Source organism: Leopardus geoffroyi, chromosome E3 (genome assembly GCF_018350155.1).
Source record: "Leopardus geoffroyi isolate Oge1 chromosome E3, O.geoffroyi_Oge1_pat1.0, whole genome shotgun sequence".
NCBI lineage: Eukaryota > Metazoa > Chordata > Mammalia > Carnivora > Felidae > Leopardus > Leopardus geoffroyi.
The window spans coordinates 23,802,480-23,946,658 of record NC_059340.1 but is presented as its reverse complement, the minus strand read 5'-3'; the positions used below and the strand labels follow the sequence as shown (position 1 = coordinate 23,946,658).

Genomic DNA, 144,179 nt, shown 5'->3' with positions numbered 1-144,179 from the left:
ACGCAGTCTCCATCTAGATACCGGGTGTGCCCGGAAGTCTGAGTGATCTTATCTGCCTTTAGCTGGCTGCTGTGTCGCCCCCAGTTGCTTTTATCCTTAATGGTTCTCAGCATCCAGGACACCGGGCTCCACTCGCGTACTGTATCGGCCTCAGCCAAGCTTGGCTCTTGGCTGAGAATGGACAACAGGCCCCAGAAACAGGCCCATAGCAAGTGTGGAATTAAATGAAAACAGATCACTAAAAGCTAGATTGGGTCTCTTACCAGAAGTGAACTGGAGCCCTGCAGGTAAGAGGGGGTATGGCATCAATTCTGGAAACAGATCACCCCCAAGTCCTGCCCATCCATTCCCATTTAATCATTCCACAAGCACCTCTGGGTGCCTATGATGTCAAACATTTCTCTAGGTCTGGGATATTAAAATGAAAAAACCTTGTCTTGCCATTAACTCACATCTAGTGTATGTTTTGGGGGAGGATGCAGACGTCTAAACAGACAGCTGAAATTCTGGGCAATAAAACACGCAGTCAAGAGTGTGCATTGTGAAGGGGCCTCTGTGTGAACTCTGCTTCACCACTTCTTAGTTGCATGACCTTGGACAAGTCATTTGACCTTTCTGGATCTTAGTTGCCTTATGACAAAAGTTGGTACTATTGTTCTGATTAGTACAGTGTCTAATTTATATATTAGATATAATATATAAAGTTTCTTAGTATATGATAGATTGCCAATAAATAGTAACTATTGATATCATTACAAAACCCAGGGTTTTTTTTTTTTTTTTTTTTTTTTTTTTTTTACTTATTTTATGCTTTTTGCATAATTTCTGGGGTCATATCAGGCATTCGTGTATGTATCTGTAAAATAACTTTTAATTTAAAGAAAGGCAGTACAATGGAGAAAACTTTCATCCTTGGTGTTAGAAATATCTGTGCTCTCAGCCTTACTGTGAATTTGGACTCTGTCTCAGGTGGGGTTCCTAGAGGCAGAAGCTGAGAAGGACCTTCTTTGGCAAATGGTGAGACTCTTCTCAGGAAAAACTTGTTAAAAAAAAAAAAAAAAAAGCAACAGAGGCAGGATGAAGCAGGATAAGAAGCTAGACAATGATATGGTGGATTTTGGTGCTCCCTTCAGGCCTGGAAAGAGCTCTGGAGAGTGAGTTCTCCACAGAGTCAGTACTGTCCTGGCCTTTTTCCCCCCACCCATGTCAGTCAGCTGTTGGCTGCAAGTGGCCCCTGGAGAGGAGCACTGTCATCTTGGAAGTGCAGGCAGGGGGGCTCCAGCTGACCTCAGAAAAATGCAAGTATGAGGCCTCAGCAGTCACCACCAGGAGCCGGGTACCTAGAGGGGACCTGGTGGCTCTGGGGTCGTGAGGACTCTCACTCTCCTTCAAAATGGTGCCCTTGAAACTCACAGCACACGAGGGAACTGAGCCTCAGTAACTCATCCCAGATGACCTAGCTCTAAGCAGAAAGTGAATCCTAACGACGACTATGTGTTCGTAAGAATAACTGCCAGTTATTAATTAAATTGCCATGTGCAGGTAGTGAAATAAATGCTTTACATCCACTATCTCATTTATTGCTCACAACGAATCTACGGGGTAAGTAATCTTACTATCCCCCAGTGAAAATGAGGAAGTACATGTCAGAAGGTGTTAGGAAACTAGCCCCAAATCACATGACTAGCAGTGGTGTGACCAGAATTTGAAATCAGGTATGTCAGACTCCCCAACCAAAAAAATTATAACTACAATCCTAGGGAAATATTTAGAAGTATTAATTTTTTTTCTCTTCCCACACATTTCCCTTCTCTATTTTCCTATTTCCTTCCCTGTATTGAAGGAGGAGGCAGCCTCTGAGACCCTTTCCTCATGGGGCATCTCTAGTGGAGTGGAAATCAGAAAAGAAGGTTTCCTTTTGGCCTTTTCCTCCTAAAGCTTACAGCTTCAGGGAAAAAGGATCCAAAAACACTGACAGAGTGTGCTGGCTTGAAGAAATGGCAAGATTTATTCTACTAGAATTAGGATCTGCTAGACTGGAGGAGGAGGGAGAGAATGAGCAGAGTGGGATGGGGGCAGAGAAGGGGAGAGAGATGGAGGGAAGGAAAGAGAATGGGACCACACGCTTTGAGTCCCTGGGCAGGAGAGAATGAGCCTCACCCTCCAGCAGCATCGCTGGGACAGATCACAAACCTCGGAGAAGAGCTTTGTGACGCTTCCAGGTAGGGGGACCACAGGAAGCCTCACAGAAGACTCTTTGCGAGCATTACAAAGAAAGGGACTGGATGAAAAGAAGCCATGCAGAAAGGGGCAATGGATGCATCATTGGCAACCTGTGTAGACAGATGACTGAGGACCAAACACAGCCAGTCTTTGGGTACAAAACACATGGATGTGAGTGACCCAAGGAAGGACCAAAGTTGATCTTATCCACAGATCAGAGGGATAGACAGCAGACAGTGGGATAATCAAGTTAAGCTGGAAGAAAAGGGCGTATTTATTGCATATCTGAATTTGAAGTTTGAAATGTATACCTGTGACCAGCAGAGAGAGAATTGGCTTGGGGATTGTGAAGACAGTGGCCTGTGCTATGGTGAGTCAGCATCACTGATCACTGAAAGCTAAACCCTTACCTATCAATTTGGGCTGCTCTATCCACTGTCCCTACCAGGAGGGTGGGAGGTATTGAGAATTGAGGTCTAAGTAAACTAAAGCTGGAGCCCTGGTAGGGTTATAGCCTTAGTGAAAGGGATTTAGAAAAACTGTGCCCATCAACCCAGGGAAGCAACTTGGGCTCTGGGTTGGTAACAAAACCAACTTGCTCATGAGAAACTAAAATGCTAAGTCTGTACTTCATGGTGATGTTGAAAATCAAGTTTACACTACTAGTAAGTATCAGATTTCTAAAGTTATGAGTTCACATTCAAAACTTGTTCTAGACTAGTGAAACCCCCAGGGTTCCCTGCATACACAAAAACAAAAGTACTCTGTGTACTATTACCATAACCCTAGGTTCCATAGGACTCCCATTGTATAAACAGTCCCCATGGGATTTAGCTATCATTAAAAAAAAAAACAAAAAACTACAAGCCACAGGAAGAAATGGTCAACCATGAGGAAGAGTCAGCAGCCACCACAAGCAGTAAAATTAGTGACCTCAGGAACTTTAGACAACAGAACAGCAATCTGAAAGACACTGTGGGTCTGTTTAAGATTTTTAAAGAGATAAAAAATAGAAATCATCCCGACAGCACAAAATAACACGAAAATGATAACCAGCAGCTTTGAAAAGAGAAGCAAATAGAATGCCAATTAAAAATGTGGGCACAGAAAATAAAACCTCAATAAACGTGTTAGCAGATTAAACTGCTGGAAAAGAGAATACTGAAGTAAAAGAGCTGAGGACATCATCCAGAATAAAGCCCACAGAAGAAGAGATGGACAAGAAGGATAAAAGACATGGAGAATAGATGTGAGCAGAGTTCTGGTAGCAAAGAATACAGGGAATGGGAACTAGGCAATATTCAATAACAATTTTCAGAATGCACACGGAGTTCTGCACAGGGTATGGACACATAGGGATCCATGAAGTTGAAACTGAAGAGTAACAAAGACAAAGAGAATATTAAGGGCATTGAAATTGTCTGCAAAGGAAACACAGACCAATGGCCACAAGAGAAGCCCAGAACAATGGAGGAGTCCCTTCAAACTCCTGCAAAATAAAACTATCAATCTAGAATTCTATACTTAGTTTAAACATTGGCCATGAAGGTCATAAAAAGCCATCTCTAGGCAGGAAAGGTGGAGGGAGGTTAATGCTCCAGGAATGTATTCTGGTAAAAGGATATTTGACCACAGAATGAAGGGGTAGGCAGCCAGAGGCATTATTTAGCAAACAGCACTGCCTCCATCTACCCCTAATTAAGCAAGCATTTCTCTTAAAAAATAGTAACTAATATTGGGGGAGGTGGAAACAAAATGACCAGTTAACAAAGATGAATGCAATGAAAGAAAGCAATGAGAGCTAATTCTCCCAAGGTCTGCATGTGTTCTGGAGCAGAGCAGAAATAGCAGTCACCTACAGGGATGAAAGTATGCAGATTTAAAACTTAAGGGAAACTACTAGAAGAATAGAAATAGAACGCATAACTTCCAGAACAGTAGAGAGGAAAGAATACCTAACCCCTTCAACACAAAAGTAGGAAATATATACAATACCAGACAAATTCACAAAATAAAATGGGCCAAGTAAATCCACATGTGCAGTCACAATAGATGTAGGTGGACACTTGTCATCAGGTAACACATGGGGATTCTTGCACCGGACAAAAAAGGTATCTATATGCTATTTATTAGAGACGCCTTAAAAATAATTTTACTTAAAAAAAAAAAAAGTAATTTTGTAGGTAATGGGATTGAAAAAGATATCCTAGGTGAAAGGGGACCAAAAGAAGGCTGGTGTATCAATTAGTAGCATCAGATAAAACATTATTAAAGATAACAAAGCATAATTAGGGATAAAAATAACCACTATGTAATTATTAAAGGGAAAACTCACCAGTAAAATACAAACACTGGAAGCTATGTTCAGCTAACAACACAGCTTCAAAATAAAGCAAGTATGACAGAATGACAAGAAGAATTTGATAAATCTACAGTCATGGAAGGGGATTTTAATCAACATTTTGTAGACACTGATGTGCAAAGGAAATGAAAAATAAGGATATTGAAGTTTTGAACATCACAATTAATAAACTTGGTCTCACAAACGTGTTTAGGATATAGAACCTCAAAATTAAAATATATTCTTGTTAAGCACTTGTAGAATATTTATTAAAAATCTCCAAGTAAATGCCAAAGATTCAATTCCTGCAGACCACTTCCTTGCTGGTGCCAGAAAATTGCAACAGAAGGGCAGGGGCGCCTAGGTGGCTCAGTCAAAGTTAAGCATTGGACTTTGGCTCAGGTCATGATCTCACAGTTCTCAAGTTTGAGCCCTGCATCGGGCTCTGTGCTGATAGCTCAGAGCCTAGAGTCTGCTTCGGATTCTGTGTCTCTCTCTCTCTTTGCCCTCTCCCCTGCCCACACTCTGTCTCTGTCTCTCAAAAATCAATGTTATAAAAAAATTTTTTATTAAAAGAAACAGAAGGGCAGAAAAGCAGTCAAAGCTTCTCACTCTCTTGGGAAATGATTACACTTCTTTTTATTTAATTTTTATTTATTTAAAAAAATTTTTTTAATGTTTATTATTTGAGAGAGAGAGAGAGACAGAGAGCAAGCAGGGGAGGGGCAGAGAGAGAGGGAGACACAGAACCAGAAGCAGGCTCCAGGCTCTGAACTGCCAGCACAGAGCCTCATGTGGGGCTCGAACCCACATGCCACAAGATCACAACTCGAGCTGAAGTCAGCTGCTTAACCCACTGAGCCACCCAGGTGTCTCTATTTAATTTTTATTTTTAAAAGATCTTAAGTAATCTCTACACCCAATGTGGGGCTCGAACCTACAACCCTGAGGTTAAGAGCCACATGCTCCACTGACTGAGCCAGCCAGGCACCCCTCCTTTGGGAAGTGCTTACACTCTTAAGCAATTCACATGTCAAAGGAGAAATCTGATGGAAATTAGAAGAATTTTAAGCATAAGCAATAATGAGAAACACTTCCTATTAAAACACGTGGATGCTGATTCTAAAAATCATACGGAAGAGCAAAGTGTCCAGTTCAGTGGAAATGGGGGAAATGCAATTTGAAGCAAAATGAGATTCTGGTACACCTATCAGTATGGCAAAAATTTTTGGAAAAGTCCGACAAGGACCAGCATCTGCGTGGGTATGAGGCGGCGGGAACCTCCAGCATGGCTGCTGGCAGGTCTGGGGAAACTTGTCAGCAGCTAGACAAATTAGTACCTGCAGCCCCCAGACTCAGATGTCTCTGGGCACATGCCCTGGCCTGGCTGCCACCCATTAGGGGGTCATGGCATCAAAAGGTTTCTAACAGCTTCAAAGCAAATGCAAAAGAAACAGAAAATATCTAGGTGTGTTACCCATAGTAAGATGAGGTATTGGTTTTGTAAAAACTGTGTCTGTGATGGTGGCTATGTCAGTGTATGCTTTCTGGAGGTCATGGTTAAAAAAAAAAAGAAGAAGAATTGAACAGACTCTGCCATAAAGAAACCCATTTGTCCACAAGGAGGTCGAGATGAGCATTCATTGTAGAGTTGTTGGCAATAGTGATAATGGAAAATAGCCTAAAGTATAGTGAAAAAAGAGAAAAAGTTGTATTTATCTACTTAGTGGAATCCTATCTTGCAATTAAACTAACTTAAATCTATATTTTTCAATGCTGAGAAATCTCAAAATCCTAAGGTTGAAGATAAGGAGAGCACAGTGTTAATTTCTCTGGTATAATTTTTTAAAAATGTTTTTATTTATATTTGGGAGAAAGAGAAAGACAGAAGTGAGCAGGGGAGGGGCAGTGAGAGAGGGAGACACAGAATCTGAAGCAGGCTCCAGGCTCTGAGCTGTCAGCACAGATCCCAACGCGGGGCTTGAACTCGTGAACCATGTGGTCATGACCTGAACCAAGTCATATGCTCAACTGACTTGAGCTACCCAGGCGCCCCTCTCTGATATAAATTTAAAGATACATCTATATGCAGTGGAAGCAATGAAACATTCATGGGAAGGATGCACAGGAGCTTCAAGATTTGTTTCCATCTGAGGAGAGAGGCTGGGAGACCTGGGTGGAGCATGTACCTTTGGGAAGGGGGATGTCTTTTGTTTTACCTGTGACGTTCTGTGTGCAAATAATGCATACATATTTGGGGGCAAATCTGGGAAAATGTGAACAAACTGTACAGTTTGGGCTCTGGGTACATAGATGTCTGTTTTTTTTTGTTTTTTTTTTTTTTTAATACTGTATGTTTGAAACAATCCACGAGTAAAAATCTAAAAATTAAAACGACCACACTAAAAATATCTTCAGAGCATGGCTTATCCCACACGAGCTCTCAAACCACAGGGCCGGCTGAATGGCCAGTGTTCTTGGCTGTTGGAAGGGGACTCTTGCTGGCATTTAGCTTGGGGGCAGGGAGACAGAGTGTAAATTTATATCACACACTCCGACAAAATCAATAGAGGTAATTTCCTGATCCAAACCCGTAGATGTGCACAAAACCACCCAGATCTATGGAGAATGATACGCACAGAGAGGGAGCTCAGGGGGTGATTGGAGACCTGAATTATTCAGTGTCTGTCTCATGTCCCTGTCAGTTTGGGCTTCATTTGGGGTGTGGTGGAAAATGCACGAGTTCAGCTGCCGGCCTGGCCTCAGCTCAGATCCTCTGACAATAACAGACCCGTGATGAATGATAATTGTATTTTCTCCACATCAGTGTATGGAAATCTGTTTATAGACTTGGATTACAGATTCTGGAAGCTTTATATGTTTAATGATTTTTTACCAACCTTAAAAGGCTCTGTACTATTTCAACCATGACTCTGCCTGAATTTTGGGCATTGTAGAATGAACCCTGATTTCGCCCTGTGGAATTAACTTTTGCAGTTAAGAAACACTTGACATATCACTTCTCCCACCCCCAAGTTCCTTGTTTTATTCAGAAAAAAAAAAAAGGCGGGAAAGGGAAAAAGCAGGTAAAACCTTTGGAAGAGGCTTTAATGAATGGCTGTTTTTCCCTGCTAAACTTATAGGACACCTGTAATCCCAAACTTCATAACTGAAATCCCTGCTGGGTGGTGAGGCAATCCATAGGGTCTCACGTGTGCCTCTAGGAGACCAAAGCAACTGGCCATGAAGTTCAGTTCTAACAGGATTAGAAAATACGGCAGCAGGCGGATGGCCACAAAATCAAAAGGTGCTGAGTGACATACACATTAGAAAAAGAAAATTGAATTAGCAGTGACATTTTTTGGCCTGAGGCCTCTTTTTTTTTTTTTTTTTTTGGCTGTGGAAATAAAGACAAACTTTGATCTATTCTGCTTAGAACCTGACAAAGACATCAAGGCCAGAATATTACCTCTAATCTTATTTGCTGTTTCCAGACTATATCCCTTTGGCTCCTCTGCTCCTTGAGGATGGGGCTGTGTGTATCTCTGAATGGACTTTTTTTTTTTTGAAAGTTTATTTATTTTTAGTAATCTTTACACCCAAAGTGGGGCTCGAACCCATGACCCTGAGATCAAGAGTCACATGCTTTTCCCACTGAGCCAGCCAGGTGCCCCACAATTGGACATTTTCATGTTTCGGTCACAACAACCCTATAAGGGAAGTCGAGCCAGATACTTAAAAGGTGTCCCATGATTGTTGGGGGCAATCATTGGTCTGGCCAAGGATCTTCATTCATGAGATTTATGTGTTCTTCTTCAGCATTGGAAAAAGCATAGCTAGCAGAAGTAAAATATAAAAGAGGGCAGGGAAACAGCTGTACAGCAGGTTTAGAATTATGAAAGACATAATAAGCAAAAACTTCCTGTTCTTAAGTGAAAAAATTCATTAGTTTTTCAGGAAAAAAAATAACATTAATGGAAGAAGACATGCCACTAGAGACAATCTAAAAATGTCTCTTATGTTTTGAAGGTACAGAAATAGGCTGCAAGCATCCAACCAGGAAAATAATTATCTTCAAAAACAAACACAAACACAAAAGGAGAAACAAAATATATTTTAAATTTTAGAATTTAAATCCAAGTTGGTTAACATGTAGTGTAATCACAGTTTCAGGAATAGAATTTAGTGGTTCATCACTTACATATAAGACCCAGGCCTCATCCCAACAAGTGTCTTCCTTAATGCCCATCCCCCATTTAGCCCATCCCATCAGCCAACACCCCACCAGCAACCCTCAGTTTGTTCTCTGTATTTAAGAGTCTCTTATGGTTTGTCTCCCTCTCTGTTTTTATATTATTATTAAAAAAATTTTTTTAATGTTTATTTATTTTTGAGAGAGAGAGAGAGAGACAGAGTGCAAGCAGGAAAGGGGCAGAGAGAGAGGGAGACACAGAATCTGAAGCAGGGTCCAGGCTCTGAGATGTCAGCACAGAGCCCGATGAGGGGCTCAAACTCATGGAGCGTGAGATCATAACCTGAGCTGAAGTCAAACACTTAACCGACTGAGCCACCCAGGCGCCCCTGTTTTCAGAGTATTTTTGCTTCCCTTCCTTATGTTCATCTGTGTTGTATCTTAAATTCCACATATGAGTGAAATCATATGGTATTTTTCTATCTCTAACTGACTTATTTTGCTTAGCATAATACACCCTAGTCCCATCCGTGTTGTTGCAAGTGGCAAGATTTCATTCTTTTTCATCACCGAGTAATATTCCTTTGTATATATACACCACATCTTCTTTATCCATTCATCCATTGATGGACATTTGGGCTCTTTCCATTCTTTGGCTATTGTTGATAGTGCTGCTATAAATATTGGGCTGCATGTGCCCCTTCGAAACACCATTCCTGTATCCTTTGGATAAATACCTAGTAGTGCAATTGCTGGGTCGTAGGGTAGTTCTATTTTTTATTTTTTTGAGGAATATCCATACTGTTTTCCAGAGTGGCTGCACCAGTCTTCATTCCCACCAACAGTGCAAAAGGGTTCCCCTTTCTTGCCTCCTCGCCAACATCTGTTGTTGCCTGAATTGTTAATTTTAACCATTCTGACAGGTGTGAGGTGGTATCTTATTGTGATTTTGATTTGTATTTCCTTATGATGGGTGATGTTGAGCATTTTTTTCACATGTCTGTTAGCCATCTGGATGTCTTATTTAGAAAAGTGTCTCTTCATGTCTTTTGCCCATTTCCTCAATGGATTGTTTGTTGGGGGTTGTTGAGTTTGATAAGTTCTTTATAGATTTTGGATACTAACCCTTTATCTGATATGTCATTTGTAAATATCCTCTCCCATTCTGTCGGCTGCCTTTTAGTTTTGCTGATTGTTTCCCTCACTGTGCAGAAGCTTTTTATCTTGATGAAGTCTCAGTAGTTCATTTCTGCTTTGGTTTCCCTTGCCTCCAGAGAAGTGTTGAGTAAGAAGTTGCTGCAGCCGAGGTCAAAGAGGTTGTTGCCTGTTTTCTCCTCCAGGATTTTGATGGCTTCCTATCTTATGTTTAGGTCTTTCATCCATTGTGAGTTTATTTTTGTGTGTGGTGTAAGAAAGTGGTCCAGGTTCATTCTTCTGCAGGTCGCTGTCCAGTTTTCCCAGCACCATTTGCTGAAGTGCCTGTCTTTTTTCCATTGGATGTTGTCTCCTACTTTGTCAAAGATTAGTTGGCCATATGTTTGTGGGTCCATTTCTGGATTCTCTATTCTGTTCCATTGATCGATGTGTCTGTTTTTGTGCCAGAACCATACTATCTTGATGATTACAGCTTTGTAATATAATTTGAAGTCCAGAATTGTGATGCCTCCAGCTTTGGCTTTCTTTTTCAGCATTGCTGTGGCTGTTTGGGGTCTCTTCTGGTACCATACAAATTTTAGAATTGTTTCTTCTAGCTCTGTGAAGAATGCTGTTGTTATTTTGATAGGGATTGCATTGAATATGTAGATTGCTTTGGGTAGTATAGACATTTTAACAATATTTGTTCTTCCAATCCATGAGCATGGAATATTTTTCCATTTTTTTGCCTGCAGTTTCTTTTATAGGCTTTCTATAGTTTTCAGTGTATAGAATTTTCACCTTTTTGGTTAGGTTTATTCCCAGGTATTTTATGGGTTTTGATGCAATTGTAAATGGGATCGATTCCTTGATTTCTCTTTCTGCTGCTTCATTATTGGTGTTAGAAATGCAACCAATTTCTGTATATTGATTTTATATCCTGCAACTTTGCTGAATTTGTGTATCAGTTCTAGCAGGGTTTTTTGTTGTTGTTGTTTTGGTTTCTGGTTTTTTGTTTTTTTGAGTCTCTTGGGTTTTCCACATACAGTATCATGTTGTCTGTGAAGAGTGAAAGTTTGTCTTCCCCCTTGCCACTTTGGATGCCTTTCATTTCTTTGTGTTGTCTGATTGCTGAGGCTAGGACTTCCAACACTATGTTGAATAACAGTGATGAGAATGAACATTCTTGTCATGTTCCTGACCTTAGGGGTAAAGCTTTCACTTTTTCCCCATTGAAGATGATATTAGCAGTGGGTCTCTCATATATGGCTTTTATGATCTTGAGGTATGATCCTTCTACTCCTCCTTTCTTGAGGGTTTTTATCAAGAAAGGGTGCTGTATTTCGTCAAATGCTTTTTCAGCATCTATTGAGTGGATCATGTGGTTCTTATCCTTTCTTTTATTAATGTGATGTATCACACTGATTGATTTGCAGATGTTAAACCAGTCCTGCATCCCAGGAATAAATCCCAGTTGATCATGGGGAATAATTCTTTAAAATTTTTTTAAATGTTTTATTTATTTTTGAGACAGAGAGAGACAGAGCATGAGCAGGGGAGGGGCAGAGAGAGAGGGAGACACAGAATCCGAAGCAGGCTCTAGGCTCTGAGCTGTCAGCACAGAGCCCGACGCGGGGCTCGAACTCACAAACCATGAGATCATGACCTGAGTCAAAGTCGGACACTTAACCGACTGAGCCACCCAGGCACCCCGGGAATAATTCTTTTAATCTAATGTTACATCTGGTTTGCTAGTATCTTATTGAGAATTTTTGCATCCGTGTTCATCAGGGAAATTGGTCTGTAGTTATCCTTTTTAGTGGGGTCTTTGTCTGGTTTTGGAATCAAGGTAATGCAGGCCTCGTAGCATGAGTTTGGAAGTTTTCCTTCCATTTGTATTTTTTTGGAACAGTTTCAAAAGAATAGGTGTTAACTCTTCTTTAAATGTTTGGTAGAATTCCCCTGGAAAGCCATCAGCCCTGGATTCTTGTTTGTTGGGAGATTTTTGATTACTGATTCAATTTCTTTACTGGTTATGGGTCTGTTCAAATTTTCTATTTCTTCCTGTTTCAGTTTTGGTACTTTATATGTTTCTAGGAATTTGCCCATTTCTTCCAGACTGCCCAGTTTGTTGGCATATAATTGCTCATAATATTCTCTTATTGTTTGTATTTCTGCAGTGTTGGTTGTGATCTCTCCTCTTTAATTTGTGATTGTATTTATTTGGGTTCTTTACCTTTTCTTTTTGATTAATCTGGAAAGGAGTTTATCAATTTTGTTAATTTTTTGAAAGAAACAGCTCCTGGTTTCATTGATTGGTTTTACTGTTTTTTTGTTTTTGTTTTTTATTTCATTGTCATTTATTTCTGCTCTAATGTTTACTATTTCCCTTCTGCTGTTTTGGGGCTTTATTTGCTGTTCTTTTTGCAGCTCTTTTAGGTATAAGGTTATGTTGTGTATTTGAGACCTTTATTCTCTCTTTAGGAAGGCCTGGATTGCTATATAGTTCCCTCTTGTGACTGCCTTTGCTGCATCCCAGAGGTTTTGGGCTGTCATGTTTTCATCTTCATTGGCTTCCATGTACTTTTTAATTTCCTCTTAATTTCTTGGTTAACCCATTCATTCTTTAGTAGGATGTTCTTTAATCTCCAAGTATTCATGATCTTTCCGATTTTTTTCTTCTGGTTGGTTTCGAGTTTCATAGCACTGTAGTCTGAAAATATGCAAGGTATGATCTCAATCTTTTTGTACTTGTTGAGGGCTGATTTGTGACCCAGTATGTGATCTATTCTGGAGAATGTTCCATGTGCACTCGAGAAGAATGTGTATTCTGCTGCTTTAGGATGAAATGTTCTGAACAGATCTGTTAAGTCCATCTGGTTCAGTGTGTCATTTAAAACCATTGTTTCCTTGTTGATTTTCTGCTTAGATAATCTTTCCATTGTTTGAAGTGGGGTGTTGAGGTCCCCTACTCTTACGGTATTATTGTCAATGAGTTTCTTTATGTTTGTGATTGATTTATATATTTGGGTATCTCATGTTGGGAGCATAAATGTTTACAATTGTTAGATCTTCTTGGTGGATAGCCCTTTTAATTACAGTATAATGCCTTTCATAATCTCTTGTTACGGTCTTTATTTTAAAATCTAGTTTGTTTGATACAATTATGGCTACTCCAGCTTTCTTTTGACGACCATTAGCATGATAGATGGTTCTCCATCCCCTTACTTTCAATCTGCAGGTGTCTTTAGGTCTAAAATGAGTCTCTTGTGAGCAGCATATAGATGGGTCTTGTTTTTTTATCCATTCTGATACCCTATGTCTTTTGATTGGAGCGTTTAGTCCATTGACATTTAGAGTGAGTACTGAAAGACATGAATTTGACGCCATTATGTTGCCTTTTGAGTTCATGTGTCTGGTGATGTTCTTTGGTCCTTTTTAGTCTTTGTTGCTTTTGGTCTTTTTTATTTTGTTTTGTCTTTTCTCCACTCAAAGAGTCCCCCTTAAAGTTTCTTGCAGGGCTGGTTTAGTGGCCATGAACTCCTTTAGTTTTTGTTTGTCTGGGACACTTTTTATCTCTCCTTCTATTTTGAGTGACAGTCTTGATGGATAAAGAATTATGGCTGCATGTTTTTCTGATTCAGCATGTTGAATATATCCTGCCACTCCTTTCTAACATGCTAAGTTTCTGTGGATGGGTCTGCTGTGAACCTGGTCTGTCTTCCCTTATAGCTAAAGGACTTAGGGCACCTGGGTGGCTCAGTCGGTTGAGGGGCTGACTTCGGCTCAGGTCATGATCTCGCAGTCCGTGAGTTCAAGCCCCGCGTCGGGCTCTGTGCTGACAGCTCGGAGCCTGGAGCCTGTTTCAGATTCTGTGTCTCCCTCTCTCTGACCCTTCCCTGTTCATGCTCTGTCTCTCCCTGTCTCAAAAATAAATAAAAAAAAAAAACATTAAAAAAAATTTAAAGGACTTTTTTCCCTTGCTGCTTTCATAATTCTTTCCTTGTCTGTGTATTTTGTGAATTTGACTGTAATATGCCTTGGTGATGGTTGGTCATTTTTTGTTGAGTCTAATGGGTGTTCTCTGTGTTTCTTGGATTTTCATGTCTGTGTCCTTCCCCAGATGAGGAAAGTCTTCTGCTATAATTTTCTCACATAAACTTTCTGCCCCTTTTTTCTCTCTCTTCATCTTCTGGGAATCCTATGACTTGGATGTTATTCCTTTTTAATAAGTCACTGAGTTCTCTAAGACTTGTATTGTGATCTTCGCCTTTGTGTCCCTTTTTTTCTGCTTCATTAGTCTCCATATTTTATCTTCTAAATCGCTGATTCACTACTCTGCTTCATCCATCCTTGCTGTTGTGGCATTCTTGAGATTGCATCTCAGTTTTAGCATTTTTAATTTCGTCCTGACTAGATTTTACCTCTCTTATCTGCACAGAAAGGGATTCTATTCTTTTTTTAACCCCAGATAGTATTCTTATTATCATGGTTCTATATTCTATTTCAGATATCTTGCTTATACTGTGTTGATTAAGCCCCTGGCTGTCATTTCTTCCTGTTCTTTCTTTTGGGGTTAATTCCTTCATTTTGTCATTTTGGAGGAAGAAAAAATTAATAAAATAAAAAATTAATATTAAAAAGTTAAAAACAAAACAAAAAAATCAAGTAAAGGAAGCTATGTCCTAGGTGTATTTTGGTCTGCTTGTTGAAGGAATCTTGATAGAATAGAGAAAAAATGGAAAGAGAAGGGGGAAAAAAAGTAAGAAAAAAATTTAAAAATTAAAAAAATATATAATAAGATAGAATAAAATGAAATAGAATAAAAAACTTTTAAAATACAAAATAAAGTAAAAAATACATAAAAACAAAAATAAGTTTTCCTCTTTCTGTATCCAAGAATGAGGAAGACAAGAAAGGGAAAAAAAGAAAAAGAAAACAATCTAAGCAAAAACAGAAGCAAAGCACATAAATAAGTGAACCAGCAAACAGAATGAAACCCTAATGAAGCTATATCCAGTTTCCCCTAGAACTGAAACTATGAAGCACCCTCTATAGTCCTTACACTAAGTGGGTGGAGTGACTTGTGCTGGTCTTCTAGGGGATGTTCTTGGAGGGGCAGTTGGGTGGGGCTTGGTGTAATGGCTTTGTTCGCCACTATGTGGTGTTTCTTAGCTAGGTGGAAATGGTTTCATCCAGCTCCCTAGTCTCCGACGCAGGAACTTTGTGCACTAACCGACCCACAATCAAGCACCCTTCCTTTGTCTCAGGCCTCCGTCCACTCCCTGCCTCTATCTTGTGTCCAAGCTGTCCACCTGCCAGGCTGCACCTGCCTCTAGAGTTTTATCTCAGATGGGATTGTGTTTCAAAACCCCCTACCAGAGACCCCAGTGGGTTGGACCTGGGCCAACTTTCTGGAGGACGGTCTCACTGAGAATGGCTGGGTGCTGGCTTGCCCCAGAAAACTTTCATGTGATCGCGCAGCAGCAGAGGTTCAGAGATTGTGGCAAATCCCATCACACAGCCAACGTCCGGTTTCACCGCACTCTGGTGTCACTGTCCCAATACCCGCAAACATGGCTGTTCTCCAGGGTCCCCTGGGACCTTTGCCTGTGGGGAGGCCATAGGGCCTCTACCAAATGCACTCCAAGCAGGGGAACTACTTCTTCCCATGTGGCACACAGACCCCTCAGACCCCACTGCCTGCTCCTGGGAAGTTGGCCTGCTTCCTCACCAGAGAACCATCAGGCATTGAGCTCTGAAATTTCACTCTGCACTCCACTGTTTATAGAATCCTGGTGGTATTGAAACTCTCTCCTTTCTTCCTGTCAATGGTTTTGGGAAACAGATTTCTTGTTCAGTCCCCCTGTTTTCACTCTTTTTTTTCTCTCTCTAGCTACTTTAACAGGAGTGCTTTTCTTGTGCTCCCGATGTGCCACACAGTCCTCCTTTCTCTCTGTCCTCTCTTTGCAAAAAGAGCTCCCTACCTGCTGGAGCTTTTCTATTCCCCAGCTCATCTCTCTGCACTGCCTTCCTGCTGAGTTCTATGGCTCAAGTTATGCAGATGTTGTGTTAAATCTCAGATCAATTTTCTAGAATGTTCAAAATGGTCTGGTGCTGATCTAGCTGTGTTTCAAGGATGAGACAAGCTCAGGGTCTCCATGGTCCTCCGCCCTATTTTAATTTTTTTTATATGTTTATTTACTTTTGAGAGAGAGAGAGAGATGGAGAGGCAGAGCACGAGGGGGTGGGGCAGAGAGAGAGGGAGACACATAATCTGAAGTAGGCTCCAGGCTCTGAGCTGTCAGCACAGAGCCTGATGTGGGACTCAGACTCACAAACTGTGAGATCAGGACCTGAGCCAAAATCAGACACTTAACCAACTGAGCCACCCAGGTGCCCCACAAAATATGTTTTAAAAAAGGATGTGGGTGGCTCAGACCTTTCTGCTTCAGCAATAAATGCCATGATAGACCCAATGGTGCCTATATAACTTGGAGGAAAGAAGACTAAATCGCTGTGCATCCAAGTTGGTGTTCAGGTATGAAGACAACAGTTAAGCATGCCAGAGATCTTGGCAGAGGGAACAGTATTGCAAAGATCTCCAAATGAAAAGATGCAGAACTTTGGGACTTGCAGGAGGAGCTGAACTTTTTTTTCCCCTAAGAGTTTTAAGCAAAGAAGTGGTGTGATTTGATGGATGTTTTTTAAAAAAGATTAATCTCTAGCCTGCTGTGTGAAGAACAGATTAGCAGGCCAAGGTGGGGAGGAGACATGAATGAGGAGAGTTTTGCATACCCTGGGCAAGAAATGATGAAGTCCTGGACTGGCACATGACAGTGGGGAAGAGAAGTAGTTGGATTTAGGATCTCTTACAGGAGGATGACAGAAGAGGGCTTCCCAACAGATTGCACTGGGGAAGGGGTGGAGAAAGGGAGGACGGAAGAAGGTTCCAGGTTTCAGGTGTGAATACTGGCAAGATGGTTGCCACTTACTGAAGTGAGAAACAATGGCAAGGGCACACATTTGAGGCTGAAGATCAGTGGACTGGTGTTGAGCCTGTTCAGTGTGAGAGACTCAGACCTCTAAATGCTATGGCCAAGGAAGCAAGCCTGATCAGTATGCGAGTCTGAAGTCATGTTCTCAGCCCCATACTTCTCCACGCCTCCTACAGCATTCTCTCAAACCTTTCTGTGGACCTTCTGGAACCCCTGTCCTGTGATCAATAGATGCCTCTATATCCTCAGCCTCCTCTGCCCCCAACCCTACTTGCTCCTCCTTTATTTTCCTTATCCCAATACCTGATACGTCCACACTGGCTCTTGCTCCCCATGCCCACTTCTTTCCTCCACAATCCTTCCCATTCCAATTAATGGCACCTCCAAACTTTCAATTGTTGAATTATCACTGACTCCTCTTTTTTGCTAACACCCCACATCCAACTCTCTAGGAAGTCCAGTGGCTTTCCTTATGCCTCGGAATAAAAACCAAAGATCTTACAATAACCCATATAATCCTACATGACTTAGAACCCTCTGATGTTATATCTTGCCATGCTCTCTCTCACTTACTTTGTTTCAAACACATTAGCCTCCTTGCTATTGCCTAAGACTCCAAACACATTCCCACCTCAGGGCCTTTGCACTGGCTCTTCTGTCTGAAACTGTCTCTCCCCACTTATCCACATGGCTTCCTCATTTCCTTCACATCCTTCAAATATATGCCTTGATCTGATATAGTTATATGTGCTGCCAAAGCGAGCACTGCCTTGATCTGATATAAATCAACATCCTTTCTCTTCTTATCACACCTGGCATACTCTCTATATTTACTTGTTTACTGTTTGTTCTTCTCCACTATAATGCAAGTTCCATGAGACCATTGTTTTGTTTTGTTTGCCTCTGGATCCCCACAGTCTAGAACAGTGCCCAGTCCATGGTAGGTGCCCCATCAATACTGTTGTTGTGTGGTTTTGCATGTGTAACCTGAGGTGACCTCCCCGAGATTCACCTTTCCTAGCTGGGAGGTGAGGATATTAATATCTGGCCTGCCTAGCACATAGGGCTGCCATGAAGCCCAAATATGTTACTGTACCCTATGGCTTATCTGTTCGATCTAGACATTTTCATAGGCCAGAGTCCCATGGCCAAAAATGCAAACCAGAGTATGTGTAATTCATATGAAAGAATATTTAATAATTTTCTATATAATTCCTATGGGGGGGGGGGGAAGGTGGGAAGAGCGAGGCCCTAAAGAAACTAGTGTATTCTCCCAGGGAATTCGCTGGCAAGTCCTGATCATTTTAAGATCAGTTCATAAAAATGGAAAGACAGGCACAAAACCAAAGATGAATACAAAAGTTGTTAAGCATGGATAAGAACGGTTTCAGGGAGGCTGGTGGGGAAAAAGAGCTAAGGTTTGCAAAAATGTTAAGGATGAGAAAAATTGATTTGGGGGCACTTCTGAAGCAAGGAGATAAATGACGGGATCGTGCCAACAGATGACAGATTAGAGGTAGAACTCAGGTCTTACTTTGTTTCCAACAAAGAAAATTGTCTTCAGGTTTAAAATAAGGAATCGTTAAAAATGAAATTTAAAGAGCAACAGACGTATGCAAAGAGAATCTTGCGTCATTAAATGAGGTTGGGTCCTCAGACCCGATGTAATTGTCAACGCCAGCCCCTCGCTTCGTTTCATGGGTCTTTTTGTACCGCACCAGCCTTGGCAACCAGGTTATGCATCCAAGCTTTAGGCACATCCCCCCCACCCCCCGGTTCCCAGTGCCGTCTGATGAAGGGAGCCCTGTCAGGTGGGTGGAGGAGTTTCTTCTCATCCATGACCTCACTGGAAGGGCCATGAGCAGGTGAACACCCAGGTGCTTAGTTGTGTGTGTTGTGTGTGTGTATGTGTACAAGTGAGTTCCTTCACCAGGGAGGTCGGGGTCGGGGGGCATGTCTCCCGATGACCATGAACTAATGGTTTATTGTCTCCAAGGATCTCCTCCACCAGAGGTGGGACAGTTTGGGGAACATAAGGGACATTGCTCCCCTGCTGCCAACAAGTACAACATGTGTCATACTTTGGATTTTCATGCTTCCTATTAAATACTCCAAATAGCTTGTAAGACCTTACTTACCTTGTCTTCTGGAAGCCCACGAAGTGTTCCTCAGGTGCAGGAAACTCTGGGCAGGTTGCATACCTCATTTTTTTAAAATATTTTTTTAATGTTTATTTATTTTGGAGAGAGAGAGAGAACATGAGCAGGGGAGGCACAGAGAGAGAGGGACACACAGAATCCAAAGCAGGCTCCAGGCTCTGAGCTGCCAGCACAGAGCCTGACGCAGGGTTCAAACTCACCAACCGTGAGATCATGACCTGAGCCAAAGTCAGACGTTCAACCAACTGAGCCACCCAGGTGCCCCTACTATATAATGTATCTTGTTATTTTTGTATTGGGGTGAAATATATAGAACATAAAATTTACAACTTTAATCACTTTGGTGTATATTTCAGTGGCACTAAGTACATTCACTCTCCACGTCCAGGACTTTTTCATCTTCCCGAACTGAAACCGTACCCATGAAACACTAACTCGAGGGTCCCCTCTTGTCCCCGTCCCTGGCAATCACTGTTCTACTTTCCGTCTCTGTGACTTTGACTGCTCTCTGATTGTAAGAGGAATCCCATAATATTGGTCTTTTTGTGACCGGCTTCTTTCACCTAGCATAATGTCTTCCAGGCTCGTCCGTCTTGCTGCATGTGTCGGAATCGCTTTTCTTTTAAAGGCTGAATAATATCATATCTCGATTTTAACGGGTTAAGTTCTCACCTGGTATCCTGTGGCTAAATGGCAGGAATGTGCAACTGAGGGATGGGATGCTGAAATCTTACTGAGCCCATGTCATCTGGGAGGAAAGCTGTCTCAGGAGTTTCCACAATATTCTTGCCCAGACTGCCCTGGACAAGCTTAATAACTTGTGAATGACAGAAAATGGGGCATAACAGCTCTTTTGTGGAATGATGAATATGGATTCAAAATATTTAGTATACTAGATAATGATACACTGAAACCAAGGAGGTGAAATTTAACAACAGTAAATGCAATATAGTAAAACTAGGTTAAAGTGCATCTTGCAAGCATACGTGCATGCATGTGTGTGTGTGTGTGTGCATGCACACACACACACACACACACACACAAATGCCGTAGCACAGGATGGAGTAAAACTGGCCTAAGAGCAGCATGACCAAGAGTTGTGGGTTTTAATTGACCACAAGCTCAGCCTGAGTCAACAGTGGGATGTGGTTGCCAAAAAAACAACTAATGTGATCCCAAGATGCATTAATAGAAGCATAGTGTTCGGAGCAAGGCAGGAAATAGCTCCTATGCTGGCCTTGCTGGTTAGCCTCCACCTGGAATGTTGTGTTTGGCTGGGCACCGCACTTTACAAGGGATATCAAAAACCTGGAGGGCATTTGGCAGAGGGCAAAGTGTCTGGAAAATGTGCCTTGTGAAACAAATCCAGGAACTTAGTGGGAAGGACAGAAGACTCGGCAGGGGAACACAGGAGGCAACTTGAAAATTTGGAAGGCCTGCTTCTGGGTGGCATCGGAAAATGGAACTATCTATAACCCATGGATGGAACTTATGGCGAGGGTAAGTTCCACTGAGAAAAATAAACAACTTCCTTATCTTAGACCTGTCAAACAATAGATGGGTGGCTTCCGGAGTGAGTTCCTCATCACGGGAAGCAATCAACCAGCATCGGTTCAGAAGAGTGGTTCTCAGGGGCAATTCTGCTGCCCAGGAGAGAGAGATGTTGGGTGTCACCAATGGGAGGAGGCGGGGTTGCTACTGTCATCTAGTAGGTAGAGGCCGGGGGTGTTTGTAAATATCCTACCAGTGTGCCAGCCAGCCCTGAGAACAAAGAATTATCCAGCCCCAAATGTTGATTGTGCCAAGCTTGAGAAACCTCAGAAGGAATTCCTGTGCTGGAATGTTTCAGAGCAGAGGCCCAAGCCCCCTGGCTGGATCTGGCCTCCCAGTGCTTTTCTTTTAATATCACTTGCTCATGTTTAAGAATCCTAGGATTTCACATAAAGATTTGGAATCCCAGCCTTTCTTTAAAAAAAAAAGAAAATTCCTACATTTTACAACACTGGGCCCACCCTCCTGCACGGCAACAGTTGCCTGGAGCTGAGTAGCTGAGGTCCCTTCTGGATGAATCTAGAGCTCTCTAGCTCACCACAGTCCCACTTCATTGCCTGCCTGACCACTGTAGGCATTTCCATTTGTGACCCCCTCGTCCCTTGACGAGCATCCACTGGTGCTCAACTTTGCCTTTGCATTCAAATCGCCTGGGGAGCTTTACGGGTACTAACACAGCCGCACCCCACACCAGTAGAGCAGACCCTCTGGGGGTGGGACCCGGGGAAGCACATTTTCTTACATCTCCCCAAAATGGGTTAAAGGGGTAGTTAAGGGCAAGAACCATGGCTTTATCATGAAACAATAACCTGTGGACAGTTCTAAGGCAAATAAACTCATACCCAGTAGAGAAAACTTTCTGTGGTCAAAGAATTTGAATGGCTGAATGGGCTGCTTCAGGACTGAGCTCTATGTGAGCTCTGGTGGTAATCAAGAGAATTTTTATTAAAAAAATTTTTTTTAAGGTTTACTCATTTTTTGAGAGACAAAGAGTGTGAGCGGGGCAGGGGCGAGAGAGAGGGAGACACAGAATCTGAAGCAGGCTCCAGGCTCTGAGCTGTCAGCACAGAGCCTGACGTGGGTCTTGAACCCATGAACTGTGAGATCATCACCTGAGTTGCTCAACTGACTGAGCCATGCATGTGCCCCAAGAGAATTTTTAAGAAGAAATCCCTACTTTGGAATACTTGAAAGGGAGTGAGACTGGATCACAGCAGGGGTGCTGCAGTCCAAGTGTGGGAGACAATCACCTGAGAGGCTTCCCCAAGCACACAGGTCCAAGTGCCATCCCAGAAGAGTATAATCTAGAAAGGTCAGGCAAGGGCTGAACAGGTACAAATTGAAAAGGCCCCCCTGATGATGCTGGTAAGCGCTCCCGGGGAAGAACCACTGAGCTAGATGGATGACCTCTAAAGCCCCAACCTCAACATTGGCAGTGACTCAGGTCCTTTTAAAAAAAAAAAACTTCATAAATCTTCAAATACACACTGAAATAGAAACATAAAGGGCATGACCACCATGGGTTGGGGAGTATTTTAACACACACAAAGATGAGGGTAAGCCTGAAGCTCAAGATTCTCTGATTCACTCAAACACTGAGGCCCAAAGGATTCAAGGAAAGAACTCTTTTCGAGGCTGTAGCACGTTCCCTGACATATTTGACACGTGACGTTTGCTTAAATAACCTCTTGGAAAGCCGCTTATATGCTTGTGTGAGTTTTTAGCTTCAAGCAACAGATACTGATGCTGCCTGCTTTAAGCTAGAAAGAATTCCATTAAATGGGTATTAGAACAGTGTAAGAAGGTTTTAAAATATGCCTGCCTTAATAAAGCATGATACATCAGCGCAATGACTTATTATACGGCCTTTAGAAACTATCACACAGATTAAAATGGATACATTTAGTGGGTGTGTGAAGATGTCCACAGTATAGGGCTCTGTGAGAAAATTAGGCTACAGAACAGGATGTAAGATAGGATGTAACTCATTTTCATAATAACATGTTTATATTAGTATTTACATAGAAAATCTGGGGAACATCTGAACCCTGGCCTAAATCTCATATTTTATAGAAAAACTTACTAAAAATGGATCATCCAAATAAATATAAAATGTAAACCTACAAAACTTGTAGGAAAAAAAAACCCAAGAGAAAACATTCTGGATCTAGGGCCACAGGGTTCTTAGACATGACACCAAAGCCAACTCTGTAAAAGGAAAGATTGATAATTTTGACATCATTGAATTAAAAACTCCTGTGCCGCAAAGAAACTGTGGAAAAAAAAATGGAAAGAAAAGCTGCAGATTGGGAGAAAAGATGTGCAAACCACATATCCAGCAAAAGACTAGTATTTAGACTATATAAGGAACTCTCAAGAGTCAGTAGTAAAAAAACAGACCAAAAAAAATCAGAAAGTGGGCGCAAGACATGAAAAGCCTTTCCCTCATTAGGATATAAAGATGCAAAATGAGTCCATGGAAAGATGTTCAACATGATTAAGTATCAGGGAGACATAGTTAAAACCACAATAAGGGATCACTAGGCACTTATCAGAATGGCTAAAATAAAAAACAGCAACAACACCCGATGCTGGTGAGGATGCAGAGAAACTGGACGGCTCACATAGCATAAGACAGTATGGCTAGTCTGGAAAACAATTTGGCAGTTTCTTAGAAAGTAAACAGGCAATCACCATTTGATCCAACAGTTCAGTTCTTGGGCATTTACTTATCCCAGAGAAATGAAAAGGTATGTCCACATAAAAATCCATACATGCATGTTCCCAGCAGCTCTATTTGTAATGGGCAAAATTGGAAAACAACCCAAATGTCCTTCAGCGGGTGAATGACTAAAGAAACGGATACATCCATACTAGGAAACACTAGTCAGGCTCACTTAAAAAATATCTAAGAATAAAGGAGGGGTGACATAAAGAAATTTTATAGAAGTAATCCTATTGGTGCACGGACGGGTAGGGCAGAAATTATGAAGATGCCATGTAAATGACTGAAAGTCAAAACACACTGTCCTGGAATGTGCCCAATTCCCTGCTCTCTCTCTCTCGCTCTCTAAGGAACCCAAGCACAGTGGAAAGGGCACAGAAAATTAGAGAACCCCAATAAATGCAATCCACATCTTTCCCCCTTCCCTTTTATTGACTCATACTTAGAAGTGGGGGGGGGGGCGGTTCTAGACATTAATGCATCACCTCCTTTATATGTTAATAAATGATCTGAAATGAGTGATGGTCCTTAGAGCTCCCAATATCATTAGACAGGGGTTAGGGTGGGAGGCTGGGGGAGGGATGAGGGAAGAGGCAGTCACTGATGAAAATAAGCATTTTCAAGGTCTGTAGCTAAGCCTCAAGCCATCACTGTATAAGCAAGGAAGTGTTAGGAAGTTGTTTGTGTGAAATGGAGTGTAAACTGCAAACATGTCATAGAGGTGGAGGGGAAAGGACAGAAGGAGTCACCCACAGAGGAAGCATTAGCCCCCACCCTAAGTGGGAGACCGTAGGAGTCTGGCGGTCCTTATTTATACGATACCAGATAACACTGCAGCTCACACTCCGTGTGTTTGCTGCCGCGTCTCCACCAACAGATGGAGGTAATAAAGAGGCTAAAAATGGAAACACGAACTGGTGTGTAGCTTTGTTATGGCAGTTTGTCACAGAACAGTCAAGAATCCCGCGCCGGTAAGTGTGTTTGTCAAGGTCACCCGTGACCTCTTTGGTATTAAATCTAACCGACACTTGGCTGGCCGGGCTGTAGCAAGGCCAAGGAGGCCCGTCTCTTGGGGCATGAGGTTGGCCGCTGCCCACTCGCGATCGGCCAGGCTCAAGCAATGGTTTGGCTTCCCTGGGGCTTCTGGAGGCTGTTAGTTCCAGCTTTGGTCAATAGCCTATGTAATTAATCAACTTAAAGGGAGTGCTGGTTAGCAATGGTTCTTGACCCTGGCTGCACACTAGAATCACCTAGGGAGCTTTAAAAATAATACTAGGCCTAGACCTCACCCAGAACCAATCGGTGGGGCTGAATATAATAAGCAAGGTGATTCTCATGTGTAGCCAGGCTGAGAGCCAAGAGGCTAGATCATTAAGGGGCCAAGTTCAGACACATGGGAGATGCCAACCTTGTTCCTTCTCTATTCTATGACCTCCTACCTCTTCCTAGTATACTTTGAATTGGGGTGGAGATATGGGATTGGCATTGAGAGAGAAGGGACTATAATTTATGTAAGCGAAAACCAACGGGATGCAGTTTTAAGAGAGCTTCCAATTTCTTATAAAAAAAATGCTCTGATGAACTAATCACCTTACACGCAAACCTTTGTAAGTATCCATAATGTGTTTTCTTGGGATAAATTCCTACTCTGAGTTAAAAGGTATGAACACTTTCTAAAGTTTCAATAATTCAAAAATTCAATAATTCAAAAAAGTATTGGCCATCTTGGTTGGTAATAAGTTCTAGTTAATATCATTTTATCATTTGTTATTTTTCACTTCTTTAATGTTCATTAATTCCTTTTGTATATTAGTCATTTGTATTTCTTCTTTTCTGACGTGGCTATTCATGTGCTTTGACCACTTTTCCATTGCAGTGGTCATTTTTTCTTATTGATTTTTTAAGACTCTTTATATAGGAGTGTATTAAACTTGTATGTCACATACATTGCCAATACTTTTCTTGATACAATATTTTTCTTTGTTTTTAATTTTATTTGAGACTTTTAGGTATACAAGTGTAAATTATGTATGTAGCCATGCAGCCAAATTTACCAGTCTTACCCTCCATGGTATCTTCCACTACTTGTAGGTTTATTAAGTTTTTTATTACAAATTGTTCTTGTAATTATTTTATGGCCTAATTTCCAACATTAAATACTTTGCTCCATCTGGAATTTCTTTCGGCAAAGAAACTGCCTGAATTTCAACAGCCAGATGGCATACCAAACACGAGGGCCCGGGTGTGAGCTTTCTCTTTCACCCCACTGATCATTCTGTCTGTCCTGTCTTGAGCTAACACCACACTGTTTTAACACTGTAACTTTATCATTTACTTTAAGATCTTGCAAAAAGTACAGTTGACCGTTAAAATAACACAGCTTTGAACGATGCACGTCCACTGACAGGTGGATTTTTTTCCTGATGAATACAGTCCAGTACTGTGAACATATTTTCTCTTCCTTATGATTTTCTTAATGGCATTTTCTTTTCTCTAGCTTACTTTAAGAATACAGTACAGGGGGCGCCTGGGTGGCGCAGTCGGTTAAGCGTCCAACTTCAGCCAGGTCACGATCTCGCGGTCCGTGAGTTCGAGCCCCGCGTCAGGCTCTGGGCTGATGGCTCAGAGCCTGGAGCCTGTTTCCGATTCTGTGTCTCCCTCTCTCTCTGCCCCTCCCCCGTTCATGCTCTGTCTCTCTCTGTCCCAAAAATAAATAAACGTTGAAAAAAAAAAAAAAGAATACAGTATAGAACACATATAATGTACCAAATATGTGTTAACTATGTTATCAATAAGGATTCCAGTCATCACTAGGCTATTAGTTGTTAAGCTTTTGGGGAGTCAAAAGTTATACCTCCATTTTCGACTACGTGGGGGATTGGCACCCCCAACCCCATATTGTTCAAGGGTCAAATGCGTATCATTCTTATTTTTATTTTCCAAAAGCATTCTGCCTATTCTTTGATTCTTGCTTGAATATTATTTTGGGAAAGCCTTAAAATTATTACAAAATTAATGCATATTAAGACAATATTGTTTGCAAATATTGACAAATAGATCAATGGAACCAAAGAAAGAATCAACAGATGGGAAATATAGTATTTTGTACCTGCAAGAAAAGAGGGGACTATTTAGTAATTGATTTCAGACATTTGCTTATCTAATTGGAAAATATTAGAGCGCTACGTCAGATTACATACAAAAATAAATTCCAGCAAAATTGGCAAGCTCTGGGAATAGTCAGTTTATAGACAAGGAATTGAAATGGCCAAGAAACAAAAAAGAATCTTACCCACAGTGATAATCAGGGGAATGCATATAAAAACAATAACTAGATATCATTTTTCTTCCATATGAACTGGCAAAATTATTTTTAAAATATAATATCTTAATATGTAGAGGTGATGAGGTTGAGGGGAATTGCTGGGAGGGTATGGATTAGCATAAACAATTTGGGAGCATCTATTAAAATATAAAACACACACACACCCTATGACCTAGTGTATCTACTCAGAGAAACACCAGCATGCACACATACTAAGGGCAAGTGTAGCCAGGACTCTACCAGTTGCTAAGATACTGAAATACTTCTCTTTTGGTTGGGAGACAGCCCCCACCTCAAGTCCTGCAAGCGCCCTTGACTCCCACTGCCCAGGCCACTTTAACCTTCTCCCCTCTGCCCCATACTGTTCTGTGATCAAGAGTTAATGAGTTAATTCCAGACAGAGGTTAGCTCCCAGATCCCCTTGCAGCTCTGGAAGCTATTCTAGTTGGTTGGGGGTATTTGACTGTGATCCCGTGTTCAAAGATGTTCGTTGAAGCATCATTGTACAAACAGACTGGAAACGACTTGAAGCAGACACTGCTGACTGCCTGCCAAATATCCACCTTCTCTCTCAAACCAACAGAACCTAGTAACATTTCCATCCATCCACGGCTACCCCTTGCTGCCAGAGGTAGCCGTGTGATTGAATTCCAGCCAACGAAAGGTGCGCAACATTCATGTGGGATTTCTCGGAAATCTCTTCCCCTTCTTCCATGCAGTTGCTGGGATGGAGATGTGATGATTATGGGGACCGCAGCACCCAACTTCAACCACAGGAAGGTGGGACACACCCAAGGTTACCAAGAGCCCAGGTGGCTGTTAACTTCAGGGAGCCGCCATGCTGATGATTCAGACCGCCTCCTTCTGGACTTCCTTTAAATGAGACAAATGAATGTCCTATTCAAACTGCTGCTACTTTGGGTTTCTTGGTTATAGGCAGCCAAGTTTAATCACAATGGATACAAACCTAAACTATTAACAGGGAAATGGCTAAATCAACCATGATATATAAACAATATAAATCGTCAATAAGCTGAGACATCACGTATTTGATGAAATACTTGGCAGGGACCGAGTTAAATCTACAGGCATTTCCATGTTGAGTGGGTAAAACAAACAAACAAAAAAAAGCAAGGTGCAGAGAATGTCTTCATCGTACATGCCCTTTCCACTCCAAACCCCTATTAAACTCTGCTGGGTTTTCCTAGTTTTCATGAAAGCACAGAAGAAAGACCGAAAGTGTACCTCACAAACTATGCTAACATTAGGAACTTTGGGGGAGAGGAGAGAAATTGCTGGGGGGTGGCCAAAGGGCCTCTTATCTTTGGCCGCACCCTTGTACGTTCTACAAAAGGGGTGATTCCTGTACTACTTGAATGGTACAAATTAATTAGGTTTTCCACCTACCCACCAGCTGACCTTCTCCAACTGTTTACTTGCCTGCTGCTTGCTGCCTGCAGTGTCCATATTTGAGAGCTGTCAGAGCTGAGGGCTCAAACCTGGAAGAGCAGACTCGTTGGCACATAGAGATTAGCTTGAGAGCCACCACCTGAGTGCTTTGTGTTGGAGAAGTTCAAGGTTCTTTCAGAACGCCCCGTCACACAGATTGTATACCATGGCGTCTGAGGGAATGAAATACAGGTGTTAATCCTCAAGGACAAAGAAAGCAAGAGGACACAACAGCTAATGAGAAATGACAAGAAAAAACCAGAAGCACTGCTTGACACAGCAGAGCTGAGAAAGTTGAACTGAAGAGAGGAACAACTGCCAGAGGGAATTGTCAAAAGCTCAGTACTTGGAGGCATCGGGGGTCTCAGAGGGCAGGGGACAGGTGCAGGGGCTGAGCAGCCGGCCCCTGGGTACCACTTGCCAGGCATACCACTGCGAACCCGTACTGTCCACCCTGCAGTCACTTGTTTTATAGAAAGCTTGACTAAGATGAGCTCCAGGCAGGGAGATCTCAAATGGAGTAGAGAAGAGAGGTGTGCTGGTATGAACCAAGGGGAGAAGTTAAAACCACCCACTTATGGGGTATTTATTCCTGGGTCCCCTGCCAGAGTCCTCCGATTAGTTCTCATTTTGGAATGAGGCCAAAATGAGATTCCTTGTTGCTGGAGAATAGTGGGGCGAGGGGGGCAGGAGGGAGGGGAATGATGTGGGTAGTTGGCAGTTTTCTTTCAGGCTTTTTGTCTCCAAACAATTCTTACCATCTTGACAATTCTTTAGCCCCTGGGGTGGGTCCACCGTCTGAATGAGCTGAGAAGCCACAGACAGCTTTAAACAGAAGGGTGACCCTCACTGTTGAGAATGTTTTAGGAAGGCCAGGTGGAGACTATATTGATCAGTGTCTCATCGGGAAAACAGAAACATCCTAGGTATTTCAGACAGAAATTATTCAACATGGGAGATTGGTTCTAAAAGTGACAGAAGGGTGGATGGAGCAAGAAGGGGAGGGTGGGGTTACTCAGAAATTAGTAACTGCAGGAGCCAGCCCCAGGCTGTGGGAGCAAAAGGGAAAATGTTAGCAGAGCCCATGACTGCTCCATCACTTTGGGTTCTGGAGGATCTGTGACTGTCACTGCTGCCCCAGGGACCACAGCCACACCCACCTGGCAACAAGCCAGGGAGGTCACACTCCCACTAATACTGCAGGATCCTCCAGGCCCCAAAGGTGTCCATGAGGTGGAGGGTCTGCTACAGCTGGGAGATCTGTGCTGCCGAGGCCACAGGGGTGCCCACTTCAACCTCCACGCTTCACGAACACGTTAGAAGCCAGCTAGGATGACAGCTGTGGAGGTGGTGAGAGGCAGTCAAGTTCAGTATGCATTTTAAGCAGGGAAACAGCAAGGATTTGCTCACAGATCGGACGCGGGGGATGCGAGAAAGAGAGGTCAAGGCTAACTCTGGGTTATTCTTGGCTTGACCAAATGGAACAGGAGAATTGCCATTTACTTGGATGACCAAAATTATGGTGAAAGCAGGTTTTAGGGAACTAGGAAGAGTTCAGTTTGGGACACGTTTGGTTGGAGACGCATCGGCAGACACTCCGGGGGAAGGAGCTACGAATTTGAGATGCAGCAGTATACAAGGGGTGTAGACACCAGGAGACCCAAGGTGTCGCTAAGGGAGGGAGTGTTCACAGGAAGGAGATGATGTTCAAGGACCAATCTCTGGGATAGTCCCAAGTGAGCGGTCCTGGAGGTAAAAAGAAGCCATCAAAGGAAGCTTAAGAGAAGCAGAAAAGTGAGAAAAACACCAGAAAAATGCAACACCTTCAAATCCTGGTGAACAAAATTTCAGGAAGCAAAGGACATCCGCTGTGTCACATGCTGTGCATGGGCCAGGTCCCACTAAGATGAAGAGGTGTCTTGAGTTTCGCACTATGGATGTCACTAGTGACCTCAAGAATAACTGTTTCAGAGGAGAGGAGGAAGCATAAGCCTGACTGGGATGGGCTCAATGGTGAGTGGGTGGAAAGATTTGGGAACCAGGGAGTAGAGCACTCTTGAGGAGGTGAGCTATTGACAGGGATGGTATGCCAGTTGGGCTGAGAAGTGAGGTCAAGACAGTATTGCTTTTCTCTTTTCTAAGATGGAAGAGATATCAATTCATTGATATGCTGATGAGAAGGACCCAGTGGAGAGGGGACACTGATCATGGGGGAGAAAAAGGGAAGGCTTGTTGGGGCCATGTCCTTGAGTGGGTGAGATATAGTACACAAATGGAGGGGCTGGCCTTATCAAGAAAAACATAGACCATGAACATTAACAAGAGAGAAAATAAAGCATGTGAACATAGCTACAGGCAGGTGGGTAGAGGTGATGGTAAGAGTTCTCTTCCAGTTGCTTCTATTTACCCATGAAGTACAGAGGAAGCGAGGCTATCAGATTGATCAGGATGGGGAGGAGATGTCTGAGGTTCAAGAAGAGGAGAGAAGGAACCAAATTGTTACATAGGAGAGTGAAGAATGAATGGACGCGGGAAATGGAGCATGATTGCTAGGAAATGTGAAGGGTCCACTTGAGATCCGGAATGATGAATTCTAAGTGAGATTAGTCACCATGCTTGTGCGTTTGCTGTGCTCAGCTGTGTGGGTGCAGGCACCGGGCACTGAGTGGGAAGAAAGTCGACTTTAACCAGAAAATACAGCAGTGAGAGAAGGTCAAGGGAGTTGACAGTGTAAGTGCAAAGTGACTACGTATCATGTTTATCTGTGCAGAGAGGGCATGAAGGGGGTGATCAATGAACAGAAAATTCAGTCTTTTAAGGTAAGTTATGCTCTATCTTCATGCTAAGATTGTTGTCCTCCAGGCAGAGGGGTCTTCGGGGGTGGTTACCTATTTATTTAATGTTCATTTACTGAACACTTGCCATGAACTAGATCCAGGGTGGATAGGTGGTTACTTTCCTAGAAGCATCTAAAGTATCAGGTAGATAAGCTCAGGATCCAAAGCAAGAGGAGTGTTAGGGGATTGCTTGAGAACAGAGGTTGACTTTATTGTACTGTCAATAAAATTTTCAAGTAGGTTGAAAGATGCAGATCTAGTTGAAAAGTATATGCTCCTATCAATCAAAATAAGTAAGCAAAAAAGAATTTATGGATGGATGTAATTGAAAAGTTTGCAGTATAATAATGGCTGATGTTTATTGAGGGCTGTTAGCCAGGTTCTATTCTAAGTGCATTACATCTATAATCTTTTTTTAGTCATACTAGCAGAGCCAGAATTTGAACTCAGGCAGTCTGCTTCCAGTCACTGAACTCCTAACCACTATGCTTTACTATCTCTTGAAGAGACAGCTTCAGGCAAAGCTGGATCTAGGGAGTCAAGCACTATTACCGGGACTCAGTCTTTCCCTTTCACTCTGCTTACTTACATGCTGAACTAGTTCACATGTGTGTTAGGTTCTCTCCATTCACAGTAGCTGCAAATTTACACCATTCTTAGAAAGAGAGAAAGCTATTTTCTCTTTTTTAAGTTTATTTTTATTATTTTGAGAAAGGGAGAAAGAGAGAGAGAATAAGTGTGAGCAGGGGAGATGCAGACAGAGAGGGAGAGAGAGAGAGAGAGAATCCCAAGCAGGCTCCACACCAGCAGCATACAGTCTGATGTGGGGCTCGAACCCATGAACACTGAGACCATGACCTGAGCCGAAAACAAGAGTCAAATGCTTAACTGACTGAGCCACCCAGGTGCCCTACTATTTTCTTTCTGAAAGTACTAGACCTTCATAGGTCTGCATTTAATGATATAAAACAGATTCACAAGGGACGCCTGGGTGGCTCAGTCGGTTGAGTGTCCAGCTTCAGCTCATGTCATGATCTCACGGTTCGTGAGTTCGAGCCCCGTGTTGGGCTCTGCGCTGACAGCTCGGAGCCTGGAGCCTGCTTCAGATTCTGTGTCCCCCTCTCTCTCTGCCTCTCCCCAGCTTTCACTCTGTCTCTCCCTCTCTCAAAAATAAATAAACCTTAAAAAAATTTTTTTTAAATAGATTCGTAATATTGTCAAGTAAAAAAGGATTTTATAAAACAGTAGATATGGGCTGACCCATAAACAAACAGATACATTTTTTTTTTTAAATGTTTATTTATTTTTGGGACAGAGAGAGACAGAGCATGAACGAGGGAGGGGCAGAGAGAGAGGGAGACACAGAATCGGAAACAGGCTCCAGGCTCTGAGCCATCAGCCCAGAGCCCGACGCGGGGCTCGAACTCACGGACCGCGAGATCGTGACCTGGCCGAAGTCGGACGCTCAACCGACTGCGCCACCCAGGCGCCCCAAACAGATACATTTTTAATAGGAAGGATGTAAAAAAACATTAGTGATAGTTACTTCTAAGTATCATGATTTGGGGGACCTTTTTTTTTTTCTTCTCAGTATTTTCATTTGTTTCTACATCCAGGATAATATAATCTATAATAATAATGTTGAAGGGAAACACAAAACTCAATACAAGCCAACAATTGTATCTCCCTAAGTTGTTCTCCACAGCTAGGTACTCTTCCTATACCACTAAGATCTATATTTCAGAAATAGATACATTGGAGGGCACCTGGGTGGCTCAGTCGGTTGAGTGTCGGACTTCAGCGTAGGGGCCATGATCTCATGGTCCATGAGTTCAAGCCCTGCGTCAGGCTCTGTGCTGACAGCTCGGAGCCTCCTTCAGATTCTGTGTCTCCTCTCTCTGCCCCTTCCCCGCTTGTGCCTCTCTCTCTCTCTCAAAAGTAAATAAACACTTTTGGGGCGCCTGGGTGGGGCAGTCGGTTAAGCGTCCGACTACAGCCAGGTCACGATCTCGCGGTCTGGGAGTTTGAGCCCCGCGTCAGGCTCTGGGCTGATGGCTCAGAGCCTGGAGCCTGTTTCTGATTCTGTGTCTCCCTCTCTCTCTGCCCCTCCCCCGTTCATGCTCTGTCTCTCTCTGTCCCAAAAATAAATAAACGTTGAAAAAAAAAAAAGTAAATAAACACTTTTAAAAAATGGGTACATTGGGGGCCACAATGGTGACATTCTCATCTGCTTCCATTTGGTTAAAGACAAGGAGATGAGAGGGAGTATAACCCAGGTATTCCAGGTCAGCCGTACCCCATTACTGCATAAGTGAACAGGTTAGTATCTCCCCCAATAGTCCATACAACCCAGTGTGGATAAATTTTGAAGTGAAATATAAGTTTCTTTCTTGGAAGCCCTAACAGGGTAATATGTATTGGTCCATGGTCCATCAAGGAGGAAAAAGGAGATCAAGAATCCAAGGGGGTCCCAACATGAATATGCAGGCCAGATTCTCAGTACCATGCTGATTTGTAACCAGCTGTTGAGTCCCTGCCCCAAGGGACAGTTGCATTAGGAAGGCAAGATGGTAAGATAAGGTGAGTGGAAGATTGTGTGGGTTACGTAAGGCAGATTGTGTGGGTTACATAAGGCAGGATGGGAGGTGGGGGCAGGTAACAGTTCTGACCCAAGGGAGGGTTGTGGCTGAAGCTGATCATTAGCCAGCCCATTGTGTTTTGCACTGGTTTCCTCCTTCTCCAGCCTGTATCATCTGGGAGAACACGGAAAACCTCCTTGAGATGGTTTCTGTAGGGATAGTAGTAATCCCTATCTTACCGGGTTATTGCAATGGTTAAATTAGGTACTGTATCCAAATGCTTAGCCCAGTGCCTGGTGCTGAATAAACACTCAATACGTGGTGCACATTATTACGATGATTATTATTGCCAACAGCAGAAGTAAACCAACATGGAGATGACAAAAGATTTGGAATCTTACAAAGCAGTACTTGCAATCAACCGCAACTGCTGGCCTTCCAGATTGGTTCCCTTCTATAGGCAGCATCTGGCCCCTTGAACTTCCGCCCTCTGACTTTAGCCAGAGGATGGGGCACGTAGAAAACCTTCTCTTTATCCTCACTTTCAATCCATTCCTAAATGGAGAGCGTTCATGCACACCCTCCTGCTCAGATGTGAACTCTGCCCCTCACACAGCCTGCAGACCTCGTGAGTCCATTTCACAGTCCTCTCCCTCTTAGGAACCACCCTCTTTGGAACATTTTCTCACATTTCACAAAACTCAGCCCTGGGGGGGAGGGGCTTACACTGAAATAAACTTACACTGAAATAAAACTGAATAATAAGGCTTGATTGGGTCCAAAGACTTAAGGGAAAGAAAATTTCCTTGTTTTGTTAATTTCCAATTCAAGGTCTTAAATGTAGGGTGTGAGGGTGGGAAGGAAGATTCAAGAGAATAGAATTCAGATGCAAAAGAGCAAACGAAGACTCAGGACAGGAAGAGAAGGATGTCCGTCCTGAGGTTCATTCTGTTGCTATTCTGTTTATGCACCCAGTCCACCCCCCCCCCCCCCCCCCCCCCCCACTGTTCCAAATCCCTCTTCTTGCTTATATTAGCCACAGTCAGCTTCTGTTGCTTGCGACTCAGTAGCCCTTCCTGGTTTATAAATAAAAGGGAGTAAAAAGGCAGTTAAAAGTGAAGAAAATAAACAAGGTCCAAAGAGGAACAGACAAGATGGGGAAAAGTAGCCGGATCTTAGGACTGTGTCAGATTTTGAAGGATTCCAGTCCTAGTCTGTGCGTACCTGCCCCCCCCCCCCACCCCGCCGCCATGCCCTTAAAAGAGAATCACAGTACTTCTGGAAAAAAGATAGGGGTGGGGGGTGATGAGCAGGCACATCTGCTGTCTCACTCCTGAAAAATTCTATGCAAATCACGGTCACTACTGTGGTTGGAAATTTGAAGAGGCAAATTTGCCTGGCTCTGATGGGTTGGAATACCCAGGCATTTCACAGCTTATGAATTCAAAGATAAAAATAATTTTTAAATTGAGCCAAGTAGAGAATTATGAGAAGTAACTACATTCATTTTTTTTTCCTGAGAAAAAGTTCTTGTCAGAGCGGATTAATCCACGTTTAACCTTGTGATTTTAACAATAAGGTGCAAGAAATAAATAACAGGTTCACAATGTGAAAAACTTTTGAAGGTCTATATTAGAGCTACTTCCAACATACTTGTTTTGATATTATTATTAAAGACCTGAGTGAAGAATTAATTAAATTGCAATCAAGCACGGAGATGACATAATGCCAACAGAGTGGTTCATACCTTGAATAAGGGAGCCACAGAACTACACAACATCAGAAAACCAAGGTTTTCATAGTTAATCCTGCCTCCCCATTTTACAGCTGAGAAAACTGAGGCTCAGAAAGATCAACCCATTTGCCGAAGAGTAAGGCTGCCAGAATTCAACTTTTCTACGCGTTCTTTTTGAATAAATGAAAGCTGCGTTGTGATTCAAGATTCAACTAGACATTTGTTAAAAACTAGAGCAGTGAGCTGATGAGACAAGATAAAATTTAATCAGGTCAGATGTGTAAGGACCTAACATGTTGGGTCCAAAAAAGCCCACTGTACAAGCACAGTATGGGGTAGATATGCCTTAATCAGCAGCGCTTGTAAGAAACACTTAGAGATGTTACTCAGCTGTGAGCTTGAGATGTCAGCAGTGTGATAGAGCTACAAGAAAAAGATAATGGAGTCACAGGTGGCATTACTAGAGACAGTTTACAGAAGGGAGGTGAGCATCTCGGTGAACTTTTCAACCTACAGCTGGAAGTCCTCATTTGGTCCCAGGTGTCAGGCTTTAGAAGTAATATAGACATGTTAGTTCACAGCTGGGAGAGGAGCCTGGGATGGAATTCTGGGAGGAATGATCAAAGGAAGATAGGGAATTGCAAAGCACTGTCATTAAGAGCCCAAATCCTGAGTCAGTTTACCGACCCCCCCCCCACCCCCGACCCTGTTGATTACTGATTGTGTGTTCCTTAAGCCTTACTCTCAGTCTGTAAATTAGGAATTATAATACTATCTATCTCCAAAGACAAGGGAGGTAGTGCATGTCAACTGATATGCACATTACTGGCACCAAACAAGCACTCAGTAAATGTTAGCTACTATTAGAATTAAGGAAGTGAGGTGATGTGGGGATAATTGTAACAAACTCATCGGGTTGTGGTCCATATTAAAGGAGTTAACCCTGGGAGGGCTCAAAACAAAGTTGGTAGTTATGGTCTGTAGTAGAGGGACTGGCCTGTTTTCTAGGGATGGGCCCGTTTGGAGACAAAATATTCCCTGGCTAGGGCTAAAGTCCACAGAACCTGATTAGATTATTCTCTGAAGAAGGGTGTTTAGTTTGTGGGGGGCAGGCAGTGGAGGCGATGGTGGTCGCTCAGTGAATGGTGTGTGGGTAGCACTTGGTGAACACCTGGGCACAGTGATTTGGCATTCCTGTGGGGTGACAACTTAGCTGCGTTCTTGGCCACGGTGATTTAGGTCTGTTCTGATGTACGGTTCTGATCCACTAGTGTGGTCACTCAGGGCAGCACTGGGGTTGGTCACCCACGCCTGTTCTGCGCATGGTCGCTGAAAACTGTCCTACGGGCAATTGCCGGGAAATCATTCGAAGAGGAAATGCTCCTGGAGAAGTCCTCCCTTGCGTTTCCTTCTCGTGCCACGGCATGAAGTCCACAGCATCCTGGACCTCAGGGACGCTGTGGGACCCCCAACAGCTCCCCGGGGAGCAGTTCGCCGCTAGGGGGCGGCCGCTAAGAGAGGAACCGGCCCCGCGCGGAGTCCGCTCCTTTGGGGTTCTCTCGCCCGTCGCGTCCCGGGAACTGTGGAGTGACAGTGGGGTGGGGGCGCATGCTTCATGGGTGTGAGACAGAGCGAGCCGCCTGGATATGAGTCAGCGCGCGGGGGGCCAAGGAGCTCCGCGAATAGTCACGGAATCTCACTCACGCCCTGCTTCTCCACCCATCCCCGTCTAGAGCGTGTGTCCCAGTCCCGCGCGTGTGTGCGCACACGGCACGATGTCTGATTCCAGGCTGTGTGTGTCTGGTGAGACGGGGGTGAGGGGACAGGGGAGGGTCCGTGTTGGTGTTTCCACGCCCTTGTGGGGTGAGGGGGTGTGTCCTGGTCAGGGTACGTGTGTACCTGTGTATGTGCGTGCGTGCGTGTGTGTGTCAGTGTGGTGGGACCGTGCATCCGTGTAGAGTGCTTGCGTCTGCGCCGGGGTCTGAGGCTGGATGTTGGCGCAACCTGGGCCGGGGTTCCCACCCCTGGGGGTGCTGGGGGCGTCCGGCCTCCTGGAGGAGTAAATGCCTCGCCACCCCAAGCCGGCCAGGGCTGCACAGGGAGCGGCCTGAACTGGGAGGGCCCGGGTGGCGCGTACCTGGGAGGGGCAGGAGAGTGGGGCGCAGGGGGCGGGCCAGGTCCCAGGGCGGGGCGCGAGCTCGGGGGACCCGCGCGGCTGACGTCAGGCGACTCCTTAAATAGAGCCGGCAGCGCGCGCGGCTCGGCATTTCTCGAGGAGCCGGAGCGGGGCCCGCGCCAGCGCCACCGTCCGGTCCGCCCGCCAGCCCGCGCGGCCGCGCCGCCGCCGAGCGTGGGGCGCCGCGCTCCGGGGACCAGGAATGGGGCTTCGGGCACTGGGCGCGCTCCGAAGCCGGCGCACGTGAGAGCCGAGGAGCGCCGCCCGGAGCCCCGTGGTCCGGGACGGGGAGATGTGGGACGCGCAGCCGCCTGTCCCCCGAGGAGCCGCCGTCCCCGGGATCCCCGGGCATGGTGCGCGCCCCGGCCGGCAGTGCCCGGAGAAGACGGCGCCCCCCACGCCCGACCCGCGGGGCCCGGGCAGCGCGGCGCCAGCCCTCTAGGCGGCCGCAGGGCCACGACAGCTCCGCCGCCGGCGCCCCCCGGAAACCATGACCCCCGGCGCGGGCCCATGGAGCCATGGCCTATAGGGTCCTGGGCCGCGCGGGGCCAGCTCAGCCGCGGAGGGCGCGCAGGCTGCTCTTCGCCTTCACGCTTTCGCTCTCCTGCACTTACCTGTGCTACAGTCTCCTGTGCTGCTGCGACGACCTGGGCCAGAGCCGCCTCCTTGGCGCGCCTCGCTGCCTGCGTGGCCCCGGCGCGGGCGGCCAGAAACTTCTCCCGAAGTCCCGCCCCTGCGATCCCCCGGGGCCCACGCCCAGCGCGCCCGGCGCTCCCAGCTCGCCCGCCGCTGCCGCTGCCGCTCCCGCCCCTCGCCTCCCGGCTGCCAACCACTCGGGCTCGGCCAGGCTAGGCACCAAGCGGCTGCCCCAAGCCCTCATCGTGGGCGTGAAGAAGGGGGGCACGCGGGCCGTGCTGGAGTTCATCCGCGTGCACCCGGACGTGCGGGCCTTGGGCACCGAGCCCCACTTCTTCGACAGGAACTACGGCCGCGGGCTGGACTGGTACAGGTAAGGAGGGGGCGCCCCGCTCCGCGCGCCGGGGCCCCAGTCGGGTCCATCCTTAGGGCCATCTCCGGCGTCTCCTCTCCCTCTAATCCGGTTCGTTGTGTGGTTCAAGCTGACACGTGGGGAGACTCTAGCAGGATTCACCAAGAACTTCCCGGGGATGGTGTAGACGGGCACGCGCTTTGTCGAACTGCAAAGGGTGGTTGTTTCTGGAGTCGCCGGAAGGGAAGCGGGATGTCTAGCCAAACCTCAGGGCAAGCTGGTGAGCTAGCTCCGTGTCCAGCCTTTGGGGTGGAGCGGGATGCCCGGGGAAGGGGCGGGCCGGGACACGTGCCGCTTCAGAACAAGGCCCTCTCCTGACCTTCGTTCATCTTCCCCGGCGTCTGAAGGACCCTGAGAAGGGAAAGTCAGAATAGGGCCCCCTTGCGGCAGGGCTCTGCGCTTGGATGAGGTCCCCGGTAGTTCAGGCACACGGAGAGGGCTTCCCCTGATGAGTGGGGATGAGGTGGGGGGCGGGGGGTCCCTTCTGGAGGGTCATTTTTTTACCCGGACTGAGACGCCCCCACCCTGTGCCCACCACACCCCGGTCGCTCTGACTCTGAATGAGTGGCTTTAGGGTAGTGGAAAGGAACTCTGGATTTGAGTCATGCTCTGTCACTTAGCTTGAGCAAATTCCTGAAATGCTTTGAGCCTCGATTTTTTCATCCATCCCAGTGGTCAGGAAAACAGCCTCGTCCTGGTGTGCCTCCTAAGGCCTTTCTAAAGTACCTTCAAAGTGTAAAAAAGACACCTGCGCTGGGTGGTGCTTCTAAACCCACAGCCAGGATGTGGAATTTGGGATACTGGTGGGCACCTCAGGTAAGGGCTGGCCAGGGTCCTAGGGACAGCCAGTCATAGACTGTCTGCTCCAGTACACTGGCAGGGCTGAGAGTCATCTAGGTTGGTGATGTCTGGGGATAGCCTGAAGCTTCTGGAAGGTGATAGCTCTACTGTTCAGTGCCCGTCTGCCTCCCAATCCCTGAATGGTGCTGAGGTGTAGGACTGGCCCAAACGTGGGCCGAGTCAGGGCATCCCTGGGAGTGGTGTCAGGTATGGGTTCCCCACAACACATGGATCACAGAATTCCCATCATTCATCTGACCCTTGAAGACCTTCTAGAAATGTCTACATAGTATTGGAATTGGGGAGGAATAACATGGTAGCTGTTACAGGAACTAGAGCTAATTTTTAACAAATGTTTCTAAAAGTAAACCCTTTAGGAAGTAGCAGCCATAAGCATCCTGGACAAATGAAAACTTTGTTAGGGGAGCCAACTAGGCTCATACTGAGGGGCTCTGGGTTTGCAAGGGGGCAATAGGGCCGATAGCCCTGGCCTGCAGTGGTCGTGGTTGTGGGGGCAGGGGATGGGACACACACCCCCCCTTAGGAGGTGACTCCAGTGGAGCCCGCAGGGGGTACCTGGCCTGTTGGTGACCCCTGGCACCATTATGTTGGCTTAATGGAATAGGGCAACACAGTATGGGAGGTCTGGTGCTTTCCAAACTGTGACCCACAGGCATCCCATTTGGGTGTTTGAGGTGTACAAGGACAGCGTCAGAGCCAGACCTCAGGGCGAAGGAGGCAAATTCATGGAGCAGCAGAGCCCTGTGTGGGTCAGCCATGGCCACACACTCATGCCCAGCAGGGTTTCCTCGATGGAAAATCTGAAGATCATTATGAAACCCTTGGCCAGTACGAAGTGCCTTTTAAGTGCAAAATAGCAAAATTCTGAGCATCTGGCTTTTAGATATTGTGTCCTCCAGTAAACAATGATAACCCTGCACCCAATGTTTACACTCCCCTCTCCCTGGCCCATGGTCAAGCAACTTACCTCCGGCTTCCTTCCCAGAGCCCGTGTCATTCAGGGATGGCTGCCTTTTATTTTTAACCTTGGCATGTGTGATTCTAAGCCAGCTTAGCTGTGAACCTTAGAGATGGGAGCCGTGCCTTTTTTTTTTTTTTTTTTTTTTTTTATAGCACATTTGGATTCTGCTAAAATTCTCAACTGAGCCTTGGTAGGTTTTATTTAACATCAAGCACACTGACAGCTCTACTTTTCTCTCTCCTCCACCCGGCTTCCCAGGGTCTGAGTTACCCTCCCTTTCACCCTTTGTATTTCTGGGAAAGGTTAGCCTGGAGGTCTGCCCCATTCCCACTACACCCCCAGGGGAGGGCTGGGAGCCTACAGCTCAGGAAAGGGCTATGTGGTTTGTGCGTCTGTCCTTTGCAGACCCACACCCTGGGAGTCCAGGGTTTGGTTGTGGATTGCCGTTTCTATGTAAGGTGATGCCGTCCCATTTGGATGCTGTTTGCATACTTTCCAGAACGTTTCTCTGAAAGTGCTTTATCCTTTATCATCGTTCAAGAATTACGCATCAATTGCAGAAATGTCCAGGATTCCTGGGATCCCTTTTAAAATCCACGTTCTCACTTTATTCCTGCATTCTGGGAGTTAGGACAGCAGGTGATATGATGCTCCTCTTTCTGCCTCTTGCCCTTGTCATTTCACACATGTGAAAACTGCAGCCCCCCAAAAGTCTGAAATGGGGTCCCAAAGCAGGCTGATGAGCCAGAAGTCACTGGCATGTAGTAGCCCACGGAGACACACATGCTCGTGTGTGTGTGGCTGTGTGTGTGCCTGCGCATTGCCAGCTAAGTGCTTTAACCACTGCTCTGCATAGCTTGCCACTATGGAGCTGGTGACCCCTGGGTAGACATGGCCAAAGAGCCCTTGTGCCCGGAGTGGCAGACCATATTTTCCAAAGGCAGAGTTCAGAGTGGCAGAGTTACAGGCCATGGATCGCATTATAATCTGCCCACAGTTAAGCTCCTCAGGACAACTTCTGGGTCCCGAGGCCTCCATATAGAGAGACAGGGGAAAAATCCAACTTCACTCTCAATGCAAAGGAGAGAGCCTTCTTTCTGTGGAGATAAGCCAGGAGGGGTCAAACAGTGCCTGAAGGCGGAGTGATACAGCCAGAGAGACCAGGAGGCGGAGTCTGTGTGCTCCTTGCCTCCAGCCTGAGCCCTTCTTGGGAACCAGCCCGGGAGAGCCCAGCCCTCTGCGGTGGGATCCCTCCCCTTAGAGGTTTCTGAGTTCCATCACCTGCATGTCTGGCTGGCTCCCCTCTCCCAATTTCCTCCCCGAGGTGACAGCTGGGCCTATGGGGCAAGGCCGGCTGCATGCTTGGACAGGGGACAGGTAGGCAGAAATGACAGCAGGCTGATGAGGGAACCAGAGATGGTCTCCAGATGCTGTGCGGTTGGTTGAAAGACCATGATCATCCTGTGTCTCGCCTTCCTCGTGGGATGGGGCCCGTAGCAGTCGTCACAGAAGGCTGTTGTGTGGGAAGGTGTCCCGGAAGAGTCTGTGGCACATAAAGGTATGGCAGCCATGTTTCTGCTGTTGCTGCGGTGGCTGCAGCTCCTCACTACCAGTGCTTCTGGTATCACCGTCACACTAGCGTGAAAACTTGGTTTCTGCCCCTGCTGCTATTACCAGATTGGGCTGAGGAGTTAATTAGTTGCTAGAAAAGCAGTCCCAGGATAGACTAGGTAGGGTCCCGCTCTTAATTCTAGTGTCAGCTCTGCTTCAGTTTGCTTTCTCATTTTACAGTCTTCCTTCTCTCTTTCCTTTCCTTTCCTTCCTTCCTTCCTTCCTTCCTTCCTTCCTTCCTTCCTTCCTTCCTTCCTTCCGCATTGGTAAAAAGTCACTTCACACGTCTGGGTGTCCGTTTGCTCACCTTTAAAATGGGACTGATGTCTGACCTGCTTTCCAGTCTTGTGAAACTCAAGACGGACCATGTGAAAATCGAAGATTGTATTTGGGATGCTATGATTTAGCAAGGGTTGGGTGTAAGGCAGAACAGTCCAGGGGTTCATCTTTCGTAAAGCGATAAAAACTGTGCGTTGTCTGGTAGTTTTTCGGGTCTTAGAGGAAGCTGAGTTTTGTCCTAAGTGTTCTTGATTTTGCTAGTTTTCAGGGACGGCAGGGGGCTGAGGGTGGGGGGTGAGGAGGAAGCGGATCTTCTCTAAATGCACTGAAATGCCAACAAGAGCAGGTTAACACATGATAATTGACTCTGTGCTCAGGTGACAACATTATGATAGATAAGCCTGTTGGGTAAACTTTAGACTTCACAACTCGGGTGATTTGTTTGTTCAGCGTCCATGGTGTTGTTGGGATGGTGTAAGTCAGAGTAGACATTTGCCCCAGAGGCGACGGTCCAGGGAAGAAAGAGAATCAAAAGCAGAGAATAAGGTCTGTTGCTGGCTCCAGGTCATCTCAATCAAGAAATCAAATTCTAACAGCAGAGCAAACAGAAGGCGAGGGGAGCCGTTAGTGCAGAAGACTCTGCCGTCTGCAACAAACTGAGCAGCACCTTCAGGTCATGGTCTCACGGCTTTGTGAGTTCGAGTCCCGCATCGGGCTGTGCGCTGGCAGGCATGCAGACTGCTTGGGATTCTCTCTCTCTCCTTCTCTCTCTGTCCCTCCCCAGCTAGTGCTGTCTCTGTCAAAATCAATAAATAAACATATAAAAAAAAACCCTAAGCAATACCTGACACGGACCGTTCCACACTTGTCAGGTGTGCGCAGATGTATGCCCTTGCACACTCCACAGACGTGCCCTTGCACGCACAATTGCAGTGTCTGTGCAGACACATGTCTTCAAAGGAGTTTTCCTGCCTCGGTCCAGGAGGATGTCATATGCGCTGGTTAAATGAAACCCTTGAGTCCATAAATCCAGCGTCCATGGTGTGCTGGCTGTCAGCCTTGCAGCACACTGGAGATGTAATAGTTAGTTCTCGCGCGCCTACAGTTGTCAGGCACCAAGGAACATTCAGGATGGGCAGGCAGAACTGTCATTGCTCAAAGACAGGTTTTGAAGAGCTGGCTTCGCTTGCCCCTGGAGCTTACAGGGATGGTGGGAGAGCTCGCCCTGGAGCGGGCTGTCCCCACGGTCTCTGGTATGTGGCTCTTTAGGGGGGAAAAGACTAACAGCCCTGGTGCTTTCCAGCTGTCACACGTTGTTAAGCCTGCTTCGGGGTTTTGTTTAGGTTTTATTTATTTATTTTGAGAGAGTGAGAGATAGAGCACAAGTGGGGAAGGGGTAGAGAGAGAGGATCCCAAGTAGGCCCCGCGGTGTCTGCACAGAGCCCAATGCAGGGCTCGATCCCACGATGTGAGATCATGACCTGAGCCAAAATCAAGAATTGGATGCTCAACTGACTGAGCACTGACTCAGGCGCCCCTGTTAAGGCTGTTTGGGATGCGAAAATGTGAAAATACCATTTATCAAAGGTTGTAAGAGCACACTTTCCCCCCACATTGTAACATCTCTGAATGAGGATATTTGATGATTAATGGGGTCTTAGATTCAATGAGGCATCATGTTTCCATGTTCGATGGAAACTCTTTCCCCCAGAGGTGCCTTCTGCCGTGGGGACCCACTAGACCTTCTGAAGAGCCTGAGACTAGGTGGCAAATGCCGGGTCCTGGAGGGAGCCCCAGACTGCTGTTTCTGCAGCCGTCAGGGGCCTCTTCTGATTGGCCAAGGAGCCGCACCCATCTTGGATCTATGTTACCCATGCCATCTCCCTGAAAGCACCCATCCCAAAATGAGAGAAAGTGTGGACTGATTCCCACAGGGAGTTAACAAGATGATGTGGTGGGCACGTTCTTGGTGGGCTGCTGGACCACCCAGATATTTGGAGGCACGTCCTGAGAGTCCCTGACAGGCTCAGGGCAAAGGCAGTGTCCCACAGGTGCAATTACCTGCATGCCTGCTAATGTTCCGTGCATCTGGCGTGCAGGCTTATAGGACAACTTCTTTCCCTTTGGTCAGACCTCCATGAATCAGCCCTGAATGACTGAGTGACGGAGGGGGTGGGGCGGGGGTGGAAGCACACAGCTCCCCATTGATCGGGGTCCCCCGGAGGAGGGCTCGGAGGGGAGGCCGTCTATGCGTAGAGGGCTCGGCAGCAGGGGGAGCGGGTAGACAAGCCCACAGCCTGTGAGTCAGGCCGGAGGGGCTGAAAGGTCACAGCTGGTCTAAACCTATGGGACTCAACGTCTCCTCCAGAGCTAACCCCGGGCGGGTTAATCCATTTATTTGTCAAACGCCTACCATTTGCCAGGCTCAGTGCCAGGCTGCTGTAGGCCAGCTCTTGCTGCCACTTTGTTCTTCTAATGGGCTGCAGCGCTTTGTAGTCCATGGGCAGCTTGACGAGGTGGGTAAAAGCCACCAGTGAGTGGAAATAAGTTAGCATTTCAGAGGTAATTGCTGCCTGTCAGGCTACGCAGCTGGCCTGTTGGCTCAGTCCTGCATTCATGGGGGGGCTTTCTCAGCAGGATAACAGCAGAGGGAGAGGGGTGAGGGGTCATTACCGAGCAGGTTCTTCAAGGCACGTGGGCCAATGGTACTGGTTGGGTTGTCTGGGGCTTGAGCATCACGTGGTCTCCTGGGCGCAAGTCCACTGGGGGAGTGTCCTCCCAAGCTTTGGAATCAGAGGCTCTGCGCCCATGGCCACCAGCTCCCATGAGTGTCCGCTCGGGGTGGAGGCCGGGGACCCCTCCTTGCCACTTCTGAGGGGTAGCATCGCTCCCTCATTCTCTGAGGGTGGCGATTTCCAGGCTCCAGGCATTCTCGAACCCCCTTCATGACATTTGCCAAATTCTGGCACGGCCTCTGCTCTTATTTTCTTAATATTTTGTTTAAGTTTCCACACTTAAAAGATTAGAATTTTTTCATAAAGAGCTGGGCTTATTTTTTTTTCTCCAGTGCATATATTTTGGAATAGAGAATATGTTCACATAATGCAAACTTGAAAAGTGATCAAGGCTGTCCCATGAGAAGTATTCCCCTCCTTCTCACCCCTGTTTGTGTGCCGTGTGGTTCCCCTTCCCAGGGTTACCACAGGCATCCACTGTTGTGTGTCCTAGATGTGTGCTGCTCATTTGTCCGCCTAACGCACAATATGCAAATAGAGTGGGAACACACATATTTTCTTAAAACGACTTCATTTGAAAACCGCCCTATGTGGAAAACCAGCCCCACTTTGCCATCATTAGAAAGGAATCGTAAAAATACATAGACTGCAAACAAAAGAGTGCAATTGAAGTTTTGCTTCCTAAGGTGGCTGGACCGTTCCAATCCTGCAGCCTAATCAGTTTTTGTTTAAAAGTGGGTACTGGAGGGGTGCCTGGGTGGCTCAGTCGGTTAAGTGTCTGACTTCGGCTCAGGTCATGATCTCGCAGTCTATGAGTTCAAGCCCCGCATGGGGCTCTGTGCTGACAGCTCAGAGCCTGGAGCCTGCTTCAGATCCTGTGTCCCTCTCTCGCTCTGCCGCTCACCTGCTGCTGCTCTGTCTCTCTCTCTCTCTCTCTTAAGAATAAATAAGACATTAAAAAAAATTAAGTTTAAAAGAGAGTACTGGAGATACCACTAAGAACAGCTAGAGAAATATTAATTGCAGCATGAGACTTTTCTTTCTCCTCGATGTAGGAGAGAGGAGAAATGGAAATGAAATGGAAAAGATACAGATTTTCTCACTGTGAGAAATATTCAGTGATATTTAATAAATATTTAATAAATAATAACTACCCAGTGATCTTGGGTAGGTTGGTGGAGTACCCCCAGATTATGGAGATGGGCCACATATCTGACATCTGGGGAAACCCTGCTAGAATTTGCAGAAAATCACCTTAAGTAAATCCTGAGAGGTTTCTAGCTTTCAGATTGCTTTGATGTGTTAATGATTGGAAGAGACAAGCCAATGGAAGACTCAGGACAAACAAGAGGCTTCAGAGAGCTATTTCAACAAGCAATATTTACAAGGGAGTCTAGACTTCAGGAGAACAGCATTCCCAGAATAAAAGGTGTAGCAGGTATTTAAAGGACCCCCCCCCACAAAGTTGCCATTGGTTTCTTCATTATTCCCATGGGTGGAAAAATGATCAGATCTACCTACATAGGTCATTGCATCCATATCTGCAGGCGTCAGTGTTGCAAAAATCAGATGTCAAGTTGTTTCCACTAGAGACTCAGCAATCTATGGCAGTTTATGGGAATGGGTCTCAAGCCTTTTTTTTTTTTTTTTTTTTTTTTTTAATTTTGATGCTCATGCAAGACAGGGTGTCTTTTTAAAATTTCAAGATGCAAAGTCCCTTTTCTTCTACTCTGTGATGCATGACGTGAGGCTTCAACCTAGGGCAAGGTGTCACTTTTGCTTTCTCAGCTCCGTAGAGGGAGCTCCACAGGGGAAAATTGTCCCTGGGACTTATTGTCCCTGGATGTAACAATACCCAGCAGCAGCCGTTTAGAGGGTGTCTGTGACAGCAGGGCATCCTGAGCTTGCCTTCAGTTGGGTAGATAGCCGTCAATGCTGATGAAGAGGCACCTTTCTGCAAACTCAGGGCACCTCCTGGTCTCGGTGTTCATGGCTGGGCGAAGGAGACCCGCACCCACCCTGAGGCTGGGGAGAGGTGAGCAGGGCATTGCCGCGATGGCTCTTGGGAGAGTGGGGCTTCTTGTGGGGTGAGGGGGAGGGATGGACAGACGCATCTTATTGGAAGGAGGAGGACAGCCCAGATTCAAAAGGCATGGGCGAGATGACCTCAAAATGGGGGTAAGGAGGCAGAAAGCACCAGGGCAGGCAGCTTCAGCGCAGTGATTAAAAGCTTGACTCTGGGAGGCGCCCAGGGGGCTCAGTGGGTTAAGCATCTTCGGCTCAGGTCATGATCTCGCGGTCCGTGAGTTCTAGCCCTGCATCTGGCCTTGTGCTGACAGCTCAGAGCCTGGAGCCCGCTTCAGATTCTGTGTCTCCCTCTCTCTGCCCCTCCCCACTCACTCTCTCAAAATTAAATAAACATTAAAAAAAAAAAAAAAAGACAAGAGCTTGGCTCTGGAATCAGAATGAATGGGTTGGAATCTCCTCACTTGCACCACCTGCCAGGTTTGTGTCCAGCAGCCAACGGCTTCTCTGTGTCTCAGTTCCATTGGCACACTGGGACGAGCCCTGTGCCTTAACCCCACAAGCTTGCCTTGAGGATCGAATGAGTGATAACATGCACACGTACTCAGATTTCTGGCATGTGGAAGGTGTCCAACAAGTGTTACCTGTCATTAGTTATTAATTATTTTTCATCATATCTGTATGGAACCAGGTGCTGAGGGCCTAGAGGTAAATAGGACACAGGTCTTGTCACGGGGCTGTTCACAGTGTGATCCGATTTTGAGATGCTCATGGAAAATCAGATGCTGAGAGATACCATAATAGACATCCAGGCAGAGCTCTAGCAGTACAGAAAGGAAATGAGATCCACTTGGGAGAATTTTGGAAGGCTTCCTGGAGGAGGCAATATGTTATTTGGGTCTCAGTGGGCAGAGAGGATTTTCAAAGGGAGTGGCCGAAGGAATGTTGTTTCTGAATCCATTCATTCCACGACTGCACTTCTGATCTCAGTCCCACACACCTTTATTGGCCATCTACTATATGCCAGCTGCTCTGCCGAGCCCTGGAAAAGTGCAGACGAGAAGTAGGATCCCCTTTAAAGAGCTGAAGGGCACACACGTCCAGTAGCAAGACTTGCAGACACAGAGAGGGTGCTCCCAGCACTGTGGGATCACGGAGGAGGGGGCCTCACACAGCGTGGGTTAGAGAGACATTTGGGGGAGCTGATGCCTAAGCTGTAGGGTGTTGGCATTTGCTGTATCCTAGATCTGGCTGCTTCTCATCATGCAGGTTCCAGCTCAAATGTCACCTACTCAAAGACATCTGTTTCAGACGCTGGCTGCATCCTGGAGGTACATTTGCAGAATTTGCTGAGGGATTTCGCGGTGGCAAGGTGTGAGGGTGGGAAGTCAACAGGGTGGTGCTGCTGCTCCTGTTGACGACACCCACTAAGGGCTTGCTCTCTTTCAGGCCCTGACAAGTGACATGCTGGGGTTGGACCCTAACATGCTTCCTAGTACAGCCCCTGGCTTGACTGACCACATGTCTATCTGCAGGTGTCCTTGAACTGTCCAAAGACCGGAAAGTCATGTTCTGCTGTAGTGAGGTGGGGGATGGCACAGTCCTTCTCCCTCTCTCTGCGGGTCCTTGAGGCCCTTTTGACACCTGCAGCATTCTTAAGTAACTGCTTGAGATCCTTTGAAGGTTGAATTAGCTTTGCTCCAACCCAGAAAAGGTATGCATGTCGCCCAGTTTGTCACTCTCATTCCAGCCTCATCAATGTGCACGGCAAGGCAGCTGCCTCGATGGCATTGCTAGATCTAGGGGACTTACGTGTGTGGGGCCCTTCACATCGAACCGAACACCGTAACACCTGCCTGCAGGGTAATCGGGATCTGAATCTCTCCGACTTCCCCAAAGCTGCCGGAGCGTGGGGAGACGTGCTCTGCACCGGCAGCCTCTTTGCAAGTGTTTCTGCTTTGATGGTTTTAATGAAGATATGAAATCACCTAACGGCTTTCATTTTGCTCAAGCGAGATGGCTTAAAGCGGAGCCAGCATTTCCCAGGATCAATCCCCATTTTCAGAAGTGGTTGGTTAAACTCTCTGCAGTTTATGGCCACTTCTGGCTGAAGCAGTGGGGGATCTGAATTATTAATTCCGTGAAAAATGAGTTAAGTCACTGCAAAGCTCTGTGGTGGCAAAATCCCTACTGTAGGCCCCTGTTCTGGTATTTTCTCTAGCACAGACCTCTCCATTAACCAGAAATCCTTGGGCAACTTGTCCACATCGCTGTCTGTCTGTCATTTTTCCGGGAGGGGAAGGGCTTGACTGAATTCGGTTGTTCTTTCCTGCCGAGGATGAAGAAGAGGGGATGGGCACAAATGGCTCTAGGAGGTACTTAAGTCAAAGCCATTTTCACAGGCACTCGAATTTGGACATTGTTCAAATGACGAGTGTGCCAGCAAGGTCGTCTCCCAGACATGAACCCTTGAGCACCTCTACCCGATATGGGTGGCTGATGGCCGGGAAGTGTGTGAAAGCATGGTGAGCTCAGAGCTGGTCTGAATATGGCCCTATGAACAGGAACAGTGACCGAGCTGCCCAGACCTTGTATCTTGCGGAGGAGCTGGTTGGGATAGGGGTGGCGTCCCAAACTCAGCATCCTCCAGGGACTCTGTAGGCACACGCGTGAGTGAATGAAGTTGGCTGTGGGGCAGTAAAGAAAGAGAAGGGGCAATAAGGGCAAGTCCCAGTTAGAGAGGGCGCTTGTCCCATTTGGAGGGGACAACCACAGTTAATCCCAACAGATTTTTTTTTTTTTGCCATCTCCGTATTGCCAGATCTTCTAGGTTTTCCCTTTTTTAGAACAAAGCTTGAAATATGGCACTTTTTAAAAAAAGCGAATCTCAATTTATAATTGTGACTTACTGATTCACAACTTCTATAGAACAGCTGTGGACCAAACTGAACATGTCTGTGGGCTGGATGTTACCTGTAACTGTCCTGTCTTGACTTTGATGGGCTGGGTGGTGGAAACAGGCACTACTGCTTTTCCAGTCTTGCCTCTGGCACATATTAGCTGAGGGGTAAGTTGCCGCCTTCCTAAGCTTTGCTTCCTCCTATGCAAGATGTGGCTGTTGTGGGTGTTCGTCCTTCCCGGATTGTTGTAGTGATTCCATGTTGTAAGTACGCATTAGATTTTATTAGTCTTGTGATCCCCCTTCCTGGATTCTGCCTGGAGGAGGTAAGCTGATGGGCATGCCTGGAAGACAAGAGGCCTAACATGGACCTTTGTCAAGGGGAGGAAAGCTGGGGTCTTATCAGTTGGACCAAGAGGAAGGAGAAGAATCTAGAACCAGGATGACCCATGGTTGGAGAAACCTATGTGCTTCTAGAACTGGCCCCCAGGGAGGGAGCCCGCAATCTCCAGCACTCGTTGTCATCCGAGTCCCTGGAGGATGTTGAGTTTGTGGCACCATCCCTGTCCCAGACCGCTCTGTGCAGCTGGGTCACTGCCCCCCAGCGCACAGTGCCATTTACAACAGCTCGGGGCTCTCCATCCTTCCGCGCGCTTCTTCTGGCTTTCGTGACTGGATGGGGTAGGGAAGCTCAGAGGTCCGTGCTCTAGAGATGACCTTGCTTGCACAGAAGGTGACCGCCTCTGTGATTCGGTCGTTTGGTGTAGACAGAAGTCCAACCGGGAGAGTGAATCTTGCTAATAGGGAGAGGCTAAGGGATGGCCAGGGGTGGACATGAAGAATTTTTGTTCAGCCTTGATCAGTAGTTGGCACCTTCAGAACAACAGACGAACACGGGGATGGGGGTGCAGAGGAGCCTGGGGCCAGAGATCATGATGGAGCCCAGAAGGCAGCCACCCCTCAGGAGAACCAGGTGTGTCAGAACCGGGCACGACTCCCTTTAAAGCCAAGCAAAGCCTTGATGAGAAGGGACATCCGTTGGGATGGGTGTACGGTCAGTACTGAGAGCCCGGAGGCATGAGCTGGTGGTGGGAGAGCGGGCTTTGTCATGCCCGTGGGGCAGTTCTGTCCACGAGTCTCCTCAGCCATCGGGTCCTCAGAGCTCTATCTGAAATCTGACCACACGTCTCCTCCCAACCTTCAGGCATTTGGGTACCATCTTCGCGGTTTATTTTTGGATGTGTCTACAGATATTTTAATTTACTTCACATGACCTTAAAGTCCACTCATAACTTGTGCATTAACATATTTACTGAAACGTGAAACTTCCTATCACCATCCGACATGAGAATCCCTACTTGCCTGGCACAGAAAATTGTCATAAACACAAATGTGGTAAAAACCAAACAACACAATTCAGTTCCAGCCCAGACGGGCTGGTGCCTGTGCCACCAACGGCCTTAGGCACACGGCATCAGGCAGCCTCCCGCTTTCTGAGGATGAGAGAGAGGAAGAAGCCCCTTAGAGAGGTGTTAACAACATTTTAGCACCTAACTAAAACTCTCTCCCTGGTGTAATCAGAAGATTTGAATAGAAAGGAAAAGGAAAGATCATTATTTTCTAATGATGTGATTAGGTGGCATTTCAAGTCGTGTCCGTGGGCCGCCTACATCTTTCTCTTTCAGCTGGTGGTACATATTGCACACATTGGGACATGCTGGCCGACCCACTTAGATCCCTCTTGCTTTGATGGCGCTGTATTATTTTATCATACTTGCTTGTCATGGTCCATCAACAGCTTGGGAGGGACTGGCTGACATTACGAAGTCTGGGTGGTTTAAAAAGCTGTGATTCCAATTTTAATTGCAAATTGATGGGGCATCATGGGAAAAGCGAATGGAGACGTGAAGAACTGGAGGAAAAGATTCAGCTCTGCAGTATTTTTAGATTTTTTTGTCCCCCCCCTCCCCACCTCCCCGGATGGGTTTTGTATAATTTTATCTGGACTCTAGGTTTGGTAAGTTCCAATACCTTCTTCCTACTGCATTACCCGAGGGCTAACCCAAACTTTCCTTACAATTCCAGTTGAAACGACCTATGTAAAACCTTTATCTGTGGTTCCTTTAAAAAACTGTGATTTGGATGAATGTCAAAGGCATTATGCCCAGTGAAAGAAAGGTTAGGTACTGTATGATTCCATTTATATGACACTCTCAAACAGACGAAACTGCAGTGATAGAGAACAAATCAGTAGTTGCCAGGGTTTAGGGCAGGGGGAGGGTTTGATTATAAAGAAGCAGATAAGGAGATTTTTTTGGGGGGGTGGAGGTGTGTGATGGGACTGTTCTGTATCCTGATTGTGGCGGTAGTCACGTGAATCTATACACGTGTTAAAATTCATAGAGCCGAACACCAGTAAAAAGTCTGTTTAACTGTGTAATACTTTTCAAAGATAAAGCAAAACTTTATTTAAAAAAAAAAAAAAAACACCCGGGATTGTAGAGCTCCACCGCTGATGGGCATCCTGTACGCCGAATCCCGGTTACCAGAAAGCAATCCTGTTCCCACGGGTTTGGAGTTCACCGGCCTCCTTCACTACCATCCTGACTATGACAGAAGGGATGTGGGTGGCCTTTCAAGTCCTACCCATCCCAGCACCATCTCCCCACCCCCACCATCCCCAAACGATGCTAGGATCTGAAGCCAAGGTTGGGAAGCATCCGTTGAGGTCTGGGGCCGCCGTGGCCAACACAGACGTCCAGCCAGGCTTTGCCCTGAGGGTCTGAGGTCAGGACTGTGGCAAGCGGCAGTGGGAAGTGCGTCTCATAATCTGAGTGCCTGCTGGTGGATAGCAGACCTGGCTGGGGTCCCAGGGACAGTTGGGGGGGGGGGGATGCAGCACGGGGAAAAATGGGTCACAAACCCCAATTGGAAGAAGAATCCGAGGATTCCCCCTCAAACAAAACAATTTACAAGGTACTGACAGCATGTCTGACCTCCTGACTACCAGACAACCTAAGGACTGAGCTAGAAGCTTCCCCTTGCTCACCCTACCCTCCACCCCAGCCAAGCCAGCAGGGACAAAAAGCTCTCAAATGCACCCTCGCGAGCCAGAGCGTCTCTGGATCTGGCTGGGAAAGAGCACCCTGGACTGGATGTGCCCACATTTCTCTCTTCCCGGTAGTTGATAAAGAACCCATGCTTCCCAGAGCCCCACACTGCTAAAGGTGGTCACCCGGTCGTGTTTTCTTTTCCCATGACGTCTGAAATTGGACACAGAGACCGTGCATACAACAGAGAGCAGCCATGAAAGCCACAAGGCTCCCCCCATCCTTCCCCAAACCCCACTTTCTGCTGGGCTTGGTTTGAATGGGTTTCTTTTCCTTAAGTGACTAAGACGCAACTTGGGTGGCTATAGTGAAGCTACCTGGGCTGGAGCAAAAAAGTGTGAGCATTGCCAGCCTGTGGGTGGTAATTGAATTCATGGAAGTGGCTGCAATAACTCAGGAGCCGGAATAGCTAGAGAAGGAGGTCACAGGTGGGGCGTGACCAGGAAGTAAATGAACACAGTGTTGGGGAGGGCGGAGTGGGGAGGGATTGTGCATAAACCACAGTGGAGCACAGGGCATGCGCACGGCACATTCGAGGTACCCACCCCTCCAGCATCCCTCACTCGGTGCCAGCCCCTGAGGGAAACGTAGCTTTACATTTCTTGACTTTACCATTTTCCCATGGCTACCGGTCTATTTGGGCTCTTCCACACTCAGCTTTGGTAAATCCTATTAACCTATTTAAAAAATGATGATGATACTGCATATCTTGAAGATGTCTGACCTCTGTTACAGTCATCAATGTCCCCAGCATACAAATCCTTGCATCTATAAAGTAAGGAAGTAAGAAAACACGCAAATAAAGATACAGCCACATGGTGGAATTCAACATAGCAGATAAAGAAAAATACATGCCCGTACGGGAAGTTGTCAAGAGGTGCTGTTCAAGTACAAAAAGGAGCAAGGTGAAAAACATATTTCTGAAAATTTTGGCTGACTGTTTCTACTTTTGGAGATTTTTCTTTTTCTTTTTAAAAGAGATGGTTAGGGATTCAGGATGCTTATTGTGGGTTCCCTTCATACTTTTAGTGCCATCTTACTTCAGATGTGTTTCTGGGTGAATAGAACCTGGCTGGCTTTTGTATTTGTCTGTAGTCTGATAATCATCTTTCAGTAAGAGGATTTACATGTTTATGTGTGTTCTGATTATCAACATACTTGGACTTTTTCTGTCATTTATTTTGTTCACTTTATTTCGTTTTTTCCTTCTTTCCCAATTCTGATATTGGATCAGTGAAGTTTTCTTTCTTCTCTTTATTTTTTTAAACTTTATTTGTTTTGAGAGAGAGAGAGCATGAGCACAAGTGGAGGAGGAACAGAGAGAGAGGGAGAGAAAGAGAATCCCAAGCAGGCTCCGCACTGTCAGCTCAGAGCCCAATGTGGGGCTTGATCTCCTAAACCGTGAGATCATGACCTGAGCTGAAACCGAGAGTCGGATGCTTAACCGACTGAGCCCCCCCAGGCGTCCCATGGAGCTTTCTTTATTCCCCTTTTTTTCCTTCTGCTGAGGTGGAAGTTATACAAGCTATCTATGTGCTCTTAATAGTTGCCCTTATATGTGACCAAAGCCTTAGCAGAGAGTAATAAAGGGGGTCTTGACTCCCAACCTCCCCTTGCCAACACGGTCCACGGTTATGGTTGCCCAGTATTTTACTCCACTTGCTTTTGTGATTTTTATATTTGTCAAAATAATGTCTACATCGTCTGAACAGTTAAATAACATCATAAGGCTTCTCACAAAAACCGCAGCCCACTGCCTGACCCCCGACGTTCTGATTCCTGTGCAATGGAGGCACCTGATTTTGATTCCTCTGACTCTGAGACTTCTGTGTGCCTCCATATTACTGAATAATATGTTTGTATTGCCATGTCTCATAAAATCACAAATAGCCTAACCTTGGGAGTTAAAATCACACCTCTCAATTGCTCAGGGAAATGAAGACTTTCAAAACTGCGGGTGTACAGTATGTGGAAAGTAATGATAACGCGTGTAATAATATTTGTTGAAACCAGTCAGGTGTACCCAAAGTTGGGTGCTGCAGTTGCCTCGCTTCTGTATGAAATGGAGAAGATGAACTAAAGATTCCACCCCAAAAGTTAGCCGAATGATAAATCAAACAAGGAGACAAGGAAGGAATGATTCAGAAAGATAAAAACAGAAAATGAATCTAGGAAAACAGTAACGTAGATTTAAAAAAAAAATAACAAACCCAAGGACTGATTCTTTGAAAGATTGATAAAATAGAGAAAACACAAATAGGCATAATTAGGAATAAGAAAGAGCATGTAACCACAGGATTTTCAAAAATCCCCAAAGGGCTTAAGCATCTTTATGATGTTGTGAAAGTAGATAAAATTGAATATTTAGTCCTCATAAGGCACTCAGTGTATCAAAAAGACATTTTCATAACATGATCTTGAAAACCATTCTCAAGCTAATTTTCAGCATGGTGTCCTGGGCGGATGGCAGTAACTTTGTCCCCAAACCCTATCTGCTGGTAAGTCGGGGACATGGTCGAGAAAGCGTAGGCCCCAGCAGAGTTAGATAAGGCGTGACAGCTAAAGGCAACAGTCTCAGCCGAGAGCTAAAGGAAGGTCATCCCCTGGGGCCACAGAGGTTGGACAGTGGTAGCTGCTGTTGCTGACTTTGCTGCTAAGTAATTGTTATTAAATCGTCTCCTGTAATGTGTCGTGTTTCAAATACTACGTTTGATGTCGTATTTTAGCTTTAAACCATAGTAATAGCAGAAGTCTGTGTTTACTGGTTCTGAGCTTCCGCTTCCTTTCTCTGTAATTAATACCTTTCTTTAGTTGTTCATTTTTATTTCTCAACCAGATGACAAACTCTTATAAGGTAAAAAAAAAAAAAAAAAAAAAAAAACAACTTTTTTTGGTACGTGTTTTAATTTGAGCCCTTTGCAGATTTAGAGACTATCTTCCTGCCTTTCTCATGCACGAGCAATAGTTTGGCTGAATTAAAATTTTTAGGACAAAATCTTTTCAAAAACAGCTCTGAAGACACGGTCCTGTTGTCTTAGGGTGTGTACATGTCTGTGTGGGTGGCAGAGAAGTTTTATGTCAGCTGGATTTGCTTTTTTCCCTTTGCAGACACACTATTTCATTTTCCCCCCTGCCTGGATGCTTATACAATTTTCCCTATTGTTTATTTATTTTTTGAATGTTTACTTATTTATTTTTGAGAGAGAGCGAGCAAGCGAGGAGGGGAGGGGCAGAGAGAGAGGGAGACAGAAGATCTAGAACGGGCTCCACACTGTCAGTGCAACACAGGGCTCAAACTCATGAGCCCAACACAGGGCTCAAACTCATGAGCCATGAGATCATGACCTGAGCTGAAGTTGGACACTTAACTGACTGAGCTACCCAGGCACCCCTATAATTTTCTCTATTGTTTATTTAAAAAAAAAATTTTTTTTTAACGTTTATTTATTTTTGAGACAGAGAGAGAGCATGAACAGGGGAAGGTCAGAGAGAGGGAGACACAGAATCTGAAACAGCCTCCATGCTCTGAGCTGTCAGCACAGAGCCCGACGCGGGGCTCGAACTCACGGACTGCGAGATCATGACCTGAGCCGAAGTCGGCCGCGTAACCGGCCGAGCCACCCAGGCGCCCCTATTTTTTTTTATTCTTTTAAAAATTTTTAATTATTTTTAAAATTTTTTAACATTTATTCATTTTTGAGAGACCGAGAGACAGTGCGAGTGGGGGAGGGGCAGAGAGAGAGAGAAGGAGACACAGAATCCAAAGCAGGCTCCAGGCTCTGAGCTGTCAGCACAGAGCCTGACGCGGGGCTCAAACCCAAGGACCATGCGAGATCATGACCTGAGCCAAAATCGGACACCTAACCGACTGAGCCACCCAGGCGCCCCTCTATTGTTTAAATTAAAACATTGAATCTGGATGTGTTCGAGTGTGGTTCCTGACTTTGCCTCAGCACTTACTAGCACTTCTGATCAATAGCATCCCTCTTATCTATTCATCGGGATTCCCTGTTAAATTCTTACTCACTTTTACAGATTTGTTCTCTTTGGGTCTTACCTCTTCTATCCCTTTTTTCCTTTGCCTCTGAACTGCCATTTCTCCTGAGTTGTCCTATTCACTGATAAAATGTAGCTTGAAATGTGGAACCTGGGCTTCCAGCTCCAGTTTCCCATCATTATTGGTTATTGTTTGTAGACGTTCTTGACTCTAGATTATTCCCTCCCCACAGTCGCAGGGATGTAATGTTTCCTTGAGTCCCGTTTAGAATGCAGCTGGCAATTTTCTAACATTACTTTTCTTCTTACAGCAGCTCTACTGCTTTGATAACATGTACTCTTCTTCCTCATACTGAATTCTTGAACTGCCTTATCCATCCGTATATCTGGTGATCTTTCTCTTTGTGGCGGTAGACAGGTGACCCACTTCCCTCCTTTATGTGGCCGAATAATATTCCTGTGGGTATACATACCACATCTTCCTTGTCCATTCACCTGTCGATGGACACTTAGGTTGTATCCATGCCTTGGCTATCGTGGTCTCATCTTAGATACCTCTTGTGTGAAAAACAAAGCAAAATCCTTGGAACTCCTGGCACGTGAGTTAACCGCGTCCCCAGGTCCCGGTGCCAACAAAGATATCTCCTTCTGTCATTAGCAAAAAGGACCAGGAAGGTGGGGTGGGGAAGCTGAAGGTGCAAGAAGTCCTTTTCACCTGAAACTAGCATGATAATTGTCTTTTACGAGGCGCCTGGGCAGCTGTCAGTTAAGCAAAACTCTCGGTTTCAGCTCAGGTCCTGATCTCGCAGTTTTGTGAGTTTGAGCCCCATGTCAGGCTCTGTGCTCGCAGCATGGAGCCTGCTTAGCTTAGGATTGTCTCTCTCTGCCCCTCGTCCACTTGTGCTGTCTCTGTCCCTCAAAATAAATTAATTAAACTTAAAAAAAATTGTCTTTTACCCCCTAGAACTACTGGATTTCTTTGCGGTGTTTCTCACTGGGGTACAAATTTTCAATCTAGCTGTCTTGCTTATGTCTTGCCTCTTTCTTCTCGTTCCTTCTGTCATGTCCCTGGGCTTTCAGTGCGTGCTCTCTCTCTCTCTCTCTCTCTCTCTCTCTATCCAGGAAAGAATGCCCTCGCTGAGTGGGATAGGAGTTGCCCTCTAATACATTTTTTTTAAAACATTTTCTTTTGTTTTTTGAGAGACAGAGCATGAGCAGGGGAAGGGCGGTAAGATGGAGACACAGAATCTGAAGCAGGCACCGGGCTCTGAGCTGTCAGCGCAGAGCCTGATGCAGGGCTTGAACCTATGCACCGTGAGATCATGACCTGAGCTGAAGTCACATGCTCAACCGACTGAGCTACCCGGGTGCCCCCAGAGTTGTCCTCTTCTATCCAGTGTTTCTATCCAGCACAACACACACTAGCACCTTATCTGGAGTGCATGAGGCATTGGCACTCTTGACCTTCCCATGTGTCTGAGTTTGGACCAGCAGGGAGTTTATGTAGGTAGTAGTTCCTGAAAGCAGGACGGATGGAGAGGCAGGGCTTGCAGGGAAGGAGGAGAGGCTGATTATGCATAGCTGGTCGGCAGTATGGTGGTCGGAGCCCAGCCCTGCTGGGGAACCTGAGAACTTCTAAGGAATCACCTTAAGTCGTGCTCAGGGGTCCTGCACCATGAGGGAAGGGAATCAGTTCAACAGTGGCATCCAAAGAATAAGAAACCCACGTTCTAGGTTCAGTGAGTTCATGGACTTGCCTTTGACCTTGGGTGAATGACTTGAGTGTTCTTAGTGTCTGTGTCGTCTTTCATAGAATTACAGAGTTTGACAGGCTCGTGTTTCCTGAGAGGTAAACGTGTCCCTAAACCAGGTGGTCTGGGGTGATACTCGAAGTGACTTGGGGTGACACACCACTCACGTTACAGACACCAAAACATAGTGCTATCGTGATTTTTCTTTTCAATTTTCATTCCTTCCTCTGATTATATCAGAGAGGAGATCTTGGGTTCATGTTCATGGGCCTGTAACACCTCTCCAACGGCGAAACACCACCTAGGTAGAACGAAATCTTTTCTCCCTCTGTGTCTGGTATTACTGTCCCCTCCTGTTGGTGGCAAGAGATACTGTTTTTCCATTTACGGTTCTAGCAAAGTTTTAGAAAAAAAAAAAGCCATAGATTTATGTAAGTTAAAAAAAAAAAAGTGAGTGGATTTTAAAGAGAAATAAAAGTGAACATTAGAGCAAGAGTATGGCCAGAATTGTGGAGCTCATATGTGAATGACTCAGTTTGGGGCAGATGAACTGAAAGCCCCTTCCAGTTCTAGGAGCTTTTCGAGCGGAAATTCATCACACGGTTGGGACTCTGGAATGCAGTGTCCCCGGCCCGGGATTTTGAATGATCTGTTTTCGATTCCCTTGGAATGTGTCCCCAGCAAACCCACCAGGCACCACCCTTCAGACGCAACATCCCCAACATTGGATTCTAGAGGCATTTTTGACAGTTGGTGGAGGCCTCTCTCTCCGACAGCAGCCCCAGAATGAGCCCTTAAAAGTCATAACCGGTAAATTGCCTCTTTGGCTGCTTTGACATCCCTGTGTGGTGCAATCCAGGTGTGTTGTAGCTGAGTCGTCTGGGCCAGAGTCCTCGCTGGGGAGAAAATCGTTATGAAAAGCTATCGATTAGGTGTCCACAGCTGCTGAAATCCAGCCACGGAAGCTCCTGGAGCTGCATTTATGAAAGGGCAGGGGTCATAAACAAGGGAGAGAATGTGATTGAGAGAGGAGGCAATTTGTTCAGAGGACAAGGGTGTGTGGAGGCGGGCAGCCCCCAAAAAGTCCCTTCTTCCTTGCTGCAGGTGGTAGGGTGGGCGGTTCAGTGTGGGCTGGAGCATGCCCTGGTGCCATTTGCGGCCGGGGGAGGAGTCTGGGGTGCTGTTTGTTCCTAGGAAATCCTGCCTTGGTGTCATTACCGTGGGCCTCAACGGGTACGGCAATGCTGAACTTCTGGTTTCATGGCACCATCCCGGGACTGCCCAGTCCAGCCCTGTGCTCCCCTTCGCTGCCAACCGCGAGCCCCCCAACCCCCCACTTCTGACGCTGTTGTCCCATCTGCGCCCCAAACTGACGAGCATCGTGCCTCCCCACAGCGCCCTTGTAGAACTCCCTCCCTCCCTACATGAGATGTTCTCACACACCTATTCGCTGCTGTGAAGACGAGGCACGGCCGTGTCCCTGGCTCTCCTCTGTACCTAGCAAAGTGTCCGGCACCTAATAACCTCAATGACTGTTTGTCGAATGAAGGAATGAATGAGCATTTGTACCTGCCGGGCCAGGCGGGGCTGAGCACGGCTCACAGGCACCCACAGAAAGCACACGGCGCCCGCCCGTTTGACTCACGGCTGCAAATGCACAAAGGAGTGAAAAGCTTCTCAGGAAGTCTGGAAGGAGCTCTTGAAAAGAACAAAAGTGTAAGTTGTGAAGGAGGAGCACAACAGTGTTCCCTTCTACCTGTGGCTTTAGAACAGTGGTGATTTTGAATGGTCTGTCAATCACATTTGATACGTGAAATTGTACCTTAGAGCTGCACTTCTCACGTTTTCTTTTTGGCACGAAAGCTGCTGTACAGGTAACTTCTGCGAGTTGTGTGGAATTTTCTTTCCGTGGTGGCCGTGTATTAAATGCTCTTTTCTTCTAGATGGTACAGTTTTGCCCCTTTTTACCCAAAGGTCTGATAGGCCCTCCACCTGGCCCTCCTGCTAGTTAGAATCCATGCCTTCGATGCTTCTAGCCCCATTTTGCTCATAAATTTCTCTGACAATGTGCTGAAAGCTATATTCCCATCCCCCTCAAATTTGTAAATATGTACACGCAATATTTTGCAATGGATTCATCTTCTTGTAATGGAAATTGATTGCCTTCAAATGCACGCAATAGGAGTGTGATCTTTGCAAAGAGATCTTTTCACTGAAGCTTTTTATGTAAACGGTCATTTTCGGGTTGGGGGGGGAAGCCCCAGAGTTGTACAAAATAAGACAAAGAGTAGCCTTCAAGTTTACTCCAAAGGAAGCCCCGTTGCCGGTGCCTCCCGTGTTTTTGGCTTGCACAGACCTGAAATTGTGCAGTGCACGTGTCGTCTTTGACATTGAATCGATTCTGACTTTTGGTCTTGATGGCAATGGGTGCCTGACTGAGAAAGGTAAGCAAAAGCAGATGGAATCAGAGATTCCACGGGTAGCTTTGCCCAAGGAGAGTGAGTGGCCTTGTGTCAAAGAGCACGAGATTTCCCCAAGACTCCTTAAGTGGCATTCATGCCGTGTCATTTCCTTTGTACGTGTGTCAGGGAGGTCACCTCCAGCCCCGTCTGCGTTAGTCTTTGCTCGGCAGAGAAACTTCATTATTTCAGAGATGCTGCCTACTTTTGCAGTTACGCAAGGAAGCTCACAGAATAGAGATTCTTTGATGGTGTCAGGGTGCATACAGGAGGTGAAAGTGAGCGGCCTGCTGCACTGGGGCAGTGGGGGGTGGGGGGGGGGGAACAGCCGCACTGCCTGCCAGCCGGCTGCGTGCGAGGGACAGTGACTGACGTAGTGAGCGGTTTCTCCGTGACTTGCCTCACGCTATCAGAACACGCCAGTGGTTCCACGGCAGATGACCGAATTCTCCAGAGGCTTCTGCTCCAAGCCGTGAGGCGGCTCAAAAGCCTCCCTGACGCGTCCTCTTCAATGACTCTGGAAGTTCTTTCTTCTACCCATGTTCTTCTAGGGATCATCCTAATGTTTTACCAGAACCATCCAGACTGTCTCAGGATTGCATCTTCTTCCCGAATAATACAGGAAACGAGGCATACTAACTACTCTTGCCCCCAGGTGCTATGTAGGACTTCACTTACAGCCCAGATCCTATTATCATTACTGCCTTTTTAAAATTGTTTTTTTAAGCAGTGTGGAGGTTCCTCAGAAAATTAAAAATAGACCTACCCTATGACCCAGCAATAGCACTGCTAGGAATTTATCCAAGGGATACAGGAGTACTGATGCAGGGGCACTTGTACCCCAATGTTCATAGCAGCACTCTCAACAATAGCCAAATTATGGAAAGAGCCTAAATGTCCATCAACTGATGAATGGATAAAGAAATTGTGGTTTATATACACAATGGAATACTACGTGGCAATGAGAAAAAATGAAATATGGCCTTTTGTAGCAACGTGGATGGAACTGGAGAGTGTGATGCTAAGTGAAATAAGCCATACAGAGAAAGACAGATACCATATGGTTTCACTCTTATGTGGATCCTGAGAAACTTAACAGGAACCCATGGGGGAGGGGGAGGAAAAAAGAAAAAAAAGAAAAAAAGAAAAAAAAAAGAGGTTAGAGTGGGAGAGAGCCAAAGCATAAGAGACTGTTAAAAACTGAGAACAAACTGAGGGTTGATGGGGGGTGGGAGGGAGGAGAGGGTGGGTGATGGGTATTGAGGAGGGCACCTTTTGGGATGAGCACTGGGTGTTGTATGGAAACCAATTTGACAATAAATTTCATATAATAAAAAAAATAATAAAATAAAATAAAATTGTTTTTTTAGGGGCAACCTGGGTGGCTCAGTCATCTGACTTTAGCTCAGGTCATGATCTCACGGCTCGTGGGTTCAAGCCCTGCGTCGGGCTCTGTGCTGACAGCCCAGAGCCTGGAGCCTGCTTCAGATTCTCTGTCTCCCTCTCTCTCTGCCCCTCCCTTGCTCGTGCTCTCTCTCAGAAACAAATAAACACTAAAAATAAATAAATAAATACTTTTTTAAAGGTTATTTGTTTACCTTGAAAGAGAGTGTGCACACCCATGCAAGTTGGGGAGGAGCAGAGAGAGAGAGGGAGGGAGAGAGACAGAATCCAAAGCAGGCTCCACTCAGGCAGAGTGGAGCCTGACGAGGGGCTCGATCCCATGAACCAGGAGACCATGACCTGAGCCGAAATCAAGAGTCAGTCACCCAACTGACTGAGCCACACAGGTGCCCCATTACTTTCTTTTTAAAAGGCAGTAAATCTCTCTGTAGATTTATCCAGGCTCTCCTAATTACTTTGCTCAAATCACTTCTTTCTCCACTTCCTCCTTCTGAGTTGAATTGCTTTCTACTGAAGTATGCCCTGTAGTCATCTTGTCTTTGGTAAAATCTCTGTCAATATCTTTTTTTTCCCTCTGAAAATGTCTTTATTTTGCCTTCACCCTTGATGAATTGTTAGCAGTACAGAATTCTAGGTTGATGGTTATTCTGCCTCCAATCCTGGAAGGTATAATTCTAGCATCTTCTGAAATTTCTAACTATCATTGCGAAATTTGCTGTGAACCTCATCATTCTTTTGTAGGCAACATGTCTATTATCTCTGGTTGCTTTTTGCTATTTCGTTGATGGTCTGTAGTTTCCCTACAGTGTATCTTAGTATGGATTATGTTTTACTTGATTTTGATCAAAACACATTTTGCTTCCTGAATCTGAGGGCTAGTGTCTTTTTGTCAGTTCTGGGAAATTCTCAGCCATCATCTCTCTAGGAGTAGTTTTGCTTCCACATTCTCTCCTCTCTCCTTGGAGGGCCTCCTGTTAGACACATGTTGCACCTCTAATGAAATTTTCCTAGCATTTCACATTCTCCTGTTTTCCTTCCTTTAGTCTTTCCTCCTTTAGGCATGATGCCAGGGTCATGGGATCGAGCCCCGTGTCAGGCTCTGCACTGAGTGTGGAGCCTGCTTGAGCTTCTCTTTCTCTATTCTCCCTCGGCCCCTCTCCCCTGCTCATGCTGTTTCTCCCTCTCCCTCTCTCTCTAAAATCAGAAACAACAACAACAATTTGTGAACAGAAATGAACTCATATATGCGCTGTAGATTGGAGCAAAAGATGGTGACTTTAGGTCCAGCTAAGACAGACCTCCTGCACAGCAATTATTTTTTAAAGCATCAGTGTTGAACTATAGACAATTTCCCTTGTAGTTTTCATTTGTTTGAGAGTATCTGTTTTTAACCAGAAAGGGATTCAACATGGGAAGGCCAGAGCTTTTGCCAAAACTTAGATTTGCCTGGGTTTTCCCTCCTATTTTTTCATTTGTGTTCTTTTTTTTCCCTTTTAATCTCTTCAACTATGTTAAAGATTTATTTTTTGTCCTGTTTTGCACTTTTCAAAAGCTTCCTATTTGCTTTTAATTGAGTTATCACCTCAATTAAGAAAATATATTTATTTTATGTGGCACGTGGGTGGCTCGGTTGGTTAAGTGTCTGACTCTTGGTTTCAGCTTAGGACGTGATCTTGCAGTTCGTGAGTTCAAGCCCGGAGTGGGGCTCTGCACCTGCTTCGGATTCTGTCTCTCTTCCTCTCTTACCTACTCACGTGTGCGTACTCTCTCTTTCTCCAAATAAATAAACTTAAAAAAATATCTTTTTTTTTTTAAATTTTTTTTTCAACGTTTATTCATTTTTGGGACAGAGAGAGACAGAGCATGAACGGGGGAGGGGCAGAGAGAGAGGGAGACACAGAATCGGAAACAGGCTCCAGGCTCTGAGCCATCAGCCCAGAGCCTGACGCGGGGCTCGAACTCCCGGACCGCGAGATCGTGACCTGGCTGAAGTCGGACGCCTAACCGAATGCGCCACCCAGGCGCCCCAAAAAATATCTATCTTATAGTTGCTTTTAAATTGCTTTATTATCTTCAGCTCTTGGGAAGACACATTCCCTTTTGTCATATTTCGTACTCTCCAATATGAAGGATCATTTCCTGGCGTGTTTTGTTATTTGTAAATTGCGAGCTCATTCGTAGCTGGGTTGTTTTTGCCCCGTGAGTACCATGTGTCCTGGGTGTGGAAATGTTTCTACTGAGTGACCTCGCATCTGCTCCTTCGGCACCAGGACAGACTCTTGTGCTAATTTCTTGCTTTGGGACTCATGTCCTACACACAAGTTCAGGGTTTCAGTTTCTTGAGACTTGGGTTTTCTCCCCAGGGCCCTGAGTAAAGGCAAAGTCCCAGGTGGTTCTCATGGACCAGCGAGAAGACTTCTCTAGTCTTCTATCACTATGATGGCAGCCCTTAGTAACTTCCCGGCTCCGTGCAGGGATGTCAGTTCTAGGTAACAGTCTCACATGAGCTTAGGGTCACACATGCAGGGCCTCCTTTGGACATAACAGCTCCTCATCTAAAGCCTGTCTGTGGTCTGTTATGTCTCTGGGCCACTGTGGCACGCTCTCACCATCCACGTTCTCTTCAGTTTTGGCATTCAGGGATTTCCCTTTTCTGTAAACTCCTCTATGCACTTGCTATTGTAATATTTTATCTAGCACTTCTGTTAATAGGGAAGTTCACATCAACTCCGGTTACTTTGCTTTTGGGGCTTCATGATGCCTCTTTAATCATGGTTACATTTGCTTTCAATAAGCAGCATAGCAGGACCATGAAGAGAAGGCTTTTGTGTTAAAACAAATTCAACTTTTGGTAAAGTCCCAGTCTTTTGAAATGGAGTTTCCTTTTCATTAAGAAAAGATCCTTCTGGTCTGACGCCACTTGAAGATGAACAGATATGTGGACCCTTTAGTGGTTGCTGCATTGGGCCAAGAGGACTGGCCAACACCTGCTAATATATTATTTTTGGCTTTGGACAGTGGTGTCCTCAGTGCATCTCACTTTAAACCCTTTCTGTCCACCCCCCCCCCCTTTTTTTAAAGTTTGTTTATTTATTTATTTATTTATTTATTTATTTATTTATTTAGAGAGGAGGGAATCCATGAACCATGAGATTATGACCTGAGCCAAAACCAAGAGTTGGACACTTAACCAACTGAGCCACCCAGGCACCCCATCCTACCCCCTTTACTACCTCCCTTGTTATATGCTTGGCCTTACTCTGTATCCTCATGTAAGCTTAGCAAGACCTGCGACAGTGTCACATATGTGTTTAGTATCACCCACAGTACCAAGAACATAGTAGGTAGTTAAAAAAAAATCTGCATGCATGATTTGAACTCATTTATAATTGGAGATATGAAAATTAAAACAATTTGAGGTATCATTTCACACCTGTTAGACTAGCAAAAATTAAAATACCACCACGTGTTGATGTGGACATGGGGATATGAGGACTCTCCACCCTGCTGATAGGAAGGCAGACAGGTGTAGCTCTGAGGAGCGGTCTGACCTTACTGCCACGTAAAACCTGTCAAATTCCAGAGTTCCATTCCTGGGCACACGGCCTAAAGACACTCTCAGAGAACTCCGCAAAAGACACAACGATACTGCGGTGTGGTCATGGTGGTGGGGGGGCGGCCACCACCTCAGTGTCCGGCCTGGGAAAGTGGGTGGGCACAGGTGGGGGCACACAGCGTGGAGGAGTCCTATGCCACACGCAGACTCAGCGGATTAGATGGACACAAAGCAACACGGACCTGCAGAGCATAGTGCCAAGTTGACAAATGCAGGAGAAGGAACAAGATTTCCAGCACAATACCGCTTATGTAAATTTTTAAAGACCCACATGCAAAACAATATACATTTTGCAAGAACATACTCAAGCAAAAAGATACACATTAAATCTATGAGGATGGATTGCCCATGGCAGAGGAGAAGGAGAATGGAGGTGAATACATTATTAATAAATAGGTAAGAAAGGGGACACGCACAGACCAGCAGTGATGAGAAAGCCAAAGAGCAAGGACTGTGATTAACTCTCAACACACAGTGTTTAAAAAAAAAGAAGGAAGAAATGAACATTTGTTCAGTTGGGAGTCTCATTTTCTCCTTGAATTCTTGCCTGATCAGGCTGGCCTCGTGTGTTTTCTGGAATCCTGTAATTCTTATTTGAATATGCGTCTTCCCCTCCACTCTCTTGATAAGCCCTTTAAATGCAGCATTTGTCGATTATTCTTTGTTACACGGCGGCAGCGAGATGGAGTTGAAAGACGATGGATCTGGGGGCCAGGTGGGCCTCTTCCGTGGACCATGTGACCTTGGGCAAGGTCACATCCTCTGTCTGAGCCTCAGTTTCCCCATTTGGAAAACAAGGATGAAAAGACCTCTGAGTGTTGTTACAGGGACTCAAGTGAGGAAGTATGAAATGTTTTTCCCAGTACAGAGCCTGTGCTGGACACTCAGTAAATAATTAAAGCATCCTCTTCTTGATTATGTTTTCTTCGGGCCTCAGCACATTATAGGTGTCCCATCAAGAATTTGTTGGGGCGCCTGGGTGGCTCAGTCGGTTGAGAATCTGACTCTTGATTTCGACTCTGGTCATGATCCCAGGATCGTGAGATCAAGCCCCATGTCAAGGTCTCAGCTGAACGTGGAGCCTGCTTAAGATTCTCGCTCTCCCTCTGCCCCTGTCTCCTACTCACGCATGCTCCCTCCCTCTCTCTCTCTTTCTAAAATAAAGAATCTGTGAGCAGAAACGAACCCTGATGTTCACCATAGATTGGAGCAAAAGATGGTGGCTTTAGGTGCCAGCTGAAACAGAACTTCTACACGGCAGGTTGTGTTGGTGATTGATTGATTGATTGATTGTCTCAGGATTGCTTCTGAGCGGTTGGGGAGTCCGCACGCCTCCACATGCCTTCATCACCTCACTCCCCAGCCCTGTGTCCCTGCATTCAGTCCTGGGGAGTCTGTCACTTCTCACTCACCTTCCTCCCTGCTGGTCTGGGAGAGAAGTGCTCTGTGTATTCAGGTAGATTTCTACCTCCCTTTTGTTCTCCGCTGTCTGTTAGCGAGACCAGAACTTGACGCGGGGCTGGGTGATTATCCCCACGCCTGCCGCAGAGTGAAGAAACCCTGACACTCTCCCGTGGACGGCGGTGATTTTCTGAGGCCTTTAGATTGATTGCATTCATCCTAGCAGCAGGTTGTACGTGCTATAAAATTATCCAGCTGCTTTCTCAAATCTTGCATTCACCCTGAGAATCTGTAAAAGCTTTCACATGTTGAAACATTTTAAATCCAGCAGATTTGGACAATGAAACCATGTGATTCAGGCAGGTGTTTTTGTCTCTCTGTGCCTTGTTTTTCTCACCTAGGAAATGGGAGTGAACTTCAGCATGGTGTGCTTAAACGCCCCAAGGGCCGTGAAGTGTGCTGTGTGCCTGAAATAGTGGATTTAGTGGAGAGTTTCTCTCCCTGGTTCTCATTCATCGAAGACCTACACTTACCTCTTTAAAACAGTCCAGTCCTGGGGCACCTGGGTGGCTCAGTCGGTTGAGCATCTGACTTTGGCTCAGGTCATGATCTTGCGGATCGTTGAGTTAGAGCCCTGCATCAGGCTCTGTGCTGACAGCTTGGAGCCTGGAGCCTGCTTCCGATTCTGTGTCTCCCTCTTCCGCCCCTCTCCCCTTGTTCTCTCTCTCTCTCTCTCTCTCAGATAAATAAACATTAAAACAATTTTTTAAAAAATAATAAAATAGTTCAGTCCTCCTCCACGTCTTTAAGATCAGCCGGCTCACCCAGAGACCAATGGTGTAAATGAAGGAGGAAAAAGCCTTTTACTAAGATGTTGCCACATGGACGTGCTGTGGCCCATCTTCTGTCTGTGGGAAGGCACCCGTTTTATTGTCAAGTTCTCGTGCTAACTCCACGTACACTCACTGAGTAGGCAAGGCTATGCTGTAGGTAACACACAGCCCCAGTGTGTCAGTGGCTTAGCACGGCAAAGGCTGGTTTCTTACTCATGCTGTTGTCGTTCAGTATGAGCAGGGGATGTCTGCGTCTCATGGTCACGCAGGGACCCAGCTCGTGAAGGCCTCTTCTGGATATGTGCTCCCTAGGTCACCACAGAAGTGGAAAGGGAATGTGCTAAATGGTGCGCACTGGCTCTTAATGTTTCTGCCTGGGAGCAGCTTCAGGAAAGGCTTGGTCCAGGGCCTTCTTTCGGATCTGCTCCCTCTGGGTTATCTCCATCCTCAGGTTCTAAGCTTCACATCATCACAGCACTCAGTTCAACAAGAGGGACAGGGTCCCCTCAAATAACTCTCACACAAATCCTGGGAGTCCCTCTCTCATTGCCCCAGATTAAGTAATATAGCCATACTGACGTGATAGCCATGCTATGACATTGCAATGCACTATCATCTTAGTGTGGGTCATTTCCACTTCTGGGGCTGCATACAGGAGTAGGGTTGCCCCCATAAAATAAAATTCAGGATCCCCAGTTAAATCTGAATTTCAGATAAAAAAATATCTTTAGCATAAGGAAGTCCCAAATATCACAAGGGATGTACTTACACTAAATAATTATTTATTCTTTATCAGAAGTTCAAGCTTGACTGGATATCCTGTATTTTAATTTACTAAAACTGGCAACTCTATATGGGAACCCCTTCCCAAACCACATGCAGGGATAGGGTCGTTCCTCCAAAGCAGAACTGGGATGCTGTATTATCAGAAAAAGAGACCGTGTCTACTGAGTGGCATAAAGCACAGTTGTTCAGTGTGATAACTGTGGTAGGGTTGAATGGGTGCGATGCTCCCCCTAGCTGCATACGGTGCTATAACCCTATAATACCTTACTACCGCATGACACTGTTGCGGCTGTCTGTGCTGTGTAACAAACAACCCCGCCCACTCCCCCTCCCCCCAGTCGCTTAAATCAGCAGCTTATTATCACGGCTCCTTGTTCTATGGGGCAGACAGGGCCCAGCATCTCGCATGCAGTTGCAGTCATGTGTCAGCTGGTGCCGCGATCATCTGAAGGTTCTGCAGGGAGGAACATCCAAGGTGGCCCTCTCACATGGCTGGCAGTTGGTGCCCAGCAGTCAGCTGGGACTGTCAACCAGAGTGATGGCCTGTGGCCTCTCCACGTGGCTTGGACTCCTGGCAGCATGGCACCTGGGATCTGAGAAGAAGCATCTCAAGAGCAAGCATTGCAAGAAGTCCATGCAGAAGTTACAAGACTTCTCATGACCGAGCCTCAGAAGTCCCAGAACATCACTTTTGCTGTGTCTTAAGCAAGCCAGTCACTGAGGCCAATCTAGATTCAAGGGCAGGGGAATCAGAGCCTGTGTCTTCTGGGAGAAGTGACATGTATGTGCAGGGAGGCAAGGAATTGATGGGGTCACCTTGCAAACCGTCAGCCACGTGCATTTTATATGCATTATGTCATTTAACCCTTACATTAACTATTGGGTAGAAACGAACATAGCCCCGTTGTGTAGATGAGGAAACAGAGTTGTAGTGGAGTCAAGGGACAGGCCCAAGGTCAAACAGGTAGTAAAGAGCAAAGCAAGGACTAGAACTCAAGTCTTCAGGTTCCAAATCAGTCGTTCTGTTCTCTGTGGTAGCCCGCGTCCCCTCTTTGGAGTGGCACAGCTGTTGTATGTGGATTTAGGAATAAGGATGAGGGGCGCCTGTGTGGCTCCGTCAGATGCATCTGACTGTGGATTTTGGCTCAGGTCATGATCCCAGGGTTGTGGGTTCAAACCCCACATCCGGCTCTGCACTGAACATGGAGTCTGCTTAAGATTGTCTCTCCCTCTCTCTCTCTCTCTGCCCCTTACCCCCACTCACACTCTCTCTTTCCCTAAAAAAGAAAAAGGAATAATGATAAAAATTCATCCTCTTAAAGGAGGAAGCTCTCAGATATAATACATGTTCTCCTGACCCATGGGAGGCCTCCACCCCCTGCCGGTTGTATCACATCCCCGCTGTGTCCTCTAGGGTAACGTTAAGATAAAACATAAAGAACTTCCTAGACTGATAGAATTTTACGCCAGCGATGGTGTTGATGGCTGGGATCGTTTGGATTGCCGTTCCGTAAATATTCACACGCCTCTTCCCTCCATCATGGCATAGTATGCTTCCTTACTCCAGCAGGGTTGGCCTTGGTCACGTGACACACTTTGCCCAAAGGGATGTTAGTGTTGATGTCACGTGAACAAAGACTTGAAATGTGCTTGGGTCACGGGGCTTGCTGCCTTGTGCTTCTGCACTCATTGCAAGAACATGCCCCAGGTAGCCAACAGGTCCTAGAAGGATGGGAGACATGTGGCGCAGGCCTGGACCCGACTGGAAGCTTAGACCCAGGCACAGGTGAGCCCCGCGCAAGCTCACCCTGGAGCAGCGGTTCTCACCTGAAGGTGATGGTAGCTCACGGGGGGATATTTGACAGTGTCCGGAGACTAGGAGGAGGGTGCTCTGTGGGCATCTAGTGGGCCTCTGTGGTCAGGGATACTGCTAGACTGCTACCATGTGCAGGACGGTCACCGCCCCCCCCCCCCCCGCCCCCGACAAAGAATTTCCTGGCCCCAAACATCAGCAGTGCTGAGGTTGAGAAGCCCAGGGCTAGATCACCAAACTTCCCGCCTATCTATAGATAGCTGAGCAAAAATAAGTGACCAGCCTTTGAAACCTGAGTTTGGGCGGAGGTTTTTAATGCAGCATTGTTGGTAATAAGTGGCAGATAGGATGGCAAATAAGGGCACCGCGTTTTAGGACGCAAGCTCGTAAATGGTTCCCCTTAGCTAAACTTCATAATCTCCTTGCTGGCACTGGTCCCCAGTCATTTCCTTCAGCAAAGGGTGGCCAACCACACCAGCTTAGATTCTTACTAGTCCCCAGATACCCCGAGGGAAGGAAGGTACCACCTTGGGCCCCAAAGATTCATCCCTCAAGCTGCACGTCCCCTTCTTCCTTGCCTCCCAAAGCCCTTAATGACTCTCTGCCTCACGAGACCTGCCCCTGCCCTTCTCTGTCACGTTCAGTTTGTCTGAAGACTTTTCTCCAGCTGGTTGTTACTGCTTGTTTTTTCTCCCGTCATTTCAGGCTGGCCCCTCCATCCCCGACGACGCCGTCCATTCAATGGTGACTGGCGTCTCTGAGGAGTCTAATTCATTCTGTACTTTCTCAGCAAAGATGAAAATTGGTTCCTTTTGGTCCTTTATAAAATCCTCACATCCCCTAGGATCTTTTTATGTAGTTTGGTTCCCAAACTGAGAAAAGGATCAGGTTCCGACTAATCTGCACAAAAGAAATTATAGAAGCTTTTTTTTTTTCTTTACCTACCAAACAAGCAATTCCATTTTATATTAGCTTACCTTTTCCACCCACTTGGAAGGATGTTTTTTTCAAATTGAGGTATAATTTGCATACAGTAAACCGCACCAAACCCAAGGGTATGGCTTGATCAGTTTTTACATCTGTATGCACCAGTGTAACCACGACTCACTTCAAGATCTAGAACATTCCATCAGCTCAGAAAGTCCCTTTGTGCCCCTCTCCAGGCAATCACTACCCCCTCAGAGGTAATCACTATTCTGTCTTCTGTTACCTAAGGTTAATTTTGCCTGTTCCCAGACTTCACATAGCCCGAATCATCCAATGTCTCGTATAGCATTTACTCATTTCTGTCTAGCTTCTTTATGTCCATGTGGCTTGGACTCTCAATAAATTCTTCCATAGAGAAGAGAAGGGATTTGGAAAAAAATTTCTACTGCTGCTATTTCAGGAGGCCGTGAATGGGTAAAAGAGAATCCCGGACTGTTGGAGAAAACAGACACTGATGTTTTCCCCCTCCCCCAGTTTCCGCCTCCCCACCGCCCCAGCCCACAGACACACACACACACACACACACACACACACACACACATTCCCATGAGAATAGTCAACACAACAGGAGGAAAGTCTTGCATTGGTTTTGGATCCTGTTCTGCGAGTAGCGTCACCTGTTTGGTAGAAACTGTAAGGAATCCCTGCTGGACTGGTGGCCCTGAGGTTGGTGTGAAGGTGCATGCAGGCAGCGTCACTCTCCCCATCCTGAGAGGAGGGGACGGGGCCACGGGCAGGCCGAGATTCGTAATGCAGAAGCGGGCATGGTGGTTGGGCTTCCTCCAAGCCTGGAAGGCTGCCATGCACAGAAAAGCTCCATGGAAGGCATGTCCCCAGCACTGGCAGACAAAGCAGATAGAATCCATGGAGACTGGGCTTCCTCTGGGGCCGGCTGTCTGTGGAGCAAGAAGCCTGGCAGGCTTATTGGTCTAAGCAGGGTGAGTCTTCTGGAGGCGATTTTGGTGATTTACCTTTTCCTAGAAAAACATCCATTTCATCCAGCTTTTCGTGTATAAGCACAGACACACGTGGTCTCAGCATTGTATTTTGAGTCAGTTGATGATTGGCTGGAGGATTAGTTCAATGGTATAGAATGTAAGTATTGAGCGTTCTGAGCCTTCTGTAGCTGAAACTGTCCTGTTACTGCACATGGGGACGGCAGCCTGGCTGTGTGTGGAGAGTGCTGGGCTTGCCAGCGGCTTCCAGGACCCTCAAAACTAGACATTGCCTTCTGTCTGATGCCGCAGAGGTGACATCTGACTTTTTTCCTCTGTAGGTAGGCTCTTGTCCTGAGAATCTGTTGAGTTCTTTTCCTCGAAGTTAGAACTTTAACCAGGATATGCATCTAGGTTTTAGTGTCTCTTTATGAATTTTTTTTTTCCCTGATAGGATTTGCATTCGTTTTGAAGCACAGATTTGGTTTATCTTTATTTCAGGAAACTTTTTTCTTGTATCAAACATTGCTCCTGCTACATTCGTTTTGGTATTTTGTTCGTCGATGCACATTTTGCGTGTGTGATGTCACATGGCTTGTCTTTAGGTATCTCCCGTCCCTCACCATTTTCGCTTCTGAATCCTGGTTCACTTTCTCAAGCTTGGCCTTTTTGCCAGCGAATTGCTTTTTGCATTGCTAATTTAGCTGTTACTGGACCAAATGCATTGTTAAATAGTTTAATTTCTTTCTGCCTCAAAACCATAATGATTTTCATCTCTTTTTAAATCTCATCTATGTTTTTGATTCACGATGTCTGCATTTTCTTTAATTTTATGACAAGTATGAAGTAAATGCTATTGGAATTTGCTTCTGTTTCCTGCAGAAAATCATTTTCAAAAGCATGTTTTTCCTGCCCATTTTATGACTCACTTCTCATAGGCTTCATGTTTTTTCAGTATTTTTAGTTGATGAGACTTCTATCCAGGTCTGGCATTTCCTCTCACGTGGAGGTGAGTGGACTCTTCTAGTAACCGCACCCCCACCCTGGATCCTGAGCTGGAAGATTTTGCAAGTTCAGGGACTGAGCATCCTGGGGGAACAGAGAAGGAAGAGAAGGCCACAGACAGTCCTAGCACTGGATTGGGACTTCTCCACATTTGACAAGGGCACCATGGCATGGTTCCAACACCCCAGGTGTCCAGAGCCCTCACGGTGAGGGTTTTTTGCAAAGCTTGGGACTCTTGTGTGGGAGTGACATAAAAACAAACCCAGACTGGCTTAAGCAAAAGAGAATTTATTGTCTCATGTAACTGAAGTGTTTGAGAGTTATAGTGGCTTCAGGGATGGCTGGGTTCAGGGGTATTCGAAACAGTGCATCAAGTGTCTGTCTGTCTCTCCTTCCTTCCCCTCCATTCTCAGGATTCTCAGGCTTTCTATGATGGCAAGATGCCCACTATAGCTTCAGCCTTCATATCTTTACAGTTCCAAAAACAGAAGGAACATTCTCTGTTCTCCCAGCATTTTCAGGAAGAATCTGCTTGTAGACTCATTGACTCTGATTAGGTCACGTGCTCCTCTTCGAACCACTCTCATCACATAGTGGGTGGGATTTCCTGCCCAGTTTAGGCATGGGTTATATGCCCACTTCTCAAGCAGGGACTGAAATCTGCCACATCCAAATCCTGAAAAGAAATGTTTGGGTACTGTCACTGTAAGATGGATGAATGAATGGTAGTGGCATGGACAGTAGATGTCCGTTACAGAAGACTTCTCTACTTAATTCTGTAAAACTTCTGTTTCCACAGACTAGCAAGCTGTGAACTTACCCAACAGGGCTGCTCTGTATGGTTGGGCATGTTGTGCACAATACAACCATGCCACATCCCCTGGAGCCCAAGTCATATCATAGATCGTATAGATTTGTATAACTTTTAGTTTTCTGACAGATGGAAGTATCAGATGGGGCATCTTTTGCTAACTGCATAAAGGCGCCTTAGAGGCTAGTATCAAATAGCAGGCCTCTTACGGTCTTGTTACTCATTGGTTCTTTTGGCAAACTGCAGTTCCTTTTCCTGAGCTACCAGGCCTGATGTGGTTTCTTTAGCTTGCTTTTGCATGTTCAAATATGTAAGTCCTTGTGTCATTTCTCAGAAGTAGAAACCTTATTGCTAACATAGGATGATTCTTCTCCCCTGCCCCTGTGCTTAGCCCCCAAACATACACCCTCACTAAGAAACCTTGCTTTCCCCATCCCTTACCTCTTAGCATTTCTGGTGGTAGAGAATGGGGGTAAGTCCATTCTGGGACCAGTGGGTTAGGCCCTGGAAGAGCAGGAGGGGCTCATGTCTGCTTCCATGTGGTAGCCGATAGATCATCAAGCTGGTAGTAAGTAACTTCAGAGGACCCCAGGAAGCAGCAATCTGGATTTTTCTCTGCCTTGGGCATGTCATGTCTCTCCTCTAGGCCTTTATAGGAGGGAGAAGGGCTGAGTAATTTCTGTAGGCTTTTCTACCTCTTAGATCGGATGCCTGAGGGTATCATTCAATTGTAAGAATAAAAACATTTCAACAGTTGCTACGTAATTTCAATAACCTTTTATTCAATACTAATATATAACATAATATATGAGGTGCTTCCCTGGGTGTTTTATATATGCTATGTCATTTAATCCTTACAACAACCCCCCCAGATATATGTTACTATCACCCCCATTTTATAAGTGAGGAACGTAAGGTTCAGAGAGGCTAAATAACACCTGTGTGTTTTAAAAAAAAAGATTCTGTTTGGTCTCACACCCATGACTTTATGTGGTATTTCCTAATGCTAAGTATAGTGACAAAATAGTATTAATTTCAATGACTCCCATTTGTACAACAACTGCGGATGACCGTGCAATGTGGATTCAGACAGGGCTGGGTTCGGTTTTGGCTTTATCACTTGACCTCAAACCTTTGTTTTCTGTAAAGTGGAGATGGTAATACGTGCCTCATAATATGGTATAAGCACTCAGTAAATGGTCTTCCTTGGGGCTCCTGGGTGGCTCAGTCAGTTGAGCATCAGAATCTTGGTTTCGGCTCAGGTCATGATCTCATGGTTCATGAGTTCGAGGCCTGCATCGGGCGTGGAGCCTGCTTGGGATTCTGTCTCTCCCTCTCTTTCTGCCCCTCCCCTGGGTATGCGCGCTCGCTCTCTCTCGCTCTCTCTCTCAAAAGTAAGTAAATAAACTTAAATGGTCTTCCTTGGTTATTTACATGTATTTACTTGTTAACCATGGGTTTCCACAGTCATAATTTTTACATGAGAAAATAGCCTGCATCTTTCTGCACGTACGTTATGCTGGATGATTTCTCTTTAAGAAAGCACCCCCTTCTTATTCCCAGCAAAGCCTCTTGATGAGTATTCGAGATGATTTTAAAGCATAAACAGTGGAAAACGCGTTAATATCATTTCCTTTCCGGGCCCATTTCAAAATGAAAGGGAAATGTGTTTGGGGAAAAATTCACTTACAACTTTGGCCAAATGCCCAAACTCTCAGAAGAGCCTGACAAACAGAACAAAGTTTGACTCTCTCTAAATAAAATCTCCCCATCTCTGATTCTTTGCTGGGGAAAGCTTTTGCAGTGATCCCTTTGCTAATGATAGCCCGCACATCAGTAATGGAACGTGAAAGACAATCTTCCAATCAATTCGTTTTTTTCTGCTGGTTTAGATTAAAGCACAGAAAATGCCCAAATGCTCTGTCTGCTTCCTCTAAGATTTCTGGTAGGCTGGAGCCCAATTATGGCTGCCTTATCCATTTTTAATAATCTACTTATGATCATGCAAACACAGGGTGTGATTATACCCACATCAGCTCCTGTTTCAGAGCCTCCGTTTCCATCCATAATTAATAAGCCACTCGGTGCATCGGAGGGGAGCTGAAGGAGAGCTGTAAGGGACCATCAAGTAGGATGGCTTTTGTGTTGCTGCTCATTCATTCGTTTTGCAGACCTTCCCTGACGTCTCCAAGGCGCGGGGCGCGAGACACCAGGGGTGAGAGGACCACACCCAGCTTGGCCCCCTTGAGCGGCTCAGGGACTGTGGAGGCAGATCTGCATAAACACATTTGTGGTGTGGACGGCCCTTGTCTTTGAACCAGAAAATTCAGCTGCTGAAACGACCAAGGTGTTTTACATTCTCGAATCATGAAATACGGGATAATTAGATTACTGTATTATTATGAATATAATTCTAGGAAGACCTATTTTAGAACCGGTTTTTTCTATTTGAGGAGCGAGCTATTCTGGGGAGGTAGTCAATTTAGCAAGGAAACCCGACGAGAAAGAGCATGAAACGTCCCGTCAGCCTGGGTTCAAGTCCCTGCTTTGTACTGTGTGATCTCAGACAGGTCCCTTTACCCCTCTGAGCCCGTTCCTGTGTTGTAAAAGGAGAGAAATGGCTCTCTTCGCTGGCCTTCTGTGGGATGATGATCATGAATTCACCACATGGATTGCAGAGTGCTACATCAGTACAGTACAGAAAGCCCAAAGTCTTGCCGGTCAGGAGTAGGATGAAACCACTCTGTTCTTGTTTTCGGATCCTGTCTCCTCTCCCAATTTTCCCCATCAGATGTTCCCGGCACCATGCTCTGGAAAGAGCCGGGCCCTCACAACAGAGACAGGTATGAGGTGTTTGGCACCACTCACGGGTCTTGTTCCTGTCTGCAAACAAAGCAGACCACCTCTCATCATTTTGGCAGAGATACTGGAGACACACATTTGCAGAGGGCTACGTGACTGAATTTAGTACCTGCTCTGTAATTATTTGTTGCGAATATAATTGAATGAAAACTTTACCACTCATTCTCATTTTTGGTGTAGCAGCTGCCAGACTTTGCTGATCTCCTTTCTGGGCTTTTACATCAAGGCTCCACCATGCTCACTGTCCTGTCTTAGTCTCGAGCCAGAGCCGGCCTCTTAGACGAAGTGTCCACGTCTGCCTTCAGAATTCCCACTGCCCGTCTTGACGGAAGGTTCCAGCAATCTATAACCTGCGGCTTTGTAGCTGAAGTAAACCTGAAATCTTAATCTCCAGCAGTACCTGGGCCTGACAGGTAGTGAGTGGGACAAGGGGGCTGCAGAGCCGGAGTTCTGATGATGCGCAGCCCCAGGTCCGCCGGACCCCCCACCCCACCGCCCATGTCCAGCACGTCGCTCCTCCCCAAGCGTGTCAGGCACACCCAGCCTCACAATCGCCCTTCGCCGGACTCCTCTCCCCCAGGATAGCCACGGGCCTTGCTCCCCTGTTTCACTCGAATCTGCTTCAGTGTGCGGCTCTCCCTGAACGCTCTATTTGAAATTGCAACCACCCTTCTGTATGCGTCGGAATTCCCCATCCCACTTGTGCTTTACTTTCCTTCAGAGCAGTGACCGCTTTGTGAGATATAATTTGCTTTGGGGGAAGGGCGTCTCTCCCCCTCTTGGTAGGAATTGACTTGTTTGCTCACTGGGGCTGTCCCTACTGCGTGGACCCACTTCTGGCACATCGTAGGTTCTCAGTGCATCTTTGTGGAGGGAATGGCTGAGACAGCCAGTCTCGTCCTGGGCTTTGGATGTGGAAGCTACTGTTTTGGCCTCCAGGGCCCCAGCCCACTCTGGGGGTCCATCAGGGACTCCAGGCCCGTGGGCAGCAGTCTCCACCGTGTCTCTGCTTGTATCCTGCAGCGGCTGGACAGAGCCGAGCCCAGTCCACTGCTGGTGCAAACTGCGCGGACATCTGTACCTGCTGGGCAGGTGGTTCTTGTTTCAGAGACACCCGTTGGGCCGGGCTGTGCCTCAAGTGTCTGTGGGGGGTGGGGGGGGGGGTGAGGTGACTGGGTGTCAGAGGAGCCACAGTCCCAGGACCAGCAGCCTTAGTCGTCTCTCAGAGGCGGCCACTCTCAGCAGGCCTCTGACTGCTAATCAAATTTTAATCTAGAGGTGGGGAGGGAGCCTCCTTCTCGAGTCAGTGGAGCTTCCAAGTAATGAGATACAAACCTCTCACCTCGGCCTCTCAGACCTTGGCCACCGCCAGCCTCTGAGCCTCGCCTCCTGTGCCCACTTGCCCACTGCGCTCTCGCTGCTGGCCTCCTGTGTTTCCTGAACCCGCTGAACTGCTTCCCCCGCCTCAGTCACCCTTGTTCCCTGGAGTGCCCTGCTTCCCAGTCGTCTTCACAGCCGAGCCCAGTATATCCCATCAGAGAGACCTTTTCTGTCCAGAGTAGCCTCTCCTGTGCTGTTTATTTTCTTTTTAACACATTTCACTTACCTGTTAGATTTTCACTCCTCGTCCACCCCCACCTCAGCAACAGGAGCGTTGTGACAGCGGGGTTTCCTTTACCACCATCGTTTTTCATGCCTAGCACAGCACCCTGCGCTCCCTAGGTGCTCAGTAAGCATTTGTAGAATAAATGCATGAATGAATGGACTCACGGGCCAATTAGGCATTCTTGTTTCAGGATCTAAAGGCAGCTGGTGTGGGTGTCTCATTCGCAAGGCAGGCTTCTCCTCCATTTCTTTGAAGAGAAGCAGCCGTACAGGTTGCAAGCTGGCAGACCGTGGCGCTGGCTGGAGCCTGTGGATCTGTTGAAGTGGTTTGATTGGCCTCCCACGGTGTTTTAAAGGCAAACTAACCAGCCACCTGTTACTCCTGCAATCCCGGCCCTTGGCATCGATTGTCTTCAACTTTTCCCATCTTCTCCGTTTCCATTACCTGCCTGGTTCCTGTAGTGCTTGAGCTTACCCACCCCGGGCTGCTGGATCATTTAGACTTGGAACACTCAGACACCTTCTGCGGCCCCCGCTGCTGTCCTTGTGGATCAGAGCCTGTTCGCAGGAGGCCGGCCGGAGAAGCAGCTTTCTCCACGTCTGTGACGTGCCCAGGCTCAGGGGGTAGCAAGCCGTGGTTGGTGGCTCTCATTTTTCCAGAGAAGTTGAGCAGGGCTGACAGCCAAGAGGAAAGGAGGATGGGCCGGAGAGAAAGCTTTGGAACGTGTCCTATGGGAACGTGGAAGGCAGCCTGTGAGAGCGGGACCCAGGACTGCTCCATTCACTGCAGGTGTCTCTGGTACCTAGGACAGCTTGGAAGATAGTAGATGCCAAGGGAAACTTGAGTTACATTTCTTAAATGGCCATGGCTAAAATGACAGTGTTCGCTCTTGAATTTATGGTATCCCTATTTAGTTAGACTTTATTACTTTCCCCATGAACCCGCTAAAAGCAGAGAAAGCAGATAACGATTTTGCTGTCCCGTGCTGCCTTTAAGATGCAATGGGGCAAAAGTGACAATCAATACCTGCCAGTGCCAGTGTGTCCTAAGAATTCCTGGGCCCAGTCTGCCTCGTCCTGTGAACTTGAACTTGACAGGAAACAACTCCACCTGGGATAAAACAAAATAAAAAGCAACCTTGTGACCCTCGAGATGAAGGCGTGTGGTTGAGACTTCTATGATTATTTCCACCACCTACCCCTCCAACTGAAATCTCAGTCTGTGCACCACCGCCCAGCTTTTTGCACCTCTGCCCTCACACCCACCTCCAGGTCTCACACATCTGAGAACGTCCATTCCCCGCCCCGGGAGTGGCGATTGGTTCTCGGCACAAGCCAGCAGTAGTGTCTGCCTCAGGACAGTCCTGACAGAGTCATCAGGATGCCCACATTCTTCGCTGGGGTTGTTGGGCCAGTAGGATGTCTGGTCCTGCCACGTGGGTAAAACAATGAGGGAGTCAGATCTGAGAAGAGCAGAGAGAGCCCAAGCTCCGAGGGCGTCATCTGAACCCCTGGGTCCCACTGGGTCTGCATCTTCCCATTTTGTGGCGAAAATTCTCTCCCCTTTTTGTTTCAGGTTGTGGTTAGTTTTTTAGCACGACCCATAGTTTTCCAGGCCATGCAAGAAATTCAGTGGCAAATGGCCACCACCCTCTTGACTCATCATAACTCCTGGCACCCGTGACCAGGCTCCACTGTTCCTTCCTGTGTTGAGTTTGGCAGGTTCCTCGCTTCATCTGAAAGCCCCTAATCATGGAGCTCGTGTGACCACGTGTTAGGACTTTGCGAAATTAACGTTTGTCAAGTGGAGCACAGGGCGCCAGATGGTGAGGAGGTTCAGCAAGAGACCACAAGAGAAATTGGAATAGAGACATTAATGACGCACGGGTCGTGGAGGAAGTACACGGCACATCATGAGGGGTCACATGGGGAGATCAAGGCAGGGCACAGGCAGGGAGGCAGAACCCGGGGCACGTGCCATTATTGGGGGGTCCATATGTGGAGGGCTTTGGGCTTCTGGGCTAAGGCCAGAAAACCTAAAAGAGCAAGGCTTTGCTAAGCTCTATGAGGGTCTTATCTAAGGAGTGCACAAGGGGAAGTCCCTTATTCAAGGTAAAGCAGAAAATGGGATTTATTAGAGAATTATAGGGATATTTCATGGAACTAAGTATAGGAAATACGGCGGCATCTCACAAAGCACTGCAGCCAGGGACCAAGGCAGTAGTTACCTGTTTGAGCAAATGACAGACATGCGCTAGCATCTCTGATGCTCAGTTCCACGTTCCCAGGAGAGATTGTCTGTTTGGCTGCCGTAGCCTGAACCACGTGTCTGCCGCTGGTCCAGCCCAGATCAGTGAGGGGAAGGCTCTGCAGTCCAAACGTGGCCACAGGGGGGCAGTCCTGTGGGTGAGGGGCTGCTCACCGAGAGGGAGGTGTCAGCCCGGAATATACCTTTCGTAGTGACTGCGGGCGTACAAATCACCCACTCACTGCTTCTTCCAGGAGCATGGCCCTCAACACCCTATGGCTAATATCCCCAAAGTACTGCTTTTTTTAAAAGGCAGAATAGGTCTCTGGATAGGTAAATCAAGGGAGAACAAACCCTCACGTGCACAATGTTAGAAAGGCAAAACAGATTTAAAAAATACTTATCGCACTTATTAGGGAAAACCTCATTTAAGCAGATGGTCCCTCTGGGGAAAAAACTGACTCAAAAAGATATGGAAAAACTGAAAATATACTGATGTGTACATATTTGCAAATAATGGCCCCCCAAAGCTGCTAGACCAAAAATATTTGATGTATGAGTTCAGTCAGATCCTCAGGGAACTAGATTCTTTATGCTGTTCCAGACATATGTATGAAAAACATATTTCCCTGTTTATTTTACTAGCAAGTAGCCAGATTGCCCTGATACCAGATGCTGAATACAGACGCAGAAAACCTGACTGATGCAGGAGCAAATAGTATTCGGCTAAATTAGCAAAAAGAAATACGTATCTAGAGAATAAAAGGGGACCATGGCATAGGCACGTAGTATTTCTTCCAAGAGCACTAAGACTAGCTTGTTGTCAGGATGCCTGCCAACGCCATCAAGGCACTACAGCAGGTGAAAAGAAAGAAAAAAGCTGAATTTGGATGGCTTTTAAGTTAGGCATCGCTGGAAGTCAGTGGTCACAAAATACTGAATTAGGACTGGAGAATGCTCTTTTTTATTTATCTGATTGACTCCCTGCGTCACATTGAAAGCCCAGATCAGCACCAGAATAAGTGTATTTACCTACTATCGTTGTAGAAGGTATCACCAATGCAATAAGAAAAGAAAAAAGAGAAAATAGACACAAATCCTGAAAAGGAGTCATTTTTTTCCCCAAGAAATAGGAGATGATGGTATTGTGTGTGCACAAAGCCAAACAGAACTGGCAGTCTGTTAGAAGGAATAAGAGAGCGTAGCAAAGTTTGGCAAACGGGGAAACACACACGCACGTACGCAGTAGCCAGTTCAATAATATGGTGTGTGTGTGTTGGGGGAAGGTTGTTTATAACAGAAAGAAAAATGTTAAACACTTAAATAAATACACACAATGAATCTGTATGAAGGAAATCATAGAACTTTACTAGATACTGTAAACAGAAGGTCTGAGTAAGTGAGTAGTCTGGCACATACCTGGATGTCAATTCTTCTTCAGTTCCTTTTATTCAGTGAAATGGAAACTCCATGAAAAGCAAAAACCTTGACTTCTTTTTTCTGTTTTTTGAAAAACCTTGACTTTGAAGGTTCATCTGGAGATCCGCGTGAGCACTGGAGAAGATGGTAAACACGGGGAGTAAGATTGTTATATTAAAGTCTACATTTGTAATAATTAAAAGAGTAGTATGGTTATGAAAGATCAGTGGAATAGACAAAATCCATAAAAATTTGAATTTAATATATGATAAGGTGACATTTAGATCAATGGAAAAGATTTATCCAACAGACGGTGCTGGGACAACTGGCTAGCCATTCGGAAAATAAATCTTCCTTCACGTGTATCAGCACGCCTAAACGTCATCACAGATTTAGACTTTAAAGATAAAACCACTTTATAGTCACCGAATGGTAAAAAATTTCAAAACACGACACCCAAGACAGAAAACATAAAGGAGACAGCTAAGAAATTGGACTACATGGAAGTGTAAAGACATTTTTACGCTAAGAAAAATTCATAAAGGTAGAGCAGAAGGCAGCCCGAGTAATAGAGGACAGAGCACAGAATGTGCAAAGGCAGAAATACAAACAGACAATTTACAAAGGAAGGAAAAATGCCCCATTCAGTAGTCCTGAGAAAGAAGTCAAATTTTGGTAGCATTCTTTGACCTGTGAAGTTGGGAAATGTGAAAACTATCCTCTTCTAGTGCTATTTTGGATACCAACTGGTGTAACTATTCTAGAAGGGAAGGTGGTGGTTTGTTGAGAAGCCTGATTAGACTTAGTCACACCCAGAAATTCTGCTTTTTAGAAAAACCGTTTCAAGGAAAGGAAGAATAGATTTTCACCTCGAACATGTTTTAGTTTTGTTTGAATATTTAAAAATGCAGGGATGCCTGGGTGGCTCAGTCAGTTAAGCATCTGACTTCGGCCCAGGTCGTGATCTCGTGGTTCGTGGGTTCGAGCCCCGCATCGGGCACTGTGCTGGCAGCTCGGAGGCTGGAGCCTGCTTTGGATTCTGTGTCTCCTTCTCTCTCTCTGCCCCTCCCCCACTTGTGTTCGCTCGCTCTCTCTTGCTCTCTCTCGCTCTGTCTCGCTCTCTCAAAAATAATTGTTAAAAAAATAAATGCAAACAGCCAAATATCTAACGTAGGAGATTGTTACAGAATATGGTGCAACTGTTGACATAAATGAGGTACATACATGAATGCAAACTGTTAATACGGAATATCATCCAGTGTGTATTAACAAGTTGTAAAAAGTTTTGGAACACCGCATTCATTGAGTGCGATTCTCTTTACTCTCCGAAAGTTCTCGATATGTGCAGAATCACTCAAATAGAAACATAAAAAGTCTGGAGGAATATACACCACACTGTTAATAGTGTTTATCTCTGCTTGGTGGGTTTAGCAGGATCTTCCCTGTTTTCCCTTTTTACTTAGCCGGTATGTTATTTCCATGTAAATCAGCCAGAGAATGCAAAGTCAGGAAATATTTTAAAGTCAGCAGCAGTTAAGTTTCAGAGCCATTTCTGAGCCTGGGCCCTCCCCAGGACTGCTGTTCATCTAAAGATGAATTCGTCCACAACCGTGCCCCATCTTACAATTCCGGGCATTGGTTTGTTTCTTTTGGGAGTTAATTGTGCTGCCACAGCATCCTGGGGTCTCCCGAGCTGGGGGTGTCTCTTTAACTACCAGTCCTTTGTGTCCCCTGCCAGATTTATTCAGCAATTCCTAATTGAATAAAACCCATAATTTCATTTTTAAAATACATGGGCCCATTAGTGTCAGTAATTAGACATTAACAAGTATGAAGATGGCCCATTAATGAAGCAGCAGTTTTAAGATGCTCCACCGGTAGAGTCTACAGGGGGAATCACTTGGAAATGCTGTCCCTTGAGGATTTTTGATGGACCTGTTTGTGATCATCTGAGCAGCAGTGGGACCTGCAATGAAATTAGCATTTTCCTGACAGGTATTACACAGTGAGAGCTGCGGCTGGGATTTATGTTGTTCGAAGAACAGAAGGAGGCCCAGTGAAGCCAGAGAAGGGGTCTCTGGAAAACTAGCCCTCCAAGGCAGGGCTGGTGCTGCCTTTGCCGTCTGTTAGAGGCCGCCTTGCCAGCCCTGCTGGACAAACCTTTGAGAAGTCCTCTACCACATTCGGGAGGCGGTGTGGCCTTGTTAACGATGGGGCTTTAGCATTCGACAGCTGTGGGTTCGAAGCCAGCTCTGCCAGTTTCTAAAAGCTCTGTGATCTTGGGTAGGTTTTTGCAGACTACTTAAACCCACCCAAGACTCGGTTTCCTGGCTTAAGATTATAGAGCAGGCCTGGACCATACCCCCCAGATCTCCAGCCTGCTTTTAATTTGAGCCGGGGGAGCAGAAGGAACCCTTTTACATCACCTGTGGTCCAGCTGAGGTCTAAGGTCTTGGCATCTCAGCCTTATTTGGGTCACCAATGCCTTCAGAAAATTGGATTAAAAAAATAGCTGATGTATATTGAGCACGTACTATGAAGTGTTTTACAAACATAGCCTTAAATTCTCATGTTAAACTCACAAGGTGGGTACAGTTACTCATATCCTTGTGTTTACAGGTGAGGATCCTCAGGCTTAGAGGTTTCAAAGCTTGCCCAGGGTTATAGAGGATGATCTGGACTCAGGCCATTTGACTGTAGAGCACAGTTTACCGTCCCTGGGATGCACTGCCTATGCTGACCCTCCCAGATGCGTACCAGACACAAACAACATGTTGCCGACAATTTCAGGGAATCCATGCCCCGCCCCCCCCCCCGAATCCCACCAGGAATGCCCGATAGGCTGTGGTGGGGGAGTAACTGAGGCTTTGGGGACTAGGATGTCCCCACAATCTGACTGCTTCTCAGACACACCACCATCATCTCTTTTGTGAAGGACGCTGAACAGCCTCCTGATTCTTGCTGCTGCCCCTTTCTAGCCCATCCACCCCCTGCACTGCAGCCTGTGGGAGCTGCTAAGACATAAGTCACATCAGGTCACTCCTCTGCTGCTCATTTCCTTCAGAGTAAACATCCAAGTCCTTCGATGACCTCCAAGGTCCTGCACCCCCGCTTCTTCCACTTTGTGTCTGATCTGCTCTCCCGGTACTCTCTGCCTTGCCCCTTCTATGCCGGGAACACTGGCTTCCTTTCCACTCTGAGCACGACCCACCTCCACCTCGGGGGACTGGGGACCGGGCACCTGTGTTTGCACCTCCGCCTGCACTGCCCGCTCCTCGGAGAGCCTCATGCCCCGCTCCCTCCCTCCCTTCGAGTCTCTGCTCAAACACCCCTTCTGAGCAAAGCCTTCCTTGAATGGCCTTTGTAAACTTGAACCTTCCTGTTCCCACTTTATTTATTCTCCTTAGCATTTGGAATCCTCTAAATGATGTACATTTGGTTTTTATTCACTTGTTTATTGTCCAGCTCCCCAAAACAACACAATCCCCACGAAGGCAGGGATTTTCATCTCTTCTTTTCAGTCTCCTTCTGGTCTCTGGAACATGGGCCTGGCATATGTAGATGCTCAGTAAATATTTGATGAATGAAGGAACCTGGTCCATTATCCTTCCCCACCCCAACCCACCTCAGGGGCCTGGAATTTGGAAGCCGAGTTCCGGGAAAGCTCGTGAGGCTCCTACACTGAGAGCAGCCGCTGTTGGAAACACTTCACTGGCTAGAAACCTGTGTGGCTCCCGACTGTGATGTTTTGCGGGGATCAGAATTCATTTCCAGGGCCAGGGGAGCCTCACCTGGGAGGTGCACACAGGCCTGGAAGAGCCCTGTGGGGAACTGACCGGGCACACAGACATTTCACTGGGTGCCAGTGGAACGGATACAGATGGTGCCTTGTGCTTCCCCAGACAGTCTGTTTGTTGTTGATGGGAATGAGATCTATATACCGTAGGTACCCAAAGAACCAGCAACACAGCAGACGCTCCGAGACGAAAATTTCAGAACTTGGCTTGTAAATCTGCTCTCTACATAGAAGTGGGACAGCTTTGCGATTTGTCAACTGAGTATTAGGATGTCAAATGGCAGCCCTGGAGATAAACCCAAGTGAGAGACTATTTAATAATCCACCCTTCACTTCTCATATCGACCCTAAAGATGATTATTCCAGACTTATTTTCCAGGAGATAGGTTCCCCCTTAAACTCATTCTGATTTTTATTGTCATTTACCCTGAGTTTTATCTTCTATACCAAATGTAGCAAATGCTGCTCTTGGGCAATATTTGGCCCAGACAAGTTTTGTTTGGCTCACATGGTATTTTGAGGAAAAAATTTTTTTTCCCGCTGGGTGCTGACTTAAAAGTAGCACGTGGTATCAGTAAATTTCTGGCCAGTCTTGAAAAATGGGAAAATTAGGCAATGGTGGACCCACATCTTTGCTTTCTAACAAGCAGGTAGAGAGAAATGCTTTTGTCTTTAGGTGAGGTATGCAGCCAGCAGGCCAGCCAGCCTGTCCCACTGACCCTTGCTGGTGTCTGACCTGGCAGGTGTCTTTCCTTGCCGTTCTGGCACCACCACCGGATGGTGGGCTGCTCTGCTGAGAGTGGAGGAGGGGGCACCTCTGGACCCCAGACACAAGATTCTCCTGCATCTCATCTCACAGAATCCCAAACACGGACTTTTTAGGCATTCCACTTCTCTACCTGGGGCCCTAGTGTTGGTTTCTTTTTTTTCTTTTTTTTTTTAAATTTACATCCAAGTTAGTTAGCATCTAGTGCAACAATGATTTCAGGAGTAGATTCCTTAATGCCCCTTACCCATTTAGCCCAGCCCCCCACCCACAGTCCTTCTAGCAACCCTCAGTTTGTTCTCTGTATTTAAGAGTCTCTTATGTTTTGTGCCCCTCCCTGTTTTTGTATTCTTTTTGCTTCCCCTCCCTTGTGTTCATCTGTTTGTATCTTAAATTCCTCATAGGAGTGAAGTCCTATGATATTTGTCTTTCTCTAATTTCGCTTAGCATAATGCCCTCTAGTTCCATTCACGTAGTTCCAAATGGCAACATTTCTTTCTTTTTGATTGCCAAGCAATACTCCATTGTATATATATACCACATCTTCTTGATCCATTCATCCATCGATGGATGTTTGTGCTCTTTCCATACTTTGCCTGTTGTTGATATGCTGTTATAAACATGGGGGTGCATGTGCCCCTTCAAAACAGCACACCTGTATCCCTTGGATAAATACCTAGTAGTGCCATTGCTGGGTCGTAGGGTAGTTCTATTTTTAAATTTTTGAGGCACCTCCATACTGTTTTCCAGAGTGGCTGCACCAGTTTGCATTCCTACCAACAATGCAAAAGAGATCCTCTTTCTCCGCATCCTCGCCAACATCCCTTGTTTCCTGAGTTCTTAATGTGAGCCATTCTGACAGGTGTGAGGTGGTATCTCATTGTGGTTTTGATTTGTATTTCCCTGATGATGAGTGATGTTGAGCATTTTTTCATGTGTCTGTTAGCCATTTGGATGTCTTCTTTGGAGAAGTGTCTATTGTGTCTTTTGCCCATTTCTTCACTGGATTATTTGTTTTTTGGGTGTTGAGTTTGATAAGTTCTTTATAGATTTTGGATACTAAGCCTTTATCTGCTATGTCGTTTGCAAATATCTTCTCCATTCCACCGGTTGCCTTTTGGTTTTGCTGATTGTTCCCTTCGCTGTGCAGAAGCTTTTTATTTTGATGAGGTCCCAATAGTTCATTTTTGCTTTTGTTTCCCTTGCCTCCAGAGACATGTTGAGTAAGAAGTTGCTGCATCTGAGGGGCGCCTGGGTGGCGCAGTCGGTTAAGCGTCCGACTTCAGCCAGGTCACGATCTCGCGGTCCGTGAGTTCGAGCCCCGCGTCGGGCTCTGGGCTGATGGCTCAGAGCCTGGAGCCTGTTTCCGATTTTGTGTCTCCCTCTCTCTCTGCCCCTCCCCCATTCATGCTCTGTCTCTCTCTGTCCCAAAAATAAATAAACGTTGAAAAAAAAAAATTAGAAGTTGCTGCATCTGAGGTCAAAGAGGTTTTTGCCTGCTTTCTCCTCTAGGATTTTGATGGCTTCCTGTCTTGCATTTAGGTCTTTCATCCGTTTTGAGTTTATTTTTGTGTCTGGTGTAAGAAAGTGGTCCAGGTTCATTCTTCTGCATGTTGCTGTCCAGTTTTCCCAGCACCACTTGCTGAAGACACTGTCTTTATTCCATTGGATATTCTTTCCTGCTTTGTCAAAGATTAGTTGGCCATCTGTTTGTGGGTCCATTTCTGGGTTCTCTATTCTGTTCCATTGATCTGAGTGTCTGTTCTTGTGCCAGTACCATACTGTCTTGATGATTACAGCTTTGTAGTATAGCTTGAAGTCTGGGATTGTGATGCCTCCTGCTTTGGTTTTCTTTTTCAAGATTGCTTTGGCTATTTGGAGTCTTTTCTGGTTCCATACAAATTTGAGGATTGTTTGTTCTAGCTCTGTGAAGAATGCTGGTGTTATTGTGATAGGGATTACCCTAGTGTTGGTTTCTAAGAGGCAGATGAGAAGGAGCTATTCATGTAATGACTTCTAGACTTCGAGTCACTACTGTTGAACAATCCAGTTAAACTGGGCTCTCAAGGCAGATGGTCCCATGTCAAATCCTGGCTTGACCGCTCATCATCATTTGTGACCACACACAAATTTCTTAACCCCTCCGCACCTCAGTTTCTTCACGTGTAAAGTGATGACCACAGTAGTTCCCACACTGTTGGGTTAGAGTTAAGGGTTATGTTTATTATTCACGGAAAGTGCTCAGAAAAGGACGTGGTACGTGAGTAGTGGGGAATCGGTGTCCACCAGAACGGGAATCCTGTGCTGTCATGAAAATGCTGAACTGTGGGGCACTGGGTGGTTCATTCGGCTAAGCATGTGACTCTTGATTTCGGCTGAGCTCGTGATCTCATGGTCCTGGGTTTGAGCCCTGCATCAGGCTCTGCGATGACAGCATGGAAACTGCTTGGGACTCTCTCTCCCTTTCCCTTTCTGCCCCTCCCCTGCACTCACTCACACTCTTTCTCTCTCGCAAAATAAATAAATAAATAAATAAATAAATATTTATTTATTTATTTTTATTATATGAAATTTATTGTCAAATTAGTTTCCATACAACACCCAGTGCTCATCCCAAAAGGTGCCCTCCTCAATACCCATCACCCACCCTCCCCTCCCTCCCACCCCCCATCAACCCTCAGTTTGTTCTCAGTTTTTAACAGTCTCTTATGCTTTGGCTCTCTCCCACTCTAACCTCTTTTTTTTTTTTTTTTCCCCCTTTTTTTTTTTTTTCTTTTTTCCTCCCCCTCCCCCATGGGTTCCTGTTAAGTTTCTCAGGATCCCCATAAGAGTGAAACCATATGGTATCTGTCTTTCTCTGTATGGCTTATTTCACTTAGCATCACACTCTCCAGTTCCATCCACGAATAAATATTTAAAAAAAAAAAAGAGGGGCACCTGGGTGGCCCTGTCAGTTAAGCGTCTGACTTCAGCTCAGGTCATGATCTTGTTCATGAGTTCGAGCCCCGCTTTGGGCTCTGTGCTGATAACTTGGAGCCTGGAGCCTGCTTCTGATTCTGTGTCTCCCTCTGTCTTTCTGCCCCTCCCCTACTCGTGCTCTGTCTCTCAAAAATAAATAAAAACATCTTAAAAAAAAAAAAAAGTGCAGAACTGGGAGTTAGCGGAGATTTCACACCCTGGCTCCTCCATCCTGAGGGAAAACAATGCCACATCCCCAGGCGGGCCTGGGCTTTCGAACCTGTGGAAGCCTCCATGCCGTGGGTTATCAAATGGGGTGGTGGATGCGAATGACATGGAGAATGGAGTGTTTAAAACCCCAAGTTCAGAGCCTGGCACATAGTAGAACTTAAATGTCCATTAAGTCTTACTTCGTTTTAATGTCAACCTCCTTGGACCATTTTCCCTTGACTTCTACTTAACCGCCAACTAAAACTTCTGGGGGAACAGATAGATAGCTTAGACTGGAAGCGAGGAAACAGCAGGACATGGCTTTTTGCTCCTGGTGCAGGTAGTTTTGAATACCCGATCGCTCCCTTTGTCCCAGACTTTATACAGAACTAATCGGGGATGTTCTGAACAGATACAGGTCTGAGTCTGGCTCCCCTCTGGCAGTCTCTGACCACTTAAAACCCGTGTGGTTTCCTTGTGCCACTTCAAAACTTAAAGAAACGGCTGTTGATGGAGCTTGGCAACTAGGCAGGTTGGCGCTTTGGCCTGAGCTCCCCTGGGCGGTTCTTCTGGTCTAGGCCAGGCTCAGCAGCTGTGGCCAATCACTCGGCTGACTGGGGCTGGCTAGTGTGTGGGGCTTGGCCCAGGACACCTGAGACGGTGGGGGCCCCGTCCCCAGACGGCCTGCCATCCTCCAGCAGGTTAGCCTGGGCCTGCCCCGCGGTGGCCGTGGGGTTCCGGGAGCCCCGATGCACGGGCGCTTTTGACATGACGGTAGCATGTGTCACGCTTGCTACCGACCTGTTGGCTGGAGGAAGTCAATGTGGCCGACTTTTGGGGGCACCGTGAGAAGGTTCTCCCAAAGGAGGTCACTACAGGAAGAGGAGTTACTGTAGTCAGTTGTGCAAACAGTTGACCCCACTTCAACTGTAAGCCAAGCTGGAAAACTCTTCCCTCCATTTCCATTCGGTAGAAAACCCCGAAGGTGAGTATTCTTCCCCGGCACCCCGTCTCCAGGTTCTGGGCAGCTGTACCAGGCTGTCTCTGCGCAAGCCTAGTTCCCAGAGATCCCTGTTCAAGCCCCCCAGCCCATGCGTCCCGGCGTGGCCTGACTTTGCCAGAATAGCTCAGGTGGTGAGCCTGTCCGGCCGGGAGTCTGTGCCTCTTGAATGCCAAACTCTGCCAAGGCCATATGCTGTCTGGGAAAAGGCATTATTTACTGTGAACGTCATTGCTGAGAGCTGGCACAGGCAGCTGTCGGGGCCAGAGCCTGTGACAATCAGGACAAACATCGGGACCCGTTGTACCTGCTGAACCAGCCTGACCAGCAACAGATCTCCGGGTTCTCCTTGGATTCTGTATACCCCGGGTTCTCTTTGCATTCTGTATACCCCTAAACCAGGCACCAAAGGGGGGTCCTCAGAAGAGACTCTCCAGGGTTTACGCCCCAAGCACTTTGTAGGTATCTGGATGGTCTGGGACTTGCCTATCCTTTTACCCTGTGGGGAGGCAACCTGGGCTGTTTCCCTCTGTGTGACTCCCCTAGGGTGGGGTGAGGCAATGCGGACTGCAGCCCGGAGTGTGGATGTCAATACGAAATCACAACATGGGGCGTTGGGAGGCCAGGGCTGCAGAAACGTGCCCTATTGGGACAGTCACAACAGTAGCCGACATGGATGGTGTTTGCAGTGTGCCAGGCACTGTGCTGAGCACGTCCCCTGTGGGGTTCATGTTATTGGTGGTGAGATTTTAAAGAAAGGGAAACTGAGGGGCACCTGGGTGGCTCAGTCAGTTGAGTGTCTGACTCTTGATTTCAGCTCAGATCATGATCTCATGGTTCGTGGGATCGAGCCCCGTGTTGGGCTCTGTGCTGTCAGCGTGGAGCCTGCTTGGGATTTTCTCTCCCTCTCTCTCTCTGTTCCACCCTCAAATAAATAAACATTAAAAAGAGAGAGCAAGAGAAAGGAAGGAAGAAAAGAAAGGAAGGAAGGGAAGGAAGGAAGGAAGGAAGAAAAAGAGAGAAAGAAAGAAAGAAAAAGAAAGAAAGAAAGAAAGAAAGAAAGAAAGAAAGAAAGAAAGAAAGAAAGAAGAAAGAAAAAGAAAGAAAGAAAAGAAAGCAGAACTGAGACAGGGGGAGACGGAGTCACTTGTGTTGGCTCAGCCAGCAGTAAGCAGAGAGGATGATGAAGCCGTAGCCTGTCTCTCTCTCTCGGGCGCCCTTGATCCCTACACCAGGACGCCAAGGTTGGGCGATTGAGGTTGCCATGAGAGGTTGGCTGGGCAGCTAGGAAAGACGAAAGCCGGAAGTGGGGGTGAGTGAGCCCAGAAAGGGTGGACACTTGCCATGGTGCGGTTCTCACACAGCTCATCTCCCTTGAAAAGGGCCAGGACTCTGGAGCTTTGGCTGGGGCACTTCGTCTTCCCGCAGCACCCCCAGTTGGGTGCTGACTGCCGATTCCCCTGGGGGAAACTCAGGCCCAGGTCCTCTGCCTGCACTTGTGACCTCTGGCCTCCGTACACTTCTGAGACTTCACACCTGTTGAAGGTTGGGGCGGGGAGGAGGGCAGTACATAAACTGGGTTCCTCTCCTCCCTTCCCAAGTTCAAAACCAGTGGAGTCAAGGGTCAGAAAGCAGGTGATCAAGATCTCGGCCCTGTTATTGATGAAGGGGGCTGGAGAACATGGTCAGGACAGCCTGCTAATCATCCTGAGTTAGACCCATCCACCTGGTCGTCTTGGGCACTGATGGCCTAGAAGGGTGGACAGTGCCCTTGTTGGGGGGCAGCTGGTTCTAGCAGGGCTCAGGGATGGTTGCTGACCACCGTGTACTTGACTGCTTCTCTCGAACTTGCCAGCTAGTTAAATCAATATGAGGAGTGATAGGAGGGTGGAGAGGGACCAGGAGTGGGTCGAGCTGAAGTCTTTCCCCATGGCTAGAAGTGGGCAGGGAGATGGAGGTCCCCTCTGACACTCGTGGTTGGCCAGGTGACAGCGTGGAGGGGACGCCTGTCCCTTTATGCCAGCAGGAGAGATTCTCACTTGCATGGGGGAGAGGATCTGAAGATCTGAGGGTGTCCCATGGTCACGACTTACCCGGAGGATGGTGCAAGCCAGTATCAGCTTGGATGGATTGCGCCCCACATCTGTCTGCAACCCCAAAGTGCCAGGCAGTCAGCTTGTCCGACTAAGTGTCTGTGAGATGGTGTTTATTTAGCGCCTGGTGTGTTCCAGGCACTGTTCTGGGCGTGGCAGGCAGGAAGAGGAACGGGACGCCTCTGCCCTCAGGGAAGTGCTTACACAGCCGCGTATAATCAGTGCAGCGGTGCAGGTGCGAACAGGGTGCACGGGCGGCGGAGTGAGGGGAAGGACAGCCCCTGTCGTGCACAGAGGGATAGCGGGTGGCTTCTCGGAGGAGGTGTGGCCGGCGCTGAGCTCCGAAGCAGGAGCAGGAGTTCACTTGGAGGACAGTGGTGGGACGCCCCTTCTGGGAGGGGGGTGTGAAACCGCAGAGTTCAGGGGAACCTTAAATACCCTTTCATTTCCAGGGTCAAGGGTCTGGGAAGGGGAGCATCTGAGGGATCAAAGCAAGTACCTGTGAGAGAGTATTTAGAATTGGTTGGATACGTGACGCTGTCTTAAACTTCTGTCATTTGTGGAACCCCTTGTTGACTCTTCTTTTTTTTTTAATGCTTCTTTATTTTTGAGAGAGTGTGTGAGCGAGCACAAGTGGGGGAGGGGTGGAGAGAGAGGCAGAGAGAGAATCCCAAGCAAGCTCCACACTCGGTGCTGAACCCAATATGGGGCTCAGTCCCACAATCTGTGAGCTCATGACCTGAGCCGAAATCAAGAGTCAGAGGCTTAGCCGACTGATCCACCCAGGCGCCTCATCCCTTGTTGATCTTTCTCTGTGTGTCAGGCATTTGGGTTTTGTATGTGAATTATTCAGCAAGTAGTAAACTCTTTATTGCTGTGGTGAGTGGAAAACTAGTAGCTTTTGTCAAAAAAGTCGATATAACAAAAACAAAATATTATTGAATTCTGATGGACAATGTTGCCTGCTGAGGCTTGGAGCCTGAGACGTGCTCTCCCTTTGCTAAAAGTGCAGGAGAACAGGTGTCAGAGACGCTGACACCAAACGGAGACTTCATCCCTGACTAAGCAGCAGAGGTTGGAAAGGGAATAAATAGCCTTTTGGTCTGTGACTCAGTGTGAATTGATGCTGAGCGCGGGACCACCCGTATCACCCCACCCTGTGGGAGACCCATGAGTTGTGGGAACCGATGAAGGATATTAAGCGGTGGCATAACAGGACTCAAATACCAGAAACAAGTCAATTACAAGCGTAATTAGAAGGTGTTAAGTGATACAGAGAAAAACAAAACAAATGACGATAAGGAGTGCAGGGGGAGGGGGCCGCACTTCTAAATAGAGTGGTCTGGGGTGCCTTCCCCAAGAAGGCATATTTGAGTACAGACTTGAAGAAGGGGAGGCATGGAGCTCTGATGGGAGAGCTTCCCATGTACAGAGAACATCACATACAAAGGCCCTGGGGTAGGAGTGTGCCTGGTGTTCAATTGCGGAAGAACGTGCGAGGCTGGAATGAAGAGAGGGAGGGAGAGGGCAAGTGTTTGGAGATGAATTCACAGAAGGGGAAGGGTGCAGATGGTCTCCTGACATTTGCGCAAAGCCCTATCTGTATATCCCTACAACAACCTGGGGGGTGGGGGCAAGTGAGAAATTAAATCAACCATTTTGTACTCCGTCTCCACAAGCTGAGCACCTGCTTTCACTAGCCAGTGTCAAGACCGTCTGCGCAGATCGTCTGGGCTCTGGCTACACATGCAACATTAGTACTATGTCATTACCAACCCAGCGTCTGTGTCCAGACAGCCCCAGACTCAGTCTCTGCTTTCCGAGTGCATACCACTCGGATGAACTCTCAGGATTCGGCATATTCTGCCAAGTCTCGGCGTCTTGTAGACCACCTTGGGAGCCTTCAAGGCCCAGCGCCCTATAGGCCGGGACCGTGATGTCAGGAGCGTTCCTGTCTTCTCAGCCCTTAGCTCCCCGGGGTGAAAGGTAATGGAGCTCCGCTTGTGGAATATGTTCTTGCCAGGCACCCTGCATGTCTGCGCCAGGCCCTTGGAGGGATGGATGGTGGACGGAGGCACGGGGGGTAAGCACCCTCTGCCGTGTTGGTAGGCCAGTGGGTACCCACCCCAGGGGTCTGCCACTGAATGCACATGGCGCTAGCGAGCCGGTCCCATTTTACGAGAGAGTAACCGTGTCCGAGGTGTGCGGAGGAAGGGGCGGAACCCGGGGGTAATGAGCTGAGTCTGTGGCGACATTAATGCGGCTGCACACCCAGCAGGCATTACCATCCATCAGTCTGTCAGCGTCTCTGGGGGCCGCTGGAGTGTAAATTAATCTGGAGGTACCGGCTCGGCTGCTGTATTCTCCCTGCAAACGTGTTTGAGTCTGAAATCTTTCCTGGGCTCCCCGAGTGGGTGAGGCAGCCACTCTCCCCTTCTGCCACCAGAGCGTGAGGATTTTCCTCGGCCAAGCACCATGGACAGGGCTCAGGGCCGCTGGCCCGGGAGGGAGCCCGTGACTGGCAGCAGTGGACGGGGTGAGCCAGGGCAAGAGAGAACAGGGAACCCCTGCAGCCCCACAGAGCTCTGGACAGCATAGAGCCCAGCCCATGGGACGAGTTCAGGACCTTCTCCCAACCTACATATTAGAGAGTAAGCAGGCGAATGAGGGAAGGCTCAGATCTGCTAAGTCTCTTATCCTGATTTGTTTTCTTTCTAATAAAGATGTGGGAAAAGCTTTGACACAGGAAGTGTAGACAAGATTCATTGGTTTTGCCTGCTCAGCATCCGTTTCCTTCTCTGGCTGGTACCAGACTTGGACGTTCCTTTGGAGAACCTGCATTGTGCTGTGTGGTCCTGCTGATGAACATATAAGGCTGCCCCCCAGCTGCTGAGGTGGGTATGTGACCCGGGCCAGCCAGTCAGGGAACCTTATTCCTTGGCCACTGAAATTTGTTCAGTGGATGGCATGTGACTCACCCCAGGCCAGTCAAAACTTCCCTAAGAGAGTGGATTCTGATAGGAATAAGTCCCTTTCCCTCTGGGATCTCAAGCTGTGTGTGCCAGCGCACATCTTGGCCAAGTGCACCGGGGCGTGGTTTGTCACGTGCAGCCGGAACACCAGGGATGGCAAAGCCGATGACGGAGACACCCTTGATGACGTACTTGGGCCCCTGGATGAGATGGATCTGAGACTGGATGAGTCACTGGCCATCAGAGTACGGTGGCAATACATTCCGTTGCTGTTTGCGCTAGTGTGAGTGGCTTCTCTGTTCCTTGCAGCCAAGGGACGGACCTCAGTTCAAATCCCAGCTCTGCCATCTATGAATTCTGCGGTCTTGGGAGAGAACTCACCTCATCTCCACTCACTTTGCTGATCTGCAGAATAGCAATATTAATAGCATGTACCTTGTGGGTCTGTTGGGAGGGATCAGTGTGAATGCCCCTGACCATTCTGTGACATTAACAGGGGCTTGGCGCTGCTGGTTCCCTTCCGTCCCTGACTGATGAACAGGGAGACCTGGGAGGTCACTCTGCCTCTCGGCAGGAAGTGCGGACGTCCGTGCTGTCAGGATGAGGCACGTTGGAACCCATGTGAACACTGCAAGTTTGGAGGGCTGATCTTGGGTCCTGCCTCTTGCACTATCTCTACTCCCTTCCTCTGTTTCCCCATCTCCCCTCGGTCACCAGCCCCCTCCATGTGCTAAAGAATGTACCAGAATGCATGTCCGGCCGTATGAGAGTGGCAAGAAGCAACGGTAATGACTCGAGAGAAAGTAGAGCTATTTTTTTTTAATTTTTTGTTAATGTTTATTTATTTTTGAGACAGAGAGAGACAGAGCATGAATGGGGGAGGGTCAGAGAGAGAGGGAGACACAGAATCGGAAGCAGGCTCCAGGCTCCGAGCTGTCAGCACAGAGCCCGACGCGGGGCTCGAACCCACAGACCGCGAGATCATGACCTGAGCCGAAGTCGCTTAACCGACTGAGCCACCCAGGCGCCCCAAAAGTAGAGCTATTTTTGACTGGAGTAGGAACAAAGGTTTACTTGAGGGTAGGTGACTTCTATGGCAAAATCCTAACTTCTCACCAAAATGAGGACAGGGGGGTTTCCAGTGACCTTGGGAAGCTGGAGAAGACACTTCATAGCCTCTCAGAGACTTACGCCCTGGGTTCTTCGCTTAATCCGGTTCTTTGCAAGATCTGCAATGGCGAGAACTGTGGGGTCCTTTGCTAGCTTCTCTGCTTCCCACGTCTTCTCCAGTTATTGGCATTTCACTGGTCCTTAACAGACATCTGGTAAAAGACAGGAAGAAAATGCCAGCGGCCCAGGCACACAGGTTGCAAGCTGGCAGGCAGAGGCTGCAGCATTAGGTAGGGGACACGTCTGACTCCGTCCTTATTGTATTTTTCTGTGGCTGTTGAGGTTGCTTAAGAACACTGGCCAAAATTTTATAATTGAGAAATTCCATGTGAACATCTTTATTTCTGACTTCACTTTCAAAAAAACCAGCATATGTGGGATTTCCAGAAGAGTCTCGGGGATCAGCGAGGCAGGTGAACTGAGCTGCGTTCAGATTCCCAGACCATAGCAACATCCCTGCTAACCATATGCCGCATTCGGGGCCAATTTGGATCGCCATGTAGTGCTTGCAGGATACCGTAAACTGCAAACAGATGCCAGCTCCCGGACACAGTGACCATTTGTGATGAAAGGAAATGACAGTAAAGAAGGTCAGCGAACATTTCTCAGCCTCATTGTGTCAGGAAAGTGCTGTCCTGAGCACCAGCCTAGCAGCTCACAGGGTTTCACACCCTTAAGGGTGAGCCAGGTAAACTGGGAGAGGCCAGAGGACACACACACACACACACACACACACACACACACACACACACACACCAAAACAACTGGTCCAATGGGCAAGAGTTGAAGGAATAGGAGTTTTGTTCGAACAAGAGTTCTTTGATAGAAGTTTGTTACGTGAAGGCCCACCACGCCGGGCAATGTGGGTGGGAAGTTCAAGGAATGACCACTATCAACAAAAAAAGGAAGTGAGCTGTCTTAGAAAGTCACTGCAGAGGCTGGAATAACTACCTCACCGGGTTTTTGTTGTTGTTTTTGGCTGAGGATGAAATAATGGGTGATAGTTGTACTTCCCTTCTGTTGAGATTTGAGGTTAGTGATTAATCACACCCCTCCTCACTTCCTGGTTCAAAACTAAATTAAAAAAAAAAAAAATAGAGTCAGGTAGAAATGAAAATGTAATTTTTATTTGTGTTCTGGTTAAGCTAGACTGAAGAATGCATCTTGAACCCAAGACCAAAATTAGGCATTCTACAACTACCCATCATCACCCTTAATCTGGACTTTGGGGCCAGCCTATGGGAGAAGTTGGGGCACCCACCTAGCCAGCCACCAAGAGGGCCTAGACCAGCCTCACACTTTTCTAGGTCCAGTAGAGAAAAGCCAGAGGGTTCTAGACTGGCACCTAAAAACCAGAATAGGTGGGTCCTGCCCCAGGTGGGGTAAGGGCTCCATTTCTAGGCAAGTCACAGAAACCGAGGAAGAAGGAGAAATACAGGGTCAAGAAATACAATGAAATGCTACTTGGCAATGAAAAAGAATGAAATCTTGCCATTTGCAACAATGTGGATGGAACTAGAGGGCATTATGCTAAGTGGAATAAGTCAGTCAGAGAAAGATACCATATGTTTTCACTCCTATGTGGAATTTGAGAAACTTAACAGAAGACCATGGGGAAGGGAAGGGAAAAAAATAGTTATAAACAGAGAGGGAGGCAAACCATAAGAGATTCTTAAATACAGAGAACAAACTGAGGGTTGATGGGGGGGTGAGGGGGAGGGGAAAGTGGGTGATGGGCAATGAGGAGGGCACTTGTTGGGATGAGCACTGGGTATTGTAGGGAAGTGGTGAATCATGGGAATCTACTCCTGAAACCAAGAGCACACTGTATACTGTATGTTAGCTAACTTGACAATAAATTATATAAAAAAGAAAGAAAGAAAAAGAAAAGCTGAGCCATACTTGACCCAAATGTCACTATATAAATATTACTTCTGACATCTAACAAAAAGTGCTTATTCTGTGTCAAGGACCATTCTAGGGACTTCACGTGATCTGATTTATCTTGTTGTATTATCTCATCTAATCCTTGCAACAACCCTATGGAGTATTACTATTCTTAGCTCTGTTTTAGAGATTAGAAACCCGAGGAACAGAGAAGTTAAGTCATGTGCCTAAGACCACACTAGTAAGTAGTTAAGCTGAGCTTCAGATCCATAAGCTTCACCCAGATCCATTTGACTCCCAATTGGGGCTCCTGCCAACATCGAAGGAAAAGCAGAAGCTTCATTCAAGAGGATGCAAGTTTTGGCCCGAATCTCTAACCCTGGGCACAGGCTCCATAACGGAGGGAGATCCATATCCAGGGTCTTCTCCCTAGAGCCCAGGGACAGGCCCTGCAGTATCACCCTCCAGGGCAGGCTCTGGGTCTGATAGAGACAGTTCAAACCTCTGCCACTTCCAGGCTGGATGACCTTGCTTCTCTGTTCTTCCATCTGTAAAATGGAGAAAATGTATCTGCTGTCAGCTTTCTCCCCCGTGTAAGTTAGGCAGCGTCCAGTCCCACCTAGACATCTACCTTGACCGTCATTCCTTATTTCCAGATACATCTTCAGATCTGAACCACCTTGCTTCTCGCTCTCACACAACATACCACCACCACCCGACTCCGTTCCTGCCCCCGTCACTTAACATTTTGCGGGAGGTGACTTGGAAGAAGAAAGTCTTCTCACCTCATTCCCTGAAGCCTCCAATGCAGGGGAATCCCCCAAAGGCCAACTAACCCACAGGCCCCAGAGAGGGAATTGACAGAAGCCAAGAAAACCCCAGGAAGAACAGAGCATTTGAACTTGGGGCTCTTGCCCTCACATCTCACTTCCTGCTGGTGTGATCTCACTGTCCCTGTGGATTCCACTTTGTCCTGGATTTTTACCAGGGGTGCTCCTCTGCTGGGGATAAAGTAGGGACCTTTCCCTGGAGAAGCATCAGCTCCCTTACCGTGGTTGTCAGGAACAAGTGAGGTCTTGGGTACAACACGAGGGTCTGGCACACAGACACCGGTCACCCAGGTGCCAGAAGGCTGAGGTCAGAGATATCTGCAGACTCTCCGTGACCCAGCTGAGCTCTCTGCAAGGGTCAGGTCATGAGAAATCAGACTTTCTCATGGTTCATGTCGGGCTCAGGCTCCCTTGCACTCCAAGCTGAGAGCTGAATGTGCATCCTTTTCAGGGGTGCTGTTAACACATAGATTATCTTCTAGGCAAGGTAGCCTGGGAGGCTCATTTGCTGCTCCCTCAGAAACCTTTCCAGGCCGCCACAGATCCCGCTTTATGGCCCAAGTTAGCTGCACAATTAAACCCAAAGCAGCCTGTTTATGAATATGAGATGCCAAGTTTCCCTGCAAAACATAGCAAAGTAACAGATGCTTTAGAGCAATAAACAAACTGAAATATAGCTTTTCGTTTCTCTCTCTGATACTAATAGGCAGAAAGCCTTTCTTGGGAAGTACGACTTGGGGAGGGGTGCTGTCGGGGAGGGGGGTGCTCGCATCACTCCATTGGACATGGGCCCTAGATGACCCACTTGGGAGGTCCACATTTGGCCCAGACCTTGGTGGATGGGATCCTTTGTGTTTAGCCCAAGGCTACTACCAGCCTCCTGCGAAATGGCTGGAGGCACCCCTCCTGGTGAGCCCAGCTGCACAAGAGAGAGCATGATGAACCAGATGGAGACTGGATCCCCCCCCCCCCCACGCCTTCCCACGCTGGGCACCCTTGGGCCTGATGCAGGTACGTTCACACCATCCAGAAAGAGGCTTCTGTCTTCGTAGATTTTTTTAAAAAACAAACTCAAGAACTCAAGGAGACATTTGTCCCAGTCTTCTTTGCTGGTTCGTAACCTTTCAAAAGCTGCTACTGTGATAATTGATTCCACTTTTGCATTCTGAGTCAGAGTTCATCAGAGCCCCTGGCATTTCTGAGCGTTGTTTGGCGCACGCCTTGTGGCCTCCCACACCCACCCCCCAGCGGTCATTTCAGAACTTTCCTTTTGCTTTAAGACTTGTGCCATATCCTTCAGCACAAGTGCTCCCTCGAATCCTCCCATCTCCCACCTACCCATTCACCCGTTTGCACACACCTAGAGCAGACACGGTCAGTGATTTGGCCTGGGAAGGGCAGTCAGAATGCTGGTGAGTCCTCAGCCCCTGGAGACAGCACTCAGTAGAGACTCGGTGGATATATACTCCAGCTTTCTTGTTATTCCGTCGGGACAACTCTGGGGTATATTCCACACGGTCTCTCAGACTTCCCAGCAGGATCACACTCCAGTTGCCCATGGTGGTAACTGACTTGATAACATGTCTTTCGTTGTCTTTTCGGTGTTTACCTCCTTTTCCTGTTCTCTGGTATCTCCCAATATCACCTTCCCTTGCATTCAGTATTGCCCTTCTTACATTCAAATCTTTGTCTCAGTGGTGGTTTCTGGGGGGAAATTGAACCTAGATAATGCCTAAACCCATCACTGGTCTTCTTTCTTTTTAAAAAAATGTTTATTTTTGAGAGAGAGAGACAGAGACAGAGAGAGAGAGAGAGAGAGAGAGAGAAAGAAAATATGAGTGGGGGAGGGGCAGAGAGAGAGGAGGACAGAGGATTCAAAGCTGGCTTCGTGCTGACAGCTGCAAACCCGGTGCAGGGCTCAAACCCACTAACTGTGAGATCATTACCTGAGCCAAAGTCGGACGCTCAACCAACTGAGCTACCCAGGTGCACCTGTCTTTTTTCTTTTATTTTTTTTAATGTTTATTTATTTTTGAGAGGGAGACAGAGTGCAGGTAGGGGAGGGGCAGAGAGAGGGAGACATAGAATCCCAAGCAGGCTCCAGGCTCCGAGCTGTTAGCACAGAGCCCGACACGGGGCTGGAACTCACAAACCACGAGATCATGACCTGAGCCAAAGCTCAACTGACTGAGCCACCCAGGCACCCCCGGTCTTCTTTCTTATTCAAAGCTGGCCAGCTAACCAATGCTCTTAAACTCATTTCTTGCTAAGACCACCCATGATCTCATGATCTCATAAACACCAGGGGCTACTTTTCAAGAAATTCTTTGGCTTATTTACAGCATTAGACACCACTGATTATTTGCTCCTTCTGGAAACTATATTATCCCTTGGCTTTCATTTCACCAGAGACTTGGTTAAGATATAGACCTCGCCAAATTAATACTGGCTTGATGAAGACAGAAGTTTATGTATCTGTTACTTAACAATGTGGGGAACAGTCCAGGGCCAGCTTGATGAGAATCTGTTCCACATCAACCAGGGGCCCACACCTCTTCTATCTTGTAGCTCTGCTATCCCTGGAGTGTTGTTCTTACCTCCACAGTCCAGGGTGGCTCACTAGGAAGCAGGGTGGAGGCGTGGACCTAGTAATGGGGTGTGGGCACATGTGGATGTTGCACACATCACATCTGATTGATTTAAACACATTGGCCACACTCAGGTACGAGGGAGGCTGTGAAATGTAGTCTCTCCCTTGCTGCGCATATGCCCAGCTGAAAGTCAAGGCTTTAGTACTGTGGGAAAGGGGGGTAATAGGTTTTAGGGGGCAACCAGTAATCACACGTTTCTAATTCTCACCTTTTCTCAACCTGCTCTTCAAAGTCTTCTGCCTGGATCTCCTTCCTTTGCCAGCCAATTAAGCTTTTGTGTTCACCAGCCTTCTCTTACCACTCATAGTCTGTTACCAGAGGAAGGCCTCCATACCCACCACCTCGGACTCCTCCTCCAGGCTGCACCCCCTAGATCCAGCCTTCCAGGTCTCTCCTGCCATCTTGGCTTGGACTTCCCAGCACCTACTGTAAATTATCTCCTCAGTGTCCCAAACTCGGTCATCAAAACCAGAACTGATGACCTCCTCCTCTTGCTCCTCATCTTCTCATATTCCCTAACTTGGTGAGTACCACTTCCCTCCCTTAGCCATTTGAGTCAGAAGCCGGAGAGTCACCAAAGACTAGTGCTAATGCTCCCTCTCCGACCACATGGTAACTTAAAACCTTAGTCATTCCTACTGTATTAAAAAAGCTTGCAAACCTGTCTCCTTCCCTCCAACATCTGCCCCTTCTACATTGCCATCAACGGTTGCACTTTGGAGGTCTTGAGCTGTAATCACACTAGATGCATGAATTTCTTGGTCTACATGGTGGTCATTTGATGTCAGCGTTTAAATATTGAGATATTCACGTGAAAACTCACATTTCCATATTCAAGCCTGCATAGCAGCAATTCCCAGAGCTCAGAAGTCGCTGCCTTATTAAGGTAGGACATAGGCTCCCCAGTTCACGAAGAACCAACTCAGTGGGCTTCTTATATATGTCCTCTCGTCTGGCCCCCGTAGGCACTTTAGGGGCTCCATTCTCAAGTATGGATCTGATTATGGTAAAGTCATGCCGTCACTCTGAAAATTGCTACCCATCGACTACCACATAAGGGCAGACTCTAAAGGATGCCATGAAAAGCACCCCTCTGTTTGGCCCCTACCTGAATTTTCCACCCCACTGGATCATACTCACCTTTCATGCTTGCCACCCTGAGCTCTGTTTCCCTAGAAAGTCACACGCTTACTCACATCCCATGCTTGCACCTAATGCTTTCCCTTCCTTTGCCCATTGGGCAAATTCTTAACTTTTCAAGTTCAACATTTTCTCTATGAGAAGTCTTCTCACCCTTGCACTCCCTGGAGTAGAGTCACACGTCGCCTCCTAACTTGCCCTCATCACACGTTCAGTGTGTGTTCGCCTTCGGCATTTCTCATTGTTCTTTAGCTAGACTATGAGCCCTGTAATTAAGGCAAAACTTTTGCTCTCAGTACCAAGGACAGCGCACAGCACCAACAAGTTAACTTCTCAATGACTACTGAAGGAAGAAATTGATGAAACTATAATCATTGCATCATGAAAATCAAAATCAACCCATCTTCCTTTATGCCCTAGGCACACATAGATGTGCCAACCTTAAATACCATACAAAAACAATATACAAAGATGAAACCAACCGCAAAATACAAATAAGAGTAACAAAAACACAAATACAAAAAAAACCTGGAGACACACACACACACACACACACACACACACACGCACGCACACACATTTCTGAAAATAAACCAAAGAAGGAAGCACAGAGAACAATGAAAGCTTCTGACTTAAAAATTTGGATAAATTTACAACCAAAATCAAACATAGTGGCAATGATAACAAGTAGAAAGGGAGGCTGAGCAGAGCATTATTACATTGTTCAGATGCAGGGCACTGTGCTCACATTTTATATACATTTTATTTAATCCTCACAGAAGCCCTGTAAGAAATTGTATTTGTCAGGGTTCTCCAGAGAAACAACCAATAGGATATATATAGATTATATATAAGAGGAGATTTATTATGGGAATTGGCTCACACGGTTATGGAGGCTGAGAAGTCCCACAATCTGCTGCCTGCAAACTGGAGAACCGGGGAAGCAGGTGGTAAATTCGGTCTGAGTCTGAAGGCCTGAGAACCAGGGGCCCCAGTGTCCGAAGGCAAGAGAAGTTGGACATCCCAGCTCGTGAACAGAGAGCCAACTGACCCTTCCTTTGCCTTTTTATTCCAGATAGGATGATGCCTGCCCACGTCGGTGAGGGTGGGTCTCTACTCAGAATTTCCTCAGCATTCAAATGCTAATCTCTTCCAGAAGCACCCTCACAGACACCTCCAGAAATAATGTTTAACCAGCTAGCTGAGCCTCCCATACCCCAGTCAAACTGACACATAAAATTATCCGTCCATCTCAGAAATACATTACTTTCTCCATTTCATATGTGTGGAGACTGAGTCAGCCATCCTGACTTGCTCTGTGTGCCTTCACTTCTAAGTGGGGGACCCTGGACCGCCACTCAGGCCTGAGTGTTTATTACACTGAAACATTTTCCTTGGGGTCTTGCTTTACACATTTGACAGGTTTTTGTTTTTATTTTTGCCATAACTAGGAGGTGGGATAAGACCTGGGATTTGGGGAATTGTCTATAATCCTTTCCTGGGAAATAGTGGACTTTTTAAAAATTAAGTTATTTTAATTCCAGTGTGGTTAACACACAGTGTTAGTTTCAAGTGTATAACATACTGATTTAATACCTCATACATCACCCGGTGCTCATCATGAAAGGTGCACTCTTTAATCCACATCACCTGTTTCACCCATTGCCCGCCCACCTCCCCCTCTGATAACCGTCACTTTGTTCTCTATAGTTAAGAGTCTGTTTCTTGATTTGTCTTTCTCTTTTTTCCTTGGCTCATTTCTTTTGTTTCTTAAATTCCACATATGAATGAAATCATATGGTATTTCTTTCTCTTATTTCTCATAGCATTATATTCCAGCTCCAACCGTGTTGCTGCAAATGGCAAGATTTTATTCCTTTTTGGTCAATATTCCATGTAATACATATATTAATATTATTATATATTATATGTTATATATATTGTACATATACACACATCACATCTTCTTTATCTGTTCATCTATTGATGGACACTTGGGCTGCTTCCATTAAATGGTTATTGTAAATAATGCTGCTCTAAACATAGGGATCCATATATCCCTTTGAACTGGTGGTTTTGTATTTTGGGGGTAGATAACCCAGTAGTGCGATTGCTGGATCATAGGGTAGTTCTATTTTTAACTTTTTGAGAAACCTCCGTACTGTTTTTCAGAGTGGCTGCACCAGTTTGCATTCCCACCATCAGGGCATGAGAGTACCTCTTTCTCCATATACTCACCAGCACTTGTTGTTTCTTGTGTTTTTGGTTTTAGCCATTCTGACAGGTGTGAGGTGATATCTCAGTGTGGTTTGATTTACATTTCCCTGCTGATGAGTGATGGTGAGCATCTTTTCATGTGCCTGTTGGCCATTTGTTCATCTTCTTTGGAGAAATGTCTGCTCATATCTTGTGCCCATTTTTAATTGGATTGTCTTTTGGGTGTTGCATCAGTTCTTTATATTTTTTGGATACTAACCCTTTGTCAGATATGTCATTTGCAAGTATCTTCTCCCATTCTGTAGGTTGCCTTTTAGTTTTGTTGATTGTTTGCTTTGCTGTGCAGATTTTATTTTGATGTAGTCCCAATAGTTTATTTTTGCTTTTATTAATCCCTTGCCTCAGGAGGCAAAGCTAGAAAAATTTTGTGATGGCCAGTATCAGAGAAATTACTGCCTGTGCTCTTTTCTAGGGTTTTTATGGATTTCAGGTCTCACATTTAGGTCTTTCATCCATTTTGAATTTGTTTTTGTGTATGGTGTAAGAAAGTGGTCCAGTTTCATGTTTTCACATATAGTTATCCAGTTTTCCCAACTTCATTTGTTGAAGAGACTGTCTTTTTCCATTAGTCTTTCCTGTTTTGTCAAAGATTAATTGACCATATAAATGTGGGTTAATTTCTGGCTTTTCTAGTTGATCTATGTGTCTGTTTTTGTGCCAGCACCATATCTGTTTTAATTACTACAGGTTTTTTTAAATTAAAATTTTGGTTTTGAGAGAGAGAGAGAAAGAGAGAGAGAGAGAGAGAGAGAGAGAGAGAGACAGTGACAGTACAAGTGAAGGGGGTGGGGAGGGAGAGAGAGAGAATCCCAACAGGCTCCATGCTCAGCATGGAGCCCAACACGGGGCTCAAATCCCATGACCCTGGCACCATGACCTGAGCCCAAATCAAGAGTCATACGCTCAACTGAGCCACCCATACACCTCCGATTACTACAATTTTGTGGTGTTCCTTCAAGTGTGGAATTGTGATGCCTCCAGCTCTGCTTTTCTTTTTCAAGATTGCTTTGGCTATTCAGGGTCTTTTGTGGTTCCATACAAATTTTAGGATTGTTTGTTCTCGTTATGTGAAAAATGCCGTTGGTATTTTGATAGGGACTGTGTTAAATATGTAGATTGCTTTGAGTACTATAGACATTTTAACAGTATTTGTTCTTCCAATTCATGAGCATGGAGTGTCTCAGAGTACAGGTCTTCATCTCTTTGGTTAGGTTTATCCCTAGGTATCTTATTATTTTTGGTGCAGTTGTAAATGGGATTGTGAATTTCTCTTTCCGCTGCTTCATTATTGGTGTGTAGAAATGCAGCAGATTTCTGTAGACAGATTTTGTATCCTGCGACTTCACTCAATTCCTTTATCAGTTCTAGCAGTTTTTTGGTGGAGTCCTTCGGGTTTTCTCTATATAGTTTCATGTCATCTGCAAATATTAAAAATTTTACTTCTTCTTACCAATTTGGATACCTTTTATTTCTTTTTGTTGCCTTATTTCTGTGGCTAGGACTTCAGTACTATGTTGAAATGAATTGGTGAGAGTGGACATCCTTGTCTCATTCCCGACTGTACGGGAAAGGCTCCCAGTTGGGTAATGATGGACTTTTGACAAAAATATTTCTTTAAAAATAAAAAAAACATGGAGCTCCTGGGTGGCTCAGTCAGTTAAGCGTCGGACTTCAGCTCAGGTCATGATCTCACAGTCCGTGAGTTCGAGCCCTGCATCAGGCTCTGTGCTGACAGCTCGGAGCCTGGAGCCTGCTTCGGAATCTGTGTCTCCCTCACTCTCTGACCCTCCCCTCGCCATATTCTATGTCTCTCTCAAAAATAAATAAACATTAAAAAAATAATAAAAGTAAGTAAAAATAAATCAGACTAAAGAGCTGCCTTTGGAGCAATGACTATTTTTAGGTTTGGTTTGAAGATAAAACAGTTAAATAGTGCCTACCTTCTTCCATTTCAAGATTCTTAGTATTATAAGGAAAAACCTACGTCTCCCTGAAGACAGTCTTGTATAATCAGAAAGGAAAAAAAAGCTTCTGACATCTCTCCTTTGACCTCCTGACTAATCAGTAAATTACTTTTCTAATAAGTGTGTAGAGTTAAATAAGAATTAATCACATCTGTATGACATCCCATCCCTTGAAAATGTTGATATATGAGCGATCCCATTAGATAATCACAATAATAGCCAGACTTTGGGGTTTTCTAAAGGGGTTTTATTCTTAAAGGAGCATAACCTTATTTTTCCCCCTTGAAACCATTGAAATATTTGTGTTTTTGTTTTTTTTTAAATTTTTTTTTTCAATGTTTATTTATTTTTGGGACAGAGAGAGACAGAGCATGAACGGGGGAGGGGCAGAGAGAGAGGGAGACACAGAATCGGAAACAGGCTCCAGGCTCTGAGCCATCAGCCCAGAGCCTGACGCAGGGCTCGAACTCACGGACCGCGAGATCGTGACCTGGCTGAAGTCGGACGCTTGACCGACTGCGCCACCCAGGCGCCCCTGTGTTTTTGTTTTTTATTGAAGTATAGTGACACACAGTATTACATTAGTTTCAGGAAATGGCTTTCTTATAGTGGAATCATACCTTTAAACAGTTTTCTCTCCTTTTTGTCTTGGAGATATTTATTTACAGAGTTCCTTAAAGAGAGCACAGCTACATACATCTTGTGTCGAAAAGCTACGTACATCTTTTTGTAGATACGTCATGCATCTTTCTCTCCATTGCATTCATGAGGACACTACCCTGCCTCTGGATCTTCTAATGCAAAAGCACATATTTCTGTTTTGTTAACATGTTTTTGAAGCCTTGCCCAGCACCATTGATTTAATTAATGGTATACATTTAATTCCTAGCCATCTTTACCTTTAATTATTAGAATAATCCTATGAGGGAAGTACCATAATTGGCCCCATTTCACAGATGAGAAAACTGAGGCTTACAGACCGTCAAGTAACTTCAGCGTCAGTGACTTCTCAGTTAAGAGGTGATCAATTAGAAGTCATCTCAATCAGACTCCAGAGTCTGGGGATTTAATTGCTAAGTTATTGTGCCTTCCTAATTTTAAGGAGCTATCACAATGACCTATGGCACGAGACATGTCTTCCAGTGAGTTTAGTAAAAGTTGGATTTTGTTTTCTGTTCAAATCCCCAGGCATTCGGCATCTTGCTGGCGGCACTAGTGGGTAGAAGAAATCGCCTGTGTTTAACAGAAAAGGGCCAGGGTTTGCTGACATGTTTCGTTAATCCACAAGGAGATTGCTGATGAGGATTCTGGTTAATTAGTTGTGGAATTTTAAAAAACGAGCAGATGTACCATGGTAAAATGCATTTTACTTCCCAAATCCTGGGGGAAGGCACTGGGTATGTTCCGCGGCTGTGTGTACTTATATATCTTGATTGAACATTCAACAGCATGTTTTGCAAGACTCAGGTATCCTGGCTTTGTTCCAGCATGGATAATTAGATTCTTCTCCGGCTCTCCCTACAGTCTCAGGCAGGTACGAGATTCACCTTAATAACTACAACTAGCAAGCACCTACTATGCACCAGGCCAACACACTGGCACATTGCCACGCATCATCTCCAATCCTTTGCACAATCCTGCGACCAAGTTTTATTTTCTCCCCCTTTAATGGGAAAGCTGAGGCTCAGAGAGAGGTTAGTGACTTGCCCAGAGCTGTAGACGAGTGAGTGGCAAAACGGAGATTCAAACTTAGACATGCCTGGCTCCAAAGCCTGTATTTTTCCTCTTCTGCACTCTTCATTAGGAAAAAAAAAATGCATTTGACAAAAAACGTCAGGGGTGCCTGGGTGGCTCAGTCAGTTAAGCGTCCGACTTCAGCTCAGGTCATGATCTCATGGTTCGTGAGTTCGAGCCCCACATCGAGCTCTGTGCTGACAGCTCAGAGCCTGGAGCCTGCTTCGGATTCTATGTCTCCCTCTCTCTCTGTACCCCCACCCCCACCCCGCCAAAAAAAAAAATAAATTCAAAAAAAAGTGAAAGGATACAAAAAAGTTATGTAATGGAAAACGAGTTACCTCCCAGCCCTTAGCCCTTCAGTTTCCCTTCCTGGAGGCCCACCCTGATATTCTTCTGTGTCATCCAGTATAGTCCATGCATCTACTCCTTATTTTCATTTTGAAGTTACTGTTATAAGTTATTTGGCTGAATTGGACTCTTGCTCTATACTGCATTTTCTTATTTAAATTTCGTAAATGCTTTGGGAGCAAAGTGGGGATGGGTTTTCTATGAATATCAAAGAACAGGCTTGTTCTGCACATCTTTCAGGAAAAGTCATCCCAAACGGCAGGTCATGTATTTTTACATTTAGTTGGGAGTAGAGAATACCAGAATATCATGGGGTAATAACTGTGCCCTTCCTTTTAGTATCCCAGTATGCACGCGTGCACACGCACAGGGAGACAGCTATCATGTGTATGTAGTATTTTCTAACTTCTTTGTCTTACCTACCACTTTAAAACCAGCTCCATGTCTTTTCCCCATGTCTTATTTTCTGAAACATTATATATAATCGCAGCGTAGCATTTCATTAAACGCGTATACCATCATTTAAACCAGCGTAATATTGCATAACATTTAGGGTGTTTCCAGTTTTACATTTTACCACTGTAAACAGATGATACCATGTTGCACATCCTTAAAATACATATCTGCCTGTAAATATCTTAACATTTTGGTAAGATAAATTCTAAAGAGTGCCTTCCATAAAATTTAAACTTATTTGCAATCCTAGCATTGTACGAGATGCATATTTCTGCTCACTGTGGCTAACACTAAATAATTCTTAATTTTGTGATAGGTCAAAATGCTATCTTCTTTGGATTGAATTTGGATTTCTTTGATACCTGATGAATTTTAATATTTCTCCAATTTTATGTCTTCTTTCAGGAATTGTGCCTTTTGCTCCGTTTTCTAGTAGGGTGTTTTCCTTACTGATTTATGAAACTCTATTTATTAAAGGTATTAAATATTTATCTGTTATATACAGAACACATTTATTCCTTTGCATTTTATTTCCCCTTATGGTGACTTTTTTTTGTCTCCCAAAACTTTAAAATTTTTATGTGGTCATATTAAAGTGTTTTTCTTTGCTTTCTTCCTTTGGTATTATGGGTATAAAGCCTTCCTAGTTCTCAATATACACATATTTACTGATTTTTTTAATGTTTATTTATTTATTTTGACAGAGAAAGGATGAGCAGAGGAGGGGCAGAGAGAGAGAGAGAGGGAGAGAAAGAATCCCAAGCAGGCTCTGTGCTGCCAGCATAGAGCCTGATGGCAGGGCTTGATCTTGTGAACCATGAGATCACGACCTGAGCCAAAACCAGGAGTCGGACACTTAATCGACTCAGCCACCCAGGCGCCCCTACATATTACTGATATTTTCATCCCTTACAGCATTGTTTTCTTTTTCCCTTTGAATTACTTCATTGATCCTGAATTCACCCTGGTGTAGGTGTAAATGAAGAAACCTGAGTCCATTTTTTCCCAAGACGATTTGCTGATTGCCCCCACAGTGTTCCCATGAACCATAATTTCCCAGCTGACTTGAAATGCCACCTTTACTGTGTTGCTTATTTCTGATTTCGGATTCTGTTCATCCATTTGCCTATTCACAAGCCAGAACCACACTGTTTTAATTAGTACAGCTTCATAATATATACTGTATGGCATTGAGTTTCCTGCCCATGATTTTTCCTTCCAGCACAATGCATTAGCTCTTATCTTTAATTTATTCATCCAAAAGAAACTTGGTAATTGTAATGTCAAATTCAATTTTTTAAATCCCCTTGGGATTTAGATTGCTATTACATTTGATTTATAGATTAATTTGAGAAGAATGGATGTCTTTCTAACGTTATGACTTCCCATCTCTCCATTTATTAACGTTTTAATTGAACTGTCTATAAATTATAGAACAATATTAAATATTAATTGTGTTAGCAGGCATCTTTCTCTTGCCTAACTTTAATGAGACTCACAGTCTGTGGGTCACCAGCACAGAGTCACTAGATTCAAATGCCTGGGTTTATATCCTGGCTTCACCAGTCAGTGCCTTGGGTCTTTGGGCAGGTTACTTCTCTGTGCCAAATTTCTTTACATGAATAATAAGATTAATACAAATACCTACCTGGTGATACTGTGGTGAGGTTTAAATGAGATAATGCATGTGAAGGTACTTAGAGCCATACCTGCCCCATGGCTCTCAATGTTGGTGTGATTTCATCCTTCAATATGCTAGTGGATGTCCTTTTTTCATGTTAAAGAGGCAGCCTTCCTGGTTTCTGAAGATTATCTTTTTCTTGATTAGCAATGGATGTTGAATTTACTAAGCGCCTTTCTGGAATCTGTTGAGATGATCATTTTTTCTTCTGACCTATTTCTGCGCTGAATTATGATTTTGTATTAAATGTAGTGATAATGGATCTCAATGGGACGTGACAGCTTTTCTTTTAATAAATTATGCTTTGGTAGATACTACTCGAAATCTCTACTGGTCAGGGAGCTTCCGCTTGTCAGCCTGGGGTAGATGGGCCTGCCTGCCCACGTTCTGGCCAGTGTCCCGCCCCCTTCCACCGTGCCAGCGTCTGGGGCTGCTGGCTCCTGGTTCCCAAGCATAATCTTGCCCCCTCCGGGAGCAGGGCAGTGGCCTGGCTGCAGGGCTGGGGAAGAGGTCTGCAATGTGGCTGCTGCTTCTAACACCGCCTCTGACACCGACTGTATGTTTACCTGTGCCTCTCGCCCCACTAGGCTCTTGGTGCCTCCAAATCCAGATATTCCGTGGCAAGAATCCACTTTCTTCTCATTAGTGACACCCTCCCCACCTCACAGCCTTCCATTTTGGCTGTCTCTTCCAATACGCCTCACGCTCAGCCTCCCTTCTTCCAAAAATATGTCTCGGGGCCAAGTGTCTGACTTTGTTCGGCTCAGGTCATGATCTCAGGGTTCGTGAGTTCGAGCCCCACACCCGGCTCTGTGCTGACAGCTCAGAGCCTGGAGCCTGCTTCAGATTCTGTGTCTCCCTCTCTCTCTGCACACCCCCCACCTCTCTAAAAAAAAAAAAAAAAATGAATGAATGTTAAGAAATGTTTTTTCCAAAATATGTCTGTTCATTGCCTGCCACCAAGTCCTCACCCTTCCCTTGATATGTGGACTTTGTATTTTTTATCCACTCGTTATCAATGTAGTGGTGACCCGAGAGGGAGTGGAGATGAACACTGTGCTTGCTTCACCGTCCTACTAGGACTTGGGCCCATTATTGACATTAAACAACACGCTTTGTCTCATTTAACGTCTTTGGCTTGGATTCTGCTTTTCCTGGTACTAACTTCATGACTCTGGCTCTCTTTAGACTGGCATTTCCCCGATGTATCTGAACCTCTCCCATTTTCATAGAAAACGTTTCTGCCCTTGTGTCCTGGGGTGGTCTTGAAACATGAATATGACTAGGTTTTATTTTAGAATGAGAAATCTTTGTTGTTGTCATTTCAAAAAATTGTGGTGTTTAGCCTATTTTCAGTAATTTTTAATAGTAACGCAAGTGTTCCTACTTGAACACTTCTGTCATCTTGCTCTACAGTTTTGGCTGGTTTTGTTCCCCCCTGGCTTTCCTTTCCCGTCTCTTTTGTTACATGAGCTGCATTTGCTTTGCTTTTTTACTTTCTGATGTTTTGGAAGGCCCATGTCCTGTTTTTACTTGTTCGTTTTACTCTGCTCTCATACAGCACGTGAGTAGGCAGTGCCCTTTGGGAAAAAGCCTCCTACCCTTCCATTCTGCTGCCCCCACTCCTTCCTCTGTCACCAACTTCTTGGTTAATTTAATCTGGGATATTGGATTTGATTTGTCAGACTACTGATTTTTAACTTTATGGAGGTATAAATTATTGTTTATATTTTTTAAAGAAAAACCATGATAACAGGAGCTAAATTTATTGGTTATCTGGGATTCGCACTTGTTTGATCCCAATCATTGCCCTTTTATGCCCTACCTCCCGAGTCTCAAATTCTTTCCCGCCACCACTTAGGTCATTGCTTTCATTTCAAGGAACTTTCTGGAGAGCGAGGTGGAATGCTTTTCAAGCTGTTGCACATCTTGTAATGCTTTTCTTTTGCCTTCACAAGCAAATTGGCCAAGTACTGAGAGTCACAATTTTTTTCCCCCTGAAAAACTCTCTGGATGATAATCTGTGTTTTGCTAGCATTTAGTGCTGCTGCAAGGTCCTCGTCTGGCTTGAATTTGTAAAAAAAAACCCATTTTGTTTGCTTTATCCATTTTGGGTACCTATAATACTTCAAGAACTTTTGCAATTTTGTGTAACTTAAAATGTTTAGCCTGATGTGTGTTTGTACAGATAGATGATGGGTGGATGGGTGCTTTCCTAGATGTGGGTTTTATCTCGTTAAGACTAAACTGGGCTTTTGGTCTGCCCGGATAGCCATCTTTTATCTCCAGAAATGTCTCTTTAATGAAGCCTCAGCCTGTTGCTCTGTCCAGTTTGTTTCAGGTTTCCTCTTCATAACATCACAGACTGGGTGTTGCTTATGACAACTCTGTCTTCCATGTTGCCTTCTCCCGCATCAGTTCAATCCTGTGGACCCTTCCTTGAGAAGCTCAAGATCAAGCTCAAGTGTGCTCTGATTTTTATTTTCTGTGTCACTAGGTCTGCTCCCCCCCAGCCTCTTTTTTTAGTTTATTTATTTATTTATTTTGAGAGAGAGAAAAAGATAGAGTGTGTGCACAGGAGGGGCAGAGAGAGAGAATCCTAAGCAGGCTCCACACTGTCAGCACGAGGAACCCGATGCGGGGCTGGAACTCACGAACCTGTGAGATCGTGACCTGAGTCGAAATCTGTGGTCAGACACTTAACCAACTGAGCCACCCAGGTGCCCCCATTAGGTCTGCTCTTGACTGCTACCAAGTGTCATTTACTAAAGCATTTTTAGCTTCTCTGCAGGACAATCTTACCTCACCCATACCCAGTTTTTCTTAACCTGTTGTCTTTCCCTCCCATCCTGTGTCTTTTCATCCAAGCCTATGCTCACCTGTTGACCTTCTGCTCAGATGTCTAGCCACTCAATTCCTTTTCCTTCACCCCGTGTAGCAATTCTGTATTTATTTGTCCGTATCTCTTCCACCAGACCAGAGGCTTCATGCTTCACCTGTTTTACTTAGAGCCATGCCTCAGCACAATGGCATGTGGCTAGCAAACAGTAGGTGCTCCATAATTATTTGTCGACTGAGTATATCTCCACATTACCCTGGCTTGGATTCCCTTTGGCCCTGCCAACATTGCATTGAGCCAGAGGTTCCCAAACTCTCGTCATTGAAAGATGAGCTTTTTTTCATGTTTATGTGCCATCTGTACTGTCACTTACTTAACATTCGTCTTTAGATCAGTTCACATTTTCCGCCTCATCCTCATATAAGGCTCCTATTTAAGCCTCATCCTCAGCAGTGAAATCTGCGAAATAAAGGTGATGTCCTACCTCCAGTTTTCTAACATACGTTAAAGTAAACACGTACCTGTAAAAAAATGTAAACTCCGCCCACGAATCCCTTGCACACCACAGGTGAGAAGTGACTACACTTTGGGAAACCTTTTCCCAAGAGCTCCAGCTGCTCTTTAGAACAGAAATCCTTGAGATTTCCTTAAGGAGTTTAGGTCTTCTTGATTTGGGCTTTGATTCCTACCCATGTTCTCCATTCGATCAGCATGCGTCCTTCTCTTCTGGCTGCCTGTGATGGGATGGCACGGTGACAAGGACCAAAGATACCACAGTCACCAAGGACGACACCACCCTTTACCAATGGGGTTTGCAGGCCAGCTGGGGAAAAAGGCATTAGATATGCAAACAGATAAGCAAGATGATTACAGATTCTGCTTAGAGCTCTGCGGGAAAGAGACCATGGGGTTTAGGGAGTGGAGACATTTGAACATAGACGGGAGAATGAAAAGGACTGAGCCATGGGAAGACCAGGGGAAAGTGTCCCGGGCGGATGCTGAGGGGAGGAGGAGGTAGGATTGGGGCTTTAGGAGTGCCTGCCCGCGCCTCGTGTGGGGCATGCTGAGTGCTTTCCAGATCTGAAAAGCAGGGCTGAACCGTTGAGCACCACAGCCTGGACAAGAATCCGGGTTGGTACGGTTTGGGCAGGCCTCGGACCCTGCAGAAGTACTGGTGACTCACTAATCATACATGTGGCGTTGGGCACATCAGGGGTCTGGATGATATTTGAGCAGCTGATTGACAGCCGCTCTGCCCACTGCTTTCTTTACTTGCCCCCCTCATGATCAGAAAGCCAGCCCCAGGTCACCCTCTGCAGCCATGGAGCTTAATGTATTCTGAGACACTTGCACGTGTGGGAGACAAAATGGAAAGGACTCCTGTCCGGGGCTGATTCCTCCCAGGGGAGCAACAGGGACTTGCCGAGAGGCAGCAGGGGGTTCACTCCAACAGCTGCCGTTGGCTCACCTCCCACGAGGGGGCAATGTTACGCCGCAGGAAGTGGGGCAGGCTGGCAACTCTTCCTGCCAAACTTAGGAGCCCCGGGACGCTGGAGTGGTAGATTATAAAGCGTGGTGTTAAAAAAAAATAAAAACAAAAACAAACAAACCTCACTGACTCATCCAGTCATTGGTTGGGAGTTTGCAGATGCCTGGGAAGCATTCAGAGCTGGTAGGGGCTGAAAGGTCCTTAAAATGGATCCGGGCACAGGTGGAGCAGGGTGGAGGCCCCATGGACACAGCAGGCAGGGAACACTGGGAGGTGGAGGTGGGGACAGGGGCAGCAGAAAGCCCCTGGGCAGACCACCTCCAGCCTCAACCTGGGGCTGGTCACTGTGGAAAACCTCATGCGTTTGGCAGCAGGAGAGCGAAGCCATCCTAACGGCTTCTTTAGTTCCCTGTGGAGCATGTGCAAGCTCGTCTGCAGAGAGGGGCAGGAAAGGGCAGGCTTTGGTGGTTGGCACGGAGCGGGAAAGGTCGGGAGCAGCCGCTGTGCAGAGCGGGCGAGTGGCCGGGCCAGAGGAGCGGGGCGGAACGGCCGGCTGTGCCGAGGCCCCCTTTGTGTCGGGCGGTCGGGCACTCGTAGCGGAGTTGCGGGCGGTGCTCCCCTCCCCGTGTCTTTTCACCTAGATTGTCTTTGAGAGACCGAGGGGAGTGAGGATCCCCTAAGCCACCACTCGGTACCATCACTGGTAGCCTTGGCACCGCTTGGCATAGCCCCCAGGTACTGTCCCGCTTCCTGGATGCCGGGGTCACAGGAGAGCGAGCTGGCTCAGAAGGGGGACTGGAAGCTAGCGCCTCGCTCGAGGGAAGGGCGGATCTGCTCCCTGCAGCTGTGAGCTTGGATGAGCAAGCTGTGTGGTCCTGAGCCGCCTGGGGCCGGTGTCAGAGGAGACTGGATCAGATGTGGGGGTGGCCTGGGCAGCTGGTGGTCCTTGGAGTCATCGACTGAGACACGAGGAGGCAAATGGTAAGACGAGGGAAAAGAACTGAAATACGTTCGGAGGAGACCAAAAGAGTGTTCCCGAAGCCAAGAAAAAAACCACGTTTCTCACGAAATAGGGAGTGGGCGCCTCCGATATCACAGAGAAATGTGACAAGACCGGGACAAAATTGGGATTGCCTCTTGGGGGTGGACTCAGCACCGCCTCATGGGGTCACAGGGTGGGTGGCAGATGGGACAAGTTGGGGGCGAGTGTGAGGAGACGAAGTGGAGCTTTATTTCAAGAACTTTGGGGAGAGAAGGAGATACGTAGGACTGTGGCGGTGGGGGGGGGGTTGGTGAAGGGATAGATGATTAGCTTTTCAAAAATCAAAAAGACTGGGATGTTACAGCACGTGACTGCAGTTAATACTGTATATCTGAGAGCTGGCTAAGAGATCAGACCGTAGAAGGTCTCATCAGGGGGAAATTTTTGTCAGTGTGTTAGTCATGGATGTTAAGTGGACTCATTGCGGCGATCGTTTTGCAACGTATACCTGTGGCGAGTCACGTTGCACGCTTGAAGCTGATACAATGTTACATGCCGGTTATATCTCAATGAAAACTAAATAAGTAGGGGCGCCTGGGTGGCTCGGTGGGTTAAGCGTCTGCCTTCGGCTCAGGTGGTGATCTTGTGTTTTGTAAGTTCGAGCCCCGCGTCGGGCTCTGTGCTGTCCCTGTGGAGTTGCTTCAGATCCTCTGTCCCCCTCTGTCTCCACCCCTCACTGCTCTCTCACTCTGTTTCTCAAAATTAAATATATTTTTTTAATTTTTAAATTAAAAAACTAAATCAATAGAAAAAGAATTAGCTGATTCACTGATTACAGGTTCACTGAGATGCCTTCTGTGCCAGTGTCACCACGACTCCTGTAAGACCTTGCTACCCACGCTGTGGTCCACGGACCAGCAGGTCAGCCTCAGTGCAGAGCCGGTCAGCAATGCAGAATCTCAGGCCCCCTCCCTAGCCTTCCCCGATCGGAACGTGCATTCCAGCAAGACCCCCGGGTGGCTCAGAGGATGCACATCAAAGTATGAAAAGCACTGATTGAAGGGACCCACCCCCAAGGAGAAGGGAAGGTGGGCTTAAGTGTAGGGAAGGAGCCAAGCCCAGACTGAGAAAGAAGGTGGGGATCTGGAGTTACCCCCAGAAGGCGCCCTGATAGTGTCCCCACGGTCAGGCCAGGCTGGCCACACATGGTCCCTGAGAAATTGAGGTCCAGTTGCCTGGAAACTTACCGAGCTATACACGCAGCAGCAAAAACCATTCATCCGACACCCAGGCCACACTTCCTCCCTCTTGAGAGCGGAGCTGAACATTCTGGGCCTCCCACAGCCTTGCTTCCCACCCACACCTCGGCTCCTCCAAACACGCTTCCTTCCCCCCCGCCTGCCGCACGAAACCGCTACCATCCAGGCCATCTTCTTCCTAAATGGTATCAATGGAGACTTCTTAACGTCATTTTTAATTAGCTAGTTGTTTTGGGGTTTTTTTAACTACAAAGAACACATGGTTATGGCAAAGAAAAACCCACTGAGCAGCAGAAAGGGAAAGATGGAAATAAGGTCCCATTCTGCACTACAGTCCATCCCTCTTCTGGGACCTCAGGAGTTCCCCGCACTCAGCTAGTGGACAGAAGGGACAGTGAGAGGGATGCATCTACCTTGTGAGCACAGCACAGAGCCTGGCTAAAGGTCGCACACTGCATTTCTACTCACTGTCCGCGGCAGGAACCAGGTGCAGCGCCCCTCACAGATGCATTGGGTGCTGGGAAATGTGGTCCTTGGCTGGGCAGCTGCCCTCTAGAAACAGCTCTGCTCTGGGGGGAGGAGCAGGGGTCTTTGGTCAGGTCTCCCCATCTCTGCCCCAGATGCTGCAGCAAACATCCATGCACACAGGCCTTCACCCACCTGTAAAGGAAATTTCCAGAAGTGGAATTGCTGGATTGGAGGGTGCATTTTAGGGCACCTGGGTGGCTCAGTCTGTTAATCATCCGACTCTTGATTTCGGCTCAGGGTTCAAGCGCTGCATCAGGCTCTGCGTTGACAGCTCGGAACCTGCTTGGGTTTCTCTCTCCCTCTACCCTGCTCGTGTGCGTGCGCGCTCACTCTCTCAAATAAGCCTAAAAAAATAAAGGGTGAGTTTTGCATTTGGCAAGGCAATCCTCTACTTGCCCTCCTGAAGACCACACCCATTAACACGCCTATGGATATTGGAGAGTACTCGTTAGTTCAACACGTTGCCAGCAGTAACTGTAGTCATTTTTTAAAAATATATTTTTCCAGTGTTAAAAGTGAGTAATATCTCATCATGGTTTTTTTTGAAAAATTGTTAATGTTTATTTTTGAGAGAGAGAGAGAAACCTAGCGTGAGGGGGGGAGCGGCAGAGAGAGAGGGAGACACAGAATCAGAAGCAGGCTCCAGGCTCTGAGCTGTCAGCACAGAGCCCGATGCAGGGCTCGAACCCACCAGCCGTGAGATCATGACCTGAGCCAAAGTCGGAGGCTCAACCGACTGAGCTACCCAGGTACCCCTCATCATGGTTTTAATTTGCATTTAGCATTGCGAGAGATGGAGAGTATCTTTTCATGTATTTATTTTAATTCGAGCTCTTTTATTATTAACTCTTCTTGTGACCTGTAGGCCTTTCTTCCACCGGCTGGTTCTCCTTTTCTGATTGATTTGCCAGAACTTTGAAACAATATAGATGAAGTCATCCCATCGTTTCCCTGTCTCGCATGCTGCAAATATTTTGCCAGGGGGTCCTTGTCCTTCTATTTTATTTGTGGTGGGTTTTTCCCCCCATCCCGGAGACTTGCATTTTCACGAGGTCTAACTTCTCAGCTTCTTGCTTCATGATTTTTGTCTCATGCTTAGAAAGGCTGTCCTTGTGCCAAGATTAATTTTATGTTCTCACGTTTTCTTCTAGTGTTAGAGTCACACTTGAATCCAGATTCTGCAACTTGCTGTTGCTTTGGCGATGACGTTGGTTCTTGGTGCCCCAGTTTCCTCTGCCTGCAAGCAGGAATAGTGAGGGTGGCGGCCTCTTGGAGTTCACGTATAGACAGAGGGAGGCAGTTTTCCCGTAGAGCCGAGAACCGCTTGGGCCCCCCGGCCATTGTGCAGCAGGCGCTAGCTTATGTCCAGGGCGTCAGTGACTGCGTCTCTGTCAGCTTGGGCTGCTGTGACAACACTACCGTGGAGGGGTAGGGGGGCTTCAGCAACAGGCATTTGTTTACTTCTCTCCATTATGAAGGCTAGAAGTCCAAGATCAGAATGCCGGCCAATTTGGTTCCTGGTGAGAGTTCTCTTTCTGGTTTGCAGACGGCCGCCTTCTTGCTGGATCCTTACATATGGGAGTGGGAAGAGATCCTCTTTCTTGTTTCTCTCCTCATAACAGCACTAAGCCCATTTGTGAGAACTCCACTCTCATGACCTCCTTACCTCCCACAGGCCCCACTTCCAGAGACCATCACATTGGGGGCTGGGGTTAGGGCTTCAACATGTGAATCTGAAGGAAAAAGTCATAAGCAGACCATATGGACAGCCAATGTGTGTTGCCTTCTTTTGTATTTTAATGTTTATTTTTGAGAGAAAGAGTGTGAGTGGGGAAGGGGCAGAGAGAGAAGGAGACACAGAATCTGAAGCAGACTCCAAGCTCCGAGCTGTCAGCACAGAGCCCATTGTGGGTCTCGAACTCACGAACTGTGAGATCATGACCTGAGCCAAAGTCCGAGGCTTAACTTACTGAGCCACCCAGGCGCCCCTTGTTGCCTTATTTTTTTAAAAAGATACCAAATGTATGTGTATGTTGTGAAATGATTACCACAATCAAGTTAACTAACATATCCATCACCTCATGTAGTTGCCCAGCGTGTGTGCACGCATGTGTGTGTCTGTGCACTGAGACTTAAGATCTACTCTCTTGGCAAATTTCAAGTGTACAATAGAGTATTGTTAACTGGAGTCACCATGCTGTAATTAGATCCCCGGGACTTAATTCATCTTCTCACTGGAAGTGTGTACCCTTTCACTAACGTCTCCCCCTTGCACCCTCCCTCCTCCCCTGGCATCCACCGTTCTACTCTCTGGTTCTCTAAGTTCTACATAGGGAATCATATGGTATTTGTCTTTCTGTGTCAGACTTATTCCCTTCAACCATATAAAAGGAAAGAAATCCTGCCACTTGTCACAGCGTGGATGAGCCTGGAGCACATTATATGCTCGGAGAAATAAGCTGTACCCCCATTTCTGTGGGTAGCAAGGGACAGGGCTCAAACTCGGGGCTCTTTGACTCCAAATCCCATAGTCACAACCAGCCCCTAGAGTAGCCCACTGCCCCGTGAACATCTCTGTGTATCACATAAGGAGGGTCCTTTTCTGGTCTGTCACATGGCAGGACCCGGGACAAATTCCCCAATGCACGAGGTGTGGAAGAAAGAATAGGCTTTACTGGGGAAACTTGCACACCAAGGGTCTCAATAGAAGAGGCAGGTGTGGGGTTACTGTTTTCTGACCGTCACACTGAGAGATGTGCCAGGGCCTGGCTAGACTGGGTTTATGCTCCAGGGAAGGGACTTTGCCCCCACACCTCCATCAACTTCTCTTCTTATGGGGGAACAGCCCTGCGAGTTGGGGGGTAATCACACTACTGGGACACCAGGCAGGCTGCTGTTTACAGGAGATGCCAGCTGCTCCCAGGAGTTATCTGGGAAAGCCCACTGCCCAGCACCTTGATGGCCTATAGGAAAAAGTGGGTTCGGGCATAGGCCCTCTTGCCAGAGAAAAGAAACCCTCCTCCCTGCGCCCCCTCCCCCACAGCCCTCCTAGGGAGCCAAGTTCAGGTAGGGAGCCCTCCCACTGGGAAATGAGGACCCTCCCCCACCCCTGTTTCCACAAGGCTGTGTTAACTCCCAGAGGATAGAGGCTTGCTTATCTTTGTATCTCTTGCATACAGTAGGTGCCTAATAATGCTTGAATACATGAGTGTATACCAGGTGTAGGATAAGCATTGTCGATGTAGAGACGTGACAGTCATGATGCCTGCCTTTCATGACCTTACACTCTAGGGCTCTGATAGACACAGATCATGTATCCGTAGTGGATACACCACAAAATCACAAGTGTAGCAAATGCCTAAGTCTTCCAGGAAGGGGAAAAGAAGGGGGGCCTGGAAGGCTCCCTGGTGGAGGTGATGAGTTGAGAGCTGAAGTTTCGCCCAACAGGCTGCAGGGGACATCGCCCAAAGGATACGATGTCTAAAAGGTCCCTTAGCACGAAGTGGAGTCTTGTGGGGAGAGCCTTGAATAGACCACGCTGGCCGCCCAGGTGGCCATGGGCCAGATTAAGAAGAGCCACATAAATCCTGTCAAGGCCTTTATCCTGTGAGCAGTGAAGAATGGTTGATGGAGTTCAAGCTGGGACTTCATGTTTTGCTCCAGGGTCACCTAAGTGAGGATTCGGGGCCATGGACCTGGAAGGAAGTGGTCATTTCTCTTCTCAACCAGATGAGGAGAAACGGCCACAGGTGCTGTGCCTGCGCTGGGCTCAGCACACGGGGGGTTGGCAGGTTTTGTTTTAAGAACCGGTTTCCTGCAATAAAGCCTTTTTCCTCCTCTTCCACTCTTAATTATCCCCCTGGAGACTGCAATGATTTTCAAGGGGCCTGTTGCCCAGTTAGGAGCTAATAAATCACCCAAGTCCCCCAGGCAGCCAGGCTTCCAGAACACATACATGGAGTGCATAGATTTAGTAGAAAATGAAATCTTCCAGAGAATCCTCTCGGTAATGATCAGAGGTGTGCTCGTACTCCAAGTTCCCAGGGAGGCCCTGCTGAGGCTCCCGTGTGTGGACACGCATAGGATGTCTCTTGTGTGGACAGTGGAGTGGTCTCTGCCCCACGGGGTAGGTGTAAAAAAAAAACAACAAAAAAAAAACAAAACAAAAAAAAACCCTTTCCAGCCTCAAGCTGCCAAGAGAGTTAGATGTTTTTTTTCTTTTTCTTTGGTAGGGTCCTCAGGAAGTCTGTGATTTTCCCTCAGGAAGTAGGTAAGAGTACAGACTTCGTCTGCATGGGGAAGAGGCCCACGTCTCCAGTGGCGCTTACAAATGGCTTCTTCCTCACTCTTCCCGGATTAAAGCCCTGACTTTCTGTTTTTCTGTACCCCCTACCACCTGCCAGTCTTGGTGCTGAGAGTAGGGAACAAGACCGACATCAACCCGATTCTCTTAGAACTTACAAGAGAATAGTGGTTAGGGGCGGGGATGGGCAGAGGCCTAACATACAAGTAAACATATATTAGAGAGTAATGAGCATAATCACATTACTTGTGAGAGCCCATTTTAATAAGGCTGCGCTTCCCAAACTTTTCTGATGGTAAGAATCATGGGGAACCCACTGAATCAGAATGTACAGGGGAGGGGCCTGGGACTTTTTTTCTGTAATGTGCACCCCAGTTAATACTCATGAACAACTGTATTCAAGGCTAAGTGGCTAAAGCAACAGTGGTTCTTGGCCCTGGTGAGCCACTGGGATCATCTGGAGGGCTTTCAAATTGCAGGAGTCCAGGGCCACTTCCAGAGTTTCTGATTTAAATAGTCTGGTGTGGGGTCTGGCCGTTTAAATATCTCCAAAAGCCCTGCAGGAGGTCCCAGTGGGCAGCATGACTTTACCCCCCACGCCCCTAGCCTCACTGCAGACTGACCACAGCCGGATTCTCACCCATCACCGTGGGAGTCCGGGGCGAAGGACGGGGTGTAGGTAGCAAACCAGAAAGGGCGCAAGATGTGTTCCTTCTTACATCTCATTTCACCTTCTTAGATACGGAGGTTAGGTTGAAGCAGAGCCTGGACCTCCCTCAGTCTCTGTGCCTGAGTGCCTGTGGCCTTGATAAAATCTTGAAAATGGCACCGTGATCCCCCCTCCCCAGGACTGTCTCCTGAAACCGTCCTCTGCCCAAGGCCAGAATGCCCAGAAAAGGCTGTGCTTCCTGAACTAACACTGGTAACTTGTGAGGACTCAAGATGACCTCTCAATAGGCACTTGCCTTTGACACTGGATCTTTGCCCCATTTACTGAGCACCTGTGGTTTGCTGGGTATTGTGCTAGGAAGGCAAAAACAAATGAGAAACATGCCCAAGTTGCTGACAATGTGGTGATATAAGTGAATGCATATCTGCTAAGTTCTGCACAATGGGATGAGGGTGCTGGCAGTTGGATGCACCAAATGTCATGAAATTACAAGAAAGGGTTCACACAGGGTGTGACTTTTGGTTCGGACTTGGAGAGATGAGTCAGTGTTCACTAGAGTGAGAGAGACAAAGAAAGATGATCCAGAGTCTTAAAAACAAAAAACTCAGCAAGTTGCAAAAGCACATGGCGTGCTCTGAGGAGTGGATCTTGTATTCAGCATGACATGAGCATTGGGTTACCAGGACGTGGCAAGAGATTAATTCTAGAAAGGCAAGGCAGTGGCCTTAAGTACCAAGTCAAGGAATACGGGCTTTATTCAAAAGAAGAGTTGGTCATTGATAAGATTGGATTTGCTTTAGAGAGATTTCCCTGGTGGACACAAGATGCAGAACAGACCGAAAGGGAAGAGAGAGCGGAAGCCTGGAGGTCAGGCAGAAATATATGACAAGAGCCTGAGGCTGTGTGAGCGGGCTGGGAGAGGCAGGGCCTACTTGAGAACTTTCCGGAACAAAGAACATTAGATGCGAGAAGGAGTCAAGAATGACTGTGAAGGTTTTCTGCTTTGTGAGTGGATTCACGGCGACATCATCTGCAACGACAGGCAAAAGAGAGAAGTGAGTTTGGGGAGGAAAATGGGGAGTTCCGTTGCTGAGGTGAGGTGTCCAGTCTGCAGAGGGTAGGGCGTCCCAGGGAGCATGGGCGAGTTGGATCGGCAGTTACAGACCTGTGAGTCAGCAGCTCCTCAGTGGTGGTTAAAGGCGGGGGGAGGAATGAGGTTGGCCTGGGAGATCACGGGGAGTGGGGGGAGTGCGAGTTAGACCCTTGGGAAGATCCAGAATGGCTCCCTGCCCTCATGGAGTTTAGGGGAGCGTGGCCTCCACAGAGAGGAAGCCGGGTTGTAAAAGATAAGATTTGCATTCTCAGGGCGCCAGCACCAGAAACCAACTCTCACTGACTTCAACTAGTAATCCTTTATCGGAAGGACACGTAGGGACTCACAGGGCACAGAAGAAAGCGGAAGAACCAGGTCTCGGACGGGGTGAGCGTGAAGACGGCCACAGGGACTTGGAAGCAGAGGCCGGTGAGGAGGCTTCCAGGCTCCCGTGCCTGGTTGGAGGATTCAGCCCAACGGTTTCCAGTCCGAAAGATACGTGTTTAGTCTTCATGACACAATTGGCACTGATCGTCTTAACTCCAGTCACGCACCCACCCCCGGGCCTGCCAAGATTTTAATCCAAAGCAGGAGGGGTAGTTCCTCCAAGAGAAATCTGGGGGCTGTTGCCAGATGTAGGAAAATTGCCGCTGAGCAGGTTAAAATAACAGATGGGAGGTGAGTGAGTCCAGACTGCGAGTGTTAGTTCTTCCAGTCACTTTTGCAGAGCCACAGTGTAAAGAAAGGAGGCCGAAGCTGAGAGAGAAAAGTTCAGCTGATTTTAGGGGCCGGAAACAGGTAAGCAAAATTTACACGATGACATGAGGAAGAAAAATGAGCCTCTAGGAAAAGTCTGATGCCCCCCAACACCTGCCTGTGCAAACAGCAATGAGGCATGTAGAGTCTCTTGCATATTATGCTCACACAGGCCCCCCGCACTCGACGCTAGCGACCCCAGGAGAAACAGGTAAGGGATGGAGAAAATGGCAGTGCACAGGAGCCGTGCGACTCGTGGTGTGATCAGGGCTGCGCGATCCCATTTACAGTCTGGTGTGAGTGCCTCCTTAGTATTTGTAACTCGGTTTTGCAGCCGATATGCCAGTGAGGAATTGGCAAGGTGGAGCTTCTGTTTGGGGGACAGCTGGGGGAATGATGTGGTTCTCCGGAGATCACTGGAATTGGGCAGAATTTCCCAAACTGGTAACAGAGAGAGACAGTCGCTGGTGTTCCTGGCAAAAGTATCCTTAGATAAGCTTGGGAAATGCCGTGCCTGTGCTTCCTCTCTCGGGTATCCTTTAGTGTCTTAAAGGGTAATGCAAAGAAATCTGTTTAGTAGCTTGTCAGGTCAACTTTTTGGTGTTGCAGAAAACCTTTATACCAATAACCCCCATAGGGTTTGGAAAGTCCTTAATATTTATTTTTGAGAGAGAGAGAGAGCAGGGGAGGGTCAGAGAGAGAGGGAGACACAGAATCTGAAGCAGGCTCCAGACTCTGAGCTGACAGCACAGAGCCCGATGCGGGGCTTGAACTCACGAACCGTGAGCCGAAGTCGGACATTTAACTGACTGAGCCACCCAGGTGCCCCTGGAAAGTCCTTAACTTTAAATGCACCATCACGGGGCACCTGGGTGGCTCAGTCAGTTGAGCGTTCCACTTCAGCTCAGGTCATGATCTCACGGTTCGTGAGTTCAAGCCCCGCATCAGGCTCTGTGCTGTCAGCTCAGAGTCCGGAGCCTGCTTCAGATTCTGTGTCTCCCTATCTGCCCTCTTCTCCTCACGCTCTCTCTCAAAAATAAATATTTTTCAAAAGTTTTACAAATAAATGCAGTCACATCTATATAATGTCATCTGCTCTTGTCCTTAAGGCCAACCCCTATTTACAGTGTGGGTCAGGTCATAATATAATACAGCCACGTTTCTAAGAAAATCCAGCCAAAGAATTCTAGTCATGTGTACCTGTGATTGTTTGCTAATGACGATATCCTATTGTTAAAAACGAATGGCCTACTCCCTGTTGATAAATCTCAAACTTCCAACTCACAAGGGTCCGTTACGGACCCTGAGCCTGGAAACGAGATACCAGTTGTGTCAGCCCGTCAGGTACCCGGTTAATTTGAAGGTTCCAGGGGGTAATGTGCAGGTTTGCAGGGAAAGCACCAGGGGCAAGGATCTAGGAGCACGGGTGGACAGGGGAGGCCGCCTTGTCCTCCAAGACCAGCGGGAGGGGCACAGGATGGGTGCAGATAACAGTCTGAAGGTGGACGAGAGGAAGGTTGAAGGAGCTGATGTGTAAGTGGTGGAGACTAGCTGTGTGTTGATGCGGAGGAACAGGGGTAGAGTTGGGAGCTCATGGTGAGAAGGTGGAGCACTTTGACGAACTTGAGAGGTAAATGTAAAAAATGAGCAGTGTTTGAGAGTTCAACTGAAGCTAGAATTCATAAGCGTATCAAGGATCCAGTTGTCAGGGTCACTGGTTTCCTTTGCTGCTGTTTGTCATCCCCAGGACAGAATGGGAGAGAATGAAAGGTTGGAAGGACACATTGCTAGCGATGGGAGAACACACAGTACAAGGAAGCGGACGAGGAGGAGGATGCTCATGACCGTGACGCTATTGCAAGTTATTCATGGGCCCAGAGCAGGCATGGAGGAACATGAAATCAGAGAGAGTCAGATGAATTTCAAGATCAGGTATAGTGAGTTTGAGACTGTGTTAAATAAAGGTAGGAAGAAATAAGGGTATAGCCTGTATTAGTTTCCTGTGGCTGCCATAACACATGACCACAGACAGGGTGGTTTCAAACGACTAGCTTGTGGTGGTTGCCAGAATCCTTGGCATTTCTCAGCTTGTACGTATATCACTCCGCACTCTGCTTTCATCTTTACGTTACCTTCTCTCTTCACCCCTGCTTGTCTCTTGTAAGGCTACTTACTGCTCGTTGGATTAGGGCCCACCGGATTCAGGATGGCCTCATCTCGAGATCCTTAACTAACTTCTATCTGCAAAGACTCTTTTTCCAAAAATAAGGTCACATTCGGAGGTTCTGAGTGGACATGTCTTTCAGAGGGTCACCATTTGGCCCATCCCATGGTACTAGAGGGGCATTTCAGAGAGAACCATTTCAGAACTAGGTCAATTCCAATGACGAGACCCAAGGTATGGCCATGAGGAGGAGCTGCCAAACGGAAGGAGAAAAATGGAGACTTGGGTTAAAGAACTGTGAAGCTGGGTGATTGGATGGAGACGATGATGGGACCTGGGAAGAAGACCGGGAACTAGGAATGTGTGCGCCAGAGGAAGGTGAAGACGATGAATGCTTTGGGGGTTGGTGAGTCACGGTGGGGAAAAGATGTGGTGGTTCTCAACTCTGCCTCCACACTGGAACTATCTGAAGAGCTTTTGAAAAGTACCCACCCATAAATTTCTCATTAGTTCATCTAAGACGGGTCCCAGACATCTGCATTTTTTAAAAAAAATTCTTTGGGTGGTCTAATGTGCAAAACACGACCTTCAGAAAGAAGTAGAAACTGGGAGCCAAGGGTGTTCCCCTCCAGCAAGGCTTGAAGGAGACACATCTGGGAAGGAGACTTCAGAGCTTCCCACCATCGTCCCTTAAAGTCTTAAGCACAACCAGGAAATTAAAAAGTAAGGGAGCAAGAGGTTGCATCACCTGACTTCCTGCTGAGGGCACGACAGGACTGGAGTTGCGTGCTATTTCAGGCTTATACCGAGGACGTATTTCAGATGTGTTCCAGCAGAAAAAGACCTCAGAAGGCATTTCTAAAACACTTGTTATTCATACAAGACTTGCCCCAAAAAGGTTTTCTTAATGTATTTGGAGAACTATCTTTCACCGGAATAATATTTAGTAGCTTCCTACTAAATATATTTTTGAATATGTAATAAACGACATTAAAATTTTCAAGTAGCATAAAATACAAATACAAAAAATAAAAATTGCTTTTTAGACAAAAAGTAATTCTTGGCACCTGGGGACTCAGTCAGTCAGGTGTCCACCTCTTGATCTCAGGTTAGATCTTGATCTCAGGGTCATGAGTTCAAGCCCTATACTGGGCTTTCCACTGGGGTGAAGCCTACTTAAAAAAAAAAAAAAAAAAACACTTATCCCTGACCTTCTCACTCTGCCCCCACCTCAAGACTCCCCCCAGAAACAACCGTTTTTATTGTTTCCTGTGTATCCTTCCTGAGGTGAATGTGCTATATCTTGCCTATTTAACACCGTACCTTGGAACTCATTCCCTATTTGTACACACAGATCCACCTGATTCTATTAACTGGCTGTTCTATCATTTATTTAACCCATACTGATGAACATTTAGGTTGTTTCCTCTCTGAAAGCAAACCTGTTAAAGAGTTTTTTAAACAACCAGCATGAGTTGAAGTGGGTCCCTCACTGGAGATCTAATACAGCGTAGCGATTATAGGCCGTGGTATACTATTGTAAACGTCAAGCCTGCTGAAAGACTAGTTCTTAAAGTGGGTTCCTTACCAGGTGAATGCAGGCGGACCTCCAATGTCACCGAGGTCGGGGGGCGGGGGGGGGGGGGGCTCCACTAGGGAGCAGGGTGTAGGGAAATGATCTGACCCTGCGCTGCTTCTGCCCCACAGGAGCCTGATGCCCCGGACCCTCGAGAGCCAGATCACTCTGGAGAAGACGCCCAGCTACTTCGTCACCCAGGAGGCCCCCCGACGCATCTTCAACATGTCCCGAGACACCAAGCTGATCGTGGTCGTGCGGAACCCGGTGACCCGCGCCATCTCGGATTACACGCAGACGCTCTCCAAGAAGCCGGACATCCCCACCTTCGAGGGCCTCTCGTTCCGCAACCGCACGCTGGGCCAGGTGGACGTGTCGTGGAACGCCATCCGCATCGGCATGTATGTGCTGCACCTGGAGAGCTGGCTGCGGTACTTCCCCCTGGCTCAGATCCACTTCGTCAGCGGCGAGCGCCTCATCACCGACCCGGCCGGCGAGATGGGCCGGGTCCAGGACTTTCTGGGCATCAAGAGGTTCATCACGGACAAGCACTTCTACTTCAACAAGACCAAAGGCTTCCCTTGCTTGAGAAAAACAGAATCGAGCCTCCTGCCCCGGTGCCTGGGCAAATCGAAAGGCAGAACTCATGTACAGATCGACCCTGAAGTGATAGACCAGCTGCGGGAATTTTATAGACCTTATAATATTAAATTTTATGAAACTGTTGGACAGGACTTCAGGTGGGAGTGAGCCACCGACACGCAAGGGCTCCTCCTCGTCTCCTCCGTGGGGTTTGCCCGTCCAGCCTGTGAGCCTCGGCCCCCGGCAGACCCACGCTCCAGCCCCCTCTCCCAGCTCGGGTTCCATCATCCTGGAACTGGGAAGCCCAGCTAAGGCCACGAGACCGGGGGGGTCCCTGCCACTAGCTCTTCCCCAGTCTGTCTAGGCAAAGCTGACCTGCTTCTGGCATGGCCAGTCCATTTTGAATCATTTCCCTTCCGCCCACGAGAGGCCTTGGGAAACTGCTTTAAGAGCAGATCTTCTGATTATGATAGATCCTGTAAGTGGTGATGGTTCTGTTGCTGCAGACACAGCAGTCTGCCCCTGTCACTGTCCACCCCGGAGGGGGCTTGCTAATTCCGAGTGGCATGTACCTCCCCTCTGAGCTTCACTCTCCCTAGCCTCCCTGGGGGGTGGGATAGGAGACCATCCTCTTCCTCCTGACCTTAGCCGCTCATCGAGACATTGCAGAGCCCGAAGCACTCCCTGGCCACTCCTAGGAGACAGACCCTCTGATGACGAAATAAACCAGAGATTTCAAAGCCTGTGGTCTCCACTCTGCTTGAAGGGTAACTGTCTTTGAAAAACCACTTTGTGACCCACCCTGCTCCCCATGGACAAAAGCACATTAATTCTGCTGTTACGGGTACTTGCCTCACGCGAGCTTTCATGTTCAGCATGCGAAGGAATCATGCTTGTCCATGTGAAATAAATATGGCTCTCTCGTGTCCTTAATGCTGGGCTCTTCTCTGTAAGCCAGGCCTGGAGCACAGCTCATTCATTCGGCTCCTCCTGTGTGAGACGAGGGGTCAGTGCTGAGGAGGGTCCCGGAGAGGGGCGGGGGGCGGGCACGCTCCGGGAGGGCAGCGAGGGATGCACAAACCACGTGGACACGAAGCAAGGGCGTGAAGATGGGGAATGGGGAGAGGAGCTTCTTGCTGGCAGAGGCTGCTGCAGAAGCATCATGTGGAGACCTGTGCAGACAGTCTCTTTCTGAAACCGAAGTCTGTCAGCTCTCTGCCTAAGCTTTATATCTGAAGTGCCAAACTAGAAGCCCAGGGACTGATGGGATGTCAGATGTTTTTACTTGGCCAGCATGATATTTTGGAACAATCTCCAACATTTGAAACTTGGGAGTGTTCATATAAAAATAGGGATTCCCATTTATTTTTTAACGGGAACTTGGCAACAGTCGGTTGCTGCCTTTGGATGAAGCCTGTGCTCCCCAGGCTTCAGTCCCCACGTGGCCCACCTCACTGATGGACATGCTCTGCCTGGCCCCTGTTGGCGTGTGAGTTCCCAACCCTGCCTTGGGTGTGTACTGGGACCTCAGAATAAAGCTCAAATCCTCCAGCATGGGGCCCAAGACAACCCCAACTATAGTTTCTGCATCATCCCCTTCTCTACCCTCTCGCTCTGTTCCAACTCTCAGAACTCCGTGCCTTTTCTTAACTCTCTTCAGTCTTTCTTAGCTCTCTTAAGCCTTTGCCTGGAATACTTCCTCTCCCTAACCTCTATCCCTACCCCATGTCTCCAGCTAATGGAAGCTTCCATAAGACTTCACTCAAGTGTCACCTGCTTGATATCCGTGAAGCCTTCCCCAACCAAGTTATCTGCTCACTCTTCTGTGTTCACTTGGTAGTTTGCACACGTCTCAATTACAGCTTTTATCACACTAGATTAGTGTTATTTGTAGAAATGCCCCACCGTGCACCATGGCTTCTCGAGGGTCAAGGTTGTATCTTGCCAACATATAGCACACAGCAAATGTTTGATGGATGAAAGTGTGAGTGGGTGGATGGATGTTGGAGGCCTGGGGACATGGGCAGGAATGCTCCAGAGCACTATACTTCTGGGACACGATTCCCAGATAGCTGCAGAGTTACTCACAGGTAAGCTGAGAAGGATCGCTGAACCTCCAGAAGCCACTTGGCCTTCGTTCTGTCAGGCCTGGTGCACGTTTCCTGGAAATGAGAGTCTGATTTACAAGGCTGGAGGACACAAAGCCTAAGATCTTAGTTCTGAGTCTTGGCCCATCTTCCTGTCCCAAGCATCTTAAAGGAGATCAAATGAGACCCAGTGGTACCAAGGAGCCAGTCCTGAGAGCTGCCACCACCCAGAAGCTGGGGCCCCGAACCTCCAGTGACCAGACGAAGGATGGATCGGCTGTATGTGGACATTAATGAACTGCCCTTATACCTTCCCCATCCACGAGTGTTTGGTGTCCCGTGATCCTGCACCACGTGGTGGCCAAAGCTGTATCCAAAGGGAAAGACTTACCCTGGGGACACAAAGGAAACACCCAAGAAAGAGTAAGTCTGGCTTTTTTATCCCTATTGGGGGTGGGAGTCTGGTCAAAGCGGACAAAAATTCTGAATTCTGTGGGCCCCAATGCAGCCTGATTCCTCTCCGTCATAAGCATTCCCAGGCCGCTGGGAGTAAGTATGCTGTAAGTACTAATGAATAGGTCAGAGTCTACTGTAATTAGCATATCAATCATTGTATGCAAATGAAGGAGGCTAAAGTACCTCAAAAATCCCAGTTGAAATGAGTGAAATCTGGTGTACATGCATCTGCTCGGCAAACTCTGATTTTTAATCCAGTGCAAATGTACCCTTTTGCCCGGGGTGCTCCAGGGCAGACTTGCACAAGTTCCAAATTAGTAGTTTAAGTACATGAAGTTTGTTCAGTCTAAGACCAAAAAGCCGCCTCTGGGTGTGTGTGTGTGTGTGTGTGTGTGTGTGTGTGTGTGTGCATGCTTCTAACAGTCCAGGGTATGTGGCAATTCTAGAACACCAGGCTCATTCCATGCGAGTGCTCACGATTTGCCCCGTATCTGCCTCCCACTCAAGCATGAAGGGAGTCTTGCAATCCAAGAAGACCCTCCCAAAAGAGAATAGAGCCTACGGACACAGAGCTTGCAGAGCAAGGGGTCCTGCTTTGGGAAGGCCCCGGGTGTGCCCCGACTGGAGGCTGTCAGCATGGGGAAGCTGGAGGCAGGCTAGCTAACTAGAAGTGGGGCAACCGATGTAACAGGTTTGCAGAGATATTTGATTTTCTTCTGGTTGGTTCTGAGTTGGAAGCCCAGACAGAAAAGTAGGAGTGCGGGCCGTCATGGACCAAGTCCTGATCGTTTTGCTACAGAAGTGGCGGCTCAGAGTTCCATTGTCCTATTTGGCCTGGCTTTTGTCTACTCAAACATTCAGTCTCCTGGGAGGAAAGCGGGGCACAGGCAGGACAGGCCTCCTCCATTTGAGTCGCAACATCCTTCCTACTCATAGCTTCCTCGTATTATGAATGATGCCCCCTGGGGTTGTGCAAGGGTCACGGTACCACTTTCTCACAACCCTTTGGGTAGAACTCAGTCCTCCCTAGGTTGCCTTTCTTTGGTTCTGACCATTTACTATCTGTTACTTGGATCTTATCCTGAACTCCCAACACCAGCTTATTCCTCTTAAAGGGCTGATCTTCCAGACATCGCCACGGGCTCCTTCCCAACATCCCCTTCTCTGTTGTGGGTAGAATTACCCTCCCTCTCCCCTGCCACTCTCTCATTCTGTCTGCCTTCCGTTAGGACACGAAGCACTATCTCACATTATATATTAGTCTCCTTGTTTGACGTCTGACTCCTCCACGGACCTGTAAGCTCCCTGAAAGCGCAGTCCAGGTCCACCTTCTTCAGCATGGTGCCCAGCACACAGTAGGCACTTAACAGTCATTCGAGTAAATGGACTCCTGGGGCTCTGTCCCCTAACCACCAGCCTTTTTGACTGCTGCCTAACCCCAAGTGTGGATGCTCTCCCTAAGGCTCTGTCTTCTGCCTGGGATCACTTAGGTCTCTTGGGCTCTTATTGCCGTTACCAGCTCATACAGCATCTTTGTGGGTTTTAGAAAAGTTACTCCTCTTGGCAGATACATGAGAATAGGGTGGGGTGGACGCAGCCTTTCAGGTGCACAGTATGCATAGCAAATGCAGCGCAGACAGGATATTGGCCCCCACTCTCCCCCACCCCCTAATATCCTTGTGTAGGACACAGATGGCACAATCATGCAAGGCGGCCCTGACCACCGTTCCTCCCATTCGCCGGGATTCCCTGGCCGTGCGTGCTCCTGGAATTAGCACGGAGACATTCAAGACGCTTTCAATTCTGCTGGCTGCCTGCCCTGTCTCTGAGGAGCCGCCCGATCTCTCCTGGTGTCCTGGAGCTTCGTGATGGCCACACTTCACATTTGGTCTCTCTGGTATGTGCAGGCACGTGTCTCTGTGGATGCATGCTCACGTGTGTGCCTGTCTCTTTCCCAGTAACCTCGTTCACGCTTATTAACACTCAAAACTATTCAACTGAGTGCTTGCAAAAGGAGAGTAAGGAGTAGGGACAGCCAACATTGACTGAATGCTTTTGGTGTGGCAGCTGTTGTGCCTGCCATATCTTTTCAACTCTGTGAAGCAAGTACTATTTCCAAGTGTAGTGAATGCGGGATGTTGAGTACGGTGGTTAAGAGCATGGGCTGCCTGGGGCACCCGGCTGGCTCATTCGGGAAGAGTGTGCGACGCTTGATCTTGGGGTCGTGGGTTCGAGCCCCATCTTGGGTGTTGAGCTGACTTAAATAGATAAATAAATAAGTAAACTTAAAAAGAGAGAGAGAGAGAGAGCCTGAGTTCTAGGTCTAGCTCACTGCTCTCTTACTCTTACGCAAGCTATTTTCTGCTCCCTGTGCTCTGTTTCTCCCTCTAGAAAATGGGGGTGCCACATCGCTGATTGCTGCTATCTGGAAGCTGCCCTGGAGCAGATCACACGAGCGAGGCCCAAGAGAGCGAGGCAAATACAGTAACTGAAGCCGGTGCAGGAACTGAATGGAATCAGCGAAGACTCCATAAAGGACATGAGCTCCTTTGAGCTCCTTCCCGCTCCTTCCTGCTTATGGCAAATCTCATGGCCTCTTGGATAAAGTTCAACTTTCTCATTAGATACCACAGGTCTGATCATGTTACGTCCCCCAGGAACAAGAATGGCACAATGTGGACCATTCCTCAAATTTGGGGTGAAGAACCTACTAGATGAAGTACAAACAAGTGAATCGTCAGTGGGATTTCGTTCACTCCACCTAATTTCCTGAACACTCTAGGCGGACCAGCCAGGCACAGAAGATACACGGTTGTGTTGGGCTTCCTATCTGCCCCCTCCTGGAGTGCTCAGACTCATGAGGCGGAAAGACACATAAGCAAAAAATCACTACCTAGGGTAATAATCTGACACTGCATGACGAGGGAGAAAGAGCAGGGACTTTCCCAGGGGAAGTGACAAGGGAGCCAAGCCTTAAAGGGTGAGGAAGAAGTCGTCTTTTGGAGAAGAGTGTTCTAGGCCAGTCTGAAATGCCCCCAGCGCATGGTTTTTCTAGGTGGGGACAAGTGGGGCCAAGGAATAAGAGCACCGGGCTAAATTCTGGTCACTGGATTGGACCCATCTCCACCACACCCTGGTTCCAAAGCTACTCTGTTTTTCCACCAATTCAGAGTGAATCTCACACCTGCCTGCTTGATACTAAGGGCAGAAATGCAGACCCAGGCCTTTCCCAGATAAGGGAAACCACCAGTCAGCTCCCAGAGCCCAGCACTGGAAATCTGAAAAACCAAACTAGATGGATAAATAGGTGCCCCAGTGGGGCTCCTCACGTCTTGACAATGAACTTGGCTCTTGCTTGATACACTTGGCTTTCTGATAAATAAGGAGGACATGTTGCTTTTATCAGGAAGGAAGGAAGAGAGGAAGGAAGGGAGGGAACATTTGTACCTCAGCTGCCAAAACAACTTAGAACTTTATTTCTTTTTCCTAATGTGAAATGGAAATATCAATGTATCATTTACAAATTATTTCTGACTTCCTTATACTGACAACCGATGCTTCAACAAATTAGGGATTTATTCTCTCAGAAAGGTCATTGAAAGAAATCTTGGGGCGCCTGGGAGGTTCAGTCAGTTAAGCCCCTGACTTCGGGTCAGGTCATGATCTCACGGTTTGTGAGTTCATCCCCTGTGTTGGGCTCTGTGCTGACAGCTCAGAGCCCGGAGCCTGTTTCAGATTCTGTGTCTCCCTCTCTCTCCGCCCCTCCCCCACTTGTGCTCTGTCTCCCTCTGTCTCAAAAATAAGCATTTAAAAAAATTAAAATAAAAAAAGAAAGAAATCTGGAGCTGGACAGGCAGGCACAGCAGCTCCATTTTGTTATCAAGGACTTAGGCTCCTCCTCTCTGCCACATCATCCTTAGTCCATGGTTTTTATCTTCCATGGCCCAATATGGATGCTGGTGCACCAGCTACCGCATCTGTGTTCCAGTTAAAAGGAAGAAGAAAACACTCCTCCTAACCAAGTCAACTCTGAGGAGATTGCCCAGAAATCCTACCAGTAATTTATATCTCATTGATCACCTCTAGCTGAAAGGGAAGCCTGAAAATGTAGCCTCCTGGACAACCTTTCTGGACAACCCAGGATTTTGATGCTAAAGGAGAAGGAGAGTGGGTACTGGGAGGCAAATAACAGTCTCTGTTACAGTGAAACTCCAACTGTTTGAAAAAACTGTCTCTTAGAGTCCCAGCATTTTCCAACCATCTTCAAAACCTCCTAAAACCATCTGCTAGTATCTCTCACATCTGAGACCTCCACGTTTGTCTTCCTGTCACCTCCACTGGACTTCTCAAGGCAAATGCCCCCAGCACCACCTTCTCCCTGCCCTCATCCCCAGCTGGTAAACTGGTTGTCTGAGGGAAGAGAGGGAGGGTACAGCTGATCTGCCTCATTTGCTATTTCCCTGGTGTGAATGCACTCGCCCTGGGCAACTTCAAGCTATGGATGTGATGCCTCCTCTCTCCAAAGGCTGCACAGTCAGCACTAACGAGTCAGCACTAACGAGTCAGTACTAGCCGGCCCTGCCACACGAGCGGATCATCTCTCGTCTCCCTGCCTCTCTAGCCAGGAAACACCTGAGAGAATAAGTCAGAGGCCCTGGAGTCTGTTATCCAGACACAGTGCCCAGTATCTGGACGGACCCTGAGCTCTGGGCACCAGGCCGAGCATATTTCTCACACCTCTGTGACGAGTCAGATTACATTTCATGTGATGATGCAAAGGAGTCACGTCATTACAAGCATTTAATTCACCTAAATTCAATTATATTATCTCGGGGGGGGGGGGTGGGGGATTTAAACAGCGTGAGCAGTTTTGTCTGCCATTTTGCTCCATGAGCATATATTACGGTGACCCCAACCGGGCGCCAAGGACCTTCTATCCCCTCCAGCCCTACTTCCCCATCACAATGTAAGCATTCGGCTTCACTGATCGCAATTCTCATGCCGATGATTACTTATATTTTTTATACTCCATGGCCCCGACATGCAAGCCAACTACTACTTCAGACACCCTCTGCGTAAATGAACAGAAATCCACGGCAGCAATGGGAGGGGAAAGTGGCAATGTTGGATTGAGGGTTTTTCTCAAGGTGATTTTGCCTTTGCCACGTGACCTGTTGACTTCAGAACCCGGTGTCTGAGGAAGAGGCCTTTGCCCCCACCCCTTGGCATCCGCATCCCCCGTGCACAGGCACTCAGACTGCTGAAGAAGGGACCAGAACACGAACGAAAACTGGCAAGAGAAAAGCAGGGGAGGACAGAAAGGCTTCCGGCAGCTTCTTTATTCCTAGGACATCCTTCCTCCTGCTCCTGCATGCTGCCGGGGGCACATGGTTTGCACCCCTTCCTCACTCAGTGGAGTTTTGGGTGGAAATGCACGCCATGGGCATGCGTGTGGCCGACATTTATTTTATCCCCGTGTGCCTCGAAGGACTGGAGAGGAGTCTGTGTGACTGACGTGTGCCTAGTGGATCCCCGTCTGACTGGGACATGACTGACTACACACGGCTAATTGGATCATGGCTGACTGACACCTGCTTTGTGGGCACAGCTCGCCTGGCGCTCGTCTGCGGGTATCGGTCTGACTGACATGCGCTCAACATCGCGGCAAGGCTGGCATCTCGCCACCTGCTGATGGGCCTTCAGTCCTGCCCTCAGGCTTCCAGGGAGGGCTCTCCAGGCCTGGAGCAAAGGACGCGTTTACAGCGTGGCTGTGGCTGCTCTTCCGCCCGGAGCTGGCCCTCCTTCCAGGCCGGGCATCTGTAGCAAAGCCCCCTGCATCCAGATAAACCCGGCCCTCCCAGGGTTCAGCTCGAGGCCCCTCAGAGGGTTTCAGAGGCACCTCGTGCCACCTTCAGGGCCCTGAACCCTCTCTCCAGAGGCTCCAGCTGTTCGGGCCCTTGGGCAGGGGCAGAGCAAGGGGACTCAGGGTAACATGGAGACACAAAGGTCAAATGGCAGAGGGAAAGTATCCAGGAAACAAAGGTGTTCAAGCAGGGCTTCAGTCTTTCTCCTGCCTCTGAATAATGATTGCATGAATTGTAAACTGATTTAAGGGGACAAAGTCCCTTTCACACACTTAACAGCCATTTTCTCTTTGTAAAAACCACGATTTTTATTCCCGTTTTGTAGCGGGATGAAATTGAGGCCCAGAGAATTTTTTTTAAAGCAACTTGTCTAAGGTCACATAGCCAGGGCTCAAATCTGTAACTTCGAGCTCCAGATTCCTTGCTTTTATGAGGAAGAGACTTCTACTGTCACACTAAAATTTAAGTTGTGTTTTCGGAAAGCACTTGACATCAACAAAGGTCATCAGGTCTGGGAATGAGGAACAGCTATGTGTTGTCTTTTAGCTAGCATGCTTTTATTATTTTTTTAGGTTTATTTATTTTGAGAGAGAGAGAGTGCACGTGAGTGGGGAGGGGCAGAGAGAGAGGGAGAGAGGAAGAGAGAGAATCCCAAGCAGGCTCCATACCGTCAGCGCAGAGGCCGAGGCAGGGCTCCATCTCATGAACCATGAGATCATGACCTGAGCTGAAATCAAGAGTAGGATGCTCAACTGACTTAGCCACCCAGGCACCCCTTAGCTAGCATGTTTTAAGGCCAGTATATTAATACTTGAGAAATGGAGAAATAGTAAGAAATTTGACATAAATCCTTGTGTTTTGTGTGTCACAAAAAAAGCAAGAGAGGGGTGAGGATTTGACCTAAGCCTGCCCTTGGAAACTAAACCGACATCCTGAGAGCAGAGTAGCAGCAAGAAGCAACATAAAATTCCATATTAACAGTCAACTCAGCAAGAGGAAGATAGCATCACATCCCAGAAATGTGTGTGATACATGACGTACTTATATATATCACATCCAAGTATATGATAAAGGTTCTGTGTTGAGTTCAAATATAGCTCTGAATTTCTTAGGAGTTCAGGCAAAGACGAAAATTGATAGGTAACGTGCTTCATGTGATCTAATGATATGACCTCAAAGCAGAGAGAATCAATTTCCTGAGGGAGATCTTTACCTAAGAGCTGCTGGTCAACATAATGGATCCTCGTCAATTACTTCTACAGGAAGTCCTGGGATAATCCACATATTAATCTTTCTCATATAAAATAATAAACAGAAATAGCAAGAATACAGAATAATGAGTCTAGCATGGAGATTCTATGGGAGATCAAGGGGATATTGTGCAGGACAGCCAATAATGACTGGTCCGAATCGACAGAGAGATAAAGTCTGGGGAATTCTGAGGGAATAATTACCACCTTATCCTTCCTGGAACATTGGTCATCTGCTTTTGGCATTAGCTGTGGGCAAAGGATTCACCACTCAGATCACTAGCGGGCATATAAAAGACAGCTATTCTAACAACTTCACGTGCAAGAACTTCTACTGAAGAAACAGAGGAAACCGTGAACAACGTTTATAATTGGTAACGAAAACAACCAAAAGCTTGATTATTCTAGAAGGAGGATTGCTGGTGAAACAACTGGCGGAGCTGAGTCTGTCTCCCCACATGGTCCTCAGTTAATTAAAATTCAACAAGTGCCCCATTAAATCTCTGAAATATCATCATGGCCCCAGCCTTAAGCTTCTTGTGGCTAGAAACCTCCAAGGCCTTTGCCTTGAAGCGGATGTGCTTGCACATCAGGTGACCCCGCGGTGGATGTGCCCCACGGCAGACACGCTTGCACATAAGGAACACAATCCACCATTTCTCAAACATACATTTGTAAAGTGTCTTGTCAGCTCGAGTTTATGAAGTTGGACCGTGTGAAACTGCTGTTTTGCCCTGCAAAAATGGCAATTTCATTCCGTTCGACCTAATATAAGCTTCTTAGGAATTTAGAGGACATCGCTACTTGTAATGTCTCATTTATTTTAGTTACTCAGAAGTGTTTAAAATGGCATCATCTGGGAAAATATATGGATTTCAAGACTGCTTTCCCCCCTTCTCATATCATGAAATGATATCACTCAAGTTCTCACTAATCTTTGGCATCAGGGCCTTCCTTGTTTTGAGTTAACCTAACAGCGCTCTGCCCTATTTGTCTGTCGAGTCCCACTGTTTGAACCCGTGTGTGGTGACACCAGGGGAATTGTCTCCCTGTCCCTTACACCCACTCCCAGGACGTTAGGACGGTTGACTTTTCAGGTCATTGGTAGGGAAGTGGGGGGGTCATGATTCCATCAACATAACCACCTAACATCTCACTTTGTAAGATAACCTTCCAATGGCTTGATTACATTCAACACTCGCCTTGGGCTCATATCACAAAGAATGATGACTACATCTGTGTTACCTGCCTTCTCTCGGACCAGGTCCATCCAGCCACCTATATAAACATCTCAAATTAGCACTGAATTCGCCTCAGGATGTACAAACAATATGCCATGGTTCAAAATTAAGTAATTTAAAGGATGTCCTTTACTGAGGAGACTTAATAAGGACTCAAATCTAAGATAACTTCATCTTTTCTGAGGGAATTTTTTAGTGGGGGGAGCTTTCATCCCCCCCCAAGTAACCATATTTGGAGACTATTTCCAGTTTTGAGTACAAGCATACAGCAATTAACTTTCCTGGAAAATTCGGCAGTAAAATGGCCCCCAGGTAACTGAGTGAATGAACCTTTTGAGTAAGTAATTTAATGTTTCCTATTTGGATGCCAAGATTTTTTTTTTTTTTTTTTTTTTTTTTGCCAAATGTTGGTTTTCCTTTTTTGGTGTAAGTCACATTTAGCTAATTCTACCTGGCATCATTTAGCCAACCAGTTTGACTGTTTCATGTTGTCTCCTGGTATTTGTGAATATAACCTTGACATCCAATGGATAAAAGGATACTGGTCTCCCTGTTTGCCAGGACAGTAGGACGTGTTTCTAGTTCACTTAGAAACTGTGTCAAATTGTCGAAGGACAGTCTCCTTTTATACCACTAAAAAAAAAAACCCCAGAATTTGCTATCCTACCCACCCTTCTGAGTCTCACAGTGAATTTAGAAAAAGGAGAGGGAGAAACAGGGAGAATTAAAAGCCTTGGATCGATACTATTAAGATCATATGACTTGACCCATAAATGATTTATAGACATGAAATCGAAGCCAATAATATATCAAGGGCCTTAGTTTATTCATTCTAAATGTTCTCTATTGAGTGAAACAGAATCAGACCATGACCACTGGTCAAACAAATGAACCAGAGCTGCCTGTCCCTCATGGAGAACATGAGAACGAGTGGCCCTGCAGTTTGTAAAGACGAAATGTGACATTGAGATTTCAAGGAATATTAATTGGACCTGTGTTTCCCAAACTTCAGGCATCTCCTTTTTATTTACCTACAATTATTTTAAAAGGAAACCTTATGTTTCTGTCATAGATGGAAATCAGTCCCACTAACCAGAATTAATTAAAATACAAAAGCACAACTGTCACTATGAGAGGATGTCTTTGTCCCCATTCCTCTGGTTTCGAAGAGATGGGATTTTCATGAAACATTCCTAGATTCTTTTTTTTTTTTTTTAATTGAAACATTCCTAGGTTCTTGCCAACCCTTTCTTCTCTTACCAAAGGTGGCAAGAATTTACCTGGTGGGTGGGCATAGTCATTGGTCCAAATTTCCTGAATGGTGGAGCTCATTATTTTTAAAAGCCTAGCTTTTGTCTCTTTCTCCTTCCCAACACACCCGCACTGGAATAAGGCAGTAATCTTCCACAAGTGGCTCTGTTCCTCACTCTTCTCCTCAAGGGTGCTTCCCAAGGTGCTCGCTAGGGGGTGATGTGGGAGGGTATGAATGAGGCTAAGGAATCAGCTATCAGTCTGGCCTTTATCATAATAAGGATGCCATTGTAATCTCCCATCCACCTTGGGCTTCTGTCTTTTTTTCCTCAGGTGATTCAGAATTCAGATGGAAAGAATAGAGTTGGGCCCCCAAAACTTACATCACTCAAATTCCAACAAATATTAACATTTTAAAGAGATTATCAATATACGACCTAAAATCCTCTCATACACCAAGACATTCGTCCTACTTTGGGATACACCAAAAATGGGCAATGCTTTGGGAAGTTACAGAAGTTTATCCTTTTTTTTCTAGCTTGAATATACTTTGAGTTTCCCCTGATGGGTTCTATGCCAAGAATTAATGACAATAATTTGTGAGAACTGGGGCACTCAAAACTGTGAGCAATATCTAAAGCATTCTAGTGGCCAAATATTTTCTCCAGGAGGGGTACCTGGGTGGCTCGGTCGGTTAAGCATCCGACTTCAGCTCAGATCATGATCTCGTGGTTTGTGAGTTTCAGCCCCAAGTTGGGCTCTGCGCTGACAGCATGCGGCCTGCTTTGGATTCTCTATCTCCCTCTCTCTCTGCCCCTCCCCTGCTCATTCTTTCCCTCCCTCTCTTTCTCAAAAATAAATGAACATTAAAAAATTTTAAAAATGTATTTTCTCCAGGAGCAGGGTGATATTCAAAAGATTTAAAAACCAGTACAACATTGGGTGGGACCAATGAGAACAGATTCCAGC

General features: G+C 46.6%; 1 protein-coding gene across 1 annotated transcript; it reads left to right on the top strand.

The window, feature by feature from the left end:
• Positions 1-37,488: 37,488 nt before the first annotated feature.
• On the top strand, positions 37,489-131,994 carry HS3ST2 (heparan sulfate-glucosamine 3-sulfotransferase 2). The gene is made up of 2 exons (XM_045459853.1): positions 37,489-38,433; positions 130,611-131,994. Exons 1-2 carry the CDS (start codon positions 37,943-37,945, stop codon positions 131,227-131,229), a joined length of 1,110 nt encoding a protein of 369 aa, XP_045315809.1. The 5' UTR covers positions 37,489-37,942; the 3' UTR covers positions 131,230-131,994.
• Positions 131,995-144,179: the final 12,185 nt, after the last annotated feature.

What these genes read in the sequence shown, in the direction of transcription:
- HS3ST2 (XM_045459853.1), top strand. Translation starts at nt 37,943, where the DNA reads ATGGCCTATAGGGTCCTGGGCCGCGCGGGGCCAGCTCAGCCGCGGAGG. An exon ending in CGCGGGCTGGACTGGTACAG is followed by an intron (nt 38,434 to 130,610) that starts GTAAGGAGGGGG and finishes TCTGCCCCACAG; the next exon opens with GAGCCTGATGCCCCGGACCC.